Here is a 144,179-nt window from a genome sequence, read left to right as displayed (position 1 = left end):
TCGATGGAATAACCTTCAATGAACTAAAAGATATTCTTGGGAGGTTTAGGTTTAGGTGAGGACGAAAAGAAAAGGAAAATCAAATGAAAAGAGAGAGAGAGAAGGAAAACAGAATAGAAGTAAAAAGAAAAGAAATTTATAATTTTTAGAATTAAATTGAAATTGAGATAATATGTAGAGGGTTGATTTCTTTAGAATTACGACTAAATTGATATAATATATAAATGTTAAGGATTAAATTTGTTATTTTACCATTTTTAAATTCCAATTCATCTACAGTTTTATGAAATTAAACAAAAATAATAACGCGATAAATTGAAGGATTATTTTATAATTTTTATAACTGGATAATAATAAAAACTTAGCATAATTAAATAACTTACAATTTAGTAGACTAACCTTCAACTATATTTAAAATTTAGAGAAATTAATAAATAACATATAAATATCAATAAAAATATTTTCTAAAATTAAATATTCTAATTAGTAATAAAATTTATAATAATAAATAATAAATTTAAACATTTTTAAAAATTATCATAAAAATATATCTTATTTAACATCTTATTCTCTTAAATCTTATTCTTTTGTATTGGTAAATCTAACTTAACAATGAGATGGAATCATCGTAATTTCTAAATTTATGACAATCCCTTTTATTATTTAATTAACTAAATTAGTTAAATTATTTTAAACAAAAAACTAATATTTATATAATTAAAATAAATATTATAATATGAATTTATATTATAATGTGATATATTATCTTTAGTACATATTATCTTATAAAAATAAGACACATACACTTTTAAGGACATATAATATATCAATTGTTATATAATTAAATTGTGAATGTGCATTTTATGGTATTACAATTATTTTAACATTATGATATTACAATATGTGCATTTTTCTATTAGTGATGTGCAACCTAAACCTTAAACATGTACCAAATTTTATGGTATATTATAATATATAAATTAATATTATATAATTTAGGTATATTAGTTATGCAATATTATAATAACATAATTGTATATGGGTTACATATAAAATTCCATTTTGACATGTCGACTGGAAATACAATTGCCATATGTCAAATTTTACCGGATTGACAAAATAAAATTCTTAAGGACCCCCTTCACTAAAAAAGAAGATAAGAAAAGAGAAACAAATGAGGAAGAGTGATTTCTTTGAAATAGGGATTAGTGAGTAAACTTTTTTTTATACGAGTGAGTCTTGTTGATGTAACAAAGGAGTATAGCCTATATACAGTTAGTTATAAATTTAAGGTTTAGATTGTATATCGTTAATAATAGAAGAATGCACATTGTAATATCGTAATGTTATGATAATTATGTTACATTCATAGTTTAATATATTATATATCCTTAAACATGTATGTATACTATTTTATATAATATGTACTAAATATAATTATGTGACATTACAAAATAAATTCATACCATTATATTTATTTTAATTATATAAATATTATTTTTTTAAAATTAACTAATTGAATTGATCAAATAATAAAAGGGATAATCGCTAATATAAAAATTCTATTCACTCCATCTTATTGTTCAATTAAGTTTACAAACAGAAAAAGAATAAAATTAAGAGAAGCTACATGATATTTAAGAGAATGAGATGTTAAACGATATATATTTTTCCGATAATTTTTAAACATATTTAAATTTATTATTAATTATTATATTTTATTTATATGTTATTTATTAGTTTGAGTAAATTTTAACCAAGGTTGAGGATTAACTTTGATGGTTAAAGTATGATTTTAATTGTTTAAAAGTTATGTGTTTGAATATTATAGGAAGCAAAATTTTATATATTTTGTAACCAATTCGAGTCAAATATCGAGTCGATATCTCGAATAACAAATACGAATCTGAATATTTGATAGATATTCATATTTAATTCAATTTGGATTTGGATATTAAAAGTCGGATTGTTTACAAATTCAAAATTTTAGGCGATCCAAATAATCCGAATTTGTAGATATCCAACCCACTATCATCCTTGTTTATTGAGTTTACATTTCTAGAAGCCTAAAGGGATTTAAGTGGGTGTAATTAATCAAAAGTTAAATCTTTTGGTTATTGGTCAAGAGTTATATCACTTGATTTTTTATAAAAAATTATAACTATTCAAACAATATTACTTGAATAGTTATAATATTAGATGAATAATTATGTGTCTTTTTAAAGATGTTATTATTCATAAAAGACACCTATTAAAAGTTGTCTTTATGAAGAGACATGAAAATTCCTATAAATAGGAATGATATTTCATTTGGAAATCATACCAACAAGTTCTAAAAATTCTTTATATCTTTCCTCCATCTTCTAATATTATTAGATTGTTCTATAAAGAGTTTGTAACACCCCTAACCCATATCCGTCGCCGAAACAGGGTTATAGAGCATTACCGGAGTTTACAGATCAAAAACAGTAAATTCGTAACATTTACTATTTGTATCCAAAACCAATCATATTCAATCATAATGTCCCTTATATGGGCTCTTGAGACCCAAAATATGCACTTAAAATAAGTCGGGACTAAACCAGGAACTCAGAAATTTTTTTGTGAAATTTTAAAATTTTCCTTAAGTACAGGGGACACATGCTCATGTGGCCAGGCTATGTGGCACACACGGCCAAGTGACATGCTTGTGTCCCAGGCCGTGTGGGCATTCGATGTGAGGCACACGGCCGTGTCCCAGCCCGTGCTCAAAATTAGGGTAGCTACTAAGTTGGGTCACATGGCCAAGCCACACACTCGTGTGCTAGGCCGTGTGAGCATACTGACTTGCATTAATTAGGTGCAGGGTTTACACGGCCAAGTCATACACCTGTGTGCTAGGTCGTGTGTTACACACGGCTGAGACACTCGCCCGTGTCTTTGCCCGTGCGAAAATACCTGGGCATTCTGTTTTTAAATTTTAAGGATGCAGCCCGTGCGCATGGCCGTGTGTCATACATGGTTGAGACACACGCTTGTGTATCTACCCGTGTGGACGAAAATAGGGCATTTTTAAGGCCACTTTTCTCACCCAAATTTGCCTTCGACCTACAACAACACTTGAATACATTCACCAACCAATTCAAGACATTAAAACCAAGCCAAAACTAATCTTATGCATGATATATTATCACCTGTATTTAAGTATTCAAACTTACCTATTTGTATAATCATATAAGTTTATCAAAATTCAATCTATCATACCAAACACATATATATTAAACATGATATAACCTCCTGCACATACATCAAACATGCCATCACTAGCCATTCCAATGGCTAGTTACGACCAACCATATACATGGCATCATTGGCCAATTTAACCTATACATGCCATTATACCAAAATAAGTTTGCTATTTATACCAAAATGAGCTGAAGGATAGTGTAATGATGCTCTGACCGATTTCCAACCTTTACGAGCTTCCGAGCGCTATAAAATAGAGGAAAATAAACAGAGTAAGCATATAATGCTTAGTAAGTTCGTATAACAGGAAATTAACTTACCAATCATGTTCATTTAAAATAAGCACTCATAGTACATCCAAATCAATAAAATCAATAGCCTAAAAACACATAAATCCTCATCAAGCATGTTAGTTATGTAAATTTATATAAATACCAGGGAATATAGATGAGCTCATCAATATACCATTTCCTCATATATGTATCTACCACTCCAAGTATCAAATGAACATATGAGTATCATATTCTAGTATTTCAAATATTTTTTTATAATATTTCATCATGAATTCATATCATTTCATACCGCAACTTTACCGTTAAATCATTTAAAATATCGACGGATACATGGGCAGTACGCTCAAAGTGTACTATACGGTAAGTCCGTCAACTCATATTCAGGAGTGCTTGTAAGAGCACATAAGCGGAAAGCTTATCCGGGCTAAAACAGGAAGCTCATAAGAGCAATATTCAGGAAGCTCGTGCGAGCCTATAACGGGTAGCTCCGAAGAGCCATTAATCGGGGAGCTCCGGATAGCCATATATCGGGAAGTTCAAGCGAGCCATATCGGGAAGCTCACAAAGAGCCAATTAACGGGAAGCTCACGAAGAGCCATATAATCGGGAAGCTTATAAGAGCTAAGGTGTGTCCACAACACATGTAGGATCACAACCTATTAGGACGCTTCGAAGAACTATAACGGGAAGTTCGCAAGAACCATATAACAAGATGCTCATGAGAGCTAATAACGGGACGCTCTTTCGAGCTATGATGTGTCTGCAACATATACAAGACCACAACCAATACAGGAGCCCTGTATCCAATCGATTTTCATGTATTCAAACGGGATTTAATATTTTTATCGAGTATTTTTTGGATATATGATTAATTTCATAAACATAAAAATTATAAAATTCAATATTCATATATACAATATTTAATTCAAACATATAAATGTACACAATTTAGTTACACGGACTTACCTCGACACTTGTTTGTATACGAGAATCTACTAATCCGATTCTTTTTTTTCCTCAATCCAACCCCTTACTAGGTCTATCCGGATCTATACGAGTAAATTTAACTTAATTTAATAAAATTCATATTCAATTAAAATCAATTCACATTTTAGGCAAAAGTACCATTTTTCCCCTATACTTTTAATTAATTCTGATTTCATCCCTAGGCTCGGAAAATGAAATTCATGCAATTTAATCCTTATTCCAAGCCTAGCCAAATTTTTCATATAACATTTACAGCCCATGTATTTCAAAAAAATCATAAATTTTTCATGAATTTTTCATATTTTCAATCTAGTCCCTAAATCACAATTTCATAAAAAATTCTTTATAAAAGTTGTTTATCTATCAACAACCTTTCATTTTCTACCATAAATTTCAAAATTTCAGCATACTCATCCATGGAAAAATTTTAATACTTTGATAACTTTACAAATTGATTCCCCAAAATAGCTAGGTTAGGTTATTACGATATTAGAAATATAAAAATTACTAAAAAGCGGACAAGAATGCTTACCCAATTAAGCCAATTAAGTTTGCTTAAACGCTTTTCTCTTAGCTAGGCTTTTCATGTATTTTAATTTGGGAAGATGATGAAATAAGATGATACTAGTTTATTATCATATTTAATTATTTCAATTTCCAATTTAGTCATTTTCTTTATTCAATTTTCCATGGATGAATCATCATAAATATCTACTAAATTCTCTTAATTGTTTATTTGCCTTATAAGGACCTCAAATTTTGAATTTCGTAGCTATTTAATCCTTCTAGCTACTAGAATTCAACTTTCACATTTTTGAAATTTAGTCCTTTACCCTAATTAAACATGAAATCAGTAAAATTTTCTTAATGAAATTTTTATATGAATTCTCTACCATAATGCAGACCATGCAATAATATTAAAATAATTTTTCTTTCGGACACAGATTTGTGGTCTCGAAACTACTATTTCGATTTCACCGAAAATGGGTTGTTACAGAGTTACTATAAAATTTGTTTTATAGAAATTGATTTTATTTTTATACATTGCTCAGTGCTCAGTGGACTATTTTCGTCAGTGCAAAACACAAATAGTCATTGGGCTTCATTGTATCCTCGAGGTTCATTTGCTTGAAACTCATTTGCATACCGATTATAGGTGAGGGAGAATAGAACCTTAAAGATAGTGGCTTGATACACACCTTGAAGCCTTGTCCTATTTCTTCATTTTCTATTCAAGTTGTTGCTCGTGTTCCGTTCGTGTGTTCGAGATTTTCCTCACCGAAGATTTGTACTAACAATTGTAAGGTTCTACTATCATGATGACTACTACAACACATGAAAGTGGAACACTAAAGGAGTTGACTTCCAAATTTATCAAACTTGATCAGTTTGATGGTGACAATTCCCGACGATGGCAGAAAAAATGCTCTTCTTATTATCAAATTTGAAGATTGCCTATGTTTTGGATACTCAAAGACTGGAAGAGTATGAAAATGAATCTGTTGTTGCAACTAGAGAAAGGCAAAAATGAGACAATGTTGATTACTTGTGCATAGGCCACATATTGAATGATTTATCCAATGGTTTGTTCGACACCTAACAAAATGAGGCCAACACTAAGGAATTATTAGACAAATTGGAGACAAGATACATGATTGAAGATGCTACAAGTAAGAAATTTCTTGTTAGTCGTTTCAATAATTATCAAATGATTGGTGGTCGTTCTGTTATGGAACAATTTCATGATATTGAAAAAATGTTGCATCAATTTAAGCAATATGATATGAAAATGGATGAAATTATTGTTGCATCCTCCATTATAGACAAACTTTCTCCATCTTGGAAAGACTTTAAAAGAAGTCTAAAACATAAGAAAGAGGAAATATCTCTTGAGGCTTTGGCAAATCATTTTTTTTATTGAAGAAGAATATCGAAAGCAAGATCAGAACCTAGATTCTAAAAATGCCAAAGTGCATGTTACGAAGGAAGTACAGACAACTAAACCATCCAAGAGAAAATTCAAACAGACTGATAGAGCACCTAAGTTCAAAAAAAAATGACTCATGCTATCATTGTGGTAAGCCAAGATATTTTAAGAATGAATGTCGATCTTTAAAGAAGAAACAATCTTCTAAGGTTGATAATAATGAAAAGTTCATTGCCATGATTTTTGAAATTAATATGGCACAAGATGATAATTCATGGTGGATTGATACTGGAGCAACCAAACATGTGCGCAAAGACAAAAACATGTTCACAAAGTTCACACAATGTGAATATTGCCCAAAGACCAATCATGAGATGATTGTAATCACTTACTCGTTTTACTTGGTTTGTTAATATAGTGTATTGCCATTGTTATTTTAGTTACTTTTTCTATGCGTACAAATAAACTAGTTTAATAAAGCCTTGAGAATAATATGATTATTCTTAAAAAGTCTTTAGCCAAGTATTATTATGGACTTGGACAATGATAATGCATTGAGACTAATATCTAGTTTATTGATAACAAAGTGTTGTCATTGACGCAGAGATGTCAAAATCGATACATGAGTATGTGTTAGAGAAAAACATACTCGGCTGACTTGTTATGAGTATGATTTTTGGATTATTATGTAATAGTCACAATATTAATCATAGTGATAACTATGTATATGATCCTTAGACTTGAGATCATCATTGTCCCAACATAGTGAGTTGTATATTTTGACACAGTCAAACGTCTACCATAACAGGTTATACTATAAAGACTGATGTTGAGTATGTCGCAATCTATGTAAAGGGATATGATTGATCAAGATAGGATTTATCCCTCATGCATAATGGGAGCAATATCTTAAGCTTCTTGATGGAGTAAGGCTAGAAATGCATGGTCATGCTCGAATAAGTTGATATGAGATATCACACTTATTTGTTTATTGTAGTCTACTTAGAATATCAAGAAATATGAGATTGAACTATACAAGTGTGACTATTCCATGACTTATGTCTAATCTAGATATTAAGGATAAAAGGATATAATACATGAAAAAGATTATCACGGAAAGGTTATGTTGAATCACGACTTCTTGTAACATGGGTAGCAATTATGCATTGCTAGATGCCACTCATTGCTCGTAATAGTAGAAACGTTCTAGTATTACTACTAACGTTACAAGAGCCTGCAAGGTCACACCTATAGTTGAAGCGAACAGAATCCAAATACATTTGGTATTGTATTTAGTTGTCACATGAATTAAATTAATTATTGAATTAAATTAATTTGATAGTTAAATATTGAACACATTATATGTACAAGTTTGTTGCACACATATAAAGAACATATATAAAATTAATATATGAATTTGATTCATACAAAATATTAATTTAATATAGTTTACCAAATTATTAATATAAACAATTATAATAATTTTGATCAAAATATAAAAAGACATGAAAATTGATATTCTTTTAGAAATAATATAATTTTTATTTTGACTTTCTATTTGTTTCTTTAAAAATAAGGGAATAATCTCAATTTTTTTTTCCTAATATGAGATATCAAAGAAAAAATAAAAGGAATATGAATCCCTGATGTGTTAGGGTTACCTAAAAACACAAACACACACCTAAAAGGTCTAACAGCCGTTCTTGAAAATTCTCTCTGAAAAGTTCAAGAGAATTTTGCTATTTGTTCTTTGATTAGGTGGATTACATAGAAGCGGAGACGTTATTGTTGCATCTTCGAATTGACATCTCCGAAGAGATCCTATAAACAACCTTACACATCGTTTTTCATTTTTGAAAGGTATATTTTTTAGCCTTTTTTCAACCTGATTCGTTCCTCATCCATGGATCCATGGTTGATGATCGCTGAAAAAATTTTTCCGCTATGCCACGTGATGTACCGGTGATCCAACAACAGTGTCTTGTACATGGGAAATTTTTTCACCATAGCAATCAAAGTCAAAGGGTCTATTGAACTACAATTCACTTCTGGAAAGGTTTTAACCTTGAATGATGTATATCATGTACCAGAAGTTAGGAAGAATTTAGTGTCTGGAAGTTTGTTAAATAAGTTTGTTTCCAAACTTGTTTTTGTGGCAAATAAGTTTATTCTGTCTAAATGATGAATTTTTGTAGGGAAAGAGTATATGTATGCGGGCATGTTCAAACTCAATATTATTAATAAGAATAAAAATACTACTTCTGCTTATATGGTTGAATCTTCTTATTTATGGCAAGATAGATTAGGTCATTTGAATTACGAAAATTTAATGACATATATAAGTTAGATTTAATTCTCGCTTTTAATAATAATATTGAAAAATACAATACATGTATGTTGACTCAAATTACTAGAAACCCTTACCCTAAGGTTAAAAGGAAAACAAAGTTGTTTGATTTGATAGATATTGTTTTATGTGACATGCATAATACTCCTACATTAGGTGGAAAGAAATATTTTGTTACTTTTATTGATGATTGTTCTAGTTATTGCTATGTATATTTATTGCATTCAAAAGATGAAACACTTGAAAATTTTAAAGTTTATAAATCTGAAGTTGAACTTTAGTGTGAATCATTTATCAAGAGCTTAAGATCGGATAGAGGTGGAGAATACTATAATCCAAGTTATTTTGAATCTACTGGAATTATTCATCAAGTTTCAGCTCCTTACACACCACAAGAAAACGGTATAGCTGAAAGGAAAAATAGAGTCTTGACTGAAATGGTAAATTCAATATTATCATATTCAGGTCTTGGAGAAGGTTTTTGGGGAGAAGCTGTTCTAACAGCTTGTCAAATATTGAATAGAGTTCTTAATAAGGAAGCTAAAATAAATTCTTATGAACAATGGAAGAAAAGGAAACTAAACCTTAATTATTTGAAGGTTTGGTGTTGTAGAGCTATTGTCAAAGATCTAACACCTAAACGTAAAAAGTTAGGCGAAAGATGAGTTGAATGCATATTTATAGGTTCATGGTAATTGAACCAAATGATTCAATTTCAATTAATACTGTTATTGAATCAAGAGATGCTATTTTTATGAAAATAGATTTAATTCTATTTCAAGATTATTACAACCACAACAATTAATTCATTCTTCAAATGAGAATGAGATTCCATTAGAACAAATTGATAATAATGATGAATCTTGTCAAAATTAAGAAGTAAAATGATTAAAAAGGTCAAAGATTTTGGACCGATTTCATTATGTTCTTTGTAGAAGGAAAATGTGAAATCATAGACAAAATATACCTTATTGTTATAATTCAGAATTTGATCTTATTACATTTGAAGAGAAAATGAAATCTCAAGACTCTACTTTTTGGAAAGAAGAGTTAAATAATGAGATGGATTCAATAATGGGAAATCAAACTTAGATTTTAGTTGATCTTCCATCGGGTTCCAAACCAATAGGTTGTAAATGGATCTTCAAAAAGAAACTGAAGGTCGATGAAACCATTTATAAATTTAAAGCAAGGTTGGTAGCCAAAGGTTTTGCATAAAAACAAGGTATTGATTATTTTGATACCTATGCTCTAGTAGCAAGAATTTCTACGATTAGACTCTTAATATCACTTATCTCAATTTATAATTTGATTGTTCACCAAATGGATGTTAAAAATGCACTTTTAAATGGTGAATTCGAAGAGGAAGTGTACATGGAACAATAGAAAGGATTTATTGTTCTAGGACAATAGTATAAGGTATGTAAGCTTGTTAAATCTCTATATGGACTTAAACAAGCACCAAAGCAATGACACCAAAAGTTTGACAAGGTTGTTCTAACTAATGACTATAAAATAAATGAATCTGATAAGTGCATAAATAGCAAATCTGAAAATGGAAAATGTGTCATAATTTGCTTATATGTAGATGACATGCTCATATTGGCACGGATTTGGAACAAATAGAAAACAAAAAGAAATTCTTGTCAAAAAACTTTGCTATGAAGGATATGGATGTAACAAATGTTATTCTTGGGATTAAAATAACCCAAGAGTAAAACACTATAGCTTTATCACAATCACATTACATTGAAAAGTTGCTTAAAAAGTTTGATATTTTCAATTGTATACCAGTATCTACACCTATGAATCTTCAAATAAAATTAGTATCTAATGCTGGCAGGAAAATTGATCAATTGTAATATGCAAGTCTAATTGGTTGTCTTGTGTACATAATGACTTGTACTAGACCAGATATTGCATATGTTGTTGGGAAATTGAGTAGGTACACAAGTAATCCAAGTAATTTGCATTGATAAGCTTTGAATAGAGTATTTAGGTACTTAAAGAAAACTATTAACTATGAGTTGTGTTATAATGGATATCCTTTAGTTTTAGAAGGGTATTCGTATACTAGTTGGATTACAAGTTTGGAAGATCATGTTTCTACTAATGGATGGATCTTCATTCTTGGTGGATGAGCCAATTCTTGGGGTTCCAAGAGACAAACATGTATTACTGATTCCACCATGACAGTCGAATTTATTGTATTAGTCGTTGTATCTAAAGAACCAAAATGGTTAAGAAATATGCTTTATGATATACCTCTATGGCCTAAACCAATTTCACCTATTTCTATCCATTGTGATAATGATACTACTCTAAAAAAAGGTATATAGCCAAGTATATAATGGAAAGTCTAGACACATTGGATTAAGACATAGCTATGTCTGACAATTAATCTCTGATGGAGTGATCACTATTAATTATATAAGGTCAAGTGAAAATTTGGCAGATCTTTTGACAAAACACCTTGCTAAAAATGTAGTCAACAAGACCTGAAAAGGGATGAGACTCAAGTCCATTAACTAGAGTCACCCATGATGGAAAATTGACTTAACGCTTGGTATAACATCAAGTCTTGAGTTCAATGAGACAAAATACATCGTTAGTATGTGACTACTAGAACTATAAATAAATCCATCCTAAGATTGAAGTGCTAGGTACACATAATGATAAGGGAAGGGTGAGTAATGTACTCTTAATGGACCCATAAATTAAATATGTTAGAGTGTTATAATTACGGGAACACTCTTGATAGGATCTACCTATGTGAGTGGAAGTGTGGCCGCTTCTAAGAGATCAAGGGCTTGGCTCTTACAACACTCATGAAAAGAGGACACAGACACATGGCCATAGTAGTGTCCCTGGGTACTATGCATTGACCAATATTGAAATCATTGTGTGAGATGTGTTCGGTTAATCAAATGGAATAGCTGGTTCAAAACTTAGTCTACCATGCAATTTCGATTAACTCTAACATGTTTTCACTAAGTGAAGTTTCAATCGTAAGTCACCTTTATTTATGCAAATTGATTTCCAAGAATATCAAAATCTAAAATATTTTGAAAATGTGGGGGAGATTGCTAGAACATTTTCAAATATTGATAGTGTTCCAATAACTATAAATGAAAGGGTGTAATTAATCAAAATTTAAATCTTTAGGTTATTGGTCAAGAGTTATATCACTTGATTTTTGACAAAAGTTATAACCATTCAAACAATATTATTTGAATAGTTATAATATTAGATGAATAATTATGTGTCTTTTAAAATGTTATTATTCACAAAAGACACCTATTGAAATATGTTTTTATGAAGAGACATGGAAATTCCTATAAATAGGAATGATATTTCATTTGGAAATCATACAAACAAGTTCTAAAAATTCTTTCTAACTTTCCTCCATCTTCTAATATTATTAGATTGTTCTATAAAGGGTTACTGCAAAAATTCTTTATATAAATTGATTTTCTTGTTATACATTGCTTAGTGGATTATTTTCGTCAGTGCAAAACACAAATAATAATCAGGCTTCATTGTATCCTCGAGGTTCATTTGCTTGACACTCATTTGCACATCGAGTATAGGTGGGAGAAAATAGAACCTTAAAGATAGTGGCTTGATACACGTCTTGGAGCTTTGTCCTATTTCTTCATTTTCTGTTTGAGTTGTTGTTCATATTCCGTTCGTGTGTTTGAGATTTTTCTCACCGAAGATTTTTACTAACATACCCAATATAAATATTGCATATGGTACATTAGGTTATAAAGGTAAAAGTACCATTGAGGCCCCTTCTACTAAAAAAATAGGCAAATTAGTTCTTGTATATTAGATAAAAAAGTAAATTGACCTTTTTGTTAAAAATTTTATCCATTTCTGTTGTTAAAAATTGGTCATTGTACGTCAACATGAGGTACACATGACAGATCACGTCACTGTTTGGTTATTTTGTCAACCATGCATGTTTTTATTTCTTGTGATTCCAATAGTGTTTTCCACTTCAAAAGTAATTTAAAACCCAAAGGCTTGAAAGCTGATTTCTTTGATGGCAACCACCTGACGTGTCTTCATCTTTTATAGATTGTGATATAACATTACTGTTTCCAACCTTAATATCGGCTCCAGCTTTTCAACTCAATTAATTTGATAAATGATACTTTCACCATCATACCTCAATTGCTTAATTGTTTCAACGACAGTGTTATATCCCTACAATTTACCTTTTAATTCACTTATATTTTGGTATAATGAGAAATTTAATTTTAATATTTATATTTTTCAAAATTTAATTTTTATTTTTAAACTAAATTTGATTATTAACTTTTCAAAATAAAGTTAAATAATTTTTAATAGAAATAATGGTTAAAACATTAACTTTTTAATGATGTTGTCATGACAGCTCACGTGGCAATCCGTTCACGTGTATTTCTTCTTGATATAATACTATTTGTCTTATATCTCACATCAAAAATAATTTAAAATTATAAAATATTTAAAATCAAAAATATAAAAAGTTCATAAAATTAAAAAAATGAAGTACACGTAGATTATTATGCTAGTTATCATGTTTAAAAATTAATGTTTTAATTTATATTCCGTTAAAAAATAACAATTCGACTCTTTCTAAAAGGTTGATGATAATATTCACTCCTTTTGATAGGTTAAGGGTAAAATTAAATTAAAAAACAAATTGACAAATAAAATGTCTAACAGTAAAAATTATGCCTTATATTTTCTCACACTTCATTCACTAAAAACCTACAAAGATTATCTTACTATTTCTTTTATCAATTTTATACTTTGAACTTTAACCTAAATCCTCATCCCCCATCGCTAATTAATTGGATGAGTTGGATAAATATGGGCTTCATCAATTTAGGGTTTAATTTTTTAAGATTATTTTGAGTAATAATTTTGGGTTTAGTTCTTGTCTCTTTTCAAGTTCAAATTGTTGACACCATTTTTTTTGATGAAAACGGGGTCGACTTGGATTTTAAAAATAAAACGAAAACAGGAGTCCCCACCAATCTTTTTTGATGAGGTGTGATCGGGTCACCTCGTAAAACGGTTATTTTTAATAAACGATTTAGATTTATTAAAACAATGCATTTGGTCTGCGAAAATCAAAGAAATAGGTTCAGGAGTCGGTTACGTACGAGGAAGGATTAGCACCCTCGTAACGCCCAAAATTGGTACCTAGTTGATTACTTAATGTCTTGGTGTCGAAAATTAAAAACTCGAAAATAATTTAAAAATACGATCCCTCTTTATATTGTGTTATTTTAAAATTACTCGAATAAATCAAAATGGAAAATGCCCCCTTAGCTTGAAGTAACAAGATGTCACATCCAGTAAGTTAGAACACGACACCTCGTATTTTTGAGAGTAAGCTTGCCTTTTATTTTTTATTTAAACCTTATTTATTTCAATTTTAAAAGGATATTCAATTATTTAGGATCAATGCGAGAAAAATCGAAGCTCAGTAAGTTAGGGCACGATTTTCTCGAATTTTCTAAATACGAAATATTGCCTTATTTTGAAAGTTTAAAAAAGATATTTGGCTATTTTGGTCGAACGAGAAATCAAAACCCAGCACGTTAGGGCACATTTTCTCGATTTTCCAAACGCAAAACATTGCTTTATTTAGAAAAAAATTTTCTTTTTGATGTAAGGTGTTAATATGCATAGCAAAACAATAATGAATATGATAGCATAAAAACAACACGAGTAATAGCAACAAAAATAAGATAATAAAATGGACCAATCAATAACATACAAAGTGACAAATACATAGGCAAATAAAATCAATCCTCTTTTCTAAATAATAATGAAAATGTAATTAAATAAATAAATAACGAATAGATGTAAAAAAACGTATATACATGAATGTACACAAAATTATGAAAATATGAAAAATCTATGTATGTATATATTTTAAAATTATCAAATATAAAAATATGTGTAAGGATGTATATGTATATGAAAAATATGAAATGTCTAAAAATATGAGAGTATGTGTATACATGTATATTTTATAATAATAATAATAAAGTACGTACGTATATGTTGAAGAAATGTATGCATGTATATATATGTATGCTTTGAAATTATAAAATATGAAAAAACAGTTATATGTATATATATGTATATAACCAAATTTAAAATTTAAAAAATAAGAATCAGTAAATAATAATATTAATGATGAAATATAAGAAAAATAATAATAAAAGATAAAAAATAGGGGACATATTTTAAAATGAAATAAAATGATAAAGAAAGACTAAAGTAAAACGCGCGTCAAGCAGGAGGGACTGATCGCGCAATTATCCCAGCCCAAGCACACAACAATTCAATGCGGACTAAAAAGGAAAATGCTGAACATTCGTGGGGCCAAAATAAAAAGATAACTAAACAAGAAAAGGACTAAATTAAAACAAAATAATAACGAGGAGGGACCAAGGACGAAATAGCCCCTTTATCAGAAACGCGCGGATCCCCCTGGCGGGTCGGGTCGCGCATGCAGGTCGGCCACTCTTGAAACGACGCCGTTTTAATTCTAATATAAATACAATAAATAAATAAATAACTGTTTGTTTCATTTTTTCAAAAGAAAACAGAGGGCTCAGCCTCCCTCTCTCTCGCGGGCTCCCAGTCCGACCGTCGGGCTTCCGGCCAGAGGCCGCCGTGGCCTCTCCGCAAGCGGTGGCCAGGACCACCGAAACTTCGGGTTTTCAACCCGTTTTAGATCTCGCCCGAAGGCCCGACCTTCAATCCCGAAAGACCGAAGGAGAAGAGTCTTTCTCGCCTTCTCTTGGTCTGACTCCGGTGACGGAAAGGAGCCTCCGACGACGGGGCTTACAGCGATTCAGGTGACCCTTCTTCTTCCCCTCTCCCTTTTTTATTTTCTTTTATTAAAAGTTTTTTAGAACAGATTTGTAAAAAGAAAGAAAAATAATAATAAATAAAATAAATGAATGAGTCGAAAAAAAAGAAGAAAACCGCAACCGTTTGTTCTCTTTTTTTATTTTCAATCTTTGTTATGCTTTTCTTTTACAAAGAAAATCGAAGAAGACCCAAAACCATCACAAGCTTCGGCCTTTATAGCCGATTTCAAACTCCTAAATCTATTGTGTTTGTCATTTTTCATCTTGGATTATTCGTCTGTTGCTTTTTGCTACTTTTGTTTTGTAGGTGTCTGACACGCATGAAGAAGGCCTGGCGCGCTTGCGGCGGTTGGCGGGCAGGAGCAGAGGCGTGCGGCTAGGTGTGGCAGGCGAGGAGGCCACCCGAGGCATGCGGCTCCTAGGGTTTCTTTTACTCATTTCTGCTGAAAATGTTAATGTTGTTTGGGCTAGGTTTTTAATTTTTGGGCCCATTTGTGATTGGGTTATTATTTGTATTTTCTAGACTATTTGTATTTGGATTTTGGGCTTCCGAGTTTTGGGCCCCGGGCAAAATGGCTATTACACAAATGATTTCAAAATTTGATCATCCAAATTTCGTCATTGGAGTTTTCAAGTTGGGTCATTTTAGGATTTTTGATTGAGCTTGACACTTAAGTTCGAACATTTTGGATTTTATGTCGTTTTGGGTTCAGATCATTATAAGTTCAAATTATTTTCAAGTTTGGTTAGACAAGTTTGAATGATTGACTTTTTAAACTCAAATCAATTGATTCAAATCAATCGAGTCATTTGGGCTTCAAGTCAGTTTCTAGGTTGTATAGCCCAAATTTCGCCCAGGCCCAATAGCAGTCCAGATTACAAAAAACAAAATAGCAGGCCCAAACCCGGAGCCCAAAACAAGGCCCAACTGGCCCAACCCCCTCAAAGCTTAGCTAGGGTTTCAGAAAAGAAACCCTAGCGCCGCACCTAAGGTCTTTAGACCTTTAGTCTTCCGGCGCCGCCTTCACCAGCACTGTCACGCCGCCGCCTCACGTCCCATCGCCACTTGCCTGCAAAACCAGAGAAGGAAATGACAAGAAAAAATAATAATAATAGAATACAAGTTGTAAATGGCTATAAAGTCATAACAGAAATCAAAAAAAGGGGGACCGAACTTCATTCTTGTAATGGGGGGAGTTTTCTTTTTTGTTAACGTTTTCAGAAATAAAAAGCAAAAAAAAAGAGTTTAAAGGTGATTGTCGGTTCCCTTTTATTTTCGTTTTCTTCTCAGATATTTTAATTTTTTTTTGTTTATTTATTTATATAAACATATAATATAAAGAGAAAAGTGCAAAAAAAAAAAATACCTTTCTTGAATTTTCTGGCCACCGTGTACGGTGGCCGGCGCGGCGGCGTCAACGGCGACCCTCCTCGCCGGATTCTGGGCTGAGAGAGAGGGTGAGAGAAACTTGAGAGGTTTTTTTCAGTTTTTTTAGAAGGAGAAGAATAAAATGAAGATTTTAAAAAAATTTTGGTTTAAATAACCCTCACAAAACGACGCCGTTTTACCCTTAGGGGTCAGGTGCCAAAACGACGCCGTTTTGGCCCTGACCCGCGCGGTGACCCGACCCAGGGGGAGGATCCGCGCATTTTCTTCAGATGGATTATTTGCGCAAATAGTCCCTTTGATTTTGTAGCGCTTTCATGGAAGTTTTTCGCATATTTGCAATTTGGCCATAAAGTTTTATTTTTGATTTATTTTAGTCCTCATCTAAGCGCAGCGTTTTGGGGCTTTGGGGTATTTACCATTTTGGTACCCCTTCTTTCAGCGTGCTACACGATTTAGTCCCTTTTGCCTTTTCTTATTTCGATTTCGCCCAATACTTTTGTTTTTATTTCGATTCAGTCCATATTTTAGCAATTTTTTATTAATATTTAGTTATTATTATTATTATCATTAGTATCTTTACTATTATTATTATATTTATTAATACTATTGTTAGTATTATTGTTTTCTTATATTCACTCATGAAATTTTTAAATATATTTGTTTTAATATATTATTATTATACAATTGTTTTATATACATATACGTATATATATATATTTAACTTATTTAATATACCTACTCAATTTTATATGCATATATATATGTTTTATATATATTAAAATACGTATGTTGTTTATATATATTATGTCATTTCATTTTCCACATATGTATATATCTTTTCATCTATATGCATATATTCCTATATTTTGCAATATTTATGTATACCTTTCTTATAATATATATGTACATATTTTAATTTATGTCCATATACATATATATACACATATATATTTCTTTGTTTTTTTATTGTATTTACTCTTTATTTATTTCATTTTCATTATTTATTTTGAATGAATGATTTAATTTTATTCGCTTTTATATTTTACTTGTTTGGATGTTGTAGGTTCGATCTTATTTTATATTGTTGCTATAATACTTTTGCGTGCATTATAATTTTACCATGCATAACAACAATGTAATTTGCTTTCGCATTTCCGTTACGATTTTCGTGTTTTATTATACTTTATTTAACAAAATTTGTTTTGAATAAATAATATTTCGTGTCTAGATTCGAGAGGATTGTACCCTAACTTACTGGGTTTCGATTTTCACGATAAATCTAAATGCACGAATCTTTTTAAATTCGAATTTTAAATGATCTCGGGATTAAAAAATCGCGTCCTAACTTACTGGTCGTGATTTCGTTTTTTAAATCCGAGATGGATAAAATATTTTTAAAATAAGCATTTTTTATTCGCGTATCGGGAACTCGAGACATTGTGTCCTAACTCACTGGATATGATTCTCTTTCTCGAATAACGTAAAATATGCTTCTTTTCTATTTTTTTATTATTTTAATACAAGGATCGTATTTTTAAAATTCTTCAAAGTTCTCAATTTTCGACATTAAAACATTAAGTAATCAACTAGGTACCAATTTTGGGCGTATTGAGGGTGCTAATCCTTCCTCGTGCGTAACTGATTCCCGAACCCGTTTTTTTGGATTTCGTGGACCAAAATCGTTGTTTTAATAAAAAATAAAATCGTTTATTAAAAACAATCAGTTTTCAAGGTGATCCAATCACACCTCATCAAAAAGGATTGGTGGCGACTCCCGTTTTATTCGTTTTCGTCAAAACCCAAGTCGACCCCGTTTTTCATCCAAAAAATGGTGTCAACATAGGTGATTCGGGTTTTCCATTTGGGCCATTTCAAATTCAAACCATTTTGAATAAATTTTATTCTTTTGTGTTTGACAACTGGGTTCATATCATTTCAAGTGTAGGTCATTTTAGATTCAATTCATTGTAGATTTGTGTTTGACAACTGGGTTCATATCGTTCATATAGTTAAACAAATTCAAATTACTAATTTTTCATGATGAATTTATTTACATCAAATTCAAATTTAAGTTCGTCAAATTTTATTTCCAAATCAAGTCTGATGATATAAGTCTTTATAAGGGAAAAGCTAGGGAGGAGGAAGTGATGATGCAAAGGAGGTGAGCTCACCTGGAGAGCCAAAGAATGTACAAGAGGAGGGAGAAGGTTGTTGTGAAGGCTAAATGTAGAGAGCAAGTACTCAAAGTTGCTAATGAGGTAGAATATCCATTTCTCATCGTCTTGGAGGGTATTTATAGGAAATACCTATTGTTTGGTAAAGGACGTGGCAGGGTGATTACCATCATGGAGTATGTGAGGGACGTGCATGGTAGGACGCATTCTGTTATTCCTTTTGAGGGATTATAAAATTGTTATACTCAGGTGAATCTCAATGATCCCTGAAGAGAGTGTTCATATTTGAAAGAGTGCTCACACTAAAAAACGGGTGACTAAACTGTAGTAAGCAAGAAGCCTGATATTTCCTCTATTGATAGATGTTCTCATGCAAGGATAAATTAATAGATGAACGGTGAAGAACCATTTTCAGGCATCCACTAGATGCATTCTAAAAGTGCCACTTGTTTGGTCCATTAACAAATCCAAATCAACAAGTATAGCCGCGTAGATTGCAGATCAACTTTAAAACCAGCCTATAAAGTGAGTTAAGTGTGAACCGGTGGAAGTTGAGCTTTATTTAATCAAAAGATCATTGCATAACCATCCATTTAAACTTGTTTTGATTATCTAATCAACGTGCTTTTAATCTTTGATTATTCAGCAACTTGTCCCAATTTTCAACTGTCCATCACTAGATAAATAGCAACCAGCCAATGCGATGCCATTTCCATAAATGTACTTTCAAGCTACTATGTCTGTTTGCTTGTGGTCAAACCTACCACATGCCCATAAAAAAACAACCCTTAAATTCCCACAAATAACATTAACAAATATAATTTCCTTTCAATCCATCAATCAACTAAAATGTTTTTTTATCAATGTAATGATAATTCATATTATATATTAGAAAGAAAATTTAGTTTCAAACTCTGATGATGATGTAATTGAGAAGAAATCTATGATTATAAAACAAACATAAAAGATAATTTAATTATAAAAAACTAAAATTATTTTTTCCTTATTGGCAGGCATAGAAAACTTTATTTCCCATAAAGAAATGGGAACCAAACTTTGGTGATTTGTTAAATATTATCACATTCTTGTCCTATTCATAAACTAATATATATTTTAATCATCAGCGTTTCAGTTCACATTTTTATCAGCATTATTCTGCAAAATTTAGTCACCTTTTCTTAGATGGGGTACCCATTTATGGTTGGTTGGCTACAGGGAAAAACAAGGATCACTTGGTAAAAAAAACATGAAAGGAAGTAGGTTCATGAAAAACTAATTCAAGATATATACAAGACCTCATGGAGGTGCCTCAAAAAATTAGGTTCTACCCTTATTATCAACATCCATTTTAGCTAGACTATCGACTTCTTTGTTGAAATCTCTGGAAATGTGCAGAATAGACCATTCCATCAATTTAGCCATACGAAGATTAATTCTTCTAACCAAAGCGGAATTTGACACCTTTGTAGCACTCCCCTGAATAGCTTGTACTGCCTCATGACTGTCGGAAACAATTAACACCCTATTGAAACCCCAATCCATAGCAATCGTCAAGCCTTCCAAAATGCCCCATAATTCGAAGTCGAGAACTGAACATATGCCCACGGACCTGTTATACCCAATAATCCATCCGCCGTATCTGTCACGAAGAACTCCCCCAATCATGACAAACCCAGATTCCTCTTTTATTGCTTCATTAGAGTTTAATTGAATCCAATTCCCAAGCTTGGGCACAACTACTGTTGGTACTTTTCGATTGGAGACATTTACCTTGAGAGCTAATATGTATTGTTTAGCCCAACTAAAGGAGGTTTTAATCACATCCTCAGTACTCCACGTTATGCCTTGGAAGATAAAAAGGGTTTTTTTCCAAATACACCAAGCTACCATACCAAAGAAGCATGCCGATCTACCCCATCCAATAGCAAATTAAGATAATTCTGAAGGTTAGCTGAAATCTAATCATGCAAATCACCTACAAAAAAAGAATTTTGTTTAGTCTCTGGAATAATTCGTTTCCAAGTGTCCTTAGTAGTAGGACAATCTCATATGTTGTGTAAAATGTCTTCATATTCATTTCCACATATACCAAAAGAACCGTTTGGCCCAACTCCTCTTTTCATGCACTCAAAATTAGTAAGAAAACGTCTATTAAGAACGAGCCAAATAAAATATCTAACTCGCTGAGGGTTTGAAACTTCCATGGTAATTGCCATATGTCATTCTTGGGATTGCAAGTCTATTCGTGAATTTTCCAAAATGCACTCTTGATTGAAAAGGGACCATTAGAGGAACTTGCCCAAGTGATTCTATCCGGACCGAATTTTGACTGAGGTGGAGGAATACCCATAATACGCCTAATCATATCCTCCGAAACTCATAGGCAAAATAAATTGAGGTTCCAAAGACCATCCTCTGTAACCATTTCACTAAGCACATTCTCCATTTCCATATTTGAATGTGATGGAATATGATTTAACAAAGGGCCAAAATTTGGAATCTAAGGGTCACTCCAACAATTGATCGAATTACCATCCCCAACTAATCATAACATATTCTCTTTGACCAGTTGCCAAACTTGAGAAAGACGTCTCCTAAAGAAAGAACAACATCCCTGGGTTAAGGTTACTGATAGACCAATAGGAACTATATTCTTCGACCTGAGCACACGAACCCATAAAGAATTCGAATTTGAAACAAGATTGAAGCCAAGTTTCATTAAGAAAGATGTGTTCTGGTCTTCCAATCGCCAGAACCCAAGGCCCCTACGAGATCTTGGTTGATAAATAAACTCCCAACTGACAAGCGCTATCTTCCTTTCCCCTTTAGATGCCCCCTAGATGAATTGTCTAACCAATTGCTCAATCTCTTCACAAAGGCCTTTAGGGATCCTCATTGATTGCATGAAGTAGCTTGGTATCGTTAATAACATAGACTGAGAAAGGGTGGCCCTGCTTAGTAGGGAAAGTTTTCTAGCCTCTCAGCTTTGTAGTTTAATCTGAACTCGATCAACAATAAATCTTAGAGTACTATTAGTAACTTTATCATGAATGAGAGAAATCCCTAAATAAGAACCAATATTTTGTACCCTGTTGAAACCCAATATGTCACTAAAGGTCTTCTTTGGATCTTCACTAACTTCTATAGAGAAGAAGATGTTAGATTTCCTTGTATTCATCCGATGTCTGGAGAAGTTGTAGAAATCTTTTAAAATTCCCTTCAACAATCTATCTTGATTTTTGTCTGCTTTCCCAAATATGATAATGTCATTTGTAAAAAAACAAGTGAGAGATATATGGACCTGAATGACTAAGGCAGATAGGTTGCCATTGACCCCTTTGAATTACCAAATGTAAGCTTTGTCCAAGACACTCCGTACACAAGAAAAATAAAAATGGGGATAAGGGACACCCCTGAAGAATACCTCTAGCCAATTTGAACTTCAAGGACGGAACACCATTCTAGATAATGTGCATAGTAAAATTAGAGATAACAAACATAATAACATTATTTAAGAGATCATGAATACCTGCGGCTTTAAGAGAACCCTTAATAAATTCCCAGCGAACTCGATCATATGCATTCTCCAAATCGATCTTCATAGTAATCCATTTCCTATTTTTTTTTTGTTTTCTTCTCATGAAGTGGATGACTTATTTTGCAACAATGATATTATCTGTAATATTACGCCCTACTATGAATCCTGCTTGTTCATACGCGATAATTCTTGAAAAAATCATCTTAAAGCGATTAGCAATAACCTTTATAACCAATTTGTATAAGATCGAACACAAGCTGATCGACCTAAATTGGGAAAAATTTTCAAGGGCATGGACTTTAGGTAAGAGATAAAGGTGCTCATGCGGCCCGGCCCGACAGCCCACCCAAAATATGGGAGGGTTTGGGTAAAAATATAGGCCCGAAATATGGGCTTGGGTAAAAAAATGAGGCCCGTTTAGAAAACGAGCCGGGCCTCGAGCACCGCTTTTATGGCCCTGCCTGAATATAATAAATATATATTTTTTAATTTTTTTAATTTTAAAATATTTTTAAAATACTTTTTTTAAAATAAATTTATTTTTAAAATAAATTTTTAGTGTTTTATTTAAAAAATATGTCGGTAGGTTTGGCTCAGCTTAAGAATTTTTTCGTCTTGGGCCTGGACAAAATCTCAGGCCCATATTTAGGATGCGGGCCAAAATTTTTTCTGGGCTCGGCCAAGCCCATGAGCACCTCTAGTAAGAGAACAACTAAAATGTTATTTAAATTTGAATCAATGATTTCTCTATTGAAGGTCTTTGTTACCCAATGACAAATGAAATTACTAACGTGCCCCCATTGGCTTTGGAAAAATAAGACATGAAAACCATCACTCCTTGGGGCTTTTAAGGTCACCATGTCAAATAAACTAACCAGTGATGCCATACCCAAAAATTGTTCGTCTTCCTTAAATAATTTAGGAAAAGAGTTGGGAGGTAACCCTAACATAGGTTCCGGATGCTCCCCGTAAAGCCGCTAGAAAAAATTAATAGCCTCCATTTGTAGGGCTTTATCATCGTAAACCCAATCCCCTAGATCATTTTTTAGAGCTGATATCTTATTATGCTTTCTTCTCTAAATGGTACACTTATGGAAGAACTTTGTATTACGGTCTCCCATGATAAGCCAATCATATTTAGCCTTTTTGTTTCCAAAGCAACTTCTCATGGTGGAGAACACTTTCTAACTCCTCCCTAACCTTCATTTTAACGTTGGACAATTCTTTGGAATCTAATCTATTCATCGATTTCTAAATACAAGCTAATTTCTGCAGAAGAATTTTTTTACGAGTGCGAATATGCTCATATATATTCTTATTCCAATGATTCATGTTATTTGAAAGCAGCTTAATAGAGGCCCTGATATTACCGTTAAAATTCCAAGAACCCTTAACAAATTTTGAGAATTTTGAGTGTTCAACCCAACCAGTAAGGAATCTGAAAGGTCTACCTTTTATAGAATTTGATTCTTTTCTTAATGATGGTAATAGAGGTTGATGATCCAATTTGAGCCTAGGGAGATGAGACACTGAACAGCTTGGAAATTCTAAAATCCATGCATCATTGCAAATATCTCTATCAAGTCTTTCAAAGACCCCGCCTCTCTACCAAGTAAAAGCTAAACCTTTAAATTTGAGATCATGAAGATTAGCGGAGTCTACAAAATTATCAAAAACATAAAACATTTTTCTTTCTCTTCATCTCCCTATGTTCCCATTAGGGGAAAGGATGACATTAAAATCTCCAATCACCATCCATGGAACATTTTCATTTGGTAACACCAAATTTAGACCCTCCCATAAGAACCTCTTCTTTTACTTATTCGGGCTACCATACACAAAGGCAACTAGAATTGACCTTCGATATGAATTGTTAAGAATTTGAATAAGGACAAATTGAGGGTGACTATAAACCACTTCAACTCTAACCAAGTCTTTCCATCCAATCAAAATACCACAGGAAAAACCTACGGCCTCAACCCTATAAGAATATTGGAAACCCAAGTTAGTGATAATCAAATCAGCTTTGCCACCACTTACTCTTGTCTAGAGCAATCCCACAGTATCTGGTTTAAATTCTAGATTATATTCCCAGAAAATTTGGGAAAATTTACTATTGGTACGTCCTTAACAATTCTAAGAAAATATATTTAAATTCATAAATTCAAAAAGAAAAAGAAAGGATAGACAATTGACCTCTACTAATTAGAATCAATCCTATTACTCTGTGCATGTTAGATGAAACCACGAAAACCTTATTAGTCCCAATATCAATATGAGAATTTATAAGTTCCACCATAGAGTTCATCGAGTCTAAAAGCAAAACTTTTGTATTTTTTTCTGCCTTAAAGTACTCTCCATGATCCTTAGTAATTTTATTACGAGCCCTTCCTTTTCTAATAGTAGTTCCTTTCCCAAGTGATGCACACATTTTGGTAATGGAACCTCCGATATCAGAAATCCCTAAATCACCACCCTCCAAAGAGATAGTAGTATTGTCTCCATGATTATCCTTAAATACCATTGTTGTATGCTTTGATGGATCAAGCAAGTTAGGATTTAAAGAAATCCCCAATTCAACCGGACCTTCAAAGGTAGGGTTAAAGTGTGAAGTGGTATTTAAATGAAGATCTCCTGAATTAATAAGTCTTTTCCTATAATTATTCAACTTATTCTCAACAACCTGCTCCACTGTTTTATTTTTAATAGGTGCCGAAAGTAACCAATCTCCATTGACCTTCTCCATATTGTTGACAATACATGAGCCCATTAAAGTGGTATTTTCACTTGGGCCAATATTAGCTAAAATCAGACAACAACCCCATTTAATTCACTTGGGTCCCGAATTCCAATTAAATTCTTTCCATCAAGTACCCCCATTTGCTTCAAGCCTACAATTGAATCCCCCATCCTTGAGGACCAAACCTCCTTAGAAACGATAAGAAAAATTTCGACCTGCTTTCCTAACCCAATTTAATTCCCATGGCATACAATGCCTGCACCCCCTTCTTCTTTATCCAGCCTAACAATCACGTCCACTTTCCTATTAAAATTCTCCCTTTCAAATATTTTAAGGAAATCTCATTTTCAAAGTTTAATCCCGAAATATCAATCCTTAACTATTCGTTTTCCCCTTTTCATTAGCCCCCATAGAAAGTGCCCTAAATCTAGACCCCCTTCACATTTTGGTAAAGGCGTATTTCAATGATGATCCAAGGACCATACTCAGCTGAGTCGACCACCAAAATTTCAACTACCGATTCTGTCCCTTTCAACCCCTTTGTCCCCATTCAAGAAATAACAAAACTCTTTCATGTGACCTTACCACCCATAAGAGAAGCAAATGGACGATAAGGATTCATATTCAATTTTTTGGAGTCTACCATTAATCAAAATCTGGGATGTTAAGGTTTTATCTAAATTCACAAAAATTTCCATCCTATTTATCAGAGTGGCATAAACAATGCTACGTCCTAAAAGTTTAACCACTACAATGGTTTCCATGTCCTTCAAAAGATAATTTTGGACCCAATCCGAGAATGAAATCGCAGGGATACTATTTATTGAAGATTTTGTGAAATCTTCTTCTACCAAATCAAAAAAAATACATTACCATCTTCCCTTGATTCTTTCTCGGTATTGACGGAATTACCCAAGAGCATATCTTTCCAAGACGTTGTAGGATTCGGCTTTGGATCGATTGACATGTCAGCGTTGTTTGTCCCTTTCTCCTTAAATTGTACTTTTTTAGTGATACGACCATCTGTTGGACATCCACTGTCATCCTCAATGTTACCAGAAGTTGAATTTCAGAAAAAAACCGAGATAAATAAAACCTAAATTTAATTTCAGTGTAAGTCTTTCATGAATTTATTGTTTATCTATTATTGTTGTTAAAACTTCCAAGAATTCAAATGTTTATCTCTTTTTTACTTATTATGTACTGTGTTCTTTTTTCTATTATCATTATTGTTGAAACTTCTAAAATTTTGGTTATCATTATTAACATTTCCAAGTTAGATGTTTTTGTTGTCATTACACATTAAATCAAACAATTTATTTGATTATGTTTAGCGAAGGTTGAGAGATTAAATTAAGGTTTAATTAGATTTTTAATAAACATTTATAATTATAGATTTTACAAATTATTTTTTAGATAAATATATTACTTGAGATTTTATGTATAACTGAAAAAAATTAAAATTATCAAATAGTGTTTAAATATAAAACAAACATAATTTTATCTAATTAAAGTTGAAAAGTCCAAGTCCAAAGACAAATTTGCCTAAATAAAATCCAAAAGCTCAAAGCCTAAAAATAATATGGAAACTCGAAACCCGAACCAAACCAAACTGATTTACTATGGTTTTGTATTAATCAATTTATTATGTCCTTTGGTTCAGTTTTAGTTTGAAAAATGAAAAATTGAATACCCTGGTTTGGATCAAAAATAAAAATCGAGCCAAATCGAACTGAACCGATCTCACCCCTAACATGAACAACCTAGATTTGGAGTGTTAAAAAATAACTTTACTAAATTTGAATGACACTTAATGTTTTTTATTAACACAACCATATTCAAGTTGTTCATATGATATGCACACACATGCTTAATATTCAATCCACAGGTTTTAAATATGTTACATGCTAGACTCAAACTGGAATTTAACACCTAAGCTAAAAGTAGTATCTAACTGATATGACATTGATACTTTGAGAAATCAATTAGAATGTTATCGAGATTAAGATTAATTTAAAATTTAAATGATAATTTTAGAATATATGGCACAATTAAACAAAAAAATATTAGTATTTCAAAGAAATAAAAGTTATATAATGAAAAAAATTAGTATTTTCACCATTAATATGAGAACCAAATACTAGTAAAAGAACGGAATAATTGAAATTGTAGCAAGAAGAATTTAGTCCTACAATAGAAACAACTTCTAATCCTGCTCTCTAATAAGAATATTTTGATCATTCACCATAACCAACTATTAATCCTATTTTAGAGAACTTTAATCTCACACAAAATCCCTCTCTCAATCATTCGCTTCAATAAAAAAAATTTAGCCCCAAACCAAAACCAACTCTTTGTCAAGCTCTCCAATAAGAAAACTTTAGTCCTACACCAAAACAATCTTGCAATCCTACTTTCTAACCAAAAAAAAAAAAATAGTCTTGCACAAGGGCTAGCTCACAATCTTGGTCTATAGTGAGAGAACTCTGGCCTTGCACCAAAACCAACTTTCAATCCTACTCTTCAATAAGAAACTCTAGTATTGCATTAAAACTAAGTCGTAATCTTGATTTTTTTTTGCAAGAACTCTAATATTGCACTAGAACTAGCTCTGAATCCTGTTGTACAACAAGAAAACTTTTGTCCTACACTAGAACCTACTCCAAACCCTACTTAGTAACAAGAACTTTGGTCTCATACCAAAACTTACTCCAAAATCTTGCACTTAGTAAGAAAATATAGTCCCACACCAAACTTAGCTTGTAATCTTGCTCTATAGAAAGAAATCTATTCCAATATCAAAACCAACTCTAAAATTTTGTTCTTTAGAAGTGATATCCTACTTCACGCAATCAAATTCCTACTTGCCTTTGAGTAGCCATTTAAGATTCTATAAAAGGCTAAAACTTGTCTTTGAGTAGCCATTTAAGATTCTATAATAGGCTAAAAGTTTTCATGGGCATTATATTAAGCTACATTACCCTGAGAAACAACACATTAAGGCTCCATCGCAACCCAAAATCTGCCTTAAGCAACACAATAATACTTCATAGTAACCCAAAACTTGCTTCAAGAAACAATTTAAAGCTTAATAGCAACCTAAAACTTGTCCCGAGTAGCATATTAAAGCTTCATAGTAGCCCAAAACTTGCCCAACCAACAATTTCAGGATCAATAACAACCCAAAACTTGTTTAAAAAAAGCACATTAAGGCTGTATAGCAATCATGTTAGCTCTAGTTACATAGGCTAGTTGCAACTTAGCTTGCATCTGGTAAGCCAATATAACTTGACAGTTTTGGTTGACATCTTTTGAACAAAACTGTTGGACTCTTTATAAATAAATTGTTGAGGATTTTCAACAACATTTTATTAAAGGCAATGTTGGAACATTTCAAAATATATAGTTTTCCAACAGTTGCAAATGAATAGTTATAAGTAACCAAAAGTTATGTCACTTGGTTATTATCCAAGAGTTGTCACTATTCACATTGATAAATTATGTCTCTTGTTACCAAATGTTATGTTATTTGATTATTAACAGACAATTATGATTATTTAAGTACTATGTAATGAATATTGTGTTTATTTTTAATAGACATGACTATCCAAATAGACATCTATCGAATAGTTATGTCTCTATAAAGAGACATGAAAACTCCTATAAATAGGAGTGAGATTTCATTTGCATGGTTCACCAAAAAAACTCAAAAAAAGTTTCTTTGTTCTCATTCATCTTCGAATGTTCAAAGATTATTTTATCAAGAATTATTGTAGAAATTCTTTTGAAACTTGCTATGCTTTGCTCATTGCCCAATAGACTGTTTTGGTTTGTGCAAAACGCAGAAAGTCATTGGGTTTCATTGTATCCTCAAGGTTCACTTGTTAGGATCAGATTGGTCTGTTAGATTGGGAATTGGTTAAGGTATCAATCCGAAAAAGGGCATTGGACCAATTGAATCGGGGCTCGGTACGGACCAGTTGAACTGAGCAAAAAATTAGTTGAATTGAGTGGTTGAACTTGTTGGATCAAATTTTCAATATTTTTATATTTTATGAAATTTTTAATAATATATTTAATCTCAAGATTCTATAATTTTGAGATATAGTGAAATTTTGAAATTCACTTTAAAACCATAAATCAAAGATATCTTGTGTAAGGAAATAGCAAAACAAATGCTATTATGTCCAATCAGACATGGTTTTGACCATATTCAAAAATTGAATAATAATATCCATGATAAATGGCGTATAAATATTTGATGTTATAATCAAATAATTAGACAATTGATGGTTCATTAATATGACTATATTCTAAAATAATATATGGAACACCTTTTATTGAAAAAACAATGTTATTCGAGTATGCATACATGATACATTGTAAAGGTCATTTATTGAAAATGAAAACAAGCTACGAAAAATAGCAATAATGTTGTCTTGTTTCACCAAGGGATTTGAGGCTTTATTACAATAATTTACTTGGTGAAAAAGACATGATGTATTTTTCATATATTTGGTGATTGTGAAATTAATTTCTTGGGTAACAAGAAATAAATCAAGTAAACAAATATGAAATTGTCATGATTTTTTGGTATTCTACATTTTTTTACAATCTATGTTTGAGGTTCGTGTCTACCCCTCCAAATAATGTCATCTTCAAGGATTGAACTTGCGTCTCTCATAGGGGGTGCAATGTGTCTTACCACTACACCTAACACTTGTGAACTTTAATAATAAAAGATAAAGTGATCACTGTAATTTCATAATTGTAGAAAGGATATCCTTGATGACATTCTTTTACGAAAGGATGGGTAATTGAACATGATGGGGATGTTGATCTTGTGAACATTCAAGACACAAATAAATATAAAGTTTCATCATGTGATATAGATAATTCACATAACTATATTGGATTTAGAAATTTAGGGATAAGGTACAAGCCCATGATGTAAACTTGACTCATCATTTTGTATAAGGTCAGGTCTTGAGTTCAATGAGACGAAGTAAATTATTAGTATGTGACAGTTAGCACTATAAAATAATATAAAATATATCATCCCAAAATAAAAAAGTATTAAATACTCATAAAAATAAGAGGAAACATGGGTAATATGCTCTTAATAGACCCATAACATAAATGTGTTAAAATGTTATAATTATGGGGACACTCTTGGAGGATCTACCTATGTAAGTAGAAGTGTGATTACTTTGCGAGCTCAATGGCAATATAATCTTAATAGACACATAATGTGTTAGAGTGTTATAATTATGGAAAAAATTTCAATGAGATCTACCTATGTAAATGGAATTGTGGCTGCTTCTAAGAGCTCAAGGGCTTGGCTCTAGTAACGCTTATAAAAAGAGGTTACAAACATATTTTCATAATAATGTCACTGGATTTGTTTATTGACTGTTGTTGAAATCATTATCTGAGATGCATTTAGTTAATCAAATGGAATAACTAGTTCAAAGCTTAGCCTATCATGCAATTTCGATTAACTTTAACATGTTTTCACTTAGCAAAAGTTCAATCGTAAGACACCTTCATTTATGCCACAAATTTCCATGATTATCAAAATCTAAAATATTTTAAAAATAGGGAAGATGGTTGGAACGTTTCAAAATATATAGTGCTCCAATAGTTGCAAATAAATAATTATAATTAGCCAAAAGTTATGTCACTCGGTTATTAACCAAGAGTTGTCCCTATTCATAATTATTAGTTATGTCTCTTGTTCTTGAATGTTATGTTACTTGATTATTAACAAAAATTATGAGTATTGAATGTTAGTTCTTGATAGATATTAGTATCCAAATAGGCATCTATTGAATAGTTACATCTCTATGAAGAGACATAAAAACTCCTATAAATAGAAGTGGAATTTCGTTTGCATAGTACACCAGTAAAACTCAGAAATATTTTTTTTTCTCCTCCATCTTTTAATGTTCAAAGATTATTCTATAAAAAGTTAATGCAAAAATTCTTTATAGAATTTGATACTCTTACTATGATTTGTTCAATGCCTAAAAAATTGTTTTCGTCAGTGCAAAATGTATATAGTCATTGGGCTTCATTGTACACTCACAGTTCATTTGCTAATAACTTTTTTTCACACTAAAATATAAATAGGGGCAAATAGAACTGTAATACACTATACCCGACCCGATTTAGCATACCCGAATATGGATGCCACAATACTCAAATACTTAAAAAAAATTACGATTGGGGAAAACCATGTTGAACATACTTCTTATACATTTTATTATTTTATTTTTGTCTAAATCGAAAGATTTTGAAGGAAAATTTATTAATGACAATAGATTCTCAAAATCAATATACGACATTACAACTTAAATCTTTGTTAAACCAGACTTAATATTGACGTAGAATACTATTCGCCATATACCCAAGAGTGCCCCTTTGTATGCATAATATCGCTCTACGAATAGTCACTTTGGCACATTCCTGGCTTGGTCTCTTCTGGCATACTGATTCAATCCTAAGAACTTGCATCATACATAGACACTAGTAAGTTCATTTAGAAATTAGTAAGTTCATTTAGAAATTAGTAAGTTCATTTAAACATTGTAGTTGAATTCCTCGAATTTAAGATTCTAGATTTCCACACAGGCTTTGGAAGATACTTTTCTAATCCTTGGCAGATAACTATAGGCCAATCTCTACACTTGACCACTTTATACACATTCTGCTAGATGGGTAGATCACAAACTTCAACCATATTGCAGATCCTATTTCACAATTCTTTGAAGATAGAAGTTGGATACATATTTCAAAATGATATACATACGGATACTACTATTGGCGGATTCTTATACTGGCTCTGATGGTTGTTAGAATGCTAGTCACACCACATCTTTAAGTCGATCCAGACAAAAAACTCATTCCGACGAATGCAATATTTTAGATCATCTAATAGAATCCCATATGACTTCGATACATAATGTGAGAATTCCTAGGTTTTTCGTACACTTACACCACTCATAATTTCAAATACGCCAAGCACTCTGTCCTGGCGAATAACTATGGCAAACTTATTAGTCCGGTACACTATCGAGAATCCTTTCAAAAAAATGCCTCAAATGCATACCCAGATCTTGCCACAAAGGTGGACTAACAACTCGCCACTTAGGCGTTACAAAATCCGCCTTACAGGCTTTCCAAATAACTCTGCCACTAAGGCTCTGCTTGGTTTGCCACCAACGCACCACATAACTATCGTGTTTAACGATATGCATTTGCCTAAACTTAGCATCGCCTGAGGTTTGCCCATCATCGCCTAAGGTTTGCCCATCGTCGCCCCTGGGACATGCAGAAACCCTAATAAACAAATGCGTCTCATCCACCATTTCCAAAATATGTCATGGCCATGGTCTTTTCACAAATCTGCCACACTAGCTTTCTCTCTTATTTACTATCCTAACAGACCTCGTGTTTAAGGTCCCGGTGGATTATATTTTTGCCATATTGGCCTTCGTGTTTACTGTCTCAGTGGACGTCTTCAAAGCACCACCACGGGGTCCATTACCATTTCACTTTTTTCTCGACACTCCACCTGAACCCCTTACGCCAACCTTATTTTATCCTGTATCATTCATATTAAACATAACGAACACATTTATATTGATTTTACTCATACCCATAACAAAATCATACTTCCCAACACATAATTTCCCATGCATGCTTACCACATATCGTCATATACATGCAACATATCGTACACTTTATTTACCTACATACAGATGCTTCACAGAAAGCACCCACACACATATATACAACAACTCCTCAAGAAGACATGCACAACTACAAGGACATCAACCATGCAAAGATTCATCATAAAATAACACGTAGGAGTCGGGTCTAGAGACTCACTAGAGACACACTTTTTCCTTAGCCCGGAGATTCTGTTTTGATCGTCCTTCCCGATTACCAGTAGCAACAACTTAAAAGAATCATCAAATTTCTATTTGAATCCCCATTTATAGATAGTTTACTAACATTTAAACTACATGTGACCCACATGCAGGGCTTTCCACTCATACCCTATTATTCTTACGTCTTTTAACATCCATACTCTTTAATAGTCGTAACATGCAGAGCTATAAGACTTACCCGAAGGTTGAATCATCCATTGATTAAACAAAATCTTAACTCTAGTTTAACGAATAAGAAGAGAACATTTAGGTTAGAAACAAGAACCAAAATGTAGAGCAGAAAGAAAAACCATCTGGAATTCCCCCTTCGCTATATATATTCTCAGTCCCCTTTAGTGGATTTTGACAAGTGGCAATGCTTATTGAAATTATCCCCTGATAACCCTATAAAAACTTGGGAAAAGAAAACCCGATGAAGGTCGACGTTACTGATTGACCAATCATGCAAAGGGTCAAATCAATCTAGTTGACTCCCAACCAATTCTGTTATGAGAACCAACTTAAACAGTGTTCATGCAAACCGAACGTACTACACCTTGATGGTGACTTGCGTATGGCGTGGTCTTAAAGACAATTAAGTCTCATAATGCTTTCTCATACACTTGGTAGGCTCTTCATGCTCAGTCAAAACTCTAGGGCGTACACTTTCTTGGGCGTATTATTTCTTCACTTGAAGATTTCCTGTAATTAAATCCTTAGATCCCACCAATGGGTCAATACTCTAACTCGCTAATAAACCATCAGGGTGGCAGTTTATGCTACCATAATGTGCCAAAACAGTTAACATGCATACTGAAACACCCCAAACCTGACCTAGAAGTTTTGACCTAGATTTATCGAGGTACATTATCCACCGAGGTGACTCTCCATTAACTCTCAACATAACCTCCAACATACCACTTATACATAGCACGTAAATATAGTGTTAATCTTTAGCTAAGCAGCGAAAATTATACAAACTCAAATACAAGGGTTCGCGTGCACAAAACATTTCAAGAATGTAAAAATGTGAAACATTGCTTTCGAACATGTAGTTATTTAAAAGCATTCAGACATGGCTCGCATATTAACTTAGGTTCTCACGAAATCATGTGTTCGCAAGATCCAACAGCTCGTATAATGAGAAATTAACTTTTAAGGTATTACGCATGCTAAAAATTTTAAAGGCTTATACATCCTAGTTTTTCCAAGTAACAAGCTTCGCAAAATAAGTAAATATGCATGCAGAAGTTTATCACACTTAAGCAGGGTTCACATAAAAATAGGGGTATGCATGTAATTAAGGGTCGTAATACTTACACGGGATCGCATGCATCATTGGGTTCGCTGAGTTAGGGCACGCATGTAAATATAGTAATTATTACAGGGTTTTGTATGTAATTATAGCATGCAACATACAGAGTACGAAATATACTTAAATTATAACTCTAACTTAGACATATACAAGCATAGTTCTCTCATGCATGAATAACATCGACTTTATTTATGAATTACTAAACACTTAAAACATGGTTCGCAATAAACTAGAAAACTAAACAGAATAAAATAACTAATCTTGAGATAACATTGTCAAAGTCATGAAATCATAAACACATCTAAAACTCGTAACAAAAATCCCATCATCGTTAACCTATGTTTGTCGATATCCACTCAGGAACGTCCTTGCCCAATCATCGACCTCACCGATGTCATCTGCAACCTACTTACCTTAAAAGGAGTCAGACTGGAGTGGGTGAGCTCATTGAGAACTTAGTGAATAATTAGAATTCTCAGAATATGTCTTAAAATAGTATTGGAAAACAGTAGTAAACTTCAAGCTTGAAAACATTTTGCATGTTGGGTTCGCATTAAAATCATGGGCCTATTTTGTTTAGCAAAGCCTTCAAAAACTAGAGTCTAGGTTCGCCTTTAAATCGTGAAACTAGCTTGTACTTTTTTAGAAAACATTTTATTAGAATAGAGTCAGTCTTAGCCCGCAAGATTAGTTCTCACTTACGAAAAGAGTCTGCCTTAGCTCGCAAGAATAGTTTGTCACTTTGTCTCAGTGGACATAATCCAACCTAGCTCGTATAGAACTGGGCTCACTAAGGAGCACTATCACTTAAAGTTGCATGGAGAGCTTCGCTGATACATGCTTCATCACTTAAGCTCACGTGGGGAGCTTCTTTGACACACAACTTGTCCTTAGCTCACAAGGAAGTTGTGTTGATACACAACTTATCCATAAGCTCACAGAGGAACTTTACTGATACACAGTTTATCCATAAGCTCACAGGAGAGCTTTGCTGATACACAACTTATCCATAAACTCACATGGGAGCTTTTCTGATACACAGCTTGGAAAATTATTCTTAAAACATTCTTTGAAAACCTTAGCTCACATAAGAGCTCGCACAAATTGTGCTAAAATCATATTTTTAAATTGTAATTGAAAACAAAGTATCATAGCTTAAAACAGAGCTTTTCAAATATCTTACTTTTGGGTTTTGAAAATAAGGTTTCTTTTAGAAAACCATAGCCATTAGCAATCATAATCAGAATACCTTTGAAAACCCATAAACTAAAAGTTATCGATCCCTCATCGAAAAACAAAGAACTTAAACAAGTTTAGCTTTGCCATTATCATTGCTGGTAGACGGTCCAGCTGGTTCACAACAATACACACATATATTACTTAGATAGAAAAAAATACAGAATTCATGCAAAGTGAAACTGGACAATCACACCCAACAAGAAAGAGTTTTACCCTGATAGCTACCTTCTGAACTAGGAACAGAGGCTTTGACGATAGAGTATTCGATGAAGAATTCACATAATTTAAAGGTCTTACTTATAGACCAATGACTCCTAGAAATATTAGCATACCCTAATTAACTTAGGAATCTTGTTACTTGCACTTAAAGTATTCCTAGATATATTAAATCACTTTTTCCTAATTTAACTTTGACTATATCTTTAACTATCGAACACAAGTTCACAACTTAGCTTTCAGTTTGCAAATTTAACTAGTGAACACCAGTTCGAAAAATAGAGTAGCAAACCTACCTCGCAAAGAAACTGGCGAACCTCTTTACCATTACTTTTGGCGTATTGCTACTAGCGAATACCCTTACTAATACTCTTCTAGTGAACACCTTGCTCGCACAACTCTTGACAAACACCAGTTCGCCAATACACTGGCGATCCCTTCACTTGAGATGCCATAACTTCCAAGCCCATCTACAATGTGTTACAAGAACAAAATCTTAGTTCTACAATCCAACAATAAAGCATTGGTTTAGAACTAAAGCCAACTTATTGTCTTACTCTCCAACAAGAAAACTCTAGTCTCTCACCAAATCTAACTCGCAATCCTACTCTCTATTAAGAAAACTCTAGTCTTGTGTTAGAACCAACTCTCGGTCATGTTCTCCAATAAGAAAACTCCAGTCCTAAACAAAAACTTGCTACCAGTATTATTCTCTTATAAGAAAATTTTAGTTTCACACCAAAACTAACTCACAATATCGCTTTTCAACAAGAAAATTTTAGTCTTGCACCAGAACCAACTTTCAATCTTTTTTTTCATCATAAAAACTCTAATCTCACACCAAAACCAACTCTAAATATTTCTTTCCAAAAGAAAACTCTCATCTCAAACCAGGTTGGCTATAATCTTTCTATCCAATAAGAAAATTTATTACTATACCAAAATTAACAAGAAATATTACTCTCCAGCCAAAAAACTATGGCCCCGCACCAAAACTAGCGATTGTTCTTGCTACCTAACTAGGAAAATTTGATTTGACACTAAAACTAACTCTCTATCTTGCTCTCTAGTAAGACAAAAGTGGTCTTGTACTAAAACCAAATCTTAATCCTGCTATTGAACAAGAAAATTTTGGTTCTACTCTAAAACCAACTTAGAATCTTACTCTTAGAAAGAACTCTTGTCTCACATTGGAACTGCCATAAACCTTGCTCTAATAGAAAGAAAACTTTGGTCCATGTCACGCCCTGTATTTTATTTATTATTTTACATTAGTTCATGACACAAGGGATTTAATAGCCTAGTGGTTAAGTAAGTGAATTAATTCCAAGTGGTCCCAAGTTTAAGCCCTCACATGCTCACATTTTTAATTAAATTTTTGGCAACTCCAACTTTAGCTACGTCTGAACACCCTTGCCGTCCAACTCATGTTAACATATTAGGGAAGATTTTTTCCTTGATTACAAGGTCAACATTCCCCTTTTTCTCCCCTTTTCACTCTCATAATTCCCTTTCCATGCCTTTGTCCCCTCAACATGTGAAAAATTTCCCCTTAACTTACCTTGGCCGGCCATGCACCTAGACACATCCATTTTCACTTTTTATTTTTTCATTTTTCTCTCGTCCTCTCTCTTTACCATCCACCACCTTGCTCTTCCCTCTTTCTCTCATTTTTCTTCTATTTCACCATCTAAATCACTCTTTTCTCCTCCTTTCTCCTCCACTCCACCACCACCACCACTCAAGGTCGCCGCTCCACCACCTCTCCCCTGTCACCACCGCCTTCATTGTGCTACCGCACCACCACCAAAATTCTTCGTTTTTCTTTACTTTCTCCTCCTCTACTTGTAATCGATTTTTCAAAAAATCAATTCTAATTTTTTTATTAAAGGGTTACTTCTCATCCTATTTTCTAACATTTATTTCTACATCATATTATTTTCTGATAGTGTCGAATCCTCCTTTCTAATAAACATATCGAAGGAAATTGCTAAGCCATTTTTCCTCCGCTACTACGTAAGTATAGTCGATCAACTGTTCTTGATTCACTCTTGTACATTTTATACATACATATTCGATTAATACAACGCATATTAATTTGGTTTAACAATTTTATTGAAGTGCTATTCAAATCCCGAAATCCATACACCACTTGTGTTAGAGTGCAATTAGGCGATCAATTACGTAATTACTTTACTGAATCGTATAATTGGAGGACTATTTATTTAGTAAACTATTCTAATACGTGTGAATGGTTTTAACCATAGAGGTTCAAGAATCAAACCCTTTTATTAGAAGTTGGAATCGGGATCCTTGCGATCGGTTTGCCAAGGTATGAGGACTTATTTGATTTAAATAAATAACATTATAATTAATCAATATAAAATGTTTATATTTTAGAAGTGTTTAATTGATGTTTAAATAAGTTTCTGAAATGTGATATTGGGTGAATACTTTAAGTATTCATAAGGGTTGATAAAATCCGATAAAAGAGGATTCCAAGTCAGTGTTTCCGAAACTTCAGATTTGTGTTGTTGATACGTGATTTAGTGAATTTTTTTTGTTAAATGTGATAATACGTGATTCCTAATACTCATTACATGTGATATATGGTGATTTGAATATGTATGTAGGATAAACGTGATATTATGTTATTGATGTTCTGATTTGCATGTTAAACATGTTAATATTCTGATGTTCCGATTCACATGTTAAGCATGACGTATTTCTGATTCTGATTCGCATGTTAAGCATGCCACTGTGATAAATTGTACTAAGATCTGAGTCGCATGTAAAGCATGCCTAGTGTAAAATCTGTTCTGTATGCCATTTCACATGCATGGGGTTAGAAAAATGTGTATAGAGGAAGTATCTGGTAGTATATTTGCAAATTTTTGGTGGCTTATCGATAATCTTCTGTATTTGGCAGTAAATCTCATTATCTGGTGGCTTGACGACAACAATTTGTTTTTGGCAGCATGACTGCACTATCTGGTGGCTTGTACATAATATTGGTGTGTTACTGGATTGAAGAGTTCCAGGGAACTCATTGTGGTGTGTAGCGGAGATGGGTAGGATATGTTTTCTGAAAATCTATATTGATTTCTGAAAAAAGTGTTGCATTGACATCGTCACTATGCATTCTGATAAATGTGATTCTGTGACTGAAAATTTAGTAAGTCTATGATCTGGTTAAACTGATGCAATTATGTGTTAAATTCTGTTATTGTTATTTGTAACTCACACTGGGCTATTTAAACTCACCCCTTTAAATTATGATTTTCTAGATAATAATCAAGGTTAGGATAGGCTAAGCTTACGAAGGTGCTCTCGGTCGTTTTCAGGAAAACTTATTTATTTGGTATTCGATATACTTTGGGTGTGTTATTATTTTTGTGGACTTTGGTTTGGGACTTTCTTTTAGACTTTGAATTTATCGTGTTTTTTGGATGGTTTTGCATAACGTACGTTTTAAACTAGTAATTAACAAGTTTTATCAAATAATAATTACATGATAGATTTTTTTACAATAAGGTTAATCCAACACAACGATAGTGTTTTCAAACTCGATACTCTATTTTCAAAACTCAACATTACTTGCTCACAAAACTGATGGTTTACAAGTTATATTAAATCTACATTTTCAAAACGAAGAACAAGTTTTAAATATATAAATTGTCCGCTGCAATGTTTTAACCGAAAATTGACATTTTTTGAAAACTATCAATACTTGAATTTTTCTAAAAGAAAGAAGATTTCGACGAATTCTTTCAAAAGAAAATTTATAGACAACATTTGGAATTTCTTAAAGAACCTCAAGATGATGTTTTTAAATTAAGGACAATTATTAAGAGAAAATAGTAAATGGTTTTCTACGTCATTAACATGACCAATGTTGTAACAGCCCGGTTTAGACCCTAGTCAGACAGTAGTTTTGGGACAACAAAACTGAGTCAGAAAAATATTTAAATATTATTTTTGGTGTCTACAGCATGTTAATTTATATGTGTGAAAATTTTGAGTGAAAATTTTATCGTTTGTGTGCTCGATTTTATAAAAGACTTAATTGCGTAAAATGCAAAAGTGGCTAGTTATTTGTTAAAGTGCTATATTGCTATGGCTTTTCTAATGTGGGGCCCTTATGTTGATATTATACCATTGAAAATATAAGTGGAATTTTATGGACATTTTTAGTTAATTATTAAAGTGATTTCATTAAGGTTAATATGGTAAATATATAATAAATTGTAATTAAATAAAATAAAACACAAAATGGTCATGCATTTGCTCATCTTTGGCCGAAACTTCAAAAGAAAAAATGAAAGAAAAGAACAAGCTAGGTTCTAAACTTTGGAAGCTTGAATTCGGTATGTGTTTTGCTTGGTTTTTGATAATTTTTACGTTTTTGAGATCGTTGTTTCGAATACTAGCTAAACCATGCTTGAATTTTTGAATTTGTTGTGGATTTTTTGATTTGCCATTGATGATAGCTTGTGGTTTTTTTTCATTGTTTGATGATGAAAAATAAATATATGTTGTTAGATTGTCAAGTTTAATTAAGTGATTTTTAGTAAAAATACCTATTTAGGATTAAATTGTGAATTTCAAAAATTTAAGGATCAAAATTTGAAATAAATGAAAGAAATGGGCTGCTAGGGACCCTAGTGGAATTCGGCCAAGCTTGGGTGAAATTTTGAATATTTTGTGTTTTGTGAAATAGGGACTAAATTGTGAGAAATGTGAAATGATAGGGGCTAAATTGCAATTTTCCCATTTATGTATTTTTGGGTGAATTTGAATAAATATATAATTAAAAAAGCCAAATTTGTATTAATTTAGATCAAGAAAAGAAGAAATCGGATTTGGATCGAGGGAAATCAAAAGTTGTCGAATAGTCGTCCCGGTCCGTTCATCTTCGTCCGAGGTAAGTTCATAAGTGAATAAAGGGTGTTAAATTGTATGTATTTATTTTGTACATAGCAGAATTTAATTGTATGTATGTATAATTACGTTGTCGTAAGTGAATAAAGGATGTTACGAGCTTGAATCGATCGAATTACGACGTCCGAAAGCGCCGTTCGAACCTTAGGAATAGTTAGGATACATATGTCATGACATGGGATTCTGATATGTGATTTCGTGTAAGACCACGCCTGGGACATTGGCATCGATTTGAGATTTACATGTAAGACCTTGTCTGGGATAGTGGCATCGATATTTGATTACATGTAAAACCTCGTCTGGGACGTTGGCATTATACTAGCTTTTCGAGCTATCCGAGTATCCTTATTGATTCCGAATGGTTTAGCGAGCAATGTTGAGTTAAGATCGAATGCGAAATCGAGCTAAATAGTTCAAGTACATGTGAAGTTAAGTGTTCATGAAAATAAGGTAAGTATAGTATTTGAGATGATGATATAATTATGCATGTTAAAAGAGTGATTTATGTGTACATGAGATATTTTATATTCGGCCAAGTTGAAATTATAATGCTAATGTTCAATTGTTGATTTATTTGCTTATGACTTACTAAGCTATCCAAGCTTACTGTGTGTTTGTACGTTTGTTGTTTTATAGATTTTGGAAGCTAGTTACGAGCTCGGGGATTGTCAAGGAAATCCCTCACACTATCGATCGCTTTTTCGGTATTTTATAAGTTTGAACTTTGAACCTTTGGCATGTATAAGCTAGATAATATGTTTGATCTTAAAGTACGTATATATTTAGCAATGTGAAAATGGCTTGAATATAATGCTAATGGTTGTGTAAATTCGGTCATGGTTTAAGCCTATATGGAAAGTAATCTCATGGTATATATATGTTGTGGTACATGGTCATATGTTTCGACAATGAGGTAAATGATGGATGCTTGTTGAGTTATAGTATGTAATAAATTAGTTAAGTAATAAGCATGTCATATAAGTGCAGTGTGTTTGATATATGCATACAGTTTAAAGTAATGGTATGTTTGGCTTTTGATTGTTCACTATGGTAAGCTTGACATTGGTGTGGTTTGCATTTCTTGATTTTATGGTTTGGTTTAAATGAAGTAAACATGGTTGATGGATATATATATTTCGGTTGTGGCTTAATATTAGCTTATTTGGAAGATATGATTTGTAATATAAATTGGTTCAAGTTAGTAAGCTTAATACTGAGTATATATATTTGTGATGTTTTGTTATGTGATTCAGCAAAAAGGGTAATAAATAGCATAATGTATATTCGGACATGATGCTACTTTATTTTAGAGGTGTGTTTTATGGCATATATATTATGTGATGGAATGGTATGATTCATGTGGATATATTTGATGATTGAAATTATGACTATTTGAGTAGTTAATTTTGTGATGTTTTAAGGTGATGGTTATATGTGAAAAATATAGGTTAAGTAATGTTTTGGTTGGCTAATTAGGTATGAAAGATGATGGCAAATAATGAATATGTTATATGAATGTTTTGCTTGAATGATTTGGTATGAATTCAAATGATAAGTAATGGTTATGATTGGATATGTTTTAGTTAGTTTAGTTGGTTAGTTAAAAGTGTTAAATTGATGTTTATATTTGGCTAGTATTAAGTAAAATAGGTTTATATTCCAATGGCATGATCATTTGTGGTTGGTTATTTAGATTAGGCTTATAACGGTTTAAATAAAATTAGCATGTGAAAAAGGGTGTACTATGGTTTGTATTTTGTGTCCATATAATGGTTCATATTGATAGGATAAAATACATAATATATATGAAGCATTAAATTTATGTTCGCCATAAGATAATAATACTAGAGTTTCAAATGTGTTTGGTCATTGTTTGGTGTGAAATAGTTTGTTTAGTTTATAACATGCGCAAGTGTAGAGTTAAGAAAATGATACGTTTGATAATCGTCAAATGAAATAGATGTATATTTATATTGGCATAAATTCGATATATGTTTGAATGTTTTAATGTATTAAGCTATGTTATAATTTGATTATTCGAATGCCATTAATGAGATGTGCATATGATCCGTATAATTGAGTTTATATCATCTTAAACATGAATAGTAATGAATGACTCTCCTAATCCGGAGACGGGTACAGGTTAGGGGTGTTACAAATGTGGTCTTCAAGATTCGACCATAATGTCTAGGTCGAGTTTAGGAGGTTATTGTCCAACACCAGAACCAGTTCCAAATCCTACTTTACACAAAAAAAACTCTAGCCTTATGCTAGAACCAACTCAAAATTTGACTCAACAACAAAAAAGAAAGAAACTGTGGTCCTTACCAAAGCCATCTTACAATCTTGCTTTATACTAAGAACCTAGTCCATACTAGAACCAGCTTTCAAATTCTACTCTATAATAGTAAATTCCTACTCTATGAAAACAAATCCATGTTCCATGGTAGTGAAATCCTACATGTTGCAGTCCAAAACCTACCCTGAACAATAATTTAACATTCCATAATAGCCTAAAACTACCTTCAGGAATACACTAAGGCTCTATAGCATCCCAAACCTTCCTTGAGCAGTAATTAAGGCTTTATAAAAGCCTAAAATTTACTCGTAGAAAAATATTACTGGTTATAACAGCCCAAAACCTTCCCTGTATAGAAATTTAAGGCTCAATAATGTTGGAAAAAATCCAGTCTGAAAACGGTTTTCTTGCACAGCGGAAAAATAAAAATTTGAAAATCGAGCAAGTTACTAATATTTATAGAAATAATATTTTCCCAAAAAGTACTTGTACTTTAAGCGAGACAGATCCTAAATGTTCCCAACTTTTAACTGAACGACATTCTTCGCTAATCTTGTACCACGAACAGTTTCGTGTGTGGGCTCAAACAATTACAAATCAAATACAAAAGCAGAAATAATTTTCTTACTTTCAGTAGGAAAATATATCTCTTTCTCTTATAAAAACCGATAGAATTGCCACCCCTTATACTTAATTAAAGGGTTTTGGGCATCTCCTGTATCGGGTCCAATTATATGTGTTTCCTGGATTTTTAACTTATTATTTTATAATTTAATCCAACCCAATACATGTTTTCTACTTTTCAAAATAAATATTATTTATTAATTTAAATAAATTAATTTTTAATTAAATAATTTTCTAAACCCGATTCTAATTTCGCTAAAATCATTTTAACTTTACCATAAAAGAATCTATGAGAAAATATATTTAATTTCTACATTCAAATAATTTCACAATGACCAATTAATTTAATTCCATTTTTTAACTTCAATTATTTAATTAAATAATAATTTCAAAAACTTAAATTAATTCTCAGGTCATTTTCATAATTAGTGAGAAACCACATTCATTTCTGAATGTAACTCATTTAACTTAATCATTTTTTATCCATTTCTATTCATTTGATTCAACGTTCAATCCATTTATGGTTTCAACGAGCTAGCAAAGAGATCGATTGAAGATATGTATTTAGGGCTCAAATGATTTATAATTAAGTTTCAGCTTTTCGCCTATTAATTATAAACTCATTTAGTCACGAAGCCATTCCACTAGTATTGTGATTGAGCTCTCCCCAATTACATACCATTACAAAAGTTACTCCATCAATGCTCGTCCAATGACATTGTCATAAGTGTGTTACCCTCATAGGATATCATTAATCTCTTTAGGATAAATTCGTTCTTCCAATGTGATTCTATTTTATCTCATGGTAACCATTACATCACCTTTCATGAAAAGTCAATTACTATCAAATAGTAATTAAGACATTTATCAAAAAGACAAACGACTCGTGGCCACGTTTACTTTTCATTTATCATGTAATAAGAGGATATCATTTACCCATTTCTTCGGCTATGAATTCCACTATTGTGAATGATGCTACATACTGTAAAAGTCGTAAACTCAACGCACCAACTTTTGGCTCCTTATCTATTTGAACTTAATTTTTTACTTACATCAAAGTAAATGAGTCACACATACATAGTCCATCATCCACTCAGGATTAAGGTATGTCACACTATGAACGTCACAAGTGAATAAGTCCATAAACGAATTTAGGATCTATTCTACTTGGGTTTTGGCTGATGTACTGTCAATCCAGTCAGTCACATCTATGTCTCTATGTTTTGGGCGTGATCTATTGCCGAAGATAAAACACCTCCCCAATTGGAGTTGATAGACGACATATTAGTCTTTCAATCGGTGTGCTCATTTCTGATTAGACTAAGGACATGTTTAGGTTCATCTACTAATACAAATTGTCTTTTTACATTACGATCCGACCACGAAATACCGTTTAGTATTAGTTAAATATTAGATAACTAGTGAACCAATATTTGCTTCCATTTAGCTTTGCATGCAAAAACCATAGAGCGCAATATACAAAGAATATTAATGCAACTCATGGATAATTTTATTAAACCAGTCTGTTCAAAAAAATTTACAAGTATACAAACGAATATACTACACTTAGGGAACCTAGATCCAATAAATAATAGCCCAAAACTTATCTCAAGCAGCACATTAATGCTTCATAATAGTCTATAACCTATGAAATAACAACCTAAAATACACTCCCAAATATAAAATACAATCCTCATGCCTAAACACACATGCACCCTTGCCCCATAACAACAAGCACCAAGCTCCTAAAACACAAGTTGGTTGAGCAAACATTTTCTAGGCAATACAATCAAGTAATAGTAAATTGACTTCAAATACAAAAGCTACAACGCTAGTTTTTAATCTCAACAAATAACTTTAAAAAGTTCGACACAGTGTACTAAGCAACCAAACTTATCAAGCCAAGACTTGACCATCGGTTAATGAGGTAAATCAATAAAAACAGTTATGTAGCCAAAGGATTAAGCATGTAGCCTTTTGGACACACATGATGTGAAAAAGTAAAAGAAAAGAGAAAACATATTTTTGGTGGCACGTAAATTAGTTAAATAGGTCAATTTTGAATTAGGTAAATTTAGATTGAATAATTTTGGTTTGGGTCATTTCAAGTTCGTATCAATTTTGGGTTTGGATCATCTGGGTTTGAGACTCGAATTTTTTTAGTCAATACATTATAGGTTTAGATCATTCCAAGTTCTACTAATTTCAATTTACTTCAAATTCTTTCAAGTTTGATTCAATTAAAGTTCAAGTTATTGATTTTTTTTAATCAGCATATCAAGTTGAATTGGGTTGCATTGATTGGATGAAAATTTCATATTCACAGTTAATTATTAATGATATATGTTGATACAAGTATTCAATAAGGAAGAGAAGATGGTGGAGATGGAAGTGTTGATTCACTTGTGACAGATGGAGAGTTGAAGTTCAAGTGTTTAGGGAGAAGAAAAAGAGGGAGTAGGAGAAGGTTGATACTTAGGTTATTTCTTGAAAGAGAAGGAGAATCCTCAGTCCCTCGTGCTCTAGGGTATAAATAAAGGGGCCACCCCTCATCTTGTAACGCCACGTAGCCGAAAGTACAGGAGGTATGTAACACCCCAAACTTGGTCTAAACGTTATGACCGGGTTTGGGTGTTACATTTATTGGTATCAGAGCTATGGTTTAGTCGGTTCTCGGACTAACATAGCGTATGTGAGTTTAGCTATACATGCCATATTATTACTCGTGATAGTGTAATATCTTCCGACTTCAATGAAATTATTTTGTAAGACAGAGATGACTTCTAACCGAGTTGTTTCCAATAATGCTAAAAAAATTATGTTGAGGTGATTGAAATGTGTTTATGATGAAACGAAATTTAGAAAGGTATGGATAGAAAATTCATGATAAGTATGTGTTAACATATGAAGTAAGACAACCATGAGTTGAGAAATGTAAAAACGTGGAATAAAATGAAAGTTTATATGGTAATATGCTCATCCGCGTTTTTTTGGTGCGCATATGATGTTATGTGCTCAACATATTTGATTAAGTAAATATGGTAAGTAAATATACACAAATAGATGGAATGTATGTTTATGTACACTTGCTTGAATAAGTGTAATCAGTATGTTTATGTGATAGAATCTTATGTTTAATTGTTAAATTAGAAATAATATGATGTTTGTTTTATGTCTTTGCTATTGAACCATGAATATTATAATAGTATGAAAATTGAATTGAAAGATCAAATTGAGTAGAACACAGGAATGAGTAATTCGTTCAGTGATATGTGATGAATTGATGGAAAAGACCATGGTTGGACCGTGGCAACATGTGATATGTGATTTCTATATAAGACCATATCTAGGATATGGCATTGGCGTGCGATCTCGTATAAGACCATGTCTGGGACATGGCATCGACATCAATATGTGAGCCAGTGTAAGACCATGTCTAGGACATGGCATTGGCATTATTGAAATTATGAGAGGTCTCATGTAAAACCATATCTAGGACATGGCGTTGGCACCGAGATGAGATGTCCCATATAAGACCATGTCTGGGACATGGCATTGGGGACCGAGATGAGAGGTCTCATGTAAGACCATGTCTGGGACATGGCATTGGCACCGAGATGAGAGGTCCCATGTAAGACCATGTCTGGGACATGGCGTTGGCACCGAGATGAGAGGTCCCATGTAAGACCATGTCTGGGACATGATGTTGGCACCGAGATGAGAGGTCCCATGTAAGACCATGTCTGGGACACGGCGTTGGCACCGAGATGAGAGGTCCCCCATAAGACCATGTCTAGGACATGGCATGGGCACCGATATGAGAACTCCCATGTAAGACCATATCTGGGATATGGCATTGGCAGTATAGGAAACATCTTATGTACGACTATGTCTGGGACATAGCTTTGGCATGTTATATTCAGATAAGAGACCTGAGTATCCTTAGTATTCCAAGTAATTCAACGGGCTAGTAAAGAAATTATGTTACATGAAAGTTCAGGTAAAAGTATGATAAATAGATTCAGATGAGTATAAGGATTAAGAATATTTCAGTTATCAGTTGAGAAAAGAATTTCAATAAGGAAGGAGTAAGTTATAATCATGAGTTGTTTAAGCAAGCAAGTAAGTAAACAAATAAGAGAGTAAATAAAGAAGAAGTTAAATTTGATGAGACAAAATATTCAGGTATGATACCTAAAAGAATGTATGTATTAATGGAAGTTTTTCTTAGTGAATGGAATAAAGTGAGGTTCGTGATAATAGAATTAGTCAGAGAAATGATAATTAAGTGGTAAAGATGTCTGTGTATGAAGGTTACAGTCGAAATGAACATGATGATCTTTTTTGGATATTATATATATTATTTTATTCTCAGAGATATGTATGTGTAATTGTTCAGTTCTGATAGAGTTTTTATGTTGTGAGAATGTTAGCTAATTATAATGTTAGACGAAAGCGCTGTTGGTCTGGTCGGTTTATGATCGGTTATTGTTCTGTTTTGCATGCATATTTAGAAAGTGTATTGTTTTGCTACAAGAAATATTGTGTTGATGACTAAATTGAAAAACATGTAAACATGATATGTGAAGTACATGATATGGATTATTAGTAAATTACGGATGAATAATGAATTTTGAAATATAATACATGTATTAAAGGTAGAAAAGATATAAATATACGGGTTATTGATACAAGAATTAAATTGTAAAGCATGTAAAAGCATTATGAGAAAAGTGTAAAAGTAATATGCATGCATGAAATAACTTGACCAAGTAGACGAGATTAGAACTATTAGGATGTTAAGGGAGTTTAGCGTGCTCTCTGATCATTAGCACATCGGTGCTTTCTGATTATTAGCACATTTATGTTCTCTGTATAATACTTTAGTGCTTTCTGTTTAATAGTGCATAATAATGCACCTCTATATCAGTTCCGTATATCTTAAGTATTCTGTTTAATCTACTGGGCCTCTGCTAAAAAAGATAAATAATTTTCGTTACAAGGTAAATGTTTACATTTGATTCATGTTTGAAATATTGAATTAAAAATAAATTGTGAAATGAAAGGATAGAGAATGAATACAAATACTAAGCTAGGTAAATATGTACGAAGGGAACTATAGAATGATAGAGATGACTTTAAGAAAACTAAATGAAGAAAGGACTTACGGTTATGAAGAAGAGAGGAAATAAGAACTTGATTAAGTAAAAGAAGAATATTATTGAAAAGGAAGTACAAAATGATATAAAAACTAGAAATGTTAGTGATAAGAATGGATAGAAAAGGATAATTGAAAGAATATAGAAATGATGAAGTTCATGATAAAATAAAACAAAGAAATTTCGAGGACGAAATTTATTTTAAGGGGAGAGAAATGTAATACCACGAAAATTACTACAATAAGAAAGTAAGATAATATCCTTGATATAGTAAAATAAGGAAATAAAGTGATAAAAGGGTAATATTGAGTTATGTCAACATTGGGAAGTATATTATGACATATTAATTCAAGAAAGGATTAAATTGCAAAAGTGAGAAAAATTTTGTTGCCCAAGAGTAAATACTCAAAATTTGAGGGGTTAAAGTGTAAATACAAAAATTTTAAAGGACCAATAGTGTAAATATTTTAAGGGTGGAATAATCTAGAAACTAAGGAAAATGGATGAATTAGGACCAAATTGAAAAGATAAAGAATTTTGAGGGACTAAATTGTAATTTAACCAAATTAAGTGATGACTCGAGGATGGAATTTCAAAAGATTATAAAGGGCAAAATGGTCAAATAAAAAGAGAGAGAGAATTCCAGAAGGTAATGATGATGTTTGTGATATTTTTAATTAATTAATTAGTTAAATGTTATTTAATTAATATTTTATTAAGATTTTTAGTATTATTTTATTATTAAATGATTAATATAAAATGGAGTAAAGATGATGAAAAAATTGTCATCTTTCCATGCAACCAACATTAGAAGAGAAGAGAAGAGAAGAAAGTTTTGCTTTCTTTACAATTCGGTTCTCTCACCAAAAATTCACTATTTTCACCAAGAAATCAAAAGAATTTCCATAGCTTCCAAGAGAGAAAAATAATAAGGAGACAATCGGGAGCTAGAATGTCAAGTTAGATTCAAGAAACAGAAGCTGGAGGAGAGAGAAAATCAAGTTAAAGTTTGAAATCAATAGCATAAGGTAAGAACATCAAGATTTCAATATATTTTTAAGTTTGTTATGGTTGAAAACGCATGGAAATGATGTTATAGTAGAGTTTTTCTTAAATAAAGTCTTATGTTCTTGATATATTAGTGAAGGGAAATAAGTGAAAATGATGGGAAATATTATAGAAAAAGGGAATTAGGGAGTTATAAATTTAGAAATCAACATCTTGCACTAAAACAGTTTTGGACAGCAACAGTAGGTTAACTTTGAAAACTCACCATAAATTGTGGAAATCGAATTAAGTCTAGTTTCTCATAGAAGAAACGGTGTAAGTAATGGAATTGTAAATCATGAGATATAATAAATTTAGTGAGACAAGGTCAGAATGAATTCGGGTTCCCCTGTTCTGAATTTGGAAAATCATCAAAAATTGAATAAAAATAATTAGAGTCTTAAATTTATATGTTTAAAATACTGAATGAGTATATTTTCAATAGAAACAAACGGAAACATCATCCAAATTCTGTACAAAGAGATAATTATTTTTTAGTGAAGAGGGGTCGGAACTGTCAAACAGTGAAACAGGGGAAACTTTAAAGAATAAACTGTACTTATTGGCTAAACAAAAAATTCTGAAAATCTTATGGTAAAAAGATATGTGAGTCTAGTTTCATAGGAATTTAGCGGATCTTAATTTGGAGTTCCGTAGCTCAAGATATAAATAATTTAGTGACTATGACTCAAGTGGACAGCTTTGAATTAATATATAAATAAATGGTGGAATTATAGATAATGTTACATATAAGCATATTATACATTAAGGATGTGGAATGGAGAGGAGGAGGAGGAAAATAAATGATTATTCAACTAGCATGAGTTCTCATTAAAAATGACCAATTTGCATGTTTTAGGTTCAAGGACTAAATTGAATAAAAGTAATATTTTAAGGATAAATTGGTAAAAATGTCAAAAAGTGACCAAATTGCATGAAATGAATTATTTTATTATTTAAATTAATAAATTGAATGAAATATTAATTTATATCAAGATTGGGTGGAAATTCGAGGAAAATAAAAAATTACCAAAATGTCCCTAAATTTTGGTATTTCTGCAATTTAGCCTGGTAAGTTCGTGTAACTTGAATTATATTCTTAGATGATTGAAATATATATATATTGGATTGAGAAATTGATTTGAATTGTGAACATGAGAAATTGTGAATTGAATGAAATGGAAATGAAGCTTTGAATTACATGAGTAAATATCGGGTCTCGTAGGCCCTATTTGTTATGAATATAATATTTTAAGAATATGTTGTAAAGAATTATAAAAGCACGTTAATAATTTAAAAGTTTTGATTCGGATGAAATTTTGTAACTCAGTTTAATACGTATGCAAATGTATGTCTTCTAATAATGCCTCGTAGCCTATTCCGGCGTCGAATACGGGTAAGGGGTGTTACAATGTAACATCGCCAAATTCGGTCATAATGTTTAGACCGGGTTTGGGGTGTTACAAGGTAGGCATGATCATGTGGTCAGTCGGGTTGCAAGGTCATTACAGGTTAAGTGTCGCCATATAGTGTACTATGTAATCTTGCTTTGACATTCTTGTCCCTTAGGTTGTAAGAGGTTATTGCACCTCAGTGGTCCTCACGGAGGTTGTGTAGTAAGTGATCCCCACAGGGGTGCGTAGCAGGCTAACTGTTGGAAAAAAAATAGATATTTTGTAAGCTTTGAGGCATATTATCTATTAGTAAAGGCAGAGATTTGAATAATAAAACTATGGTTTTATATTCTACTCCATGAGATTTTTACAATAATATATCATATGCTCAAAATGGTTGAGTAATGAATGAGAAATTGGTATTCAAAGTAAGCCACTTGTGAATTATGTTGAGGAAAATGAAAAGCTTAGTCCCACATTGGTTTTATATCAAGAGTGGAATATGTTTCTATATGTGAACCAACTTAGTGATTATTAAATGACTAAATTAATACTCTCCCTCGCGCGTAGGGGGTGCAAATACAAATCCACCGGGTTTGAGGGCAAACCTGCACCACATGGGCGACGTGAAATGTCCGGACCGATCAAAGGTTTCTAGGCTTGCGAATATTTTAGCCCAATATGTATCCTTAATTTTCCTCAACAGAGCTTATTTTTTGGGGATCAAAAGGAGTTAATTCCTTTAATTAAAACGTTAATTTAGGTTGAAATGTCTCCTTGATTCACAGACATGTTTTGGCTCCATTAGTCAAAGATTTCCAAAAATTCTTCCCATGAATTTATTTTAAAAACCAAATAATCTGACAGGGAAGAGACACACTGAAATTTTCCAAGTTTTCGAGATATTTTTTCCCTACATATTTCCCAATCTGTTTTTTGGTGATAGACGAGGCTATTGTTCATTGAAAACTGCAGCCGTGCTACTACCGTGCTCATCTTATTGTTGTATCTTGGGAGACAGTTGACCATCGTTTCTCCAGCACTAAAGGAGCAATCGAATCTATCTTAAGAATACTATCGATACATGCCTCAACTATCAGTACAACATTTTAATTTTATTTAATTTTATTTTCTGTTTTCTAAATTTATAAATATTGTTCTTGTTCGATCTTGTGATTAATATAAAACTTTATATTACTGTTATTTTACTAACATTTGTGCAACACTAACTTCAAGCCTATTTAGAAGGGCTGTGTTGGGGGTATCTTATGGACCGTCTTAAGAGAGGGGTCACCATGAGGTGTTCCTAGCGATGAGTTATGCACGAATCGCTCCTCGTGGAGGGTTATCTGTGAGTTGCCTTGTGTCTCGCTACGTGTCACACTCGTGTAGGGAAATAACAATACATTTCATCTCATGGGAAACTGTTCATCACATTTCAGTTTGGCCTCTTACCGAAAAACATCATGGGTCAAGTTCAACATTGTAGGGTTTGAGGAAGATGAGATGAGGCCCCACGGTACTTCTCATCTTACAAGACAGATAAGAACAGCTTTTTGAACATTAATAGACAACGATTTCCACGTTTTCCTAATATTTCGATTATAATGAAAATCTCGTCTCAAAAGCTCTAATTGAGATGCATCAACAAGGAAAGAAATTGAAGCAGCTCAAAAGAGTGAATATAAGTACCCTTAAAACCGTGCAGTGTAGAATTAGATATACATAATTCATGCAAACACCGTGTAATCAAATAAATTAATAGCATCCAACTTTAAAACAGTTTAAATTTATGCTGATAGCCATCGAAATCTTTGATAATTTCTCTTAATAAAGAATGACTGTAGATGGGGCAACTTGAAAGACTTTGCAAGTCAGCACTTTTGGACAAAGATGGACTAGAAAACCCTTTCAACTGCTCTCTTGTCTACTCATTTTGTGAAAGAAATTTGTCAATTCAAAAAGAAGAGAAAATGGAAGAAAAATAAAGAAATAAACCCTTTTTTTTTTAATAAAGCTTGTAGTAAAACCAGACAAGTAAAACATAAAATCATGTGGGTGTTATATATCCATCAATTTGGATTTTCATCATTATTGCATATCAGTAACTTTACTCTATGTAATCATAAAAAATGGAAGCTGACAGACTGAGATAGTTTAATGTAAAACTAACTTTTCTCTGTCGATCCTATGTTTTATAGAAATCTTTTGCTCTAAATTTTCAAGTAGTGGGTCAACTACACCTGTTCGTAACTTTTTTTTTTTTTGCCATCACACCTGTTGATGACTTTGATAATAAATTAATAATAATGATGATTGTATCAAAGATAACATTATAGTCTCAATCTGTAGATTAATTCAAACCTTAATAAATTATTTTAATTTCGAGTTTAAATTACTTCAAATTTAAATAAATTTTATATTTAAGTTATTTCGAGTTTAAGACATTTAAATTTAATATTCAAATTTTAGAGTAAATCATTATAAACTCAAATTATTTCAAGTTATTTAATCGAATCATTTGAAGTTCCCTACCACAATCATTTCAAGTTTAGGTTCTACTCTAATCATTTCAAGTTCAGGTTATTAATATTTTATGATAAATCAAATTTAATATGATTTTAATTCAAATCCATGAGGTGAAGTTTTCAAGTTTATTAAAAGGGATATATCTCAAAACTATACATGAACTATGATTTAATATGTAATTATATACATGAATTTTGATTTTGTATAATTTTATACATAAAATCTTGATTTAATTCAATTCTTGTAAATTATTAACACAATTATTAATATAACATGATTTTATGTTTATATATTGCATAAATAAATAATTATATTTATTCAGCATAAAAATAAATTGATATATTTATTTCTTTAAATGTGCATGATTAAATCAAAATTAAAATTTCAAGTATATATTTAAACCACAATTTAGAGTTTCGCGTGTATGATTGCATCAAATTAAAATTCATGTACACAATTGCACATTCAATCAAAATTGATGTATACTTTTGAGATTTATCCCTTACTACAAAAACATATACTTTTTTTTTCTAAAACGAACAGCACTGGCAGCTGAAAAGCTGATATATTTCTCATAAATCTCCTCAAATTCTAGTTTGCAGAACCATCAGTTAATCTTTAGGCTACCATGGAAATATTAACGTCCCTCTTTAGTGTTCCGACCCTCAAGTTTGTGTTCATATCAGTGTTTTTCTCTTGGTTGCATGTAATGTTATGTAAAATCTGCAAAGCACCAAAATTGCCAGCAGATGGCCCCCCAACATATCCTATACTCGGCTGCTTGATTTCCTTCTATAAAAACCGCCATCGTTTGTTAGATTGGTATACGGAGCTCCTCACAGAATCAGCCACAAATACAGTTGTCATCAACCGGTTCGGTGCTCCAAGAACTATCGTGACAACAAACTCTAAGAATGTTGAATACGTGCTGAAAACCAACTTCAATAATTTCCCTAAAGGCAAGCCTTTCACTGAAATACTAGGTGATTTTCTTGGCTACGGGATATTCAATGTGGATGGTGAGCTTTGGCGGATGCAAAGGAAGTTAGCAAGCCATGTTTTCAGCACCAGTTTTTTGAGAGAATTTATGATGAGTACATTGAAGGACGAGGTCGAAAATAATTTGTTACCTTTGTTAGAGTCATTAGCTGAGACATCAGAAGTGGTGGACCTGCAGGAGTTGCTAAAAAGACTTGCGTTTAATATGATCTGCAAGGTCTCGTTAGGGGTGGATCGTTGTTGTTTAGATCCTTCTCAGCCTGTTTCGCCTCTCAATGAAGCTTTCGACACGGCATCAAAGATATCCGCCAAGCGTGGAGCAGCTCCTTTGTTCTTGGTTTGGAAGGTTAAGAAATGGGTTGGGGTCAGATCAGAGAAACGGCTCAAGAATGCCGTGGAGGAAGTCCGTACATATGTTGAGGGAATCATTCGTGGCAAGAAGAGAAAGATTGATGAAAGTGGAGAGAATCATGGTGAAGACCTCTTGTCAAGGTTGATATCAGCAGGCAATGATAAGGAAGTGACAAGAGATATGGTCATAAGCTTCATCATGGCAGGAAGGGATACAACTTCAGCAGCAATGACATGGCTCTTCTGGTTGCTTTCCTGCCATCCAGTTATAGAGAAAGAGCTTGTGAAAGAGATAAACAATAGGGAGAAAATCTTGTTAGATTATGAATCATTGAATAAGGAACTTAAATTGTTAAAAGCATCTCTTTGTGAATCCATGAGGCTTTATCCACCAGTGCCCTGGGACTCCAAGCATGCCATGGCGGATGACTTGTTGCCTGATGGCACTCCGGTCCAGGCAGGAGATAGGGTGACCTATTTTCCCTACGGAATGGGGAGGATGGAAGCATTGTGGGGGGAAGACTGGTATGAATTCAAACCAAGCCGATGGTTTGTCGAACCAACAAGCTACCATGAAGGATCACTAAAGAAGGTTTGTCCATACAAGTTCCCAGTTTTTCAGGCCGGTCCAAGAGTTTGTCTTGGGAAGGAAATGGCTTTCATTCAGATGAACTATGTGGCGGCTTCCATACTTAGACAGTTTGAAATCAAACTGGTTGTTTCAGAAAAGCCAGTCTTCATGCCACTCTTGACAGCTCATATGGCTGGAGGACTAAAGGTTGTGATTCAGAAAAGAGATCATTCAAGATAAAAAGCAAAAATTAGTGATTCAATGTAAGATGCTAATATGCCATTATGTTTCATCTGTATTATAGTTAGGAGAAAATGCTTAGCTAAAACAAACACATAATATAAAATCTTCATCAAATATTTAATCATAACCATTTGCATCGATCAAGACCATTTATCAAAATCATGTGATTATCCTTCAGGGGACAAATCTGTGACTGTAGAAGCTGAACATAGATAATTATCTTCAATTCCTAGTCAGAATGCTACATCACATGCACGAGTGTTTGGAACTATTTAAGTCACCTGAATTGATTCTTGAAGATTAACCTTACCTATTTCTCCTCCCCTTTGATTAACTTCCCTGTTTCAATATTCAAAAGAACCATTATAACTCAAGCTCTTGCTTTAACTAGATTGAGGTTTATTTCACTCTTCTTGTTTTGACACAAAGAAACGAGAAAACGAACCAATGCTGCAAATCTAGGATGATTTATTTTCGAGTTAATGGAAATTAACTGGAAATTAATGGAAATTACTATCGTAGTTCTTTTTCTGCCAAACATTCTCCGTTTTCTTTTGTTTCCTTGTTCAAGCATTAGAGCGATAAGCTTCCAAATTGTTTGTTCCATTCTTCATATGTACCTAATTCGTTCATAGAAACTGAGGGCCTTACCTCTTGTAATGCATTCTCGAAATCCTACATTAAGAAGACGAGTTATAAATGATTAAGCTGATGAAAAGTTTTACCTCGTAGACATGTGTGCTTTCTAGTGCAGACTTTGAATGTCCATTACCTGAAGGGTTACAGGCCGCATATCCTCTCTCTTCAGCTGTGTAATTTCTATGCCTTGTCTTAGAGCCTCTCTAAGAGGTCCCATAGATGCATCTTTTACTAAGTTTTTCATATCAGATCCTGAGTAGCCTGCAAAGCAAAGGTACCGAACAACGCAATTTCAAAACGATAGCTAAGGTAAAACAAAGCAGCTCAACAGCCAAGAGAAGATAAGCTAACCTTTAGTTAACCTGCATATGGCACTGATGTCCTCTTCTGAGAGCTTGAACAGTCCATCCTTCTCCAACAGACTACGAACAATCCAGGCTCTTGCTTCTTCATTACCGGTTAAACTGATTCAGAAAAGAATTCTTTGCCATAAATGGATGAAGTAAGATTAGATAAGAAATGTAAGTTGCACCTGATGAAGGAAGGGGAATGTAGAGTCTCTTGGTAAGTCGTCTCCTTGCTGCTTCATCTAGTTCCTGAGGTCTATTTGTTGCTCCTGGATCATACAAATATGTAATACAATTGCTTGATACGACTCACCATATTTGAAGAGATTGAAGCCCGATCCAAAAATTGAAATGTTGAATGTATCTTCATATTTACTTCATTCTTATCAGATGCAATCATAATTATCGTACAATTGAACAAGTTTTCTTCTAACCAAGAAAGAATTAAGTATTTAGTAGAGTTCCAAAGCTCTTATTTCCTATAGGAGGTCCATTTAATGAGGCCTTTGCCATTTGCCAACAAACATATATGAATTAATAATTTCAACAATACCTATAAGAAGAATCTGCTCACTGCCACTATCAAAGCCTTCCATTTCAATGAGGAACTGTGTCTTGAGCCTTCTACTTGATTCATGCTCACCTTCTGACTTACGCTGTAACCACAATAAAATAACCTTTTAGAAGAACACTTCACTGGCTGGAAAAATTAAAAGAAATGAAAATTTTATCAATCAAAAGAAAATTGCTCCTTCTTTATTTACATAAATTCATCATCAAGTGTGACCAAATACCCAATCATCTGAGAAAAACAGTACTGCAGTCAAAGGTCACCTGATACCAAATCAAGTTTGTCTTTACGAGCAATAAGGTAAACCTAACCTGAGATAGAAGTGAATCTATTTCATCAACAAAAATAACAGCCGGCTGACGACAACTAGCCACTCCAAAAAGCGCCCTCACTAGCTTTTCACCCTCTCCAATCTGCATTCACCAGTGCCATGCTACCCATTATAGTTTATTCAATATAATCTCTGGTAGAGGATAAAGTAAAGAGTAACCTCTGGAAAAATGTTCGGAGCAACTTAAGAAATTTCAATCTACATTCTTACTGCGGATGTTAGAGTTACAAGTTACAAGCCTTGCAGCATTTCAAAAAGACGTGCAATGTATTGCTAAAGATAAACAGGGGCCAGAAACATACCCACTTGCTTGTCAATGAACTAGCAGATATGTAGAAAAATGTGGCTTTTGCTTCACCAGCTATAGCTTTTCCAATCATTGTTTTGCCTGTTCCCTGTAGTATAATAGGTGTTCACTGAGAAGTCATAAACCCATGATACGAACATTTACTTTTTAGAGAACTAAAAGATATTTACCGGGGGACCGAAGAGAAGAAGACCTCTTCCAGGAGAGCGACAGCCTCTAAATATGTCGGGACGTAATAAAGGCCATATTACCATCTCTGTCACACATTTTTTGGCATGCTCCAAGCCGGCTGCAACATTTTTAGGAGAAACATAAAAGTAGAGAGATTTTTAGATGAGCACAAAGTTCAACCAAAGATGAAACCGAAAAGCAAGTTTCATGTATCTTATAATACCAATATCTTCCCATCGGACGTTTGGGTCTCGATCCATGATCTCATTGCTGACGTGCTCTATAAGGAGAGGTTCCAAATTCCTTAGTTTTTCTGGAAGTTCACCATCAGGACCACAAAGAAGTTCCAAGCTGGACGTATAACCATTAAAACAAGTGAAGAGACAACATAAGACGTCTCAGTTATGCCATTCCATATAATATTTGAAAACAGATCCTTGTGATATGAGCAAAAAGTAATTCCTAAGATCAGATTAATACATGTCTATGAAGGCATTACAGCTTGTTTATCTGTAAGAAATTCTTTTATCAAAAGAAACCTTACACGGTTGAATCTCCTTCCAGACCAGATAATGAAATTTCAATACTTATTCATTATCATAGGAGCATGGGCAATGCACAAGGAAATAACTTAAATTGCATTTTTCCTTTGAAGAATTTACATCACTCACCATGTCCTTGTTGAGTCATCTAATGCATCATCACTCTTTCCACCAATCCGTGATGTCACATTTCCAATGCTGCCACCATTAGATCTTATGGGGGGTACAAAATTACCACGAACTCCACGTCGCGAAACCCCATAGGATTTTGTACCATAACCTCTAGAACTGAAATTGGTATCATTCTGTGGGGAGACAGAAGCACTTGGAGAACCAGCCAGCCCTCGTTTTTGTCTCACATCCATTTCCTATAAGAAAGGGATCAATAATGGAATGTATGCGAGTAAGGCAAGAACATGTAAAACAAATTTGACTTCCAAATGCTTCAGGAAAAATATTGGAACAATTGGCAGTTATACATGCCAAATCTCCAATGCTTTGTATTATACCAGTTTTGCTCTTGCTGTTACAAACGCATTCCCCGAAATATCAGCATTAAATTCTTCATTGCTTGGCGGTGACCTTGCAGTGTTGTTTCTGGGGCTACAGATTTCTTTATATGCACGCTTTGTCCCAAAGCTATTTCCATGTACTCTTTCTTCCTCTTCAACTTTGGCAAAGTTTGAAACACTATGTCCCCTAGGAAAGTTGTGATAAGAATGGCCATTTTCCACTATAAAACAATCTTTGGAACTGCTATTTTTGGAGTCCAAAGAACTTTTGTATGAGCAATTATTTGCTCTTGTAATTTTGTTTCCATACAGAGATGTCAACTTGGCCTGTGTCATAGCTTTAGACGGCTTGTTAATAAACTTATCTTGTTGTCCTCCCTGAAAAACAGTCAGAGCACAGGTTATTTATAAAAATTTAAAAAAAAAAAAAAGACTACTTGCAATATATGGGCTTTGTTTCAGAAAGGAACTCCAAATGCATATAAATATGACATAATGAATATTTTTACAGAACAAAATTGCAGGTAAATTGATATACCAATTCATTTAGAACCTTTCCCTTAGATTGCTGAAGCTGCGTACAGAAATACTTTGATTGCTTGATTTTGTCGATATCAATACCTCCTTTCATCCCAAAAACACAACCAGGAGCTTTACCTGCTTGCTCAAATGCTCGGCTGGAAGTACACGATTCTTAGTACACTTTATCAACAACAAAGATCAAGATCTAAATGCGTAATATTAACATTAAACCAAAAAGGTTCCCTATAATCAATCTTCATTGGAAATAAAATAAAGCAGCTAATAGCAAAAAATATCGAAGAAAACAATTATACTAGAATTTCAGCTTATTCAATTGAACAACAAATAGGTTTAGAGACCTAAAATTTAATTCATGAGTATGCATAAATACCGATCAGATTCTTGGACCAGGGCACGGCGAGCCGAGTCGAGCTTAGAGACAACGTCGTCACGAATGGGACGTGTGAAGGTCCGATCGACTTCGGAGTGAGAGAAGGAATCGAGGAAGCCGAGAAGCCGAAGCAAGAGGAGCTGAGCCTCCGGGAATTCCCGCTTCTCGAGACAGAGCTCGGCGCCGAAGAGCAGTGATTGGAGCCGCTTTAAGTTCTGATCTACTTCTTTTCTCCAACAAATTTTCTCTTTGGATTTCGATTCTTCCATTTTCTTTTCTCTCCCTTCTTTTTCCTGCTTTTTGGTTGCAAAGGAGAAGAAAGAGAATTAAAATGGGGTTGGGTTTTTTAATTTTCCCGCTACTTTCTGGCTTTGCCTCGCTTTAAATTCAATTATCAAATAGGCAAATTAAAAGAGTGGCTGCCATGGGCTAAAATTCCTTAGCCTGCCTTGGAGCGTGTATGGAAAAATAAAATAAAAAAAAATTTTAAGGTTTATCATGAAGTTTAACAAAGACTATCAAAATATTTATTTGTTGGGCAAGAGAGTATATCAATTTCCATGCGTGGGATCCATCTAAAAATTTAAACAGAGAGTCTGAACAAATTTTAGAAACAGTTGTTGAGTAAGAAGGTAGATTTAAGTTTTTGTTTACTTTTTTAGTTTAACTAAGTTTTCACCAAAAAAAAAGTGTGATGAAATATTGGGTATTTTTACTATTTATGTTAAATAAAAGGGTTAAGGAAGATGTGTGCTCAATTATCAAATAGATAAATTAAAAGAGTTTGATGAAAAATTTAGTTTTTTTATCATTTATGTTAAATAATGAGTGAAAGGGAGGGGTGTGCTCAATTATCAAATAGGTAAATTTAAAGTGTATGATGAAAAATTCCATTTTTGTTAAATAAAGAATGTAAGGAAGGGGGTGTGCTAAATTACCAAATAAGTAAATTTAAAGAGTCTTGATGAAAAATTCAGTTTTTTTGACCATTTATGCTACACAAAGAGTGTAATGGAGGGGGTGTGCTCATTGCTCAATTATCAAATAGGTAAATTTAAAGAGTATGATGAAAAGTTCCATTTTTTGGCCATTTTGTTAAACAAAGAGTGTAAGGGAGGGGGTGTGCTAAATTATCAAATAGGTAAATTAAAATAGTGTGACGAAAATTTTGGTTTTTGTCCTTTAAAATAAGATTTTAAGGTAAAGTTTATTTAATTTATTTATATTTATGATCAAGTTCATTTAATAAATCAATTAAAACTTGTTTATTATTTTATTATTATTTATTTAAAACTAGTTTTTATTTGATTATTTTATATCAAAAGAATAAGATATATATCGTAAATCCATTGATAAATGGATGTTGGTAAACTCTCAAAACCCCTAAATTTATTCTTTTGTATCTCTTGTAGCTCTTAAAGAATTTATAGCGCACTTTAAGGGTCTGTTTGATTGCCAGTAAAATATTTTCCGTAAAATGATTTCTGGAAAATGTTTTACTTTTTGTAAAATGATTTCTTGGAAAATATTTTACGGTGTTTGATTGAATCATGTAAAATATTTTCTGCTTTGCTTGTGATTTTTGAAAATATTTTTGGAAAAGTTGTTTTACATATATTAATATATATTAATAATTTTTATATTTTAAATTATTTTTACATATATTGCAATGATTTATTTATAATAATACTCAATTATTAAGCTACAATATTAATCGTTATAAATTGAAAAAAACTAATATCAAATAAATTATTTGTAATTGTGTTAAAAAAAACAAGTTACTGGAAAATCGATAAATAGAAGCAGTTTTCTACCGGAAATGAAGGAAGGAATAAAGGAGGCGATAGAGAGGAGAGCACGGAAAATGTCTTACGGAAATTGAAAGGGTAAGACATTTTCCCTAAAATGTAACACATTTTCCCTTGTTTTGGAGTTCATTTTCCAAATGGAAAATGTTTTCCGCCAATCAAACGCTGGAAAAGTTGAAAATGATTTTCCGGAAAATCAATTCCGTCAATCAAACAGACCGTAATTATCTTTATTATATGTTTGTAACCTATAATGATTGAGGCCCTGTAAATAAAGGGCATGTATAAGCTTTTTGGTATCCAAGTAAAAGTTGAATTATCCTTTTATTTTTTTTCTATTATTCTATCTTGTTCATTCTACAATTCTCTTAATTTATAATATGCATTAGCATGATTTTGCTCTAAGTGATAGTTTTTTTATCGACGATCAATTTTATCCTCCATGATTTTCAAGATATTTGACAAAGGACGCAAAGTTTTATAGGAAGTTTCTTATGTTTCATATCGATTAATTTTCTTAACTAATTCATGATTAATTATAATTGTTTTGATTAACTTATTTTATTTTTATGTTCTTAAGGTTTATGAAAGATTAGATCCACTCTTAGAGTTTGCTATTGAATAAATTTTGATTGAGTTCAAGATCTACTATGGGAGTTTACTTTGCTTACTTCTTGATAAAATCATCAAGACTTAACATTGAATAATGAAAGTATATCAACTTGATTAGATCTCTATCTTTACACTTTTCTCAACAATAACATCTTTAAATATTAAATCAATTTGATATATGGTTTAAATATTTGAGATAGCTTTCTTTTGAAGTTTTGATTCCATGGGTTACTTATTGTTTTAAGCATCTTATTTATTCATGAAAATGAATATTGATTAAGTTATTTATGTCGTTTTAGTAGTAACTATAATTAAATAATACATTTGACAAAATATATTTAGTATGCAAATTTGTGTTGATAAACCAATTAATTTTCAATTTTGAAATTTACTAAATTTACTAAACTTGTGTTAATTATTGTTTAATTAAGTTGGGATGAAAGGATAATTACTAAATTAACTAAACTAATTACCTCTTTTGATTGCTTGATTTTGTCAATATCAGTTCCTCCTTTAAATATTAAACCAATTAATTTTCAAACCAACGAATTTCTAAATTTGTGTTAATTATTGTTTAATTAAGTTTATTTAACTAAACTAAGGATAATTACTAAATTAACTAAACTATTTCTATATATGTTTGTTCGGCGGGAGAGGAGAGAAATACATCTTCTCCACCCGAACTTAAAGAAGAAAAAGATGATGAAGAAGAAGAAACACCATTGACGCACATTCAAGCTTTCAATCCATAAATTGGTTAGTTCAATTTAGTTCTTTTCTTACGTTTTTTATGTTTTTGAGATCATAGGAGCTTAATCTAGGTAACACGTGTATCAATTTGTAAAACCATTAAATTTTTGAAAGATGCCATAGTTGAGAATTGGAAGTTTTAGGTGCTAAATTGATAGATTCTAAGCTTAGAGATGAAAAAGAGCCAAATTGTAAAGCTAATTGAAAGTTTTGTACATTAGGGGCTAAACTGCATAAAGTGTAAATTTGGCTGTAGAAATAAGAAATAGGAGGTCCCTAATGGAAAATAGTGAAATCGGATTTCAATTTGGAGTTTTAAGTTGAAAGTTATGTTTGTCCCAATTTTAGGGACTAAATTGAATAAAATGTAAAAATTGTATAAAATCGCAATTGATTGTGAATTTGGTTGGATATTGATGGTATTGTATGTTTGTGTTAATCCATAGCTAACGTCGACCCGGATTCCTCGAGAGGGAAAGGAAAAGCTAAAGTCGTCAACGAATAGCTTGGAGTTTCCTATTTGCATTTCTTTGATTCGAATCATTCCAATTGTTGCATTTTTTTTTTGCATGGTATGATATTGAGTTGAGTTTAAAATATTTAATTTAATTGAATTGATGTGGTATTGATCAATTATCGAGATAGAAGACTAAATTGAATAAAATTGAAAATAGTGTAACTTGATAAAAATGTGAATTGGCTTGAAAATGGGTTAACTCATGTTATGTTATATATGAATTGATGAAGTGCTTGATAAATTGAAAATGATGAAATGTAAATTGAGCTATATTTTGAATTGAATAATTGGTTAATCTATTATCTGTTTGGGCAAAGTCGGATATAGTTGGCATGCCGTGGGATATGTTGATTATGGGTTATTTCAACTATATGTCGATGAGCACTCAGCGCATTTTTCTTTTGAACGTTCCGACAAGTGTTGGGCACAATTATTATTTTAGTTAAACCGATGAGCGCTAAGCGTAATTTATTTATTTCAGACGTTTTGATGAGGCACTAGGTGTCAAATTTGTGTGTTGGATAGATCCGTGTATCCGTTCGAGTCCGGGTCAAGTTAATAGGGGAATAATAATACACATATATGTTACAAATTGGTTGAATGATGATTGGGATTGATTATATGCTAATAATTTGGATTACAAGCACTTATATACGATGTTATATGTCAAGGTATGTAAAAGATTACTCAAAATGGTTAATCAGCCGATAAGCCAATTCAGTAAGATTTGGAATACATCATTTGACTTGATAATGAAAGGTTGCATAATTATTTGTTACAAGTTAGATATATATTGTAACACTTTAAACTTGACCCAATCGTTGGATCCGAGCTATAGTGTACCACATTCGTTGCAAGAGCAACTACGATCAATTCAAAATTAAATAATATAATTTATATGATAATTGATCTGCCACAAATTGATGAGTCAAATTAGGCCTGTTTGTCACTTAACAAGCTTGTTTTTAAGTGTTTTTAGTGTCTTTTTAGTAGTTTTACATAATTTTAATTTTTACAAGTAGATTTGTGAAATCGCCTCTTTTTCCTCATTTTTCGATCCAAAATGGCCAATTATGCTATTGGGGACCCTAACGATTGATTGAGTGTTGTAGGGAGGCATTTATAAACTCTAAATTATATAACTTTTTTTATAGTTGTTTATATCACCTTTTTACTTAAAATTTATATTAATCGTGAGTATTTGGATATTTATTTGGGTGATTTTTTTCATATTGAGACAATGGACATAATTTTAGTATAGTATGCAATTTTATAAATTTATGTATTAATTTTGCATAATTTAACTATCTTATGCTACATGCTAATATTTGTGCTCAAATTATCATAGATGAACCATTGAATTAAGGAGTATGGGAGCTAATTAATATCACATGGACACAAGTTAATTTTTACTCCATATGGACAGGAAACTCATTAAATTTGACTCACAAATTTAATTCAACCCAATTTGAAAGATAGTTATTGAAAAGACTGAAGTCTGCTCTCAATTGGATTGTCAAAACTGTCCAAAAAGAGGGAGAATGACCCAAATTCGAAAAAGCCATCAAGAGCAGCCCAAATCAGCTTTGGGAAAGTTAATTTGGTGGTCTTTGCACTTGTGAAAGAATTAGAAATCAGCTCCCAACTAATACCCAAGAAACCGTCCAACCCCTTGCATGATTCATGCATGAAATCAAGAAAGAATCAAGCAACTATCAACATCCCTTTCCACATTTCAAGGCCCGCCAAGCAAAGGAGAAAACCAAGGGATCTTCAAGCTATTTTAGCAAACTTCTATGCCATCCCACTACTATAAATACCAACCCTTACTTCTCATTCCATCATCCCTCATCACTTATTCATCTCTCAATTCACATTCCTCTTACATTTTCTTCCCTCTTTTCCACACATAAGCCTTCCCGTTTTCCCATCTCCTTTAGCTAGCATTTTCCCTTAAGGAAAACCACTATTGGCCAACCACATTGAGGAGCATTTTACAATCACAAGAAACGAAGAAAGCCACCACAATCGGTCTTCGGAGAACTACTGAAATCATGAAAAGTTTCTTATTCCTTAATCTTATTTTTATTCAAAATGTTTGCAAAATTTTTTGATGTTTTTCCATTGACAAAGATGAATTAATTTTGTTTTAGCTAGAATGATCACATTAATTTGATAAAGTTCATTTGATTCATGTTTATGATGTTTTGTACCTCCGTTGTTCATGCTTCCAATTAAAATCATTATGTATTTTATGCATTAAAATATGTTTGAATGCATTAGAATTAGTTAGTCAATCCTAATTAGATGATAACTAATGGACACAATAATTGGAAGATACTTGCTTAATTTATATCCTAATCGAATAAATTAGAGGTTCGTAATAGAATAAGAGAACGTAATACCTTACATAACTTTAAGTTTCGTAATTAAATTGTTTCAAACCTAATTTTTCTTATTACTTTACATAAATTCTAAGGAATCCTTAGTTAAATTATGACATTGTTTTATGCATATTTTTCTAAGTATAAGATTTGGTTGAACTTATATGAGATTCCCAGTTAATGAACGATCGAGTTGCCATGGAATATGTTCTGAACATTCTTAAGCTTGAGGAAAAATGAATTGAGTCAAATGTTGTAGTTATTCTATCTTATTCATGTTATTGTTATTAACTCATGAAAATCGATTCTAAACCCTTAGCTTGTATTTCATTTCATTTGCATTGAGATTAACTTGAATTTAATTGATTAATTTATTTTAACACTTATCACTCAAAATTATTGTATTTTTCTTAACCAATTTGTAAATAGTAATTTTTTACAAGTATTGATTTAAATACAGTCCCTGTGGAGACGATAACTCTTATACTTACTTATTACTTGAAAACAATCTTTTGGTACCACTGCAATCAAGGTATTCCACCACTGATACACTGAATCTTTTAACAACGATATCGCACATTTCAAACTATCAGCAGGAGAGCAAGACAATTCATCAAAAACTCTGATAATATTCTCTAACCAGAACTCAGCCTTTTCTGGATCATATTCCATAGTACCACGAACTCTTCAGCCCCATACTTACGAATTTTATCAACCAGAGGTCTATTCATTCGTGCCAATTCTAAACCTTAATGAATAGTGGGTATAGGTTGGGGTATAGGAGGGGGTGAAGGTCTGTAACACCCTGAATAATTTAAGTATGTTTTTGTGAAATCTGGCATAAATGAGTATTTGCTTCAGTGGTTAAGTGTTTTGGGTGTGTGAATGAGGTCTTAGGTTCAAGTCTCATATTTGGGAATTTTGGTTTTTTTTTATCCTAGCTTTATCCTTGGTGGGTTGGGTTATATTTTATCTTTAGTAAACTCATATCAAAATGAGCTTCTTGGTTCGAGTGGTAAGGAGTTAGCTTGCTGGAGGTCCTGTATTCGATTCCCTGTAAGAGCGTGGATGATGATATTTTTATTTCGGTTGTGAGATAAAGGTTGGGTGGAAGTGAAATTCTGAAGGAGTTGAGAGTTAGTAGGTTAGTGGGAGGTTAGGATAGATATTATATGATTTTATTTTGTTTTGTTTTGTTTTTTCAAAATTTCGATTCTCTCGCTCTCTTCCAAGTTTCTGACATTCGTTTTACTTTCCTTTACTCTTCCCTTCTTCTGTCATTTTCCTTTTCAATATGTACCCTCTTTTTGTTTATTGTGTGTAATTCGAGATTTCGGTGTTTCGTGTGGTCAGGTAAGTGGGAGGTTTTCACTTGTAGATTGGTTCCATTTTAGTAAGCAATTGGGTTCTCCTTTTCGCTTGTATTCTTAGTGTGGGTTGTAAGGGAAAGTAATTCTCTATAAACATTTTGTATAGGAGAAGGCGGTGAGACAGTGGTTTCACTCAATCAAGCTAATCTGTATGCGTGATCGAGTTTGATAGCGGTAAGTGTATGCGCGTTGCTCGATTTTGTATTGATAATTTTGTAATTAGATTGCTAAAAATGGTGTTTGGAATATTGTTTTTAGGTTTGGGAGGTCTCAAGATTACATTCGCATCAAAATCGAACTAGGTGTGTACTATTAACACGAAAAATTGAGTTTCAACGAAAGCCGAAAATAGGGTCTGTCGACGCAACATGGGCGTGCAGCCAGCCGTGTAGTTGGCCGTGTGCGGGACACGGCCGTGTGACTGACGAAGGTGTGGCTGTGCGCAAGACACGACCATTTGATGTCGTGAGTGTTGTCGTGTGGGTTTTGGCCCAGATCGTGTGCACCACACGGGCAAGGCCAATTTGGGCATAAGGGCCCATAATTCTAAAGTTTTCCCAAAGGTCACACGGGTCGTCCTGATCGACTGTGGGCCTACCGTAGGGTCGATAAGGGCTAACCAAACCCTAAATCATGTGATTTGATATTCTGATAGTCTGATTTGAGTAGGACACTGATACGTATGCATGACTGCTCTGTTTGAGTATGCATATATGAAATATGTACATAAGCATGTTAAGCATGTTGATTCTGTTAAATTTGTATTTTCTATATGTGTGGGTTGGGGATTTGTATATGTAGCGGAAGTGTTCTGTACGGTGACCTTTCGCCTTAATTCTGGCAGTTTGACTGCATACTATCTGTTATGGTGTGTAAGGATGGGTGGGTGTTTTTAACCTCACATGGTGTGATGGGATGGTCAGAGATGGTGTGTAGAGGATTGGGATAGGATTCTGTATATATGTTCTATTTATCTGGTATCTGCATTTGTTATGGACTTAGGTCCGAATCTATATTTGACTATATACGAAATATTGTGTATATTGCATGTCTATTTCTGTTGGGTTACACATTGAGTTTACGAAATCTCACATCTATTTGTCTGTTCTGTCCAGGTAATCTACAGACTTAGGCGGGTCGATACGACGGAGGCTCAGCGATGACCACTCGATCGAGAACTATTTTTACTTAGTAATTAATGGTTTAATTTTAAAGTCTGGTTTTCCTTGAAAGTTGTAATTTTTGGGACTCTCTGGACTAATTGGTTTTAACTTTTGGATCTTGATTTGCTACTTTTCTGCAAAGTTAACAAAAACATTTTACACAAACAAATGGGTTTTTGAAAACACGAGCTTGATTTTTATTTTAAACGATTTTCCAAACTTCCGCTGCAAAATAAACGATTAACTTTAAAGAACTTCATATCACAGTTTCAGTAACGAATATATTTTATAATACTTGGACTTTTATCAAATAACTAAATATGGTTTTATCGATATATCGTCGATTTTAAATCTCTTCTTCGTAACACTCCCTGATTCGGTCATAACGTCTAGGTCGGGTTTGGGGTATTACAAGGTCGTTGAGCTATAAAGTTTGTTCTAACGAACTCAGAGAACCACTCAAACATCATTTGGAAGAAGGCTTCTTTAGCCTCACTTCCTCGGCCCTCAGTTACGGGCCCACTACTAGCTGCTCCATGAATGGAGGCTTGTGCATTACAAGTAACCTCATCGGAATCAGCTAGATTGGATAACTTCTTTTGTCTATATAAAAACATAATTCAATTTGAGTCAGGAGATATCACACTATCACAGGTTATATAATGGCATGTATTTCTAGACTCCATACATGCTACATTCAATCCGAGAACCGACTAAACTGTATCTCTGATACCACTAAATGTAAAACCCCTAACTCGTATTCGTCACCGAATTTAGGTTATGGAGCATTACTGAACATTTAACATAACATTTAAAATTATAACATTAAATAAATTAATCTTGTTAAAAACCAATCAAACATGCACTTGGTCCCTAAATCGAGCCTTTGAGGCCCTAAAAATAGCTTAAAAGCAATTTGGGACTAATTTGAAACAAAACAAAATATTTGGCAAAAAAGTTACAAAATTTGAAAACAGGGGTCACACGGCCGTGTGACATACCCAAAGCCGTGAACAATTGAGCAAAGAGACACATGGCCATGTCCTAACCCGTGTCTCCACCCGTGTGACTCACTGAGTTGGGTCACACGGTCGTGTCGTAGGCCCTGTGCTAGATTGTGTAACTCTCTGACTTACAACATACGACCATGTCGCAGGCCGTGTGCTAGGCCATGTAACTAACTGACTTAATACACTAAGAATTTACAAATGACACACGGCTTTGTCGCCAAGCTGTGTATGTCACACAACCGTATGAAAGCCCATGTCCCAGGCCGTGTGATCCATAATTTGACCCTAAAAACAAGTCATTTCAAGGCCAAACCACACCTAACCAATCATCCTATTTGTACACACATTTAAGAGACTTACACATCTTTCAAATACATCTAAACATACCATTTCAAACATCCTATTCCATTTAACCAATATGCCATTCAAAAGCACCACATTTATACTAAAATATCATTAACCAAACAAATCAATATATCCATACTTCAAGCACAAAACCTAGTTTATTTTTCTACCAAAATGACATCACAAATGGCCATTTACATGCCATCACAAACATACCAAAAGAGTCTTATATACAAGCACTTAGGAATGGCCAAAATGACCTAACCTGCCAAGATTCCAAAGCTCATCAAACCAAACATAAATTTCAAAAGCATATACATACCAAATCAACCATTACACATTCAAGAACTACCTTAATAAAAGGGTCCTATACATGCCATTTATATCATTGGCCAAAATACACAAAAACTACCGAAATGGTTGTTGAATAGTGTGATTGATCTCCGGCAAGCTTCCAACCGATAGAACTTTTGATAATTTATAAAACAAAGGAAAGTAACTACGTAAGCAATTAGTGCTTAGTAAGCTCATATAAACTTAAACATAACTTACCATTTCTTTAGCACAAACTATAGAATAAGCATAAAATCATTACCAAGGCCATAAGCTTAGTAAAAACCTATACAAGCACAATCAAACTTACAAGTTAGAAGGTTCATCCATGATACATTTGAGTTCCACCATATGGTAAGTAAATTTCATATACACATCATTTAACTCATCAACCTTTTCATAATATCATGAATCATTTCAATTGTATGCTTACCAGGCTATTTTCTTTGCTTACCCGTTGAACCATCTAGAATTACATCGAATACTCGGGAATGCTCACACATAGTGTGCCTTTCCATATAACCGTAACCTTTCCTTTTCAATAGTGCTCACACAAGTTGTGAAATGGGCCTACTTACACGAGCTATGGGTCGAAATGTTAGGTACACAATGCTGCTCACACAAGCTATGGAGAATTTGCAACAAATGCAAGACCTCAGCCATCGGTAAGACATTCAAGACCAGCACCCGAAACATGAAATCCCTAATGACATGTCATTCGTATCCTAAGAATTATTAAGGTTCAAACATGATTTGTTATCCGCCAACTACTCAAAACATCAATTCATAAGCATTTTCAAGTCTGTTTATATTAACACAATATGGTAAATAATCAATTTAGTTATCACTAATACCATTATAATTCATACAAACTTACCTCGGCGACTATAGTCGTAGAAGTATAATTTGAAACTAATCCGAAGCTTTCCCCTTTCCTCGATTTAAGTCCGATTGTTGTTTATCTTGACCTAAATAGATAATTTAATTCAATTAAGTACTTCAAGTATTCAATTCAATTCAATCCATAATTCATATTTATGTAAAATTATGAAATTACCCTAATATTTTAACTTTTCACAATTTAGTTCTTAAGCTCATAACTTGAAATTTAACCATTTTAACCTAAACCCATGTTAACAAATTCTACTAGGGACCTTGGTACAACCCATAAATACCAAAATTTCATAATAAAATCCATGGATTTACACTTTTAACAATTTAATCCCTATTTCGAAATTCATCAAAAATCATTAACAAAACAAGTTTGTTTTACAACCAAGATTAATAATCTATCAAATAAATTCAAAACCTATTCAAAAACAACCATGAAAAATCCCTCAACCTTTAACAGTTTTGCAAATTAACCCCCGAGTTAGTTAGACTAAGCTAAAACGAGTTCAAAAATATAAAAATAATTAAAAACGAGACAAATTTACATACCATGCAAGAACAAAGTGTTGGTCGAACCTTCCTTCTTCTCTAATGGCTAATTTAGGTTTTATAAAATAAAGATGGAGAATATAATATCTTTCTTTTGTCTTCAATTTACTTAATTTTTCTTTTATTTACTAATTACTACTTTAACCTTAAAATTAATAAAAAATTCAATAAAACCTTGTCCATAACTATCCACTAACTTAATTATGGTATATTTACCATCTAAGTACATTAAATTTCCTTTCCATAGCCATTTAGCCATTGTTAATTAATAGAAACCCACTTTTGCAACCTTTATGATTTAGTCCTTTTACCTAATTAATCATTTAAACTTAAAAATTTCTTAACGAAACTTTAATACGACCTTAATATAATCCCATAGACATTAAATAAATAATAAAATAATAACACACTCATCGAAATTGTGGTCCCAAAACCATTGTTTCTGATACCACTGAAATTAGGTTGTTACATTTAAAGTAGTTTACTTTTCTTGCACATTTTCTTGTTCTTCTTAGTATTAATGGTAATTAGTTAGGTTAGTTATTATTATAGCTAGGTTTATATACAACTTTAATCCTTTTTCCCTTTATTGTAATGACATTCTCAACTTTAAGTTGGATGCAGTTCAGTTTCTTTTATGTTTAATCAATTAAAGGTTGTTCCTTTAATGTTCCTAGCTTTAGATTTCACTGTTAGATGCTTCTATTTATCTTTCTTGCAAGTTTTAAAGAGTAAAAATCTCAACTTTTATGTTTTCCTTAGGATTTATGTCCATGTCTATTAAAGCTTTGATTTTTACATTTGTTTACTCTATTTTTTAACATGGATAACTAAACTCCAAAAAGGGTTGGTTGATGAAGATGTGGGTAAGTTGATTTTTGGACCAATGACTAAATCGTAATAAATTGGACTAAATCAAATAGACCTAAAAACTTATGAAATGACGCCCCTAAGGGTGTAGCACTCCAAACCCAACCCTTAAGGAGGATCCGAGAATGCCGTGTTACTAACATAAAATTAATATCTTTAAAACCATATTTGACGTAAACCAACTTAAACTACAGTTTAATTTAATATAGAATGTAAGCAATTTGTCATTCAAGGCTAGATAAAATGGTACACTTTAAGAACCATGAAAACTTCACTGAAATTTCATGGAAATTGTAGTTTCATGAACAAAAATTTAAATATAAAATCAATTCTTCAAAATGTAAGCATCTCGACTCCACTCCTATGTCATGCATAGTACTTAATACTAGAAGTCTCACAGTAGTGATTGTCCTCTAGCCTAGTCTTCATATATTCCTTTACTTCGTCAATAGGCCTGAGAAAGAAAGGTAACTAAGTAAGTTCAAAGAACTTAGTGAGTTCCAGAAATAGACATTACATCGATTATACATTATTCAAATAAAACCTTTCCAACTCAATGCAGATACACAGTTCGCCAGTTGGTGGGTACAATCATAGACAGACAATACACCAAATAATATTCCCTTTGGCATGTACATCATGCCCATGTGACCATACAGTTAACCTTCTTCATGTTAGCCACGTACCCCTGTCCATAGTCAAGCCATATAATTCATTCCATTAATATTCCTTTGTCATGATTTGCCAATATGGTTTACAACATAATTTCTGCCCTACCAGAGGTTACACGACCATTTTTATGAATCGTGATCTGCCAGTTCAATGTTTATTCCATTGAAGGAAACGCCATGAATTCATTTCCATTTTCCAGTTCATATTATCCTTGTCAGAAGCAAAGGGTAGTGGCTTAAACACAAAGAAAGTTTTTTACACCTTTAACGCAGACAAACCAAACTAGACTAACAATTATGAACACCCATCGCTCATGTACAGGTATTTCATCTTTACAGAATATGAATACTTACCTTAAACAAAAATAAATAAGGCATTACACACACATGGAAGTAAGAAGGAACTCACCAGAAAACACAGCAAGTCTAAACAGCAGGACCTTTGCAATTATCACAAGAACCTTTAGGAGTGTATTGAGCTATAATATAAATAGTTAAACTTATCATATCGTTATACCAGAAACCTAAACAAGCTTGCAAGAAACATCATTTCAAAACTTAGATTCAAGAAGTTTTTGCCCTTACACCCTAAACTGGCATTAAAGACTATGGAAAAAGATTGTGAAAAGTTTACACTATTCTAAATTTTAGAAAATTTAACTAAGTTGTACTGATTCAAACTTTAAACTATTTCGGTTGATCAACTTTAAAATTTTAAATCATTTAATATATTTTAAATTAATTTTTTTAAATCTTTATTTTTATATTTTAAAAATAATTACAAATTAAATAAAAATAAAATTAATATGGTTCAAGAAATAACAAGTTACTTATTTTGAAAAATGAACATGAATCAAACCAAGTGAAATTAAGTAATAACCAAACAAAATTTAATAAAATAAAATCAAATAATACGGCTTGAATGTTGATTGATCCCTAGCTTAGTTTGTACAATTTCTATTTGACACGTCATAGATCAATATGGTTAATTAGGCCATTTTCACACTTAAAGATGATGTAAGCATCAAGTCCCAACAAGTGGACAACAGATGAAATGGGCTTTCTTTACCTCAATACCCAATAACGAGGTTAAAAACAAGGTAGATCAAGGCAAGATTGAATGAAACTGTCCAAGACTTCGTTACGAAAGCCCTAAAAGTGCGTACGGGGAAAACACAAAATCAAGATTCACTTTTTTTATTTTCAAGAAAATTAAGAAACCGAATCTTTATCCAATTTTATTGTTTTGGGTGATTTTAAGAATCAAGAAAATCAAGATTTCAAATCTTAGAATCCTTGATCAAAGAAACTAATTCTTGAAGCTTGTGCATGATGGATCACATTGACGAGATTGAATGAGCCAATTCTGGGAGCAAATAGATCACAAGTTCAAGTTCTTGAGAATCACCTATTAGGATGTCCACAAACCCAATATGAAATTTGGAGAAAGACTTAGTAAAATATTTGGCCAAATTGTGAAAGTGCTCCAATTTGTAAATCTTTTAATTTTTTTTTTCAAATTTTATTCAATAAGTAGATCAATGTGTAAAAATTTAGTCTAAGGAGCCCATTATGAGCCTTGACTGAATTTCTCATTAATTCCACACTTAGAAATGTTTTTAGAAATATTTTTCACATATTAGTTAGTTAGTTATTTGATGAGTCGTCATGCTTAGTTAGCATACTTATCAAAACCCTAATTTTAGGGAGATCAACTAGCATTTGTGAGGCTATATATGGTGTGCCCCCTTGTTATTCATTCATCTTTTGCTTAAATAAATACTCTTTGAGTTTATTCTCTTCAAGAATTCTTCTTGATGTTTTAGTAGTTTTAACAATCTTTTAGATTGTGGGAACCATCTTCAAGCTTTGACTTGTCAAGAATACTTTTTTGGAGGGAATATTAGAGTCGTTTGAAGGGGTTGTGGTTTCTTCGATTCCAAGGCTCCTTAGGACACCTATCACACCACTTTCATCTTCTCTTTGCTTCATTTTTTCTCTTGTTTAGTTTTCTGTTGTTCGATTCTTGTTGCTTTAATTCTAGTATTTATTTGATTCAATTCAAGGTCATAAACAACTAGGAAAAGACATCCTCCCATCATTATTCATCAAGAAACACTAAAAAATAGGAGATCTCTTATTTTCTTATTGTGTTGAATTCTTTCGTTATAAAATAATTTTATTTTGGCTTAAAAATTTATTCTAATAAACTATTTTGATTGTTTTGTTTCTTTTCTTCCAAGAAACCTATTCAACTAATGCTTCGACTCTTTTTTCTACCCTTCTCTTCTTTACTCTTTAATTTCTCTTTTCATTCTTTTAATTCAAGAACTAATATGTTTTTGCTTCTTTGTTCAAATCTGAATCGACCACTTTTTTTCTCGTCAAGATCAGTTCAAATTCTCTTCAGTTTATTGGATCTTTATTATTTTTTGTTGGCCGCACCTTCCTTACCTCTTTTCTTGAATTTTCATTCTGTTTAATACTTTCTTTTTGAATATGTTTTTTTAACTTATTTTTCATATTCACAATCTTAATTTGATTGAAATTTATTAAGAACAAGTTTTTTCCATAATCAACTTGGACTCTTTCAAAAACTCTAATTTTGATTTGGCTTTTTTGTTTTTTTTCTTATCTTAATTGTTTGATTTAATTTGCTGCCACTATTTTGGAGGTGATTTCAGGCTCAAGTAATTGTTGCGATAACATCCACAATAGCTGAAAACAAAGTTGGAGTCAGAAAGGTCAATGTCGTGACCATGGTAAGTTATTGTTGCGATAATAATTCAACAGTTGGAAACAAAGCTACAGTCAAAGGAGCCATTGTCGCGAACATTGATATAAGTTGTCGCAACAACAACTCTATAACTGTGAGATTTGAAGCGGTTACTAGGGGTAATTACGTGGAATTTGGCTTCCAATTGAATTTTACAAGCCTTTATTGAATGTTTTAATGATGGGTATGAATGTAAATAACCTCTGAATGGTCCCTTAGTATAAATAAGTGAATTTTAAAAAGCTGAAGAGAGAGAAACATTAGAATAGAATATTGAATAGATTTTGATAGATTTTCTGCTAAGTTTTCTAGATTGAGAATTTCTTTTGTAAGTTTCCTTTTGTTATTGTAATTTTCTCTTTAGTTTCTGGTTGTAAACTCCTTTATTAAGTAAGATAGTCTTAGTTTCCACCATTTTCTTCATCAATTTGCTAATAATAATTGTCAGCATTGGATTTGAAGTCTGCATCAATGGCACCTTCAGTTCTAAAGCCTGAATTTCTCACCGATTGGTGTACATTTCTCAATCTCTTATACTTACCCTTTCATTTAATTGTGTTGAATTGAATGGGGAAGTGATTGGATGTTGAAATTGATATGGATATTGACTAATTTGTAAGGTGATTGGTTGGCTCCATTACTCTTGATGTGATTTTGTGCTTAATGTTAGTGTTAATGCATTGTTTTGCATAAATTGGTGTTATTACTAACTTGAGCTAGACAACTTCAGGGGAAATTGAGATAAGTTAGGCTGAGAGGACACTTTATCATGTTTTTATCAATTTAATAAGGTTTAGTAACAGAGTTTAGTCATTTGAGACCGAGAGGAGAGAATGATTAGGTTAGGAATTGTGCATTAAATTAACTTAGGCATAGTTGCATCAGTAGTAAGTGAGGAAACCAATCATTATTTTGTTGGCCACTAGTAATCAACTTATTGATTCCATTAATTTATAATTCTTAGCTTGCTAAAATCACTCTTCTTAAGTGCTTGCCGTAATGATTCTAGGATTAAGTAGATTGATAGACTTCCAATAGCATAAATTGCATTTAGTTTCAAATTCAAGCAACCACTTCTTTGTTTTGTGTTTCGTTGTATACAAATATTACAACTTTATGTATATAGTTGCAATAATTGCAACTTTATGTATATAGTTGCAATAATTGCTTTACTTTTTTAAGTTTTTATTTATTTTTCGTGCACGTACCGCAATGGCCACTATTGCAAAAATTAAGAAGACATGAGTTTAACTACGTTTAAACGTGTTTTTCTCCAAATTAAGGGTTGAGGGGATTATTGGTAAAAGTAGACATTGTATTAAAAAGGAATGTGACTAGAATTGGTTTTTGCTCAGGCTTGATGGCCATTAGCCTTGAACAATCGATAGATGGGTCATGTCTCGATTTTAACATGTCATAGCCTAAATTTAATTCAATCCAAATCAATAGTTTGTTGTTACTGTTTAGAGCTGATTAAATTGGTGTTATTCATTAACTGGATTTCAATGTAAAAAATTACCAATTGCTCATTAAAATAATAAATATTATTTTGAAAGTATTTATTGATGGAAAGTATAGATTGCAAATTAATATGAGCACTATTCAAATTAAAAGTGATGATTTATCATCTTACAAATTTAATTATTCATAAGCATTTTTCAAATTAAAAGTGATGATTTATCATCCAATGAATACATTTCCATGGGACATGTTTCTCCCAAGGAGTATGTCCAATATGAAGGGTTCTGGCTCTTTAAATTGTATTCATTGAGTGCATATAAATAGAGGCATTATAGTGCTCACAAATATACAATTACAATCAATCTTATTTTCAAAAACAAGAGTAAGAGTTAGGGAATTCCTTGATTTTGCTAATAAAAGGAAATTCAAAACTCCGTTGTATCCCGAGATGACCTTTGTCTTAACCCTCTAGAAACTTTGTGTGGGAGAAAATAGTTCTCTTTGGAAAGCGTCATTTGTGCCTCGAAGTCTACTGTTTATTTCCATACAAGTCTCTGGTTCTATCATCTCCACTCAAATTTTCCAACAATAAAAGAGAACTATTTTTGGAGATGGCGACGGAGGCTAACATCACATTCAAAGTGATAAACCAAAAGTTAGTGAAACTTGACCGATTTGATGGTTCAAACTTCAATCATTGGAAGGAAAATATGTTGTTCCTTCTTACTGCCTTAAATGCGGCGTACGTTCTGGATCCAAACCTACAACCCGTGCAGGATCCCGCCCCCAATGCAAATTCCCAGGAAATTAAGAAAGTGGTTGAACTTAAGAAGAAGAACGAAAAAGATAATTTCACATGTCGAGGACACATCCTTAACACCTTGTCTGATCGATTGTATGATCTTTACATGTCGATGCAATCCCGAGTGGAAATATGGAAAACTCTTGAAATACAACACAGAGTGACAAAGTACTGATAAATTTTTAATGATGAAGTATTTCAAATTCAAAATGCTCGATAGTATCCCGATCATGGATCAAGTCCATGAATTATAAGTCCCTATAAGTAGGCTTCATAACTTGAAAGTTATTATTCTGGAATTGTTACAAGTTGGGGCTATCATCTCAAAGTTGCCCTCGTCTTGAAACAATTATCGGAAGAAACTTCTGCATATGGTAGAAGACTTCATTGTGGAGAAAATACTTAGGCATTTGCGTATTAAAGAGGAAACTCGGAAGCGTGATGCAGTGTATCTTCCCCAAAGTTCTAAAATGAAACATGTGAACGAGTCCAAGAACTCTCGAAATGGTAAGCGAAAGCCTACATCCGAGACCAAGGACGTGCAAGACAATAAGAAAAAAGCTCACAATTATTATAATTGCAATAAGAAATGATACTATATTAAGGATTGTAGATTTCTCAAAAAGAAGCAAGATGCCACAACTTCCAAAGCCAATAAAGTGGAGGGCATGAACTTAGTGGCCATGGTTACGGAAGGGATAAAAAATTTAGAGATTTGTATGATTACTTAACTCAACATAGCCATGACTAATAAGTCCTATAATTGGTGGCTCGACTCTAGAGCTACTGTCCATGTGTGTAATGACCGACAACAATTCAAGAGTTATGAACTAGTGGCAAACCGTGAAGTGCTTATGGACAACTATCAATCGATTAAGGTTCTCAGTCAAGGGACAGTGGAACTCAACTTCACATCTAGGAAGAAATTAACTTTGACTAATGTGTTGCATGATCCCGATGTGAGAAAGAATTTAGTGTCCGCAAGTATTCTATGTAACAAGGGGTTCAAGATTATCTTGGAATCCGATAAGTTTGTCTTGCTTAAGGGTGATATATATGTAGGAAAAGGATATTGTAACAAGGGTATGTTCAAGTTGAGCATTGATATGAATAAAGTTAATTCTTCTTTTTATATTGTTGAATCTTATCCTTTGTGGCATGCGCGTTTAGAATATTTTAATTTTAAAAATTTACAATATATGCAAAAGAATGGTTATATAAGTCTAAGTAATGATGAGTTTGAGGATAAATGTGAAATTTGTATTCAATCAAAAATTACCAAGAAGCCGTTTCTTAATAAGTGTGAAAGGAATTCACAAGTGTTAGATTTAATTCATTCAGATGTTTGTGAATTAAATAGAACACTAGCAAGAGGTGGAAAATGATATTTTATCAATTTTATAGACGACTTCTCTAGATTTACTTATGTGTATCTCATGAGAAGTAAATACGAGGCTTTTGATATGTTTAAACGTTTTAAAAATGAGGTTGAGAATTTGTTTAGTAAGAAAATCAAAGTGCTTCGTAGTGATAGATGTGGTGAATATTTTTCAAATAAATTTAATATATTTTGTGAGGAACAATGTATGGTGCATGAGTGTTTCGCGCCTTATACTCCGCAACAAAATGGTTTGGTAGAAAGAAAGAACCGTACTTTAGTAGATATGGTTAACTCGATGTTGTTAAATGTTAATTTTCCAGATAAACTATGGGGTGAAACATTATTGACTGCGTGTTATATTCTTAACAGAATACCATCGAGAAAATTCAAAGTATCTCCATATGAGTTATGGAAGGGTCGGATGCCAAAATTAGATTATTTCAAAGTGTGGGAGTGTTTGGCTTACTATAGAGTTCCCAACCAATAGAGAACAAAGTTAGGTCCAAGAGTCGTTAAGGGTGCATTCATTGGATATGCCCAACACTCTAAGGCTTATCGTGTTCTTAACTTAGTGTCAAATACGATAATTGAAACAAGAGATGTTGTATTCATTGAAAATAAGGTTTTCAATGATTCAACAGATTCGAAAAAAGAATATCAACCAATGATCTCAAATTATCAAACCAAAAGAAGTCTTTATGATAAGAAGGATACGAAGCCGAGGAAAAGTCAAAGAGTGAGAAAAGTAAAGGACTTCAGTCCTGATTTCATTTCCTCGCAATCTCTAGCATTGCTTGTTGAGGGAAATAGAGAATCCGTAATTAGAAAGATCCCCATAATGTTTAATGTGGATGGTGATCTACAATTCTATAGTGGCTAAAGGATTTAGGAAAAAACAAGGCCTAGATTATTTTGACACTTATGCACCAGTGGCTAGGAGGACCTCCATTCGAATTCTTATAGCACTTGCATCTATCCATAAGTTACATGTACATCAAATGGATGTTAATAGGAATTTTTTGAATGGTGATCTCGAAGAGGAAGTCTATATGGAGCAACCAGAAGGTTTTGTGCTTCCTGGGAATGAACATAAGGTGTGTAAGTTGATCAAGTCATTATATGGTTTAAAACAAGTGTCTAAATAGTGGCATGAGAAATTTGACTCGGTTATCTTGTCACATGATTTTTTACATAATGGTGCGGATAAATGTATTTACACTAAATTCACCGATAGGTATGGTGTAATTTTTTTATCTCTATGTAGATAATTTGTTGATTTTTGGTACGAACACGGAAGGTGTTCGTGAGAGCAAAGAGTATTTAGCCTCAAAATTTAAAATGAAGGATCTCAATGAGGTAGATACAATTCTAGGTATAAAAGTGAAAAAACATGAAAAGGGCTTTGCACTAAGTCAATCTCACTACATCGAGAAAGTATTGGAAAAGTTTAAACAACTTCATACTATTTGAACTTCAAGTTAAGTGAGAATAATGGCAGGGCCATAGCGCAACTTGAGTACGCCAGTGCAATTGGAAGTCTAATGTATGCATTGCATTGTACTAGACCTGATATCACATTTGTTGTGTGCACATTAGCGAGATTTACAAATTGTCCTAGTACCGATCATTGGAAAGGCATTTGTAGGATTTTTGGCTATCTTAAGAAAACAAAAAATTTGAGATTATTCTATAGTGATTATCCTGCAGTACTAGAAAGTTACTCGGATGCAAGTTGGATTACAAGCCTAAGTGACAATAAGTCCACATCGAGATGGATTTTTACGATAGGAGGTGGAGCCATTAGTTGGGCCTCCAAGAAACAAACTTGCATATCACATTGAACTATGGAGACTGAATTTACAGCCTTAGCGGCTATTGGCAAGGAAGCGAAATGGCTAAGAGATCTCTTGCTAGATATAAAGTTGTGGCCACGACGTAGGTTCGCCATTTTTGTATATTGTGATAGTGACTATACCATGTCTCGAGCGTACAATAAGGTGTACAATGAAAAGTCTAGACATATAAGTTTGAGACATGAGTATGTGAGGCAATTGATTAAGGACGATGTGATAACTGTTACCTAAGTTAAGTCAATTGACAATTTAGCGGATCCATTGACAAAAGGTTTTTCAAGGGGTTTGGTTAAGAGTACCACCACTAAGATGGGATTAAAATCATTCTAATCACATCATTGATAATGGAAACCCTACCTTATTCTAGCCAAAAGTTAGTTTCAAGGTTCAAAGGGTAATAACAAATTATCGAATGGCAACGTAAACTAAGAATCAGTATTTAGTGTTTATATTTTAGGAGGATGAGTTTTACTTTTAATGGATGGAGATTAATTGTCATGAAATCCACCTATATGGACATGAAGTGGTGTCGCTTCAACGAGATTTTTTTATGGTTTTCTCTCGTACATGTTCAGGAAACGGGATGAGCACATGTCCATAATGGTGCTAAAGCAAATTAAATTCTCACTCTAATACTTTACGATTATGTTTGAATTTTTTTCCAGTATTAACGTTAAGAGTGATGGTTCAAGCGACTAGCCACCATTCACTTTGTTGATACTTTAAGAGTTTGCACTAAAGGAAGGTTTAATCTGCGGACACCCTTCTTTATGCATAATCATTGTGTACTTATTTTCTGAAATTAGCAATCTAGTGGGGGATTGATGGAAAGTATAGATTGCAAATTAATATGAGCACTATTCGAATTAAAAGTGATGATTTATCATCTTACAAATTTAATTATTCATAAGCATTTTTCAAATTAAAAGTAATGATTTATCATACAATGAATACATTTCCATGGGACATGTTTCTCCCAAGGAGTATGTCCAATATGAAGGGTTCTGCCTCTTCAAATTGTATTCATTGAGTGCATATAAATAGAGGCATTATGGTGCTCACAAATATACAATTACAATCAATCTTATTTTCAAAAACAAGAGTAAGAGCTAGGAAATTCCTCGATTTTGCTAATCAAAAGAAATTCAAAAATTTGTTGTATCCCGAGAGGTCCTTCACCTTAACCTTCTAGCAACTTTGTGTGGAGGCAAATAGTTCTTTTTAGAAAGTGTCATTCGTGCCTCGAAGTCTACTATTTATTTCTATACAAGTCTCCGGTTCTATTGTCTCCACTCAAATTTTCCAACATTTATATCTTTTGTATTTTGATAAATCTAGAAAATTATATACACATAAGATTTGAACAAGTCATCATACGTTTCACCAACTCAATTTAACCATTCCGATCAAAGTCACATTTAGATTTTATATCAAATTTTTATATATTTGTTAAATGAATGTTTTCACTCATATTATGAGTGGAACATGATAAATTTTATAATTATTTTTAGAGTAAACTATCAAAATAGTCACTTTGTTTAGCTCAGGTTACATTTCAGTCACTTATGTTTGAAATGTTATGTTTTAGTCACTTACGTTATCACGTTGTAACATTTTAGTCACTAAGTCGTTAATTGTCGTTAACGGTGTAACGGTAAGCTAACGTGACACGTTAAATCATCATTTCAAACAAATATTTAGGTTAATTTGTACAATCAGTCCCCATTTTTTTTTGTTTTGAGCAATTTAATTTTTTTCTTTTATGTTTTTTAAACTTTCTTTTTTTTTCTTTCATTCTCTTATGTTTCTCTCTCTGTTTTCCTCGCTCCTCTATTTCTTTTAATAGAGTTTTTCTATGTTTTTCATTTGTTAAAACTAGTCTTTATACTTTTATTTTTTTGAACAATTTAATTTTTTCGAGTGAGGCGAGCTTGTCAACTAGTTTTAACAAATGGAAAACATAGAAAAACTATATTAAAAGAAATGAAAAAGGGAGCAAAACAAAGGGAGAAGCAGAAGAGGATGGAAAGTAAAATAAAAAAAAGGAAAGTTAAAAGAAAAAAATTTAAATTGTTCAAAATGAAAAAATATAGGAACCAATTGTAGAATTTAAACTAAAATTTTCATTTGAAATGATGACTTAATGTACCATGTCAGCTTACCGTTACACCGTTAATAACAATTAACGGCTCAATGATTAAAATGTTACAACACGATAATGTAAATGACTAAAATGTAACCCGAGGCAAACAAAAGTGACTATTTTGATAATTTACCTTTATTTTTAAAGAAAGATGATGAATTTAAAAATATTATTGAATTCAAATTCACTTCGAATGAATAGAAAAAAAATCTTAGCCAAATCTGGTAAACTAGCCTAATTTGAATTATTGTTCCTCTAATTAGCTACCTCACCATGGAATGGCTCCACATTTTCCATTTTCATACATTTCTTTAAACAAAGGCGAAGAAAAGAAAATATAAAATAAAAATCCTTCCATGTCCAACATTTTCTATTTTCTTTACAACAGCTTCTCCTCTTAAGGAAAAAAATGGGGTGGGGGTGGAATTGCATTATGGGAAAGCTTATGTAGGAAAAAACATAGTTCTCACTTGGCTAGGCGCATCTCATAATACTGGACAAAAAAGAAATACTCATTAAATTTCCATGTCAGATATAAAACAGGAGCCTTCAACTATCCTGTTCTTCATAAATATTCCAATATGAACATATACCCATGGCAGAAATCTATATCAATACGCATCCCCGGTTACAAATAACATAGGTCTACAGTATGCAAGTTACAAATTGAACAAAACAATTTTTTTCTAATGAAAATTATTATTATTATTATTATTATTATCATCATTTTTTATGATAATTATGCCTACACAAAGCTACTTCCTGTTCTACATCCCTCTCAATTGTCCCCCTCTCCCCCCCCCCAAAAAGAAAAAACAACACTGCAATTCTACTTCCATTAAAGGAATGGACTAAAATTGGTACATGATTCAAATCAATGGAATCACGACTCATGTGCTTCCTGGCGCATCACTTCCACCAGCACCTGGCTTGCGATTCAGATAACGGATAACGGCATCTTCAACCCTGTTAGAATTACCAAACCACAACTTCAATACATATTCATCATTCGTAAATTGCTAACATTACGTTTTCTATAAGAAACTTTATTTACAGAAACCAACTGAGAATGGTCCAAGCTGCATTAAAGAATGACTTCCTTAAAACTGGAGCAAATATATGATATATCAAGCAATAGATTTTAAGAACAAATCTCGCAAGAAAGGGAATTGGTTGTTTGACCGCATCTTTTGGAGTAACAGGTTATTCGTTACCTTAGGACCAGTCAAAATTGTACCAGGTGGTCTGGAAGCTATTCCGGTAATAGGATCACCTATGGCACAGTTATTGCATGGAAGTGCTAGTGTCGGGACAATCCACTTTGTCCCGTTTTTATAGTTTACACACTTTCATGCTGCTGTACTTAAGTTTAATGCATTTCCTAATGATACATAAGCAAGGCATTGCTGTTTGACATACGAAAACTGACAACCAGACCAAAAAAAATTCCTTTGTAGATAACTTAAGACCGTACACTTAGCAATAAGGTTGAAGGGGTCAACTGGAAACTGAAATTTCTACCAAATAGACATGACTGCATGGGTGATAGGCTATGGTTCCAACTGAGGGAAATGATTCAAAAATTAAACATGAACTGAAACTAGAATATAAAGATGAGCTTACCATGGTTGGTTGAAGAAATCTGATCGTCGCTCTCTTTCAGAACTTCGACTTGCTTCCCCAGATGCCAATTTAAGATCCCGGCTCTGAGACTCGATTAAAGCATTGATAAATTCCACAGGAGATTGGCTGAACCCTAGAAAGAATGCACGTCTTCTACGGTGCTCATGAATTTTCCTTATGGCAGCACATATCGCTTCGTCGCACTGTTCAATCTCTTTGCTCTTCTCTGCATTTGCTAACAGAGCAGACAAATCCCTCTGTATAGGCAACGGCACATCAACTAACACATCGTAGCATGCAGACCCAGCAGGATTGTTCCCGGAAAGCTTGATCTTATGCTCCAAATGTATAGGTGGCGGCGAAGACAAATGCTGCGATATCTTCTGCGAAACCATGGTAAATTTCACTTTTTCTTCCCCAAAAACTTTCATAAGTTGTGCATCACAAATAAAGCAAGATGGATCATTTGGGTTCTGAAGTTTTCTAGCCTTCACATAATGCCAAATTGCAGCTATAATTCTGGGGCGTGTATCAACCTCAATACCAAGGACTTCCACTAAAGCTGAAGAAAGCTTGAATTTCTCTGGCGCATAATTCATTTCCAACCTAATATTCACGGTGAATTCCTTATCCCCTTTTCTCTTTACCTCAAAACCTTCATGAGGAGCAGGCGATCGAGCCTGCTCCCATATAATGATATGATTTTCCGGATATAGTCTCTGATCCAAGGAAATTGTCACTCTCTTGAAGAAAGATGAAAACTTAGGGTATAAGGGGTTTGTTTTTTGAACAAATGCAGGTTGATCTGGATCTACCCCATCTTCCAAGATCCTTCCTATTATCTTAAGGGTCCATGTAGGGGGCTCTGCATTAGGCTTCTTTGGGATTGTTTGCATCTGATTAGCAAATGTGTTGAAAACATATATTCGAAGTGTTTTTTGAACACAAGGTGGATTCTTAAGGGCTTCTTGGATGTCAACTTTTTTCCGAGTTAAGGCAGCATCGACACGTGCCTCAAACTCAAGAAGCTGGGTATACAGAGCAGATTCAGGAAGAATTGCCGCCACTCTATCCTGCAGCTGTTTCTCGGGAAGCTTCTGCTTCTTTTTACGTGCGGCGGTCGTAAGATCCATTATTCTCAAAGGAGACATTGTATTTGTCACAGGAACACCAGGAGGACGCATAGGGGGCCTTTGAAGGATCCTCTTGGCACTTGCACTGCCAGGAGTCGACATGGATGGCGAAGACGTACCTAAGTTCCCAATGCCGGCATTTTGAGCTTGGTTAAGGGACAAACCTTGAGCTTGTAAGTGTGCTTGGAATTGGGCATGAGCTAACTGCGCTTGAGCTTGAGCTTGAGCATGAGCAAGGGCCTGAGCTTGGGATAGCTGATACTGATTTTGAAAACCAGCACTGAGTTGTGCTTGTGTTTGTGCTTGTGAAGCATTACCAAAGGGCGACGAAGACGCCCCAATGCTCTTAGGAGGGTTATTGTTATTCACAGACATCACTAATCTAATTCACTGCGAAAAACTATCAAATACCCACCAAATTCCAAAACATTCAGTATCTCAGTAAAATACCCATCAACCACAAACACCTAAGCAAGCAAATTTTCAATTCAAAACCAAAGCTTTAGAAGTAGAACCCTAATGGACACCTAAACCCCAAAAAAGCCCTAATTTTGCAAAATCCTCCAAAGACACTAAATTCGAAAACGAACCAAATCTAGCAAAAGAAAAGGCTTTTTACACGCTACAAGGGGGAATTGAAAGCGAAACAAAAAAATAGAAAGTGCAAGATTACAATCACAAAATTAGATTAAAAGGGGGACAATTGAAACTAAAAGAGAGAATTAAGAGTGAAAAGAAAAAAAAAGATCGTAAAATTCAGAAAGGAAAAGACTGAAATAATCTTACGAAAGAGTGAAGAGTCTTAATTTTTGGTTTCCCTGTTTTGGCTTTTTCTTCCAGCAAAGAAAGCCTTAGCTCATTTTCTTTGCTGCCTTTTTTTCTCTATCTGATTCCTTCATTTTCTCACTTTCGTTTACCATTGCCATTTTCCAAACACGCCTATCCATAATCACTGGGCTGGGCTATTGCAATCTTATGGATCGGGTTAGTTATGCCTTGGTACACCCTTTTCTTTGGGTTAATATGCCAGTTGATACCTAAGTTTGATTTTATGTTTAATTTGATTCTTGAGTTTTTTTTATCCCAGTTAGGTATTTGTTTCAATGTTTAATGTGATGCTCGGAACAAACTGCATCATGTGGCTCATTAAAATGTTTGATATATGTCCTCTAATAAAAAAATATAGGTAATTAATTGGGACAAAAAAAAGCTCAAGTATCAAATTAAACATTGAAGCCAAACTCACGTATTTAATTGAGACAAAAAAAACCAAGTATCAAATTGAAGCTAAACTCAAGTACCAATTTAAACATTAAAATCAAACCTTAACATAAAAAAAAGTATATTAACCTCTTTTTTTTTTTTTGAATTTAAGATAATCTCATATTGGATATTCACATTGTGTTTCAATCAAAGCAGACCCTAAATAGAAGGGACTAGAACTTAAAACTTTATTTAAAAAGTTTGTAATATGCAATAAATTCTAATATTTTTAAATTTAAATAATAGTTTTATATTTCAGAATTTAATTTTTTTACTTTTTAGATTTTTAGATTTCAAAATTAAATTACAATTAAGTAAAGCTATTAAAATTATTTTGTTAAATTCATGTTCATTACAGATGCTATTTTATTAGTTACATGACTATTAAGCGAGTTTTATTATTATTATTTATTTTAAAATGTCATACCAACAAATCTAACAATATTAACAATTAAATTTAAAATTTAAAATCTAAAAAAAAAAATTTCAGAATTGTACAAAATATAAACTCTAGTGACATAGATAAAAGGGAGGGACCTTGAATGGTAGTTTTTTTCTTTAATTCCATTGTAATTGTAATTTTAATATAATTGATGAATTTTAGGGATATATGGAAACTGATGTTGACTTTGTAGTTTTTATCACACCAATCTATTTTTAATAAATATAGTGATAACTCAGTTTAAACGACTCCTTTTATACTGCATATAATATTGATATTTTACCGACCCGATAATGCAAATAATGGCATGATAAGGTGATCGACTAATGTGATCATTCATGAAGATTATTTATGAATATTTGTGGAATAAAACATTTTTGGATAAATTGCATGTTGTGGATAATTTGAAGAGATGAAAATTGATGTTTGCAGAAACCGAAAATTATCCCACTTGCTGATACCCTCTTATATTCTCTATAAATATGGATGGCACAGTTAAGCCGACCTTTGAAGCCCTCAATGAAACTCAGGTATCAGGCTATGGACCGCAAGGGCAAATAGTTATGCCACCATAGGGACTAAAACTATAATTTAACCTATCAATTTGATAGTGTCAAGGTGAGAATCCCGAAAAGATATGAAATTATTTCATAAAAGCAAGTCCTTATTGAACAAACAAAGGAGCGTGGACCATATTTCATGATTTTGGGCCGACCTACCGGTGACCAACCATTTAACTATTTGCCCAAAAACCCAGCATCCACTACCATGTCATGTCCGCTCACCACCTCCGAATCTTCCGATGCTAGAAACAACACCGCGTCAGCCACGTGCTTCTCTTTCACCACTACCCCTTTCAAAATCGTCCTCCCCTCGTAAAACTTCTCAGCTTCCTCCGCTTTCATTCCCGTCAGGTTACATATCAATGGGGTCGCCACCGCGAACGGCGACACGCTATTTACTCTGATCCCGTGCACCCCAAGCTGCTTGCTCGCCGACCTCACCAATCCCAACACCGCATGCTTCGACATAAAGTAATCCACGTGGTGTTCCCCGCCGCATCTGGCGCATACACTGGCCGTGCAGATGATGCTCCCTCTCACGCGCTTCTCAACCATGGAACGCGCCGCGTGTTTGACGCAAGCCGCCATGCCGCGGGCGTTGACGGCGAACAGGTGGTCGAAAGGCGCGAGGTCTAGGTCGAGGATGTTCTGGTTGGAGTTGGAGGTGGTACCCTTGTTGGAACGAACTATCCCAGCATTGCTAAACATGATGTCCAGTTGGCCATGGTTTTGGACGGTCCATTCCACTATGCCTTTCACTTGCTCTTCATCGGTAACATCACAGTGGATGTAGCTGCACTTTTGGGAACCGATTGATGCGGCTACCTGCTGGCCTAGTTCATCTTGGATGTCGGCGGTCACCACACGGGCACCGTGCTTGGCGAAGAGACAGGCGGTGGCTTTGCCGATACCGCTCGCTCCACCGGTGATGATGGCTACTTTGCCTTCTAGCTTGTTATTGAACATTGTGGAAACGCTGATCTTTGACGTGTTACAACGCAGTTAGCCCTAAATATATGGCAAATATACCAACATCTTTAAAACGAGGATTATTAGTTATTATTATTATTGAACAAATTATTATTTAAAGTAAACGTTTCTAAAATTTAATTTTTTTTTCATCTAAACACGTCAGTTTAATTTAGGTAAGATTTCAGATCAAATGAAGAGGAAGTATAAACAGTGTAGGGGAAATTTAAATTGTTATTAAAGTAATATAAGGCTAATATAAGGCTAAAATAGGCAACTATTCTATTTTTTAAAATTAGGTTTGTTGACACAATTTCTTTGATAAAACAGGGTCGACTCGAATTTTGAAAAAGAAAATAAATATGGGAGTCGCCAGCAATCTTTTTTAATGAGGTGTGATCGGGTCACCTCAAAAAGCGGTTGTTTTTAACAAATGATTTGATTTTATTAAAACAATTATTTTGGTCCACGAAATTCAGAAAAACAGGTTCGGGAGTCGATTACGTACGAGGAAGGATTAGCATCCTCGTAACGCCCCAAAAATTGGTACCTAGTTGATTAATTAATGTCTTAATGTCGAAAATTGAAAAATTTAAAGAGATTTAAAGTACGATCCTTAAAAACTCGAATGACATGGATTAAAATTTAGAAGGATATTTGGCTATTTGGTCGAACGAGAAATCGAAACCCAGCACATTAGGGCATGTTTTCTCGAATTTCCAAACGCAAAACATTGCCTTATTTTGAAATTTTTAAAAGGATATTTGGCTATTTGGTCGAACGAGAAAAATCGAAACCCAGCACATTAGGGCACGTTTTCTCGAATTTCCAAACGCAAAACACTGCCTTATTTTGAAATTTTTGAAAGGATATTTGGTTATTTGGTTGAACGAGAAAAATCGAAACCCAGCACATTTGGGCACGTTTTCTCGAATTTCCAAATGTAAAACATTGCCTTTTTTTGAAATTTTTTAAAGGATATTAGTATGCGTAACAAAATGTTAATGAATACGATGGTGTAGCATACGAGTAATAGCAATGAAAATAAATTGGATAAAAAAGGGGAAATCAATGACATACAAAATAACAATACATATAAGCAAATAAAATCAAAACATTATTTCAAAGTAATAATGAAATGTAAATAAAGAAATAAACAAAGAAAATGAATAGAACTATAAAAATATAAAAGATATATATATATATATATATATATATATATATATATTCATAAAATTATGGAAATATGAAAATATATGTATGTATATATTTCAAAATTATTATATAAAATATATGTATATAAATATATAAGTAAGCATATACATACATATATACGTATGTACATTAAAATATGTATATGTACATGCATGTTTATAAAAATTATAGAAGGTATATAAAAGTATGTATATATATATGTATGAAAATAAAATATGTACATAAATATATAGATATGCATATAAGTTATAAAATATATAAAGAATGTATAGGTATATATGTATATGTAGACAATGTATAAAATATGTATATGTATATATATTATAAAAAAACTCATGTATATATATATAACAAAATTTAAAATTTAAAAAGTATAAATGAATAAATAATAATAATAATAATAATGGTATAATATGATAATGATAATAACATTGAGATAATTAACTGAATAGTAAAATTGCCAAAAAAACACAGACTAAATTGAAATAAAACGAAAATATGGGCCGAATTCGAAATAAAGAAACGTAAAGGATTAAATTGTGACACGCGCAAAAAGAGGGGTACCAAAACAGGAAATAAACCAAGTCCCCAAAATGCAGCATTGCAATGGACTAAAATGAAATAAAAATAAAACTATGCAGCTAATTTAAAATAAAAGGAAAGAACGAAAAAAAAGGCCAGATTACAACGCGTTGTAAAATCGGAGGGACTGTGTACGCAAATACCCTTTTAAGGCTAAAACACGCGGATCCTGGTCGGACAGGTCGGGTCACCCACGGGTCGCGCCAAATGGTGCCGTTTTGGCACCTAAAGACTCTTCATGAAACGACGCCGTTTCAATACTAGTATAAAAGTTGAAATTTTTTCAAAAAAGGCTCATTTCTTCCTCTTTTTTCAGAAAAAAACTTCATTCTCTCTCAGACCCTCTCCCATGGTCATAGAGTCTGGCAAAGGGGCCACCGCGCCGGCCACCGGTCACCGGCGACGGCACCGCCATATGCGGTGGCCGAAAAAGAGAAAAAACCTCCGACCTGGTCTTTTCAAACCCCCTAAACCCAAATCCGTTTTTAAAATCCCCAAACTATTAACCAAAAGGCCCCAAAAGCTCAAGAAACCTTTCGGTTTCCGGCCGCCTATCCTCGGAGGCTACTTCCTCGGCCGTCCATGGTTTCGGAGACCCGAATATAGGTTAGTTCCTTACCTTTTTCTTTTTATTCTTTTTGTTTTATTTTCGTAACGACACGTAAATAAAAAAATAATAAAAAAATGGACTAGAAATGAAGCAGAAATTAAAAGATCAACCTTTGGACTAAAATTCCTCTTTGTATTCTGTTTTTTTGTGTGTAAAAAAATACATGGTTAACTTTGTGGCTTTTATAGCCACGATTACACTGTTGGTCTATATTACTATTTTCTATTTCTCTTGCTATGTTTTTGCTTTTGTTTCTGTCTTTTATTTCGTTGTCGTTTCTATACTGTTTCTTTTAGTCGTTTTTGCAGGTATCAAGAGTCAACGGAGGGGAATTACTATTTTGGTTCAAATGGAGGCGGCCTCGGGGCGACGAACGTGCTGCTGAGGCACATGTGCAGCAGGGGGAATGGCGCCTTAGGGTTAGGGTTTCAGTTTTTACTGAAACCAGTTAAGGTTTTGGGCCGTCAAGCTTTGGGCCTATATCTTGGGTTTTAGATATTTATTTTTGGGTTGTAAGCCTGGGCAAATTTGGGCTATTACAGCTGCCCCTCTTTGCTCGTTGTTGTGTAACGAGAACAGAGTAAAGACTTTTAAGGAAGACCAAATTTGCCCAATTTTACCGGGTCTTGACTTGTTCTGGTGTTTTTCTTCTCCAAGTAGCTTCGTTTCAGTCCGTTGTGTCTTGTTGCTTCGACCCACTCCACTGCAACTTCAGAAAGAGATACTACTTGTAGCTTCAATCCACTCTGCTACAACTTCAGGGGGACGAGATTGGTGGTTTTAGTCTGCTCCACTACAACCTCAGGGAAGTAAGACTTGTATCTTCAATCTGCTCCACTGCAACTTCAGGGAGCTAAGATTGATTTGATCTGCTCTACTGCAACTTCAGAGAGATGAGATCTGTGGTTTTTTTAATCCGCTCTACTGTAACTTCAAGGAGATAGGATTGGTTTCTTCTGTCTGCTCCACTGCAACTGCAGAGAGATAAGACTGGATGCGATCTGCTCTACTGCAACTTCAGAGAGATAAGGTCTGTGTTTTTAATCCGCTCCACTGCAACTTCAGGGAGGTAGGATTGGTTTCTTCTGCCTAATTAACTGCGATGTCGGGGAAGTAAGATTTGTTGTTGTAGCTTCAATCTGTTCCACTGCGCCGCCAGGAAAGTAGGATTCGCCATTGTGGCTTCAATCTTTTAAATTGCAACCTCGGGGGTATGAGTAATTTTATTGATCTGCTCTCTGGGGAACATGACCTATAAAGTCCATTTTATGAACCTATTTATGCCTAGTGTTTAGGATGTCATGATCAAAATGAATCAAATGCTCTGACTAGATGTGTATGAATTATATTTGCATGAATGCAGAATGTCATGAGAATGATCCCTTTTTAATGCTTAGGTTGTCATTGCTCGTTGTTCATCAAGGCTCTATCACTGATGCTCTCTTTTTCAGCCGGTATTTTTTTGACAGAAAAACCAAAAAAATAGTCACAATTTAGACTATTCTTTCTCCAATTCCTCTAATCCTTAAGTTGGTTAGTTCTAAACAATAGCCCTATTTCAGGTCCTCGTACTATTTAGAAGCTTTCAGAGTAATATGCAAAACTTCTTTTGCTTGAATATTATTAGTCCATTAATTATTATTTTAATGAAAGATGCTTGAAAAAGATCATAAAAATGGACACGATGAAATTGAGAGCAAATCTCTAAACAAATAAATCAATCAAGATAGCAAATCTTGCTGAGATACGAAATGAATAAGATAAAAAAGCTTATCACAATGGATAAGATGAAAATTTATTGAGAGCAAAGCTCTAAATGAACAAATTAATCAAGATAACAAATTTCGCTAAGATACAAAAATGAATAAGATGAATACAGGTGCCCCAGATATCGCAGCATGAGCTTCTCCGTACAAACTTCTTGAGGACCCTTTTGAACTTGATATGTGTTTAGAAGTCCTAGAATGCTTTGTCGATGCCCCAAGATGTGGCATCTTTCCTTCTTATTAATTCGGAGAGGACAAAACCACCGCATGCCCCATCTTCGATCAAAACTTAAACTGCCCATTCCTGGGTTTTCAATCCAAAACCCATTTGGTCTCAAAGCGCCCTTTGTTGGTTTTCACCTTGGCCTTTACCTTTTTTTTATTTTTTTAGGTGAAGTACTTCTTGATTGAATCCGAATTCACAGGGTTAGGCAAGTTCTTGCCATCCATCTCGGTCAAAATTAAAGCTCCTCCAGAAAAGGCTTTCTTGACTACATAAGGTCCTTCCCAATTCGGCATCCACTTTCCTCTAAAGTCCTTTTGTATGGGAATGATTTTCTTCAGTACCAAGTCTCCTTCATGGAATTCCCTAGGACGAACCTTTTTGTTGTAAGTTCGCATCATTCTCTTTTGGTACATTTGACCATGACATATAGCTCGTAGCCTCTTTTCTTCGATCAAATTCAGTTGATCATATCGGGATTGAATTTATTCAGCTTCATCTAGTTTCAATTCTGATAAAACTCGGAGGGAAGGAATCTCTACTTCAATGGGAAAAACCGCCTCCATTCCATACACCAATGAGAAAGGTGTTACCCCGGTAGAGGTTCTGATAGACATTCGATAGGCAAGAAGGGCAAATGGTAACTTCTCGTGCCAATCCTTATAAGTCTCAGTCATCTTTCCTACGATCTTCTTGATGTTTTTATTGGCCACTTCTTCCGCGCCATTCATTTTTGGGCGATATGGCGAGGAGTTGTGGTGCTTGATCTTGAATTGATTACAGACCTCCACTATTGTACTGTTGTTCAAGTTCAATGCATTGTCGGAGATAATCCTTTCTGGCATCCCGTATCGACATATGATCTCTTTTTTTAGGAATCTACTGACTGCTGACTTTGTAACATTAGCGTAAGAAGTGGCCTCTACCCACTTAGTAAAGTAGTCAATAACTACGAATATGAAACGATCCCATTTGAAGCTTTTGGCGAGATCGGTCCAATGACATCCATGCCCCACATAGAGGCCATAGAGAAGTCATGACATGTAGAGGCGAATGGGGCACGTGAATCTTGTCTCCGTAAATTTGACACATATCGCATTTCTTGGCATATTTGATGCAATCTTCTTCCATGGTAGACCAATAATATCCGAATCTCATAATTTTCCTGGTCATTGTGAAGCCATTAGCATGAGTTCCACAAACTTCTTCATGCACATCTTCCAAGATTTGCTTGGCCTCCACAGCGTCTACACATCTTAGCAGCACCTGATCTTTTCCTCTTCTATACAAGATCTCTCCATCTAAGACATAATCATTAGCCAACCTTCTCAATGTCTTCTTTTCATTCTCAGTCGCCTGGCCAAGATACTCGCGATTCTTCATATACCGCAGTATGTCGTGATACCAGGGGTGATAATCCTTTGCTTCTTCATCTTCAATGTTGTAACAATGGGATGGAGCCTCATAAATGCTCATCTGGATAGGCTTCATATCCTCTTGTTTATTTACTTTGATCATAGAAGCTAATGTAGCCAATGCGTCGGCCATCTGATTTTCATCCCGTGGAAGATAACAGAAGGTAATGTCATCAAAATCTTCAATTAATTCAAGGACCAGCTTTCGATAATTAATCAACTTGGAGTCTCTTATCTCCCATTCACCTTTAAGCTGATAAATTACCAATACAGAATCCCCATATACCTCTGACAACCTTATTTTACGTTCAATAGCTGCGCGGATTCTCATGATGCATGCCTTATATTCCGCCATGTAATTTGTGTAATCAAATTTAATTTGCTAATGAATGGGTAATGATCACCATCGGAAGATATCAAGACTGCCCCAATCCCATTGCCCACAGCATTCGAGGCTCCGTCAAAATTCAGCTTCCAAGGATTGCCTTTTTGAAAGTCTTTTTCTGCGGTTGTAACATACATCAAATCCTCATTCAGGAAATCGAAGTTTAGTGGTTCATAATCATCCAGTGCTCTACTGGCCAGAAAGTCTGCTATTGCACTCCCTTTTATTGCTTTCCGGTTCACATAGACTATATCAAATTCAGACAGTAGAATTTGCCATCGGGCCATCCTTCCATTCAGAGCAGTCGACTCCATCATGTATTTCAGAGGGTCCAGTTTAGAGATTAACCAGGTTGTATGGTACATGTATTGTCTCAATCTCTGAGTTGTCCAGATCAAAGCGCAACATAGTTTCTCAATTAGTGAATATCTCGTCTCGCATTCAGTGAACTTCTTACTGAGATAGTAGATTGCTCTTTCTTTTCGTCCTGACTCATCATGTTGGCCAAGCACGCACCCCATGGAATTTTCAAATACTGCCAAATACAGTATCAATGGTTTATTTGGGCAAGGTGGCATTAGCACTGGAGCGTTGGACAAGTAATGTTTGACCTTTTCAAAAGTTGTCTGACACTCTTCATCCCATACACCTAGATTGTGTTTCTTAAGGAGACGAAATATGGGGTCACATTTCTCAGATAATTGTGAAATGAATTGAGCGATGTAGTTTAGTCTCCCTAAAAAACCTCGAACTTCTTTTTGAGTACGCGGCGGAGGTAGTTCTTGTATAGCCTTTACTTTGTCTGGATCGATCTCAATTCCTCTCTCACTGACCATGAACCCCAACAATTTTCCTGATCTGGCCCCGAAGGTGCATTTTGCTGGATTTAACTTTAGCTGGAATTTTCTTAACTTTATGAACAATTTTCTAAGGACTCGTACATGTTCCCCTTCTGTTCTAGACTTCGCGACCATGTCATCAACATAGACTTCTATCTCTTTATGCATTATGTCATAGAATAAGGTTACCATGGCTCTCTGATACGTTGCTTCCGTATTTTTAGTCCAAACGACATCACTTTGTAGCAGAATATTCCCCACATAATTATGAAGGTAGTCTTCTCTATGTCTTCAGGATGCATTCTAATTTGGTTATACCCGGAGAAACCATCCATGAAGGAGAACAGCGAGTAACCGACAGTGTTGTCTACTAAGGTATCAATATGGGGTAACGAGAAATTATCTTTGGGACTGACTTTGTTCAGATCTCTGTATTCCACACACATTCGCACTTTCCCATCTTTCTTAGGTACAGGGATTATGTTGGCTACCCATTCCGAATACTTGACCACCTGTAAAAAAACCAGCATCAAACTGCTTCTTAACTTCTTCTTTTATTTTCAACAAGACATCAGGTCTCATCATTCGGAGTTTTTGTTGAACTGGTTTACATTCTTTCTTTATGAAGAGTCGGTGTACCGCTATATCAGTGTTTAACCCGGGCATGTCTTGATAGGACCATGCAAAGACATCATTGAATTATTGGAGCAACTTAATGAGATCTCGCTTCATCTCCGCATCAATGCAAACTCCAATTTTCACTTCTTTTCCCTCCCCTAAGCTCACTACTTCTACCGACTCTTTATAAGGTAGGATCTGTTTTTCTTCTTGTTCTACCATTCTTAACAAATCAGGAGATAAGTTACAGCCTCGATCATCTTCAAAATCCTATGAATCCTCTATACCCATGTCTTGCTCAAAAGGGGACTCTGAGTTAGTAGCAATGTCGCTCATATCATTAATATCTGAGGGCCTGTTATTGAGGTGAAAAGTAGATTTAAAGAAAGAATCTAAGAATAATTATATGCACAGTATGTTTATGAATGGAATGGAAAGAATAAAAGAATATTTGCTCAAAATGAGACTGAATGATATATTTCATTGAAATAAGATTTTAGACAAATGCCTTTTACAAAAGATTCTTGTTACTCCCAAGCTCAGAGCAACAAGTGTGTTCTGAATATTACTCTGAATTGACTTTAAAAGTTACAGGGATCTCCTCGGCAGTCCAATTATTTAGAACGCTTCCCGGCTCATAAGGGCGAATGCCTGATGAATTATTTTATCCAATTTCTTCCTCGTATATGACATTAATGCTTAGATCCCCTAACATCCCTTTTGCAGTTCCTTTTCTTGACGTCCTTCGTTCAGGGTGAATAGTTCCCCCTGACACGAATGTTTTGGATATGTGGGGGAATGTCATGGGTTCCCATTTTGTTTCCTCCCTACTCAAATGTGCCTTTCTTCTTTCCTACTTCCTCTCCACCTCTTTCCTCTTTTGCCTTGCATCTGGCCTATATCCCAAGCCAAAGCAGTCTCGTTTGTCCACCAATATGGGTACCTCCATTCTCCCTTGGAGGAATTTCCCAAATCCTTTTCCAGGTGGAGCCCCTCTTCCAGCCATCATTTGTAAGCTCATCCTCGTTGTTTTAGATATTCTGGGTGTGGGGATCTTATTCCCTTCAACAATGAAGGTTGCGTTTACAAATTCCAAAGATCGGAATGAACATTCAATTACTTCTTCTTCTGTCCCTATATAAGGTGCGTCACTAGTTACAGCCACAATGATGTCCTCCTCTGCATTGATTGTCACCAGTCGACCCTCTGTTAGCAGCTTCAACTTTTGGTGTAACGATGAAGGTACTGCTCCTGCTGAATGAATCCAAGGTCTTCCTAACAAACAATTGTAAGAAGGCTTGATGTCCATTACCAAGAAATCTACCTCATACGTGCTTGGGCCGATTAGGAGGGGTATTTCAATCTTTCCCATTACTCTTCTTTCAGTACCATCGAACGCCCTCGCTATGTTCTGGCATGTTTTCATGTGCGAGCTGTCCATGGGCAACCTATTCAGGGTAGATAAGGGTAAGACCTTTAGGGTTGATCCATTATCAGTTAGTACCCCTGGCAACGTATACCCCTTGCAGCGGGTTGTAATGTGCAGAGCTTTGGTCGATCCCATGCCTCCCGGCGGTATTTTATCATCATTAAAGAAAATAAAGTTATCAGCACTTATGTTACCAACCAGACGGTCTAACTTGTTCATAGAGATGTCATTAGCGACGTAAGTTTCATTTAATACTTTCATTAATGCGTTGTGATGTACCTTCGAGCTTAAGAGTAACACTAGTTGTAACAGCCCGATTTTGACCCAAATCGAAACAGTGGTTTCGAGACCACACATCCGAGTCTGAAAAATATTTTAATATTTTTTTCTGTGTTTATTATGTGTGAATTTATATGTGTGAAAGTTTCGTGAATTAATTTTATTGTTTGAGTACTTAATTTGAGAATAGGGCTTAATCGCGTAAAATAAAAATTTAGTGGTTATTTTTAGAAGGGCCAAATAGTCGTTGTTCTTTTAATATGAAGGTTTCATGTTACAATTTTGCCATTGAATTAATGAACGGATGGCACTATGCATATATTATATAGTTTTTATAATAATTATAAAGGTTATAATAATAAATAATATATTATAAAGTTATTATAATAAAAAAACAACATAAGTTAAAAAGCCATTATCATTTTTTTGTTTCTACTAACCAATGTAAAAGAAAAGAAAAAGGAAAGAACAAGCTAAGGGTTCGACCATTTTGAATTTTGATTAAGGTTAGTTCTTTGTTCGGTTTTTGATAATTTTTACGTTTTTGATATCGTTGTTTTGTGTTCTTCAAAACTCATGCTTCAATTTTGTGAATTGATGATGATTTTGAAATGTGCCATTGATGGATGTTTGAGTTTTATGATGTTAGTTGATGAAATATGAAATACATGTGTTAGATTAACATGTTTTGTTTTGGGATTTTTGATGAATTTGAGTATTTAGAGCTAAATTGTGAAAATAAATTTTTGAGGGACTAAAATACGAAATAATTGAAATGCATGGACTTGTATGAGTATAATGAAGTTTCAGCCTAACCATAGTATAGTCAAAATTTGAATGTTTTGTGTTTTGTGTAATTCGGACTAAATTGTGAAAAATGTAAAATGTTAGGGGCAAATTTGTAATTTTCCATTTATGTGTTTTTGGATTAAATTGAAGTTAATAATATTTAAACTAGCTCATTTTGAATATGTTTAGATCAAGAACCAAAGAAATCGGAGCTAGATCGGGGAAAAACCAAAATCGTCGATTAATTATCCGATTTCAATTTTTCACTATCCGAGGTAAGTCTAATAGCAATTTAAATGTTATAAAATTGGAATTTATATAAATATATCTGTCATACATTTAGTAAGCTGGAACTAAAAGAATATAAATTGAATAAAACTTAGTGATTTTTCTATGTGATAGCCTAACATTGAAATTGATTTTGGAAGGTTGATATTAATGGTATAAATTACATGTATATTAGCTAAAGTATGCTTTAAGTTCAATGATATGAAACTAATAGTAGAATTTACATGGATAAGTAGTTCGAATGTAAGATTTAATTTCTTGAGTTGAAATTAAAGTTATGAATTATATGTATAAAGTTTTAATGTATGATATAAGTTCTTTGAGTTGAACATAATATTATGAATTATATATATATGCCCATATGGTTCGAATATATATATTTAAAGTTCTTGAGCTATATTTAATGTATGAATTTTATATACATATGTGGTTCAAATATAGGTTACAAAGTTTTTGAGCTGAATTTAATGTATGAATTTTACATACATATGTGGTTCGAATATAGGTTACAAATTCGTTGAGCTGAATTTTAATGTTGTAAATTATACATATGTGGTTCGAATGTTTGTTTGCTATGAAGAATTGAATATAATTCAATTCTTACAGAGATATGGTTATTGAGTAAGACTTATGTAAACATAAAGAATTATACGAACGATCATCCTTGTATCTGAGATTTTCAGGCTTAATGCCTAGCAGACTTGATGTCGGTGAATTACTTCAGATTTTATGTCTAGTAGGCTTTGTGCCGGTGAAATGTATCGGGCTTTGTGCCTAGCAGGCTTTATGCCATTGTTTTATACAAGGTTCTATGTTCTATAAATCTTATGTGAGAAATAGTAAAAGCAAATAAATGTGTTAAGAAAGCTAAATTATTCAGGCATGTGTTAGCCATTTGCTTAATTAGTGTTAACGTAAGTTGATTATTTTAAATTGATAATAGTTTCAAATGAAATATCGAGTATGAGTTAACCATTTGAATATAAGCATGTTTTGGCATAATGATTTGTTGAAAATTTGGCTTTGCTAAATATTTATGTGTATTTGGCCATATGGTTTGTTTATATGAAAATACAATGTGATTTTTATTAAATTGTTATATGGTACAAAATATTAGAATATTTGGTTTATTTTAACTTAATGATGAAATAAGTATTAGTGTATATATATATATATATATATATATGAATTTTTGCTTATGACTTACTAAGCTTTAATAGCTTACTGTGTGTGTTTTTGTTTACCTCTATTTTATAGATTTTGGGAGTCGCGTTACGAGCTCGGGATCATCAGCATAGTCTATCACACTATCGACTTCTTTTGGTATTTTGTTAAAGTTGAACTCGATCTTATGGCATGTATAGGCTTGATTATGTTTTGGTTAGTTTTGGATCATAATATATAAATAGCCATGCGAAAATGGTTTAATTTCCATGCTTGTGTTCGGTTTGGTTTAAAAATGGCTTGTTCATGATCATTTTGTTTAAATTGGGTTTTATGTGTTTTTGAATGGGTGCTTGATGTGTTTAATTTTTATGCTTGAATTTGACTACATTTGATCATGATTTGAGCTTGCATTTGAATGAGATATTCAAGTTACATGTATGTGATAAATTTGGTTTATGTTAGATATTAAAGTCTTGTGATATAAGTTGAATAAAAAGGTGATATTTAGTTATGTGTTTCGGCAATAAGATTAATATTGGATGTTAGTTGAATTAAGATTATGTTATGTGATAATTAGGTATTTAGAAATATTGTATATACATGTGGTGTATTTAAATTATGTTTGATTTGAAAATGTAAGTGATTATATGATTCAGTTTTGGTGTTCATATTTATATTGATAAGTATGTGTTTTGGAGAATATTAAGAAAACATAAATATGCTATGGTTTGAGTGTTATAATGACCTAATATGTCTTAATTAGTTTTGTAGTGATAATGAAATATGGATGTTCAGAAATGACCCATTTGGAGTACACACATGCACAATCTTGTAATAGGTTAATAAGTGTTTAATATGTACATAATGAACTAATTATGATTAGTGTATTAAGCCTACTTACATACGGACATGTTATATATATATTAGTGATGAGTTTGATATAAATTGCTAATTATGGAACAATATATTTTAGTTCGGTACTATGTACTATTAATTGCGTGCGATGTAATTTAGTTGAATGAAAATAGTTATTTACTAAAACATATGAATTAACAAGTTTATTTTCAGCTTTTGTAATTGGGTTTGACCATTTGAATAGTGACTTGTGTTATAATAAAACTAGAAGGGTATACGTGTTTTAAGTAAATTGGTTTTGTTATTTGAATTTTAATGACTAAGTTGTATATAGAAATGTAATGATAAGTCTATTAAATTCAGTCAATGTAAGTTATTGAATGTAAACGCATGATGTGCCGATTATGAAAAAGTGATTTTTGATTTATTTGATATTTTTGCTTATGATTTATGTGACTATATATATGTTCGTTTTAAAATATGGAATAAATTATAAAGAGTTTATGTTAGCTTTATGATTTAAAATTTGATTGATTTAAGAGACTTGTTTATGTGTACTTGTAAATTGTTCGGATGTGTGCTTTGTTTAGTAATGCCTCGTAACTCTAATCCGGCGACGGACGCGGGTCGAGGTGTTACACTAGTACTGAGATACGAGCTAGTTGTTTATGTAACTGCTCTACGACACTGTATTCGCTGTGTTTTAAGAACTTTAGAAACTCCCTAACTTCATTCTCCGTTACTGGCTCGTTGACAGGTGATTCAATTCGGACCGCCTTTTCCTTCTTTCGTTCGACCACCAAGGCTTTTCCTTTTACAGGCTCTGTTTTTGAAGTTGCTGGATCGTAACGCTTTCCACTACGTGTGTAGAATCCATCATCATTACTCTCTTCTGAAACATTTATCGGGTTCCCCTCTCCTGGTATTGTCACGTTACAGTCATAATTCCAAGGAACCTTTTTGTTATCCTTATAGGAAAAGGGTACTGGTTTTTGGATTATGAGTTTCGGTGGTATTTGTATCCCTGCTTCATTGCTCATTGGCCGTGAAATAATCACCACTGGGTGATTGACCTTCTGGAACCTTTCTATGGGTCCTTCCTCTGAGGCGCAGATCTCTCTTTCTTCAAATTCCTTGAATTCTTCATAAAACTCTATCTCTTTATTGTCCATTAGATTTTGTACCATGGTCTTGAACTCTACACATTCTTGGATATTATGACCTTTCTTGGCATGGAACTCACAGTATATTCCTGCCCCTTTAGGCCTTTCGTCTAAAACTTGAGTGATTAGACCCCTACATACCATCTGTTCCCAAACACATTTCAATGGGGTTCTTACCTCCATCACATCTGCCTTAATTCTCTTACTTCCATCATCGGCTATCGCATTTACCCCTTTATCCGTATAATCGGGCAACGGGTTTCCTGCTACATTTGGACCGGAGGGGTCATCTAATTTTACAATACCCATTTTGATGAGTCTTTCGACCACCTTCTTGAATGCAGTACAATTCTTAATCGAATGCCCCTTATCCCTGCATGATATTTGCATTGAGCGTTTGTGTCATACCACTTAAGAAATGGGGGTTGCATGGGTTTTAGATAAAAAAAGGAGCTACCACATATGCATTAAATAGATTTTGGTACAACTCTCTATACGTTATCGGGATAGGTGTAAACTGGGGTCTTTTTGACCTCAAATTGGACTCCTGCCTCGGAGGGCCTTGATGACTGGTAGCTACCGTCCTTGGTGAACCAACAGTGATTGGCTTTGAATATCCCTTGTTGTATGTACTCACATTATTTACCTTGCCTTCTTTCTTCCTCGAAGTCGATTTTTTAAAGTTTTCCCCTGCATCTATTTTACCATTTCTTACTCCATTTTCAATCATTTCACCGGTCATCACTATATCTGAGAAGCTTTTAGTGGCGCTTCCCAACATATGAGTGATGAACGGGGCCTTTAAAGTATTGATGAAAAGCATTGTGGTTTTTTTTCCAGAAGAGGTGCTTGGACTTGAGTTGCCACTTCTCTCCATCTCTGGGCATACTGCCTGAAGCTTTCATTCTGTTTCTTCTCCATGTTTTGTAGCATGATCCTATCGGGTGTCATGTTCGCTACGTGGCTATATTGTCTCATGAAGGCTTGTGCCAAATCTTTCCATGAGCAAATTTGTGCACGACCCAGCTGGTTATACCATTTGGTCGCAGCTCCGATCAAACTGTCCTGGAAACAGTGAATTAACAATTGATCATTGTCGATATATCCCATCATCCTCCGAAAGAAGATAGTGATATGGGCTTCAGGACCCGTTATACTTCTCAAATTCTGGCATTTTAAACTTAAGTGGGAGAACTAAGTCAGGGACCAAGCTCAGGTCTTTGGCATCGATCTTGCAAGGGTAATCGGCACTTTCCATTGCTTTGAACTTTTCCTCTAACCACCTACACCTATCTTCAAGTTGCTTCGGTAAACCCACCTTTACCTTCTCTACTTCCGCTACATCGTCCAGATCCGGGACAACAGGGTTTGTTGGATTATCTCCTGGGTTGGAACTCGAGCCTGTCTGGAAGTTCATCGGTGCCGAGGCGCTGACTTGGCATTGAGGTCTAATGTGATCACGCACTCCATGTGAACACATATTCAGTTGTGCTTGAGTGTTCATTGGGGCAAAACCTAGAGGATAAACAGGGTCCTCCTGATCAACTCCCGAATTGATTACAGGGCTCTTTCCTTTATCAGCCAATAATTGTGCCAGTTGGCTCATCACAGTTCTTTAGGATTCCAGCGCGTCTTGTTGGATTTTATCCAATTGTTCTTGCATCTTATCTTGCATTTCTTTTTGCATTTGTTCCAACCTTTCTAACCTTTGATCCATTACTTTTTTCTTCTTTCTTGTGCCGTAAGGACGTTCCAGGATAACTGTCATAGTTTTAATGAATTAGGGCCTTTTTTTGAAACTTTAATGCATATGATAAAATGCGATGCAAAATGAATGGATGCAAAAAGGCATTGATTCTAATTCAATTTCATTAGAAATACTTGACTAGAAAACAAATTTCTTTACGTAAAGTGGATTACATATACGACTTTGCCTTTATGCTTAAAGCCTTAACTCTCCTAAGGATCCAAGCTAACTCTCGACCCCGACTTGATTCCGATTCATATTTCAAACTCAGTATATCGGCATGGACCGCTAAGGTTTGCAAATGATCAGCCAGTTCCAGCACTTGAGTCACAGCTTTGCCCATAATGTAATCTCTATCTCTAATTTGATTTTGAAAATGATGGAGCTGCTCTTGGCAGTGTTCATTGCGTCTTTGAAGAAGTTCTACTCGTAATTCAGAATTCTATAATGCGTCTTCAAGCTCTCCTATCTTTTCCTTCAATTCTTTAAATTTACTCAAACTTGCTCTTAGCTCGACCATAGAGTTATGACTACGACACAGGTGAAGCGACTTTTCTAACTCCGCTACCCGAGCTTTTAATCTTGCTTCTTCATTTCGGTATTCCAACAAACTTTTCTCCAAAGTGCTCTCTCGAGCTTGGGTGTCTTAAAATTTCTTTTCCCACTGATCAGCTTTGGTATTCTCTTCCTTGATCTCCTGTCGCCATTGCTCCGACGTTTTACCCAATCCCGCAGTTCTTATTGACAGACGCAGCTTTTTATAATCTGTTTTTAGACTATCTAAATCCTCTTTAGCCTTGTTCTTCCCTTTCCTTAACTTTTTAGCTTCCAACTTGTGGATATCAACATATAGTCCCAAATGCATCGTTTCCTCTTCTAGCTGCTCTATCTTCTTTCCCAACTCCGAACTTCTTTTCTCGAAGTCTTGTTTGATGATCTCTAATTCTGATGGAACTACTCGTAAATGCTCCTCTATAGATCGAACGCATTTTTCTCTTGGCCTAGGGATGTTATCATTAATCCTCTTACTCCGCCACCCATGATATTCGGGAGTTGTCGTTGCTCTACGGTAATTCTTTTCATCTAGTGAATTTGTTTCCAAGTGTTGGACATCTCCCGAATCTTTCCCCTGTAATTATTACCCTTATAAGAAAACTCACACTCAGCCAGCCCTTGTGTTGCTGATATGAACTGTCTTGATCTATATTGTCTTAACACGAGCAAAAGGGTATATCCGACAGCTCCCTAAATTCCAAGTAAAGGGACCCAGTCGAAGTCCCCACATCAATACAAAATCTCGTCGAGTACCATCCAAGGAGCTTTCCATTCAACATCTTCATCTTGGAGATTTTGAAGGATCATTATCCATCTTTCCCCTGTAATGTTGTCACGTCTCGGTGTCACTGCTAATTCCTTCAAAGGAGAATAATTTTCAAAGAATACTTGATAAGAAACCTTATCCACCTTTCAAAAGTGACTGTGGAACCAAACTAACAGGAGCTGTGCACAACCAATGAATCTTCCCTCACCCGTTCTCTAACACGCACTCAAAGATCTGAACGTTTCAGCCAAAATTATTGGGACGGGTGTGACCTTCCTATCAAGTTGATCGAACAAATCTGCAACTGCTTCGTCTATATGTCCTAACGCTTTAGGGAAAATAACCAACCCGTAGATACTCAAAGCAAGAACATCGACCTTTTTCTTTGTATCAGGTGTGCCAAAATCTGATCTCGCAAACTTTTCCAAGGGATACATTTGTTTTCTCTTTTTTGTTTGATTCGTGCCGCGACCCATTGCTCGCTCATTCCGGTGATTTCTGTTAACTTCTTTGTAAAAGTCAAAACATTGGCAGCTCTAGAATAAACTTTTTCCACTTGGATTCTCGAACAACGAAGTAAAGCTGTATACTCCTCCACAGTAGGCACCATGTCTACCTCCCCGAAAGTGAAGCAGCTATAAGCAGAATTCCAAAATTGGGCCAAAGCTCGAAATAAATGTTCATCCACCTTGATGTCGAGCAAGTAGGGCAAATCACCATAATTATAGTATTGACTTCATCATCCCATTGAGCCCAAATTTCTTTCAACTCTTGAAGATTATTCTAAGTTACGTTGATACTAGTGAAATCCCATAATTCTGATGTGTACCCCCTCGTCAGACTATCACCTTTCTTGAGTTGCATTTTTTCTGACCATATCTGGATAACCGCATTATCTTCCACTTTATCAAGAAATTAACTTTCCATGATTGGCTTTTCTATCTAGTAATCGAATGTGAACCAGCGCCTTTTAATGAAATGCCATATAGTCAAAATGTCATGCAGCCAAAACAAAACAACAAGTTAGTATCAAAATAAAACCCAATAAAAGCAAGAAATAATAAAGCACCTATTTGGGCATCTACTAAGGGTTCAAAGTGGTTCTTATCTAGGGTGGGTTCGTAAGGTTCACTTTATGTGGTTTGGTTCTAAAGCAAATGTACCCGAACCAGCAGATTCCTCGATCTTCACCTGTTATAGGCTCATATGGACCGAGTTCAGTTCAGGGGGATACATTTCCCTATGGCTGCACGGAGATGAAAATCTCACGAAGACATAGGTACGGATGTATCCCGAAAGGGATCCACTATCCTGGACGGAGGTGAAAACCTCACGAAGGAATAAATTCTCACTACCACTTAAAAGGGTGTGACCCACGGTCATGCAATGCAATGTGCAAGAATATCAAAAGGCTTGGACCAAAAAAGTAACCATATTAAAGACCACAAAAACGACGGACAAAATGCAACGAAAGGATCATACATTTAAACTAAATTTTTAATTTTTGACAAAAAGACAAAAATTTATCAACTCGTGGCTTGACTCTCTTAATCATGTCCCCAGCAGAGTCGCCAAGCTGTTGACACCATTTATTTCATAAAACAGGGTCGACTTGGATTTTGAAAAAGAAAATAAATACGAGAGTCGCCACCAATCTTTTTTAATGAGGTGTGATCGGGTCACTCAAAAAGCAGTTGTTTTTAACAAATGATTTGGTTTTATTAAAACAACGATTTTGGTCCACGAAATACAGAAAAACAGGTTCAGGAGTCGGTTACGTACGAGGAAGGATTAGCACCCTCGTAACGCCCCAAAAATTGGTACCTAGTTGATTAATTAATGTTGAAAATTGAAAAGTTTAAAGAGATTTAAAGTACGTTCCTTAAAAACTCGAATGACATGGATTAAAATTTAGAAGGATATTTGGCTATTTGGTCGAACGAGAAACCGAAACCCAACACATTAGGGCACGTTTTCTCGAATTTCCAAACGCAAAACATTGCCTTATTTTGAAAATTTTAAAAGGATATTTGGCTATTTGGTCGAACGAGAAAAATCGAAACCCAGCACATTAGGGCACGTTTTCTCGAATTTCCAAACGCAAAACATTGCCTAATTTTGAAATTTTTGAAAGGATATTTGGCTATTTGGTTGAATGAGAAAAATCGAAACCTAGCACATTAGGGCACATTTTCTCGAATTTCCAAACGCAAAACATTGCCTTATTTTGAAAATTTTAAAAGGATATTTGGCTATTTGGTCGAACGAGAAAAATCGAAACCCAGCACATTTGGGCACGTTTTCTTGAATTTCCAAACGCAAAACATTGCCTTATTTTGAAATTTTTTAAAGGATATTAGTATGCATAACAAAATGTTAATGAATACGATGGTGTAGCATACGAGTAATAGCAATGAAAATAAATTGGATAAAAAAGGGGAAATCAATGACATACAAAATAACAATACCTATAAGCAAATAAAATCAAAACATTCTTTCAAAGTAATAATGAAAATGTAAATAAAGAAATAAACAAAGAAAATGAATAGAACTATAAAAATATAAAAGATATATATATGTGTATACATAAAATTATGGAAATGTGAAAATATATGTATGTATATATTTCAAAATTATTATATAAAATATATGTATATAAATATATATGTAAAGCATATACATACATATATAGGTATGTACATTAAAATATGTATATGTATATATATTATAAAAAACTTATGTATATAAATATATAACAAAATTTAAAATTTAAAATTTAAAAGTATAAATGAATAAATAATAATAATAATAATAATAACGGTATAATATGATAATGATAATAACATTAAGATAATTAACTGAACAGTAAAATTGCTAAAAAAACACAGACTAAATTGAAATAAAACGAAAATATGGGGCGAATTCGAAATAAAGAAATGTAAAGGATTAAATTGTGACACGCGCATAAGGAGGGGTACCAAAACAGGAAATAAACCAAGTCCCCAAAACGCAGCGCTGCAATGGACTAAAATGAAATAAAAATAAAACTATGCAGCTAATTTAAAATAAAAGGAAAGAATGAAAAAAAAGGCTAGATTACAACGCGTTGTAAAATCGGAGGGACTTTGCATGCAAATACCCTTTTAAGGCTAAAACACGTGGATCCTGGTTGAACAAGTCAGGTCACCCATGGGTCGCGCCAAACGGTGCCGTTTTAGCACCTAAAGACTCTTCATGAAACGGTGTCGTTTCAATACTAGTATAAAAGTTGAAATTTTTTCAAAAAAGGCTCATTTCTTCCTCTTTTTTCAGAAAAAGAACTTCATTCTTTTTCAGACTCTCTCCCTTGGTCATAGAGTCCAGCAAAGGGGCCACCAGCGTCGATCATGGTCATCCAAGAACAGCACCGCCAGATGTCAGGTGTGAAAAAGAGAAAAAACCTCCGACCCGGTCTTTTCAAACCCCCTAAACCCAAATCCGTATTTAAAATCCCCAAACTATTAACCAAAAGGCCCCAAAAGCTCAATAAACCTTTCAGTTTCCAGCCGCCTATCCTCGGAGGCGACTTCCTCGGCCGTCCATGGTTTCGGAGACCCGAATATAGGTTAGTTCCTTACCTTTTTCTTTTTATTCTTTTTGTTTTATTTTCGTAACAACACGTAAATAAAAATAATAATAAAAAATGGACTAGAAATGAAGCAGAAATTAAAAGATCAACCTTTGGACTGAAATTCCTCTTTGTATTCTGTTTTTTTGTGGCTTTTCTAGCCACGATTACACAGTTGGTCTATATTACTATTTTCTATTTCTCTTGCTGTGTTTTTGCTTTTGTTTCTGCCTTTTATTTTCGTTGTCGTTTCTGTGCTGCTTCTTTTGGTCCTTTTTGCAGGTATTAAGGGTCAACGGAGGGGAATTGCTATTTTGGTGCAAATGGAGGCGGCCTCGGGCAACGAACGTGCTGCTAAGGCACATGGGCAGCAGGGGGAACGGTGCTTTAGGGTTAGGGTTTCAGTTTCTACTGAAACCAGTTAAGGTTTTGGGCCGTCAGGCCTTGGGCCCGTATCATTGGTTTTAGATATTTATTTTTGGGTTGTAAGCCTGGGAAAATTTGGGCTATTACAAGGTTTATAAGTAGTTTGTTTTTAAATTTAAGGAAATAGGCGATTTTTGTGAGAGAATCGAAAAGTACATCCAATCGGGCGTGTTTTCTCTCAATAGTCATTTCAACATTGGCCGTGCAACGGTAAAAAAGAAAATTAAAAGGGACAACGGTCATTCTTTTTACCTATAAATACCCCAAAATTTATTTATTTTTACTTACATACTATTCTCTTAATTCTTTCTAATCTCCTAACTCTCTCAAATTTCTCAAGTTCTTGTTCTAAATTTTTTGATATTCTCGTTTAAACATATTAGTTTTTTTTTTGAATTATTTCGTATTTTATTCTTTCGGATTAAGTTTTCACAAATGACAACCTCTTTAATTTGTTTCGACGACAATCACATTTCTGCCGCTCAAGCAGTAATGGTAAGACAAAAATTAATTTTCATTATTTTCGATTAAGTTAAATTTAAATTGTTTTTTATAAATTAAAATAATTTTTTGTTGTTGTTATAAGTAGGCAGATGATCGTGTTTTGGAGGTGTTCATACATAATTTGGCAAAGCCTCCGATCACCAGAATTTGTGGTTATTTGCAATAGGCAGGATTCTTGCATACGTATCATTTGCTTGAGGGCTGCAAACTCGACCCTAGACTCATCAGCGCATTGGTGGAAAGAAGGAGGCCCGAGACACACTTTCCATCTTCCATGCGATGAGTGTACAATCACACTGGAACACGTGGCGTTACAACTCGGTCTGCCAGTGGATGGGTCGATCATCACGGGAGCAACGATTGTTCTTGGTAAAGAAGATCTCTGCGCGTCATTATTGGAGAAGGTCCCAAACAAGTTTGATGGTGGTTGGATATCGATGAATTGGTTGGCGAAAAATTTTGATAAGCTTCCTATGGATGCGACCAAGGTCGTCAAAGAACAATACGCCCGAACATTCATCCTTTAGTTAATCAGGCCATTTTAATGCCCGGTAAATCTCAAAATTTGGTATAGATAAGGTGGCTACTACACCTAGTAGACTTCAAAGAATGCGTAAAATTGAGTTGGGGATCAGCTGTGTTGGTCACATTATATCAGGAGTTGTGTCGGACCATAAAACTAGATACGATGTCAATCGATGGTTGCCTGCTCCTATTATAGTCGTGGGTCTGGTGACAACTACCATTTCTACATACCCATATGAACGACCCATACACGTTTCTGTTGGTGACAATGTAAAAATAATTTATTAGTAAGTACGTAGCCTGTACAGTAAATATTTTTATTTATTATATGTTTGAACTAACATATCACTTTTGCAAGTGGGCCCATGGGCCGAGTTACATGGGACTATCCGATGAGTTAGAACTTGGAAGATATTAAGTTATTATTAGATCAGCTCAGAAGCTGATGTTAGTTACTTATTCTTTCAAACCTATATTAATTACGCAATGATTTTTAAAATAAAATTACGTACATGTTGAAATCTATAATTGTGCATTTCAGTTTGAATGAATGTCATACGCTGACACCGATATCATATATTGCATCCTATCGGAAGTATTGACCAATCAAGGGATGTAGGACACGAAAGTGCCGTTGGTAGTGTATGTGATGGTGGAAATGCATGAATCAAATCGGGTGATGCGGCAGTTTGGTATCGGTAACAAATTCTACCGGCACTACGAGACTTGAAGGAGCTACACAATATGGACATGTAGGGGAAGAACAACAAGGATTGGCGAAAGATGCACAAGGACTACATCAAGGCTTGGGATTGTAGGATGGAATTCTTACCCATCCGCGAACCATTTTTCTCAGCAGACACAATGGCCTATTTAGAGTACTTGTCATGGCTCAGAGTTGCTGGCAAGTCGTATCTGTTATCGGTAGAGGTGAAAAGTAGGCAACTTCGTCAGAAGAAGCAATGAAGACTATTTGAGCAGCAGCGTAGGGCCACATGTGGTCACACGTCGGGTTCGTCATCGACTCCGCTCGAAGAAGCGCCGCCTATGTCTACGCAATATTCCAATCAATTCACTCCACTAATTCCTATTCATTTCACTAACCTCATATTTTTTCACAAGCACCGCACTATGCACCACCGCTGCACGTCCCTAATTTTTCTGTTCTCGCAAGTACAAAATTTGAGGCATCGACGTCCTGTAACACCCAAAACCCATATTCGTCGCCGGAATAAGGTTATAAAACATTACCAAAGTTTTCAAATCAAACAGGGAGTTTTCAAATCAAACGAACACATATTTATAAACATTTTATATCATATAAATAAACACATTAAAACCAAGTCAAAACATACATATTGTCCCTTAAACAAGTCATTGAGGCCTAAAATACGTGTTAGAAACAAGTCGGGACTAAATCAAAAACTCAGAGAATTTTTCAAAAAATATTGAAAATTTTCAACACTGCAAGGGTTACACGACCGTGTGACTCACACGTCGAAGTAAGGACACACAGTCGTGTCCTAGCCCGTGTCTGTGCCCGTGTAACTCACTGACTCGATCACACAGCCAAGCCACACGCCCGTGTGCCAGACCATGTATCATTCGAAATAACCTCACACGTCCGTGTGCCAGGCCGTGTGCTAGGCTGTGTAACAGCCTGACTTGCAACCCTTCGAAAGCTATAGAGGACACACAACCATGTTGCCTGGTCGTGTGTCACACACGGCTTAGACATACGTCCGTGTCTATGCCAGTGTGGATGAAACTAGGCCATTTTACAAGCCATTTTTCTCACCCAACAAGGCATATAACTACAACAAAAAATGCACATATATACAAACCATAACAAAACACCAAAATCATACATATTTTAGCGTCATACATATGGTATAATCAGATATAACCAATATACCCTGAGGCACCCCAAATGACAACATGTAAACATGTATAATCATGTATTCTATTTGACCAAAATACTCAACTAACTTTTAGGCATATTTGTACCAATACATACCATTGAATTTACTAACCAAAAACTTGCCAAATGGTGCCAAATATACAATTCAACAAATAGCATCAATAACCATATAAGCCATTCAAAACAAAGTACAAATTCTCAACATTTCTAACAAGTTACAAGCTGTATATAATATACATATTTAAACCATAACTTCACATCTTCCATAGTTCAAGCACATCAAGCCAAACATCATCCATATTAAAGCTATCATTTACATGCCAAAACTAAGTTCATTTCATCACCAAAATGCCATAACACAAGCCAAACCAATTGGCTATTTCAACCACCAAAACATATAGGCAAACATTAGCCAAAATACCTATACATGCCATTATAACCAAAATTAAACATTCAAAAGTACCGAAAAAGTCGATGGATAGTGTGATATAGCTCCGATAAGCTTCCAACCCAAATGAGCTTCCAATTCACTGAAAGACATGAAAAATAACACAGAGTAAGCATTTAAGCTTGTAACTTCATATAACAAAGAATATAACTTACCATTTAGTCACACGGTAAGCAAACATAACATATGCCAACATAATTTGGCCAAATGCCTAAGCACATAGACATCAACCATGTTAGCCATATAAATACATATATAAGCTAGTAAATCATGAATGAGCACAACAATTGATTAAGTTTCATATACATGTATCATCCAATTCAAGTTTCCATATACAATGTAACAACATTTCTATATAATTTATATGTATCCCTATATAGTTCGTATCTAATTCTTACCATTTTGTATCAGAACATTGCCCGTTGAACCATTTAAAATACTGTTGGATACCCGAGATAACTCACACATAGTGTGCTAAATCATATAATTGTAATCCATCAAATCTTGTACAAGTATGCTCACACGAGCTGTAAATTGATATGCTCTCACAAGCTGTAAATCGGTATGCTCTCACCAGCTGTGGGTCGAAACGTAGCTACACGAGCTGTGGAGTATCCGCAACACATGTCGGACCTCAGGCATGGTAGGATCCCGAATCATGTAAACCTTAATGACATGTCATTTGTATCCTACGTATTCTTAAGGTTCAAACGGGGCTCGGTAATCGTCGTACGTCGTTGGATATGCAATCAGTATATATATATATATATATGCATGACGTTCCACAACACATATATTATTCAATTAAAACATATAAACATGATTTAATTACAGAAACTTACCTCGACGAGTATAAGTAGATACTGAGGTGATTAATCCGAGACTTTCTCTTTGCCCCGATCTAAAGTCGTACGAGGTTTGTCTTGATCTATACGGATAAATTTAACTTAATTCAGTATATATTTTATTCAATTTAATCCGAAATCATATTTTTGGCAAAATTACCATTCTGCCCCTATATTTTTAATTTCTATGTAATTTAGTCCCTAGCTCATAAAAATGGAAATTCATGAAATTCTATTACAATCCACTATAGTCAAATATTAAATAGGTCCCTAGTATGCCCTATATTTCATTTATTTCATAATTTCACCATGTAAAATTTCCTATTTTCAATTTAATCCCTAACTTACAATTTCATCAAAATCTATTTACAAAAGTTGTTTATCTAACAACAACTATCCATTTTCTATCATCAAACATCAAAACTCATGTATATTCATTAATAGTAAAACCCTAATAATTTAACAGTTTCACAAATTAGTCCCCAGGCTAGCTAGGTTAAGCTACAACGATCTCGAAAACATAAAAATCATCAAAAACAAGAAAAAATACATACCTAATCAAGCAAGACAGGCATGGCCGAACCTAGCTATGGTTTCTCCTTGCTAAAATTTGTTGAATTGTTTTATTGAAGAAGATGAAAGCATTTTACCTATTTTAATTATTATTTAATTACTTAATTACTTAATTAACCTTTAAAATTAATCAAATTTCAATATTGCCAAACCATTCTCATCCACTAACATATAAATAGTCTGATTACTATATAAGGACTTAAACTTTAAATTGCTATAGCTATTTAATATTTTTAGCTACTAGAACTCAACTTTTTCACTGTCCGTGATTTAGTCTTTTTTATCAAATTGAGCATGTAAATGGAAAATTTTCTTAACGAAATTTTTATACGGTATTACTATCATGCTGTAGGAAATAAAATAATAATAAAATAAATTTTTTGACTTCAAACTTGTGATCCCGAAACCACTGTTCCTATTTACTAAAAACAAGTTGTTATACGTCCCCCACATTTTACACCCCGATACTGACCCAAATGTCAGGCTAGATGTCGACACATGCACGGGTATCGATGACGACACTGATACAGACGTCGATGTCAGTGTTGACGCCCAGGTCAATATCGACGTATCTAGATTTTGTGGCACCTTACGGTTACACACCAATAGTGAGACAAACTGTAACACTCATAACCTTTCTCTATCGTCAGATTAGGGTTACAGAGTATTATCGTATAAATTGAAACAATTAACATCACATAACAAAAAATAATAAATTTAAAATAATAACATTCAATCTCAATATTCATTCATAGCATAACCACATTTACGGATCTTAAATCGAGCCTATGAGGCCTTAAAAATAGATTGAGAACATTTAGAGACTAATTTGAAACAAAACATAAAAATTTAGAAAATTTGAAAAAATTTAGAAACAGGGTTCACACAGCCGTATAGCTCGAAGGCAAGACCGTGTGGCCAACCGTGTACTTAAAATTAAAATGACACACGACCGTGTGGTGTGATCGTGTGTGGAACACGACCATGTGACAGCCTATGTCCCAGGCCGTGTGCTACTAAAATGACCCGTAATACATGCTAGATTAACAACCCTTACCTGGACACCAATCCAAACATTTTACAATCATCTTCACATGGTTAAAAAACATTCACACATGCCAAAAACATGTCAAATCATTCACCCTCTATGCCTAACCAATATGCCATCACTTGGCACCACAATTTATACACCAAAACAATTCAAACACAATGTTACTAGTTCACACTTTATACATATACCAAACATGCCAAATAACCATTTCAATCTCATTCCATTCTACCATAAGTTTCCTACTTTCGAAAGGCATAGCCAAAATATCCATATGACACATAAACATAGACATTTACAAGCCAAACCAAAACCATATTTACAAGTAGGCTACAAGTAAGTTCAACCCACACCATATTAAAAAAATAGCATAAAACACCTATTACATGACATTTATAACCATCAACATAACAATCAAAATCTACCAAAATATGGGATGGATAGTGTGAATATGCTCCGATGAGATTTCAACTGATCGAGCTTTCTGATGATCTACAAGACAAAGAAAACAACTACATCAACAACTAGTGCTTAGTAAGCTCGTATAATGAAAACTTAAACTTACAAAACATATTATGTTTAAACCATTCAAGCATAATTTCATTAGATCATGAACATACTTTTCTTTCCTATACACACCACTTCACAGGTTAATAGGTGTATCAAAGAACATATAAATCCAACCAAAACATGGAACATCTCATAATAAGCATTTCAAATACATATTTCATCCATCATATACTTAATAAACACCCTTTTCAATTTAAATACTTATATCAACATTTTCCATTTCATCTTTCCAGATTATAAATCATTTCATATACATACATATTCGTTTTAAGCTTTAGTCACCCGTTGAACCAAATGAAATAACATCAGATACTTAAGAAATGCTCACACAAGCTGTGAATGTAACATGTAACCGTATATGCTCACACGAGCTATGAAATGGGCCTAATCACATGAGCTATAGGTCGGGATGTTAAGCTACACGGTGCTGCTCATGCGAGCTGTGGAGAATCTACAACAAATGCAGGATCTCAGCCATTAGTAGAATATTCGAGACCAATACCCAAAACTGTAAATAACCCCCTAATGACATGTCATTTGTATCCTAATTATTCATGAGGTTCAAATGGGACCATTGTACATATCCAAATCCTTTAATTGCATTCCATTATACCATTTCAAATATACTTCCATGAAATACACATTTTTGAAACATATATTCAAAATTTGATTAACATCATAATTTGATCATTAATACCAAAATATTATACAAATATCAATCTAAACTATACACAGCATAATATTTATCAACATTCCATTCAAAACATCAAGTAATAAATTTAACCCTTATACGAACTTACATCCACTAAAATAGTTGCAAAAATAGAGCCGACAACTATTCTGAAACCTTAACTTTTCCTCTATTTAAATCTGGTTGGTGCGTTTCTTAATCTAAATAGTAATTTCATTCAATTAATACCATTCCAACAATTAAATAAGCAATTTTATACAATTAAGCCCTTCCATAATCATTTTACAAAATTACCCCAACATTTTACCTTTATGCAATTTAGTCCCTAAGCCTAAAACTTGCAAATTTACCATCTTAGCCACCAACCATGCTAGCTGAATTTCTTAGGGTTTCTAATAAGCCCATATTTTTCATCATTTCATAATATTTACTTGAAATTTTACTATTTTTGCAAATGGGTCCCTAAACATTAAACTCACTAAAAATCACTTATCAAAATAAGCTTATTTATCAACCAAGTTTAATATTCTATCAATTAAGTTCACAAAAACACCCAATTCATGCATGGTAAGTCCCTAAAATTTTAAAAATTTTACGAATTGATCCCCAGTTAGCTAGATTAAGCTAAAACGATAACAAAAATGTAAAAATAACTAAAAACTAACCTCAAAAACACAACCATGCAAAGGGGGAAGCTAGATCGAACCTCCTTGTCTCAACAAGGGTACTTTTCCGGCATAAGGAAGAAGAACATAAAAATAATAATAAAAGGTTTTGTTTTTGTTTTATTATTGTTTAACTTAATAACCTTATTATTAATTATAACATATAAATTAGTTAATTTAAAACACTAACCATGTATACCATTAGATTATGGTATAATTGCCACATAAAATTTTATAACTTTAGTAATTTAACTATTTAGTACTTTTTACATTTTAGTCCTTTTTATTTAATTAACTATTTAAACGTTAAAATTTCTTAACCAAATTATAATATGACTTTAATAAATGCTCATAAATATTAAATTAATAATATTTTTAGTAAATTAATAATATTTACTAGCTTTCTTGTAGGAATTGTGGTCCCAAAACCACTGTTTTTGATACCACTGAAAATAGGTTGTTACAAAAACACCGCCCACATTATTATTTTATCGGTGCGGGTCATCAGCGCAACCCTCTACCAGTGGAGTAGAGGATACATGATGGGAGGCTAGGATGACACCGCACTCGAGCATGGAAGAAGGCGATGGAGACGAAGGAGAAGACGAAGACAAAGATGAATATGAACACGAACACAAAAACGTAGACCAATACAAACACGATGACATCGATTGAGACGAATATGAGCAAGAGAGTGGGGCTGAAGGAAATGATGATGAGAACAATGGCAACGAGGAAGTTTATAGGCTCGCATCTTTGGTTGTATGTAGAAATCCTCCTCTCGAACATTATCGACCGTCCTGTGGCATACATTCTCTCCCATGACACGATTGATGTATTTTTTATTACCACTATGATGTAAATATATATGACATAAATAAAGAAACAATAAATTTTCATTCCAACACTATATTTGTCTTCGTTACATTTTAAAATGAGTTATGCGTAAGTTAATAAGAAATAACAAATTTTAAACACCAGAATAATGAAAGCATTATAATGAATATATTCTCTAAAAGAAAATAATGCTATCGAAGTTGAAGCCCCAAAGTACCCCTCAACACAAAACATGTTGCCTACGCCTCAGGTTTCTACAGTGCCCGATTAACCTCTGTTGTCCGTCCCTCTCCGAATATCCATATCGTATCTGGATGGTATTTGGGTAACCTTTTAAGATGTGACGTAGGTTCATGTTCGGTGCCAAACCATACGACACTCTGGAAACTAGGGACCACGTACTCTCATCGGGGACAGGTGGGAATTCAGGACGCCATACCTTATGCATACGTTCTAAACTGTACAAACCGTTGATGATACATGTACTCAATTCTTAGGTTCCCGCATGCGGCAATTACATGTGCACATGGGAAACAAAATGTTTAGAACTTTCTATAATCACAAGTCTCTCCTGCTAGGTCAACACAATATGATGTCCCTGACATGTCCTAGTCCGGTCTAGCGTGCTTCATGACTCGAAAATCTAGGCTCAAACGTAAGTGGCACACTACATATATAGTGTTCACTCTCGTCGTATTTCATCTAATTTTTTTCATTACATCCTTACACCAAGTATGGCCACCCATTATCAGTCCAGTGTATGTCGCCACCCACTATCTGTCCAATGTACACTATCGGCCTCTTTAGAAACTACGCAGTCAGGTGAAAGTATGTTTCTTTCACAATCAAAGTTATCGATAAATGGCACGTCCCTTTTAGTACGAAATTTATACACTCGACTAAGTTTGATGTTATGTGCCCATACCGTAAACCCCCGTAATAAGATTACGTTCACTATTCGAAGGGTATGTTGGCGAGGTATGCCACACCCTAGCTGTTGATGGTGCCTAAGTTGTTCAAAATTTCATGGAAATGATGTTGGACGAACTCATAACCTGTCAAGAAAAGCATACCCATGAATGCAAACGACGAACGAAATAGGGTACAACATGATCGTACAAGTAGTGCCAATTACATACCCATGTCGATGATTGCATCTCGCTCACTATTCAAAGGCCATTTTTTGTGGTAGTTAAATCTGACATGTCGTAAGCAGTACCTATGATGGGTGTGATCTCAAAGGCTACTAAGCCGCTTAACTGCAGACAGGATTGTGATTCCCCTGTATTATATGACACATATGTTGGCTTACAGAAAAACGCGACGATAAAATTAGCTCAAGAAGAAATCACTGGCGTATGTCGTTTCTCCTAGAGTTATTGCAAACTCAATTGGCAGAATCCTCTGATTATCATCCTGAGGAATGTCAATCAATAACCAATGCTGATTATTTCCTTATAACTAGGTGCCGTGAATTTGTACCAAAGGCTTGCTGTGTTGGAAAGCTTCTCTTTATTACTCAAAGGTGCAAAAGAATCAATGAAGTACTCTTTTCCCAGGGACCAATTAATTGTCAAAGTACGCTAGGTGCATTTCTAGATCGATTATGGAACCTGGAACGTATAGATCTAACACTTAACACCATTGTCATAGATAGTTGCACGAACTGTCCCAACCATGATGCAACTTATCTATAGCCTTTTGTTTTTCAACCCACGCTTTGTTGTACGATAGAGTGTGGTCGTACTGGCTATGGATGTTCGCAATCAAAACTGGACAAAAATCCTGGGACTTGCCTTCACCATCGATAAAATAATGTCAAAAATCATGTAAGAGTCTAGCCTAAGATGATCTTAACTTGCACCCGCTGTAAGACATGTATGTGGATCATAATACTTATTTATCATTCACAACCCAGTTTTTTTTCTGTAAAGATGCCATAATTTTCCACTTACACCTCTCATCACGAATTACGCACTTTTTTTAAAATTTTAAGAACGATATTTCATGAGGTGGTAGTTCACACTGTTATTGAAGCTGTACCACTTCAATACAGCAAGGAAAACATCTTTGCTTTGGTATTCCATACCAACTTCTAGTACTTGTGCATTGCGCGATGTGCTTGCATGACAGGTGTTTTGTACAGTAGACATGGAAACTCTAAACCACTCTTAGCCAATAGCTCGATATTAGTCATGTAGGGTAGAGGTTCATATGCCATGTATCACAGATCTGGATCTGGAGCATTATCCAAGTTGTCATCATCAGACTTGTAAGGTTCTAGCTCTGTTAGAACCGACTCTGATTTGGAAAATAATGCTACCTTCAAACCATCAGGTTCGTACTACCGTATTGGCTCTGACTCCTCCCCGTCAACTACACCCGCTGTCCCTTGTTCCTCACATACATCTTCTTCCTCGGTCGTATCTTCTTCCTTATCTACATCTTCTTCCTCGATTGCATCTTCATCATCATCTATGCCTTTATTGTCCCCTTCAAGAAAAGGGTTCGATGTACCCTCGTTGATCTCTATCGAAAGGAGTAAGTCATCGAGTCTTCTATAACCCATGTGCTCGCCAAAATCTGCATCAGTTTGGTGTTTGATGTACATCGATGAACTCCTGATATAAGTGCTTCCGGCCCATTGTATCGAGCCCACACTGAAGTTGAAATCGAACACACTGATTTAATGTCGAGCTTGAATATTGAGATTAGGGTTATGCTTATAGCCCGACTGATACTAGCTCTCAAAGTTTATATCTCTGCCAAAGACCAACGAGTGTCTACCCATAGATGTAACACAGGATTGTTTGATGTCAGTTCTTAGCTGATTATGGAATGCATTATTGTGTGAATTGTTGTGTTGAAGTTCTGGATTCGATAGGACCTTCTACAAGTAGAGATAAAGGCAAAAAAAGCTAGTTTGAGCTTTCGGCTTTTCGACGAAAGCGTAATTGGTAAGTGCTTGGAATAATTGTTTGTGGACATGATTCAATGTGTTATTTGGGAATTTAGTAGTAACCTAAACCCCTACTCTAAATTCTGATTGTAAGCTTTCTTATACCTATGTTATCGTGTGAACTATGTGCTTATGTGTTTGTGAATATGTGAATTGAGATGAGATGCTATAACATATGATATGTGATTATGATAACCATTGTGAAAGTGCAAATGTGTACATGTTATGTATATGTTAAATGTCAGTGACAGTGTTTTGCTAAAGATGTAAATATGCAGTGATAGTGCACGAATAATCGATAAGTGATATTTTCGAATATTTTGGCATTGTGATCTTGAAATTGTTAGATATAGTTGGCATGCCATAGGATTTTGAGTGCTCACCTATATGTTCAGTGATTTCGGGCATTGAGGCCCTGAGACATGTTGGAGGGAAAATGGAGTGTGAGCTAAGCTCCATTCAACGAGACATGTGAGGGGAAATAAAGAGAGTGCTAGCTTTATGCTTCACTTTTGAGACATGTTTGACCCTATGAGTCTATGTTTGGTGTGGTGGAGATCCGTGTATACGTTAAGTGATGATAGAGCTCACTTTTACGTTTCATAGCTCAAGTGTCAAATTATATTAAAATGTATATATGTGTAATGTCATGTATGCCTAAATAAGTATGTGGTTGCTATGCAGATTATCTTAAATTATGAATATGTGTATTATGTGTTTATATGATATGTGACCATTAGGAAATTTATCTATAAACATTAGGAAATTTATCTATAAACATGTTTTTGAGTATTATGATATATGCTTGAATGTTATGTGGTTATATGAGCATTGTTATATATGCTTAAAATTTATGTGATAATATGTGTAATACGATATATGCTTAAAAGTGAATATGATTGCCATGTAAATGAAGTAGAAAATAATGCACGAGTGAGTATAATATGACACTAGTGTTAGAACTGTTGAGGTTGTGCTATATGATTGTTTCGTTGGTGCTTGATGAATTGTTTACATGGTAGTTATTCTAGGGATTCACTGAGTTTGTTAAGCTCACCCACTCCTTCTAAACCATTGCAGATTAGTTGTGTGCCGGTGTGAGCAGTGTGGTTTCCGAGAGGTGATCCAAGCAAGCCCTTTTCCATGATTTCGTAGGTGTTATTGTTATTTATTTACATTTTGGTGAATAAGGCAATGTGGTAGACTTGTTTATATCCAGGTTAACTTCTAGACATTTTGTCAATTTTTGGTTCGGTTTATAAGGATTACATGTTATTGATATGCTTGGGTTCATGAACATGAGGATGGATTGTCGCTACTTGCTCGAAAACAATTTTGCGATATTGAACTGAAATAATTGATGTATGATGTTTACGAACTTAATTAGAATGGATTATTTGCTTACGTATGCTGCATTTTTAAGGTCTAGAGTAGAGGTACCGATAATCGGGTTTTAAAATCGATACCTCTGTGTTTTGAAATGTGCAGGGAATCAGAATAGAGATTTGGTATCGATACCTTTGCTCGAGTATTGAAACTCGGGGTTAAAATATTGATATTTCATGGTAGTTACCGATAGTTTTTGAGACTTTGGCTTTTAATTGAGAAACAGAATGTAAGTTTGGTACCGTTTTTCTAGGCGGTATCAATACCACTTAAAGAAGATATTGATACCCTAGTGTTAGTACCGGTACCTCCGTGACAGTTTTGAGATTTTGTTAAATGGAGCTTATGCATGTTTAATTATTGTTATAAGACTATTTGATGTACGATTTGCATGTAACATTGATAACTAAAAAGTATAATTGACTTAAAACCTATACGGATACTAAAATGGAGGATACTTCGTTTAGAATAAACTTTTACTTATTGTATATGGCATGAGACAGTGGTGTGGCATCCCGTATTCGGGCTTCGCGACTAGGCCGGGTATAGGGTGTTATAGCCCAAGACTGCAGCAATATCAGACACCCGTCTATATCTTGTGTTTCGTGCTTTGTTGCCCAACAAAGCTCACAATACAACACTGCTAAGCCCCAACCGTTCGAACAGACATCTTCCAAATTAGACACTAGGGGCAAGTACATCAAGCGCACTTGATTATTATTTGAGTCCAACATAAGTACCCCCTATTAGCTACAGTATATAAGCCCGAGCAGCGCACATCTTCTCCCATTCAGTAGCACTACTCGATAAGGTTTCGAAAATTTCCTTCAACTAGGAAAATTTCAAACTCATAAATCTAGTTTCACCATCACCAGGCAAGCGTCCAAGCAAGTGATAGCAAAGAGTTGCAAGTTCGAACACTTTACTTGAACTTGTGATCACATAACCGTCAATTGGGGGGCCTGAGTTGTAGTGTAACATCTTCTAAGGTGATAGTGCACTCCCTATACGGCAAATAAAATGTGTGCATCTCCGGGCATCACTGCTCAACCAATGCGGATATTAAGTCGACCCTCAACTCGCTCATCTGGGGCAATGTCGCTAATCTAAATCCAACGACATCCGAATACGGCATAACTCGTTCGTCCAGTCGATAGCTTGAACCATGGACACATGCCATCAAGGCGCGGTACTCACCTTGACCATATTAAATTAGCACATTAGTTAAAATCTTCCAATTAAATAAAAATTGACGTGCAATTTTATAAATATACCCATGAATAAGAAATAACATTTTTTACCGGCACATTAATCATCATTGTTATGTGATCATTTGCTCTAATCAAAGAACTCATTTCGATATATGCACAAACAATAAAATTCTAATCATCGACTGAACAAATAGACAATATACAAATAATGAAAATAAACTTTTTCTTTACCCATTTTCATAATTAATTTTTTAATCTTAATTTTGCAAAATATAAATTATATTTTAATATTAAAATTTTAAATTATTATTACAAAATAAAAAATACAATACTAAAACTATTTTAATATATCCATAAACCTTAAACACAAATTTAATTTTTAAAACAAAAATATAATGTTAAAAGTTATATCTAAAATTAACAATAATCTAATCCAAAATTATAAAAAAAATTTTAAATTTATTATTACAAAAGAAATTAGGCTACCTTAATAATTCTTATTTTTCTCCTAAAACTCAAAAAAAAAAAGTTAGTTTTCTTTCAAAATTTACTCAACCCTTTTTTTTTTCCAGAACTCAAAATTTTTTTGTCGACCCTTTTTTTTTCTCTCCTGGTTGTGTGGGGTAGGGGGCAAAATACAAATAAAAGCCCTTTTTTTAAAAAAATTACTGAAATGGGCCAAGTAAAAAATTAATTACCAGAATGACCCTATTTCTTCGAAAACGCATCCACATCAGCGCATTGTCAAGTGACGAAGTAGAAAAATGCTTCCTCAAGGAAGCGTTTTGCCCGTGTCTCCTACTAGTTAGGGTTTTGGGTTTTTGGTTTAGGGTTAGGGTTAGGGTTTTGGGGTTTTTAGGTTTAAGGTTTTAAAGAAAAAAATAAATAAATAAGAGTTTAGGGTTTCTTAATTAGATTAATTATAAATTTTTCAAAATTGGATTAGGTTTTGTGTTTATGGGTTTTAAAGAAAAATTAATTAAATTAGGGTTTAGGGTTACTTGAGTAAATTAATTAAAAATTTTAAAAATTTAGATTAGGGTTTAATGTTAAGGGTTTTAAGGAAAAATCAAATAAATTCGGGTTTAGGGTTACTTGAGTAAATTAATTATAAATTTTTAAAAAAATAGATTAGAGTTTAGGGTTTAGGGTTTTTAAGGAAAAACTCAAATAAATTAGGGTTTGGGGTTTAGGGTTACTTAATTAAATTATTTTTTAATTTAAAAAAGCTCCCACGTGGATGCTCTTTTACTACAGTAGTCCTGAAAAAATAATTTCGAGAAGACGTTTCTGAGAAAATAGTGTCAAAAACGCTTTAAGCAGGATGCATTGTCAGCAAAAGTACTGAAAGAAGCTCCCACGTGGACGCACTTTTGCTACAGTAGCTCCTGAAAAAATAATTTTGAGTAGACGTTTCTGAGCAAATAGTATAAAAACGTTTTAAACAGGATGCTTTGTCAGCAAAAATACTGAAAGAAGCTCCCATGTGGACGCGCTTTTGCTACAGTAGCTCCTGTTTGGCCTGAGGCTATAAATGATGCAATTTTTTTTCTCAAATTGCATAAGTTACAGCAAAAAAAATTTCGAAGGATAGAAATTGAAGATGAGTGAACGTATTAGTACTGTTATTTACTATGATGGTGAGGTTTATCACACCGAGAACGGTGTTGTTTTTTTATCAGAGAATACATTGCGACTGGTTTTTAACCAGAACATAGATTTGACAGGACTTCGTAAAAGAATTAAGTGTAAAATATTCAGAATGAAGTCAATGAAAGTTCTTTCTATTACGTATCAATTTTGTTCTTCTGTTAATCCGGTGACATATGACTCGTTCGACGTAAAAGATGCTCGTAGCTTGGAGGCAATGGTGCAGACTCATCTCGCTAGTAGAGCACCTTATATTGAGTTATATGTACAATTTACATTGCCAAATGATGCACTTGCGACTACTGTTCTAGAGGTATACACGACCCTTGCTCGACACACGGTTAGTGGGTTACAAAACATGGAACAACCCATGTTTAGTAGCCGTATGGAATACGTATCCCTTGCACGACACTCTGTTAATGGATGGGACATGCACCTCGGTGGGTCAATGTTTGATGCCAAAAATACGTATTGGGGAACGGCATCAACTTCTAGTGGTTGGCAATCTACATCCAATTGGGGACTTTATGAAACGCCCAGAAGAAGGGATGATGTACTCCCTACAACGTCCACCGATGAGGGGACCTCGTTTGTTGCAGATGATGGTAGGTTAGAAGATGACTCCAATGTGGATCCACCTCAAGAGCCCAGGCTCGATGGTACAGAAGTTGAATTATTTTTTGAATAGGAGCCTATTCCAATCGAACCTGAAGATGTTAAAGGGGGTTCAGATGAAGAAGAAGATCCAAGATTCAGGGCATACTCACCTCTAGCCCACATGCATAATGTCGATTTATCTGCAGATGTGCGTTGGAGTTTCCAGATCTACCACACAGGTTGCGTGATCGTACAAGTTCGCTACTGGATTTGGATGAATTTGAAGTTGGTAATGAGTTTTCCAATAAGGATAGTTTTATTGGTGCATTGAAACAATATAGCATCACTAACGGCGTTAACTACCACGTGGTTAAATCCAAAGCTGATAAGTTTGAGGTAAAGTGCGTAGTGCAAAACGGTACATGTTCATGGAAAGTCTAAGCCTCGTTGAGGGAAAGGACAGGGTTGTAGGAGATAAAAAAGTACAAAGGTCTACATACATGTGCTGCAGGTACAATATTTAGGGTTTCTAAATAATATTGTTATTATGTAATTTTGCATTATTTAATGTACTCTGTTGATAGGTATTTCACAATATCATCCCAAGATGGATTCAACTATGTTAGCTAGCTTGATACTACCCATGGTGAAGGCAGATCCCAGGGCTTCAGTGCTGGTCTTAATTGCCAATATTCGTAGCCAAATGGGGTACACGCCCTCTTACCGCAAGGCTTGGATAGCTAAGCAGAAGGCATTGGAGAAGATGCATAGTAGGTGGGACGCTTCATATAATGAAATATGGCAGTGGTGTCAATTTCTAGAGAGATACGTCCCAGGTTGCATAACAGACCTTGAAACGGAACATGCGTACTACAACAGCCGATTGTTACGTGGATGTCAAGTGTTCAAATGCCTATTTTAGACCTTTAAGCAATGCCGAGACGCATTTCCATATTGCAAGCCATTGGTACAGATTGACGGTACCTTTATGTTTGGTAGATATACCTATCGGCTATTGCTAGCAGTGGCATAGGATGGCAGAGGGAGAATTCTTCCAATTACTCAGTTGATGACTGAGATTTGTTTCTATCTAGGTTAAGGAGGCATGTGTGCCCCCAACCTGATATCTGTGTTATTTCAGATCGGGGCACCGAAATACTAGCTGCAATTGATCGACACGGAAGCTTATGGCAGCGCACACACCATCGGTATTGCCTAAGGCACGTTGCTTCCAACTACTATAGGCAATATCGATCTAAGAGTGAATGATGACAAGTCACCAACATGGGTATTTAGTCTCTATTAATAGGACTTGCGAATGTCATTTTGAATTTATTCTAAATGAAAGAGTGGTATGTAATATTCGCTTTGAACTTATATTGGTAGGGTATGAAATAAATTAAGGCCATTTTCATGAGATGTTGGCAGTTTTGCGATCAATTAACGACGAAGGCACGAATTACCTTTGTAACATACCTTTCGAACAGTGGGCACAAGCATACGATGGCAGCCTACGATATGGTCATATGACCTCAAACATGGCTGAATGCATAAATTTTGTTCTAAAAGGAATGCACCGTCTACCGGTAACATTGGTTGTGCGAGAGATATATTTTCATTTAGCGACACTATTGCTAAAGCGAACAGCGAGTTATGCAGGCCAGATGCAGGGAAGCCATGTATGGTGCAGTAAGGTAGTGCAAGAAATTAACAAGGCCAAGGCGCAGGCGAACACCATGCACACAGTGTGTCATGATCGAGACAACTTATGGTTTCGCATGACAGAGTTTGACAGACCGCACCAAGGTGTTATTGGCCGGCAATATCGTTTACACTTGCGAAATAGGACTTACGACTGTGGGATGTTTGACGCACTTCGTTATCCATATGCTCATGTAATTGCAGCTTGTCAGAATCGCCGTCTGGATCCGATGAGCTATGCAGACGAAGTGTATAAATTAGAAAACATATACAACATCTGGAGACACGTATTCCCACTGGTCCCAGATGAACTTAAGTGGCCGTCTGTATCGCTTGCTCCCTTTAAGCTATTACAGGATAGAAAATTGCGTCGCAAACCAAAGGGTCGACCTTGCTCGAATAGAATACGTAACAATATGGTATCTGAGAAACAGCGAGTCAACAGAAGTTGTACGGATGGTGTAGGAACCAAGCCAAACAAGCCGATCATGCCCAAATTGCAATATTTGAACATTATCGTAAAAAACTTTGTATTATTTATATTTTTTTTAAATCAAATAATATAGAAATATTCAGAATATTGACTTATTTAAAACAAAATCTATTTTATTAAAAATATTAAAGTAAATTACAATTACTTTATTCAAAACAACTTTTCATTTTATTAAATGAAATAATATAGCAATATTCAAAATATTACCTTATTTAAAAGAATTTCTATTATATTAAAAATGTAAAAGTAAATTTCTATTTTATTACATGAAATAATATAGAAGAATTTCTATTTTATTACATCAAATAATATCAAAATATTCAAAATAAATCAAATAATATCAATCTCCGTGCCCGCCGGATTCAGTGTCACATGGCGGTCGTCGACGGTTACGATCTGGATTCCTCCTTTGTCCAGCTTCTGGTGGGGGTTGTGGCTACTCCGTCGGGGATTTTGGTTCCTCCGGTAGGGGATCTGGTTGTTGGTGTTGGAACAATGAGCCACCTTGATAGAATAGTGATTGTGGAGCTGTTTACATCACCAACAGCAAAGTTGTTTGAAACTCATACGGTGATGGGGATTGGTAAAAAAAAAAGCTCACCGATGGCCCCTCTTGAGATCCCTCGTGCGACAGTGGCCTACACATCGGCGGTCCACTCGGCGTAATAAAAAATAGAGATGAACCGGGCCATTGATTCCAACTTGCTATAGGACTAGAAAAGGAAACATATAAGGGTTAGGATATATAAAAGGGCTAGGATACGCACCTGGCATCATCTGAAAAGGTATCAGACTGGGTATCGTCGGTTGAAGTCTTGGGCGGATGATTGTGTCGATCTTTGTTCTTGGGCCTGGTGATTGTATGGGCATGTTGATGGGCTGAGTGATTGTGTGGGTGCTGTTGATGGGTCTGCGTCGTCGTCCCTTCTTCTTGGATTTAAAGGGCCACGTCGTTCCCTTTGGACACGCAATTGCAGCTGCCTCTCCTCTGTTGACAGTAAATATGACTTGCCATGAATCTTAAACCATGACATGTATTCCGGAACGCACGCTAACTGTGGAATGATGATCGGTTCCCGAGTAGGTATATAATCATACTGATCTTCCCACATTTGGATATAGCGTGACCAAAATCTCAGCCAATCCGTATGCAATTGCCGTAGGTCGATTTTGTGATGATCATCTAGCACCTCAGGTGCCACGGAAATCGGTTGTCAGAATCCAAATTGCCGTAATACTATGTCTGACTGGTGCATCTCCACGGTCCCAAAGTTGACCAATGGGACTTTCATATGCCAAGCGTTTGGATTTTGGAAGTACTCATCCGGAATTACTGCCCGAATTGTCGGATCCTCGTATGGTGTCTATTGAAACTATATGAACATAATGGAAATATTAGTTATATACATAATACATAATACTAAATACCAATTGATTATCTCATGATGAAAATATCTATTTTATTTAATACTTACTTGTGCTTCCGACTGTTGGTCTAATAGAAGCCGTATATCTTCAAGAGAGGTAGGTAATCGAGCATAACTTGCCGAATGGTTCCACCTAATTAAATAAATTTTTAGCATACGGTTATATTTTAAATCTACGTAATAATTGTAAAATCTAATATAAAATTTACCTCGCTATGAATGGGAATGTATATGGGTGGTCCACTCGAGGACGTAAAAATGGAAAGCAAAATTGTGCCCATGACTGCAGTAGTGATAGGCAACCTCCGATTTTTGCTTTATTCGGTCACGTCGCCCCACACATCTCCCGGTACAATGTTGCCAACATGGCAGACCCCCAACTAAATTCACCAACTGCTCTAAAATTAACGAGTTTCAACAGCCATCTTAAATGTACAAGGTTCCGTGACAAGTTCGGCATCAGATAACCTCTAATTATCTGAAGAATGTATGCCCGAGCATATCGGATTCTTTCTAGTTTGGTTGAATCATCATTCTGCTCCGAGAATGTGTCTCGTAACCAGTCCATCTCGATCCGACCTCCGTTAATATTATCCGGAATAGCACCCAAAAGCTTGTAGCATACCGCTCCCCAATCACGAGATTGAACAGACCCGGTGACTGCGTACCCGTCCACCGGCAATCCTAATTGCAAATTTACGTCTTCCTAAATGACAGGACACTCTCCACATGGAAGATGGAATGTGTGCGTCTCGGGTCTCCACCTCTCAATCAACGCACTGATGAGTTTCAGGTCTAACTTGCATCCCCGGCCTACCGTCGCCACGTGCCAAAAACCAGCTTCCCGCAAGTAATTCTCTACCAACAGTGATGGAGGGCCATGCTTATTACAGATATAACATTGCAATATCCGATCTATAGACTTTTATAAGAAATAATAAAATAAAAATTATTTAAAATTGCATAAATAAAAAAATCTTAAATAATATTTAAAAATTAAATTTAACACTTACCATTTTCATTTGTTTGACGGATATGTGCTTGTATCGAGATGAATTAATTCTCCGGCCATTGCTAACACGATCAAATTTTATGATTTAAAAAATTCAAAAAAAATAAAATTAAAGCTTTTTTTAAAAAAATTAAAGCTTTTTTTAAGAGGAATTTGAGACGAATTTGAGAGAATATTGGAGAGAAATTGAGAGAAAGGATTTAGATGTGAAAAAAATGAAAGGAATTTGAAATCTTTTTTTACCGTTGGGGGGGTCACTAACGGTAAAAAAAGTAGCCATTGCTACTGTTCACGCGCGGGCAAAAACGCTTCTCCAAGGAAGAGCTTTGTCCACGTGGACAGAAACGCACCCTCAAGGACGCGTTTTCTGTCCACGTGGACAAAGCGCTTCCTTGGGGAAGCGTTTTAGGAGAATAGGGCATTTTCGGTAATTAATTTTTTACCGGGCCCATTTTAGTAATTTTTAAAAAAATGAGCTTTTATTGATATTTTGCCTGGGGTAAGAGGACCAAACCTCCTTTACTAAATAGAAAATCCTTAAAAATTGAAAAAAAAAGTTGAAAAGCAAAAGAAGAAGAGGGATTTGACTATTTTTTAGTATTTTTAAACAACAATAAAGAAAATATTAAAAAATATCGTTGGTGTTGTCAGACAACAACATCATTAAAAATATATATAATTTTATTCCGGTATATAAGAAGAAATCTTGATATTTTATTTAAAATATATATTGATATCGCTTAACACAATGACGACACTAAAAAAATTTAAAAAAATGACATGATTGGAGAAAAAGTGGGATAGTACTGTCGGTTGGTCAGGCAACCCTGATAGATACTTAATTATTTTTTATATTATTAGGGTAAAGAAAGCCTGCTCTGACGCTCTCTAGGCTTTCCAGCTTCAATTCATTATTCTAAAGTATTTTTTCTAGTTTTATTCTCAATCTGTAAATTTTACTTCGCATATGTTTCCCTCTTTTTAACAAGCCATACACGTGTGATATCACTACGTACTTATCTATATATAAATATTTTTTTGAAATATCATTTCGGTCATCAATATCGAAATTTAGGATTAAGCTGATTTCAAGCCTTATAATTATACGCTTAACAATTTTTCAAATGTAGCAAATTCGATCAATCATACCTTGTGAATTAACTCAAATATTTTTAATAATAATGATTATTGAAAAATATTATATAAAATATTTAATATGTTAATAATAAAAATAATTGAATATTATTAAAATATATTATTATTATTATTATTATTATTATTGATTTTGTTATACTCCATCATGATAAGCCAGAGAAATAGTCAAACGGTAAATCTATCACCAGTAAGTTAAGAGGTCACCTGTAAACTCACTTTCTAGATAATCATTCGAACATATGGTCTAATTTTTATCATGAACATAAAGTTATTGGTCACCAAACATCACGTGAGTTGTCAAGAGTTCTTAGTCTCTATATTCTCTTGACTTCCACTATTCATAACCTTTGACTCTCCGTCCTAACGGGGTAAATCAACATTCATAACAACCACCTTGCTCCCCTCTGTACTCCCGATCAACTTACTCCTCTTATACTGCTCCCTTGTTGTATAAGTGTAATTTATTTTTATACAATACCTATAATTATTCATATCTCATCATCAACTTTTAAATAAAAAGATAAACGCTCTTTAACATACTCGAATTCATATCCCTCGTACTGACAATAATCCTACTATCAGCCGAGGTAAAGTAATTTTGTAGCTTCAACATTACAGTCGCATGAGAAAAGTGGTGAATGTATCTATATTTGTTAAATGGAAATATGGTAAAGTAACTTGCAAACCTCATCTATATCAAGCCTCCTGCTTTAATAATTTGAGACCCAGATGGCTGAACCAAAACAATTTGGATGACATAGTTATCCAAAATGATCCCAAATTAATCTTCTTATGTTGATGTATGATAAAACCAGCAAAGCAAAGCCAATAGAATTCCCATCCACAAACACTCCACCAATCCGTAATAATGGCTACTTGGCTCTCTCTTTCCAAGTTCCTCTCCTCCTTTTTGCCTTCCATTCCTCCACCACCACCGCCGCCGCCGCCCAAAGCGCCTCTTCTCAACAACCTTTCACTCTCATCCCAAAAGCCCAAAAGCACTCTCCTTTCGTTGTCAGCTCAAGAGGATCAATCTCCTTCATCATCAACTGAATTGTCATCAGTTATATGCCCTTCCCTTGCATATTCGAATACTCTTTTCTTCAAATCAGCTTACAACGTTCAGGTTATTGTGGATGATAATGAACCTGAAGAAAAGCTGCTTAACAGGTTCAGAAGGGAGGTGATGAAAGCTGGTGTTATTCAAGAGTGTAAAAGAAGAAGGTTCCATGAGAATAAGCAAGATGAGAAGAAACGTAAGTCACGCGAGGCTGCTAAGCGGAATCGTAGAAGGTAAAAAGATAAGAACTTCGGCTGCTGTGTCCTACGTGTAGCTTCCTCTTTTTTTTCTTTTGAATTTTTGTTTAATTTAGGTTTTGTTTTAGCTTTGAAAGTTTTGGTTTTTGTAGGTTTTATTGGTTCTTGATTTGAGGGGAAAAAAAGAGAAGGGCTGAAGAATTCATATGAAATTTAGGCAAATTTGGTTTCTTTTGTGAAGCTTGAAAAACAATGGGTGCAATGATAAATAGAGCTAGAAATTGTGAATTCAGTTTAGTTATGACTTAAATGCTGATCACAAGCCGTTTTGGTTAGATATTTGTATGTTAGCCATAGAAAAAAAAAACTTTGAAGCTTGGTGAAGAATTCATATGAAATTTAGGCAAATTTGATCCCCTTAGTGAAGCATGAAGGAGAGTACGTAGGAGAATAGAAATGATGCAAAGAGAAATAAAGCTAGAAATTGTGCATTCAGTATGTTAGCCATTGGAAAAAAAAACCATTGAAGCTTGTTGTAGTTTTCTTTGGTTTGATTTTACCAATACAATGGTTAAATACGAATTCAGTCAATCTATCTCCGGTATATGGTTTTAGGAGACAACTTCATCATCTTACAATGAAGGCATCAAAATTTAGCACATACAGTAGTGTTTAAGAAAGGTGTAGCATTGAATCTCAATGGATATATAGCTTGTTTATTTGTAGTTTTTATTAGTTTCCGATGAACTTGGTAGAGCCTCCCCTTCTTAGGTTCTTGTTGAGTTTAGGGTCAAAATTTTATTTTGTGAATGGTGATTGGTGAGCATCCTCCATGTTGTTTTCTGCTATATTCTATTATTGTCTTCTTCATCACTCTGAGCAGGCGTCCCCAAGCAAGATACTCGCAACTGAGCAAACAAGAAGAATCTTCAAAGAAGGACGAGGATGACGAAGATAACTGGGACATGCCCGATGCAGACTTTCCCTATTGACTACATTTAGCCATGCCTTTTTAGTTACTAATCTTTATCTTTGGTTCTTGGTTGAACCCTCACCCTGTAAATGTTTTGAGTATAGTAAAAATGTTCACTCCTTAATAGCTTTCAAGGCAGTTTATACATCACCATGATTTTCCTGACCTCAGTAAGGCAGTTAGTATCAGTTATATGTTGAAATTTGTGTTTATGTTTTCATTTTTCATTTTGCTCATTCCCTCATTGAGTTGCAAAGGAAGGTGTGAAATCTTACTCTTAGGTATGCCCGAGTCTTCTTTTCCAACTTTGGCGGTGGATCACACGATGAAAGAAATATATTGGAGCTTGCTGCTTCATGTTGAGATAAATAGGTTGGTTGGAATTTAAACAGGACAGACTCGTAAAATCTGTTGAATCAATGGCAGCTATAAAACTAATCTGTAAGTCAGTTCTCGAACTCTTGAAAATCAAATTGCTTAAAGCGTTATTGACGAATCTCTTGGATAGTTTCAATCCTAGTGTTTACTGAATTCTGTTAGGTAGGTGCTTATGAAATCGATGGTTTCTTGCATTGTTTGCCGGATTTATTTCAGCCAGTTATATTTGGCATGTCTTTGCTATAACCTTGTGATTATGTATGATGTAAAAGACATTGGAGCAATCTTAAAACTGAGGTAATGTCTCAAGACAACTATCAATTTATGTGAAGTTGCAATCCATACAATGATTGGCAACTGACCAACCTTTATCGGTTTTTGGTTTTTCATGTTTAGAAGAGGAAAATGTTTGAATCTATGCTGTTTTGTCTACCGTAAAAAAGCTATAAGATCGGAAACATCTTTGTTGGATTCACCTGGACAGCTTACATGAGGGCAAAAAACCTGTCCTGGGGGCTGTCTGAGAATTGAAATCACGCAATACATTTCTGTGGAGCTCTCCACGATAAAGGCGACCATTTCGAGCTAGCATTATTTGCAGACAGTTCTTTGAACTTTCTCCAGTCATCAAGAACAAGCTTCAGATCATGGATCTTGCTATCAATGTCTTCACAGCAGTTTGCTTGTATGGTATATATCTGATTCAAATCACATGGCAGACAAAGTCTACCAAAATTCACTTCACTGAAATATGAAACTTCCATTCAAATAAGGTCGATGAAGCCATCATTCCCGGAAACTTTGCAGAGGGATTGGTGCTCAGAATCAGGGCACAAAACCCTTTTTAAGTTGAGGTTTTTAATGAATTGGTAAGTTCTTTCGTTGGTTTTGAGATGAAAGAATCCTCCCATCTCCACTGATAACCTAAGTTTCAGCATCCATCAGATAAAGCTCACAAGCGATTGACAACTCGATATCAGGTACGAGTTTACTCAATGGATTCCTCAGCTACATTAGATCTGCATTCTGCAATCTTAAACCAGAATTCAATTTTCAGAAAAACTTATAAACTTACGGTGAAAGCAACATGGTAACCCAATTCTACAATTTGGGTTAATAAAATTACTCTGCTGGGACTCAACATGAGGTTCCTTGGGGTTCTTGATTGTATCTTTGGGAAGTTTTTGAGTAGGAAACAATGGGGATGCTTGGAATTGCAGTACTGAAAAGCTTGGCTATCTTCAGCAATGATAAGTAGATGGTTTAAGCGGCGTTTCGTTCCTTCACCAATTCGAAAGCTTTCGAGGAATAGGTCCAGGATTGATGACGGTTTCGCCCAATCTCCGTTAACGACCATCAGGATTACTGTTCTATCAGCCATTGAAGCTTTCCTTAATGCTTGCAGCAGAGTTTTCCTTTCAAAATCCTGAAGTTAAAACACCAACAAACATAATAATAATAATAATAATAATAATAATAATAATCTGACATTTAAAACAAGCTTAGGGGGGAAGATATTTCTTGCATGTTGTGAGTGGACAAGAGATTGGGTGTTTGATTTGTAAGAAAACTGATGTAAAATCAAGCAAACGAAGAAGAAGAACATCATCAACGTAACAATAAGACAATATGGCGGCGGCTTTTAAACTCTCCTCGACCCTTTCATGTTGCTCTTGATGACTGAAACAAGTTTGCAATAACATTGATATTAAAATAATATTTAGCACATTAATTTTCCATTTTTCTTATTAATTTTCATATTATTTCAATTAAAATATTAATAAATTTTCATATATTTTCAATAAATTGTTCTAGATTTTTCATTGCTGGCAAAAAGGTACGAATCCGGCATTTGAAATCAGGGATATCTTTCTTTCTTTTTTTGTTCAAAGAAAATAGTAAGCTTAATTGTTAATTTTGGTAGGTTTTATATTTGTTATAATTGACTAATAAAAATTGGTAATTGAAAAAAAAATGAATTACTATTATTTAAATTCTTTATTGGTAATAGAAGATAGTAGCTTACCTTGGCTTCATTGTTAAATTTCGTTTTTACTCGTTAATCTAATTCCCGGTCTTGCTATTTTTGATTTGGACTACTTGCTTAGTGACATGGTGGTTGACAATGGTATTTGGAACCTTGATTTGTTTCGGCTTTGGTTGTATGAGACTGTCATTCGAAAGATTATTGGGATACCTCCACCTCATTCAGCAGCAAGAGCTGACATGATTATATGGGGAGGAATAAGGATGGGTTCCTTCTTTGTTAAAAGTGCATATGGAAAAATTCGGGAAAGTTCTTTGAAACAGAAGGAAGATATCTGTAAGATCCCTTGGAAGTTTAAAGGCTCCCAAAGAGTTAGATTTTTTATCTGGCTAGTGCTTAAACAAAGATTATTCACCAACACAGAGGGAGTCTGTCGAGGCTTAAGTCATAGTTCAGCATGTAGAGTTTGTGGTCATACTTCAAAAGATGTGTTGCATGCCATAAGAGATTGCACTAAAGCAAGGAAAATCTAGAACCTTATAATCCCTACTGATCGACTTCGTAGGTTTTACGCGTGTAATCTACAGGAATGGCTCATTTCAAATCTGCAGAACCATTATGACATTTGTTTTGGGAGGTTGATTGGAAGTGTCTTTTTGAGATTATCATCTGGCATATTTGGAAGAACTGCAATCTTTTCATCTTTTAGGGTGTGACTTGGAGCAATAATAATACTATTAAGGTCTCGTATAGTTCGGCCAAATAATTTTTGATGTCTGATAAGAGGCCAACGGGTGCGTTTCAGGCTCCGATCTTGTGCTCTAATTCATTTGGGAGTGGGATATATTTGAACACAGACGGATCCGTTAGACTTGAGGATAGTTTTGCGGCAGTAGCAAGAGTTGTGAGAAACCAAAATGGGGAGTGGATCACTAGTTTAATAGGTTCTTGGTAGCTGCTTAATATTCGAGGTTGAATTGTGGGGCATATTGGATGGCTTGAATATCTTAATTGATTAAGGTTTAGATAATGTGTTAATCCAGACGGACAATCTAGAGGTGGTTACGGCCATCCAAGAAAGTCTCACAGAATGGTCAAACTTGAGTTTGATTAGGAGGATTCTTCAGTTATTGTTTCAGATTTTTCATTGGAATATTTGTCACATACCTAGAGAAGAGAACTAGAAAGCTGATAGGTTGGCCAAGTTGGCACACTTGGATAGTCAAGGATTGTGCATTTTTGAAATATCCTCGTTTGGGGATTTAAGTTTGTTGATGTAGGTTGTGTCTTGTAATTTCTTATTCATCACAAAAAAAAAAACCGTTTTACTCGTAATTTAATCTAAATTTTTTAATTTTAATATCGTACATATTTCATGTGTTATTATAATTACTTAGTTTCAAGTAGAGGTGATCATGGATTGGGCTACCCGGCCCGGCCCGACGGCCAACCCGAAAAATGAGAGGGTTCGGGTAAAAATATAGGCCCAAAATATGGGTTTGGGCAAAAAAATAAGGCCTGTTTAGAAAACGGGTCGGGCTCGAGTAAAACTTTTTTGGCCCGGGCCCAGCCCGAATTATATATTAAATATATTTTTTAATTTTAATCAAATATATATTTTTTATTTTTAATCAAATATATATATTTTATATATATTAAATATATATTTAATATGGGTCGAGTCGGCCGGGCTCGGGCTTAGCAATTTTCTCTCGGGCCAGGCTTGGACAAATTTTTAAGATCATATTTCGGGCCGGGCCGGGCCAGAGCCTAAAATTTTGTCTGGGCCCGGCCCATGAATACCTCTAGTTTCAAGCCTTATGTTTCATTTTTATTGTGTTTAAAAATAATTGTAGTGGATTTAGTATTGTTTATCAATGTATTTGTGTGTTTAAATTTCGTTTTACTTCTAATTTAATCTATTTTTTAAAATTTTAATATCATACATATTTATTGTGTTATTATAATTACTTAGTTTCAAGCCTTATATTTCATTTTTATTGTGTGTTTAAAAATAATTGTAGTGCATTTAGTATTCTTTATCTAATGTATTTATGTGTTTGTATTTCGTTTACTCATAATTTAATCTAATTTTTTATTTTTAATATTGTGCATATTTTGTGTTATTATCGTTACTTAGTTTCAAGGCTTACATTTCATTATTTAATTTATGCTATTTTAAAATACACATTTGTGTTCTATATTTGTGGTTTCGCATACGTGTGAGATAGAATTTCTATTAAAATAAAACTTTAATTGAGTAATAAATTAAAGGTTTTACTAATGCAATTGGTTCGAGTTCAAATCCTTCATATACATATTTCTATTAATTTTTAAATAAAAATATTAAATTACCCTCGAATAATTTAAACTATTTTTTTGTAATTTCTTAACCGAGTAAGTGATCCAATTGAAGGTGGCACCAACTCAAGAAGACACATAATAAATTGGTTGATTGGTAAATTAAAATTTTACTAAACTAATTGGCACAATTTTAAATCTTATTATAGACATATTTTTATTAATTTTGTTGAAATAAAATGCCTAGAATACCTTTAAATAATTTAACTTATTTAAATCACAAAAGGGTATTTTCATAATTTTACTAACCGAGTTAGTGATGCTGTTGGGGTGCCACCAACTCAAGAAAACACTAAAAGTAGTATAAATTATTAGTTAGTTTTAAACTATAGATTTCATTATTTATTGTATGTTATTGTAGACATACATTTATATTCTAAATTTATGATTTTTACATGTTTAATAATAATAATAATAATAATAACGCAGGAGATATTGTACAGTTAAAAACAGTGAGGAATTAATTAACTTTTCTAAAATAAAGAAAATCTTGGTTAAGGATAGAGATTAAAAATGTTAGAATCCGATATTTATTGAATGCAGTGATTATACAAGAATTAACTCCAATTTGGTCATTTAAGTTCATCAATCCCAAATAACATAACATAAAATAAAATAAAAGGTTAATTGCAGCATTCAAATTATGATTTAAAATTTATATTTGTATCAATCAGGGGATGGTGTAATTAACCCTAAAATAAAATAAAATAAAACATAGAAGATATAACCATTTAAACAAATATATCACACAGACCAACAGCCTCATCAGATTTAAAGGGCAACTATCATAGCAGGAATTGTCTAAAATCAACTGCATAGAATTGGTAGTCATAATGTTTTACGACTTCACTGCAAGTTCGCGAATCAGAGCATTTAAAGGCAACAAGATAACAAAGTAAAATGATATGGGAGTCATCTACGGACTTTTCTCTCCATCATCCTACCCAATACCTTCTACATGTATTTTGGAATGTTACATATTCAAGCACCCGGTTCCATATGATACCTGGTTGGTTGGAACTTCAACAATGGCGGATCAGTCATCAGTGCCAAAGTAACGATCCCCAAACTCACCCATCCCTGGTATAACACGGAATTCCTCATTTAGTGCAACATCAATCTCTGAAGTGACGATTTTCAATGATGGGAACCGTTTGCAAACACAATGGATTCCTTCAGGCGCCTGAGGAAAAAGAAAATGAGGTTTGGGATTGCAAAGTAGTAGATGCATCCAAATTTCGCAGCCAACAACGTTAGAAACTTACAGAGATGAGGTTCAGGAATATAATGTGAGATTCCGGAACTCCTTTCTGTATCAGTAGTTCAATGGCCTGGTTCGCAGAATTCCCTACAAGAAAAAGTTGACTAATTCTCCACTTAATCTGATTCGTTAACCAGAAAAGATTCAAGACAACCTTCTTTTCCTTGGTCTTTCTTGCAATTCAATGATAACATCAGGAATGAAAAATGGTGCATAAAGTAGCTTCTAAAAGAGGAACAAGCTTACCTGTACCAAGAACCGGATCCAGAAGGAGGACATGTCGTTCGGAAATATCCTTGGGAAGCTTCTCATAGATAAGCTGAAATGTTTTCAAGAAAGCATATTAATGGCTAAGATTGATTTATATGCAGTACCTAACCGCATAAAGATCCAAAGAACATTTCTGACCTGTTTCCCATCATCTCCATCACGGTGAATCAGAATTTTGCCAATTTTTATTCCTTTGCAACATGCACGTAATGCATTTTCCATGCTTTCACCACTGTAATTTTTTCAAAAAAATAAAAGGAGAAAAACTTGTTAGTAAATGCAGAATAAAAACAACTGAGCTAAGATTCATCATTACTTTATCATACCTAATAGTAGATCGCCCAATACCCCCCATTTTGACTAAACAAGGTCCGCTGTAGAATAACAAAAACTAACCAAATCAATACCTGATTGAAAGCTCACCTTCTAATAATGGAAACACCACACAACTTTTTGCAAAAATCAACCCCAGTATATATCGATGCTGGAAAGAAATATCAGCCAGTTTCAAACGTAAGCAAATATTAACTGTTTCAACGATGAGACATCTTAAGCAGAACATAAATTCATCATTTTCTTTTCGGACATCTCTCAATTGCAAATTATCAGAAAGGAGAACTGGGAGTTTCCTTACCTGTTGGCGTTATTACTTGCTTCTCGGTGAAAGGCAAATGTCCAAGACCATGCTCCACCACCTAAATCAAATGCAACAAAATCAGTTATATTTTCGCATTCGAAAAACACTCACAATAAACAAAACACAGTTCATATATAAGTTATAATAGAAGGTACCAGACGAATAAGCCGATCTGAATAGAAGACAAAATCATGCTTAGAAATATCCCTGTCTCTAATCAAAGTATGCATTCCTCTAATCTGCACAATAAGTCTTAAATATGAAATAATTAAAGTAAAAATAAAGGACCACACACTTCAAGTATAAAAGTGCCATCATTTTCGCCAATCATGAAGCTCTAACTACAATAAGTGTGGCAAATTTCTCTCACCATGGCACACTGATGATTTACCAGAACATTTTAGGGTAAATGGCACATGAAAAAGCTGCACATGAATATAGCACAGAGGAACAGTTCTATGCTTGCTAGCAGTGAGCAATGCTGATACCATAAATGTGTTACTCTACGAGATCAAACAAGTTATAAAAGAAATAGGATAGAGATAAAGCATGAGATATACCTGAAATGTTGACTGGATTACATACACATTGGGATATATTTTGCAGAGGTCATGCTCACCAAGCTTAGTGCGGATATGTTGCACAATCAAATCAATCGCAACATGATTATCACCTCCTCGGGGGATGATGACATCAGCATATTTCTTTGATGGCAGAACAAAATCATCAAATGCAGGCTTGACAAACTTCGCGTACTGCATAAATAACAGAACATTGCAATGTAATTATTGAAATGTTGAATACTTAAATGTGAGGCACATTGTTCGAAAAGCTTTCCATAAGTGTCTTAGTGGGACATATGAGAATGAGGGTGTATCCTGTTCCAAAAGCCTGTTATTCTTCCAGATATTCACTCCAATGTCCGACTACAACTGGTACACACATACACCATGACACCAACTACCGGACAAGTAAAATTAAACAAGCTGCATATCACGGAAAGTATAAATTCCACCCGAAGATTTGTGCTTGTTCAGGAATAATTTCAGGTATTAAATTACAAAGAAAAATATGGTATACATAGGCTTACTTGTTCAAGAACAGAGTTTACATCCCTACCCCTCTCAACTGTATCTCGTCTTATTCTACGAGCAAGCCTCACATCAGCATCTATAATAAATTGCCAAATAAAACCGAGAACTGTAAGAACCCATGAGAGCAAGAAAGAAGAAACATGGTCACAGGGAAAAAAGAACAGATGCGCCATTCATCAAGCAAAGAAACAGACATACACACGTTCAACTAGGTGAGGAGATAGTGTTCTTAGAGTAATTTTTCGGTGACAATCCTGGGGATCTAAGAACCCAAATTTAAAACTTCCATGAATTGATTGGGTCCACTTTTGGAAATAAAAACCATTGCTAAACCAACGTTCCTCTTCTATTGGCTCGCAGGCCACTGGCTATTTACAATTTAAAACAGTTCGTAGACAACAATTACTCAATTAATACACAAGTTGACTTTAAGCACAGTTTTATACACTAGTTTCCATATCAGCTCAGATATCAACCAGATTTTTCTTGGCGAACATTTAAATTTAATCCAGTTTCTATTAGTTCATACACTTTCTTTCTTTCTTCTTTTTTTTTTTTTTGAGTGGTTGACAATTGTTATGGGTTGATTAACCTCGATAATTATGCATGATAATAAGTCTTAAGTAAAGAAAACG

The 144,179-nt window shown here is 34.0% G+C and overlaps 8 protein-coding genes across 9 annotated transcripts in view; 2 read left to right on the top strand and 6 right to left on the bottom strand.

The window, feature by feature from the left end:
• Positions 1 to 54,801: 54,801 nt before the first annotated feature.
• LOC105798446 (cytochrome P450 94B3) lies at positions 54,802 to 56,496 on the top strand. Its single transcript, XM_012628504.2, has one exon. The coding sequence runs from the start codon at positions 54,834 to 54,836 to the stop codon at positions 56,364 to 56,366; it is 1,533 nt and encodes a 510-aa protein (XP_012483958.1). The 5' UTR covers positions 54,802 to 54,833; the 3' UTR covers positions 56,367 to 56,496.
• A 236-nt stretch (positions 56,497 to 56,732) lies between these two features.
• LOC105798445 (ATPase family AAA domain-containing protein FIGL1) lies at positions 56,733 to 61,161 on the bottom strand. The gene is made up of 13 exons (XM_012628501.2): positions 60,703 to 61,161; positions 60,328 to 60,466; positions 59,787 to 60,167; positions 59,407 to 59,645; positions 58,959 to 59,086; positions 58,735 to 58,853; positions 58,560 to 58,652; positions 58,238 to 58,339; positions 57,909 to 58,011; positions 57,541 to 57,624; positions 57,360 to 57,455; positions 57,142 to 57,269; positions 56,733 to 57,044 (listed from the first exon to the last, which is right to left on the bottom strand). The coding sequence occupies exons 1-13, from the start codon at positions 60,969 to 60,971 to the stop codon at positions 56,943 to 56,945; spliced, it is 1,983 nt and encodes a 660-aa protein (XP_012483955.1). The 5' UTR covers positions 60,972 to 61,161; the 3' UTR covers positions 56,733 to 56,942.
• A 24,032-nt stretch (positions 61,162 to 85,193) lies between these two features.
• On the bottom strand, positions 85,194 to 88,073 carry LOC105798444 (SWI/SNF complex component SNF12 homolog). The gene is made up of 2 exons (XM_012628500.2): positions 86,015 to 88,073; positions 85,194 to 85,357 (listed from the first exon to the last, which is right to left on the bottom strand). The coding sequence occupies exons 1-2, from the start codon at positions 87,520 to 87,522 to the stop codon at positions 85,282 to 85,284; spliced, it is 1,584 nt and encodes a 527-aa protein (XP_012483954.1). The 5' UTR covers positions 87,523 to 88,073; the 3' UTR covers positions 85,194 to 85,281.
• A 1,404-nt stretch (positions 88,074 to 89,477) lies between these two features.
• LOC105798443 ((-)-isopiperitenol/(-)-carveol dehydrogenase, mitochondrial) lies at positions 89,478 to 90,419 on the bottom strand. The gene has a single exon (XM_012628499.2). The coding sequence runs from the start codon at positions 90,379 to 90,381 to the stop codon at positions 89,590 to 89,592; it is 792 nt and encodes a 263-aa protein (XP_012483953.1). The 5' UTR covers positions 90,382 to 90,419; the 3' UTR covers positions 89,478 to 89,589.
• A 7,185-nt stretch (positions 90,420 to 97,604) lies between these two features.
• On the bottom strand, positions 97,605 to 99,727 carry LOC105797473 (uncharacterized). The gene is made up of 2 exons (XM_012627438.1): positions 98,906 to 99,727; positions 97,605 to 97,931 (listed from the first exon to the last, which is right to left on the bottom strand). Exons 1-2 carry the CDS (start codon positions 99,725 to 99,727, stop codon positions 97,605 to 97,607), a joined length of 1,149 nt encoding a protein of 382 aa, XP_012482892.1.
• Positions 99,728 to 103,479: 3,752 nt separating this feature from the next.
• Positions 103,480 to 104,884, bottom strand: LOC128032551 (uncharacterized). The gene is made up of 2 exons (XM_052621159.1): positions 104,505 to 104,884; positions 103,480 to 104,380 (listed from the first exon to the last, which is right to left on the bottom strand). The coding sequence occupies exons 1-2, from the start codon at positions 104,882 to 104,884 to the stop codon at positions 103,480 to 103,482; spliced, it is 1,281 nt and encodes a 426-aa protein (XP_052477119.1).
• A 29,132-nt stretch (positions 104,885 to 134,016) lies between these two features.
• LOC105798439 (30S ribosomal protein S21, chloroplastic) lies at positions 134,017 to 135,758 on the top strand. Of its 2 annotated transcripts, none has more exons than XM_012628497.2 (2): positions 134,017 to 134,619; positions 134,736 to 135,758. In XM_012628497.2, exons 1-2 carry the CDS (start codon positions 134,195 to 134,197, stop codon positions 134,755 to 134,757), a joined length of 447 nt encoding a protein of 148 aa, XP_012483951.1. In that variant the 5' UTR covers positions 134,017 to 134,194; the 3' UTR covers positions 134,758 to 135,758. The 2 variants fall into 2 exon arrangements, with proteins under 2 accessions (XP_012483951.1, XP_012483950.1); XM_012628496.2 differs by having other exon boundaries at positions 134,026 to 134,619; positions 135,467 to 135,758.
• A 5,312-nt stretch (positions 135,759 to 141,070) lies between these two features.
• The window catches only part of LOC105798438 (uridine/cytidine kinase UKL1, chloroplastic), a 4,675-nt gene continuing 1,566 nt past the window's right edge, over positions 141,071 to 144,179 (bottom strand). Inside the window, exons 6-14 of the mRNA XM_012628495.2 lie at positions 143,541 to 143,620; positions 143,011 to 143,205; positions 142,606 to 142,689; positions 142,448 to 142,508; positions 142,237 to 142,297; positions 141,952 to 142,045; positions 141,790 to 141,862; positions 141,548 to 141,630; positions 141,071 to 141,465 (exon numbers count right to left, since the gene is read on the bottom strand). Of these exons, the coding sequence (XP_012483949.1) occupies positions 141,319 to 141,465; positions 141,548 to 141,630; positions 141,790 to 141,862; positions 141,952 to 142,045; positions 142,237 to 142,297; positions 142,448 to 142,508; positions 142,606 to 142,689; positions 143,011 to 143,205; positions 143,541 to 143,620 (878 nt within the window). The 3' untranslated portion in view covers positions 141,071 to 141,318. The remainder of the gene's footprint in view (positions 141,466 to 141,547; positions 141,631 to 141,789; positions 141,863 to 141,951; positions 142,046 to 142,236; positions 142,298 to 142,447; positions 142,509 to 142,605; positions 142,690 to 143,010; positions 143,206 to 143,540; positions 143,621 to 144,179) is intronic.

Source organism: Gossypium raimondii, chromosome 9, assembly GCF_025698545.1.
Source record: "Gossypium raimondii isolate GPD5lz chromosome 9, ASM2569854v1, whole genome shotgun sequence".
Classification (NCBI taxonomy): domain Eukaryota; kingdom Viridiplantae; phylum Streptophyta; class Magnoliopsida; order Malvales; family Malvaceae; genus Gossypium; species Gossypium raimondii.
This window is presented reverse-complemented; position numbering and strand designations above follow the sequence as displayed.

Bases quoted from the DNA above. Each gene is read 5' to 3' on its own strand.
- LOC105798446 (XM_012628504.2), top strand. From the start codon at position 54,834: ATGGAAATATTAACGTCCCTCTTTAGTGTTCCGACCCTCAAGTTTGTG.
- LOC128032551 (XM_052621159.1), bottom strand. From the start codon at position 104,884: ATGGAGAGAAGTGGCAACTCAAGTCCAAGCACCTCTTCTGGAAAAAAA. The intron at 104,381-104,504 runs GTATAGAGAGTT...AATATCATGCAG, and splicing joins TTTACACCTATCCCGATAAC to GGATAAGGGGCATTCGATTA.
- LOC105797473 (XM_012627438.1), bottom strand. From the start codon at position 99,727: ATGAAAGTATTAAATGAAACTTACGTCGCTAATGACATCTCTATGAAC. The intron at 97,932-98,905 runs GTGGAGAGGAAG...GTTTTTTTACAG, and splicing joins CAAGGCAAAAGAGGAAAGAG to GTGGTCAAGTATTCGGAATG.
- LOC105798444 (XM_012628500.2), bottom strand. From the start codon at position 87,522: ATGTCTGTGAATAACAATAACCCTCCTAAGAGCATTGGGGCGTCTTCG. The intron at 85,358-86,014 runs GTAAGCTCATCT...TAATTCTAACAG, and splicing joins GATTTCTTCAACCAACCATG to GGTTGAAGATGCCGTTATCC.
- LOC105798445 (XM_012628501.2), bottom strand. From the start codon at position 60,971: ATGGAAGAATCGAAATCCAAAGAGAAAATTTGTTGGAGAAAAGAAGTA. The intron at 60,467-60,702 runs GTATTTATGCAT...GTGTACTTCCAG, and splicing joins CTGGTCCAAGAATCTGATCG to CCGAGCATTTGAGCAAGCAG. The intron at 58,340-58,559 runs GTATGTTTCTGG...TGGTGAATGCAG, and splicing joins GTTCATTGACAAGCAAGTGG to ATTGGAGAGGGTGAAAAGCT.
- LOC105798439 (XM_012628496.2), top strand. From the start codon at position 134,195: ATGGCTACTTGGCTCTCTCTTTCCAAGTTCCTCTCCTCCTTTTTGCCT. The intron at 134,620-135,466 runs GTAAAAAGATAA...CACTCTGAGCAG, and splicing joins GCTAAGCGGAATCGTAGAAG to GCGTCCCCAAGCAAGATACT.
- LOC105798443 (XM_012628499.2), bottom strand. From the start codon at position 90,381: ATGTTCAATAACAAGCTAGAAGGCAAAGTAGCCATCATCACCGGTGGA.